General features: G+C 40.5%; 1 protein-coding gene across 1 annotated transcript; it reads right to left on the minus strand.

Annotated features, from left to right (window-relative positions):
* Positions 1–3,091: 3,091 nt before the first annotated feature.
* MAOB (monoamine oxidase B) lies at positions 3,092–114,788 on the minus strand. The gene is made up of 15 exons (XM_036839709.1): positions 114,620–114,788; positions 71,772–71,866; positions 70,229–70,366; positions 31,959–32,063; positions 30,874–30,965; positions 25,807–25,948; positions 24,422–24,571; positions 23,264–23,423; positions 17,353–17,449; positions 16,266–16,319; positions 13,530–13,587; positions 10,904–11,001; positions 5,752–5,863; positions 5,124–5,186; positions 3,092–4,087 (listed from the first exon to the last, which is right to left on the minus strand). Exons 1-15 carry the CDS (start codon positions 114,663–114,665, stop codon positions 3,935–3,937), a joined length of 1,563 nt encoding a protein of 520 aa, XP_036695604.1. The 5' UTR covers positions 114,666–114,788; the 3' UTR covers positions 3,092–3,934.
* Positions 114,789–144,179: the final 29,391 nt, after the last annotated feature.

A 144,179-nucleotide genomic window follows, 5' to 3' on the forward strand; every position in this document is an offset into this window, starting at 1 on the left:
ACACTGTTTCCTTTTTTTTTAATATTTATTATTTATGTATTTGGTTGTGCTGAGTCTTAGTTGCGGCAGGGAGGCTCCTTAGTTGTGGCAGACGGGCTCCAGGTTGTGGCTTGAGGGCTCCTTAGTTGTGGCATGCGAACTTTTAGTTGCAGCACGTGTGTGGGATCTAGTTCTCTGAGCAGGGATCAAACCTGGGCCCCCTGCATTGGGAGCATGGAGTCTTAACCACTGCGCCACCAGGGAAGTCCCACTGTTTCCTTTTATTCCAAGTATCTTATAAGCATCTTCTTTTCACATTGATGTAACAGAGGATGGAGACAGAGCAGCAGGCCTCTGAGAAAAGCTCAACTCCGTATGCCCAAGCCCTATTGTACCTTTGAACTTGTGATTCTTAGCCCTTGGCTAAGACCTTCACAGAGAAGATCTATGAAGACACTTGTCTTCTTCCCAACCTGCTAAATTAAACTCTCCATGTAAAGCTTAGACATGTGGGTCTTTCTGAAGCACCCCAGTAATTCTGATGTGTACCCTCAGCTGAGAATCACTGCTTGAGACTCATCACCTACCCAAGAGAAAACCAGATCCAACCAGTTATTAGAGCTACCTCAACTAAAATATAGTCAAGAAGGCAGTTGAAGCTTTGAAAATGAGTATGAAGAAAAATGAAAATTAGCTCTCTGCAAACGAGGGCACAGATACATTGTTTTTAAAAAGAGTAGGTAATATAGGATCGTCTGGTTAGTCAATTTTGATCTCCATTCAGCTTCTGTTTTCTGGCAGTCTTAGCATTCCCTCACTCTCAAGTCAGAAGCATCTTGAACAGAAGCCAAGGCTTTAGATTCTTCTGGGGTGTCTCAAGCTCTCGAAGGGGTCTCCTTGAAGCCCCTCTCATAAGACTTTGGATGAGAAGGTAAAACCCTGGCCCTCCCTTTTGGGGTGGGTTGGACTCAAAGCACGGCAGCTCTCTCTAAAGAGACTTCTTCACGAGTCTACCCCTTCAAAACCCCCTCCCTGTGCTATACAGTAAGTCCTTATTGGTTATCTACTTTATATATAGTAGTGTGTATATTTTAATTCCAAACTCCTAATTTATCCCTCCCCCCCTTTCCCCTTTAGTAACCATAAGTTTGTGTTCTACGTCTGTGAGTCTATTTCTTTTTTGTAAAATAGTTCATTTGTATCATTATTTAGATTTGACATATACTCAATATCTTGTAATAACCTATAATGGAAGAGAATGTAAAAAAAGAATATATATATATATATATATATATATAAATATATATATATACATGTATAACTGAATCACTTTGCTGTACATCTGAAACTAACGCAACATTGTAAATCAACTATATTTAAATAAAAATTTTTTTAAACCCTCCTCACTCTTTTCATACACTCAAAACTGGTGAGGGGTTTCATCAGACAAGAAACTGGTTTTTAGGTCTTTCATTTAAAGTTTCCCATTTTTGTCTATCATCTCAGGATTTACCCTGGTAACTAATATCGAATGTAACTTGGCACCTCAAATCACGTAATTTAACAAGATGGCGCAATTGCAATATCATAGGGTAAGTGCAAGACAAGAGGTCTAGGCATGTAACACTGGGAGAACACTGAGCATTCTCCACTGGCCCAGCTGGAGGATGAATGGTCCAGGAGATTCCTGGAGAAGGTAATTCCTTATTTGACTCTTTCTTAATGTATGTGCTGGAGTTAGTAGTATGACGACTCTCAGGGTGGGCGGGGCTGTTTCCGAGGGGAGCATTCTCAAGAAGACGCTCCTAGGCCAAATACATTATATTTCTAGACAGATCCCCAAACCAAAATGATTACAGAAGTCTTAGTGGGTTCTTTAATCTCCTCATTTAGTCTCTAAAGTTCCTACAAATTCACGAAGCTAAATGTCACTGTAAAAATTGGAAACTATACTATTATTGATTAATCCTGGGAGATTTCTTAAATTTCATTTATGCTAAGAAAAACAACCTTCATTTTCTAAAGGAGCATGTGAGAATGGTCATTTATGGATTTAAAATATATCCTGATAAAGAAGATGTGGCACATATATACAATGGAATATTACTCAGCCATAAAAAGAAATGAAACTGAGTTATTTGTAGTGAGGTGGATGGACCTAGAGACTGTCATACAGAGTGAAGTAAGTCAGAAAGAGAAAAACAAATACCATAGGCTAACACATATATATGGAATCTAAAAAAAAAAAAAAGGTTCTGATGAACCTAGGGGCAGAACAGGAATAAAGACGCAGACGTAGAGAATGGACTTGAGGACACAGGGAGGGGGAAGGGTAAGCTGGGACGAAGTGAGAGAATGGCATGGATTATATATACTACCAAACGGAAAATAGATAGCTAGTGGGAAGCAGCCACATAGCACAGGGAGATCAGCTCGGTGCTTTGTGACCACCTAGAGGGGTGGGATAGGGAGGGTGGGAGGGAGGGAGATGCAAGAGGGAAGAGATATGGGGATATATGTATATGTATAGCTGATTCACTTTGTTATAAAGCAGAAACTAACATAACAATGTAAAGCAATTATACTCCAATAAAGATGTTAAAAAATATATATATATCCTGATAAAAACTGATCTTGGGAGTTGAGAGGTATGAATACTTTGAAATGATGATCTCATTTAAAAAGTAGTTCAAATAGGATTTAATGGACTGTGGAACTATGGTTTTAAATTAATGAGTGTACCTAGTAAAAAGCTTTGCACTGATAAGGAATATGAAAGGTCAACTGAAATATTATAATTGTCTTCATAGTTAAAGCATCTTACTTATTAATATGTCAATTATTTTGACAGCCTTTTTTCGGGGGCGGAGGGGGTGAAAGCAAGGAGCTGTGTCTTTTAGCATCCTTATGATATCATTATAAATCATTTACCAAGTGCTCACATAGACACCACCCGTGATGGATCACACAATCCAAATGCATGCATCATCTGAGCTTCAAGGAAATTTTGACTCAATGCTTTTAAGCCACAATTATATACCTAATACTGGATCTTGATTTGATTTGTCAAAACCCTTGAAAGTCATTACCCAAAAAGAAAAGGCAACAGACGTCTGGTCAATCAACTTTATTTTTAATTACCCAAATGTGTACTAACCTTCATATCCAGATACAAGGGAGGATACAAGAGGAAGAAAAGACAAGACTTCTACCCTCAAAAAAATTAAAATGAGCTGAAGACACATGGCCCAAGACAGTAAGACTTAAGGAAATATACTGAGCAGCACAAAACAACTTAGTACAGAGTAAACCCACACAAGGGGACACAATCAGCGACCATGGCAGGGAGTAGAGAGGGTGATTGGGAAATTCATCCTGGGAAATGGGATAAAGCAATGGACCTGTGTTCTAGTCAACAAAATATCAGTGGCTTATTGTGGACCTTGGGCAATGAAGTCCCACCTCTCTTGGCTTCAGTTTGCTCAACTCTAAAATAGCAAGTAAGGACAAGGTGGTGTCTAAGTTCTTCCAGCTGTAACAATACAGGATTCTAAGGACAAATGCACAGATCTTGGAAGATGTGGACCTTACAGGTAAGAGGAAGGACAAGCACAAAGCCACAGAGGTAGGAAAAAGCTAGTTTTTTGTGCCTGGGCAATGTATACTGTAGGATAGCAAGGACCTTTAACAAGCCTGTTTAACTACTGTAAAGATTCTGAGATCAGTGAACTTGGAAATGGGTGAGACAGAGTGCTAAGCTAGGTACTAGACAATACACAGGGATCAAAATGGAGAAAGAGATATTGTTTTCCTGTGGTCGGAAGTCTGACTTATCGTCATGCTCCCCACTTCACTCTACATTCTTTGTGTCTTCATGGAACTTTGTTACAACTCCTTCCCCAAACCCACACACCAAATAGAAGCAGAAGAGGGTGTGCTTACAGATGCCCTCTCTTTAGACCCGCACAAGTAGCCCCCTTTTGTGGGCCAGGTAGCCAAGAGCAGTTGCTGACAAGATGGTGGTCAATCCAATCAGCCTCAGCAGGCCGGGCACGGAGGGCAAATGTCTCTCCAAGAAGGTGGTGGTAATGGGCTTCGCAGGGACATCCTGGGTTCAGAGAATATTTGGTGTCAGTACAGGGCTTACGCACTTTGCTCCAGAAAGTCTGTATTTCTTCCAGTTCTCCGAACGTGACTCACACTTGCCAACCTCTAGGCCATGAAACACCACATTCCCTTTGCTCAGAACATTCATTCCCCGTTCCCCACCGGGCCCTTTACTTAACTAATTCTGACCACTAACTTCAAGTCTCAGTTTATACCTCACTTCCTTCGGGAGCCTTTCCAGTGTCCCCAAACTAAGATGACCCCCTCTTTTTACATTCTCAGCGTGTCATCTTCATGGCACGTGGGCTTTTTTGTTATCTTCTGTTCTCCCCACCACATGCTGAGCTCTGAAAGCGCTGCTGTACCATTATCCCAGCGGCTGATGCAAAGCAGGTGCACAATAAATATTTGCTGAGTGGATGCATCTGTGGTCCACTCAGTCCTCAATCCCATCTCTGACAGAAGCACTAAGAGAATGACTTTGGAGTGGCCAGGCTACTGTTTTTAACCTTACACTTGACAGACGAATAACTTTGACCCTTTGGACCCTTGTCCTCTATGATGTGTGTACTTCCTTCCAGGCAGGAAAATTTCCTGGGGTTTTATTACAAAATGATAGGTATATTGAAAATGCATTTTTAACCTAAATCTGCTCCATTTCATTCCACTCCTTTGTCCCCAGACAGGGGATACTGACATATCTTCCTTTCATTTCCTCCCCCCGATCACCAGGTTAGAGATTTATTCAACAGACATTTATTGAGTTCTTAATAAGTCCAGAACTCTCTGAGTAATATCTCATCCGACCAAAAAATAATTAATTTTTTCCTAATAATCTGCAAGGCATGTGGCAGCTGCAAATTTATCAAAGTTCTTCTAAATCCCTCACCTCTGCCCTAACCCGTGGCATCTCTTTAAACATTCATGGGTTGAATCACTTAGGGGAAGGTCTGTGAATATATACAAGTGTGTTCTATTCGCAAGTAATTATTTTTAGAGGAAAGAGATTGAAATTCATGATATAAAATATAACCTACCACAGACTCTGGTTCGGGCTGCCAGATTTCATCCTCTGGGATCTTTCCCATGGCATGCAGGATCTGAAAAGAAAGCGCATCTTGGTGAATAACAAAAATGACACCATCTTTCTCCTAATCTGCTCTTTAAATAAAGGACTAACAATGTCTTTTGGGATATCCATTAAAAACACGAGGGCAAAAGCCAGTGTAGTCCACTGAACCTTTGAAAAGATCCAAAAGGTCTTCCATCTGTAGCATAAGAAGGTCCAACCATTAGACTCACCATACATTTTAATAGCCGTGAACACGCCTTAATAGGGATGAGATCAGAGAAACTGTCGGAAAATATATAAATGAATTCTGAATCCTAGTGTAAACATGTTTGGTTCTATAATATTAGACCTAGGTTATCTCTCAAGTATAGCCATGGTGATCTTTTGCCCCATGGACTCTTTTTACCTTGGACTCATTGTTACTTTTGGGTTAAGGTGTTCATTTCACCTGAGACTACTGTTAAAAAGGTGTTTCATTGTCCTTCAGATGGGGGTTCATGGGGAATTGGCTCCCAGGATCTCAGACATATTTAACCTGTTTGTCAGGCCCATGAGTTGCTTCCTTCCCCACAGCCCGTGACCCCAGGCCTTACCTCTCGGGCTGCTCTCTCCCCGGCCTCCACAGCCCCCTCCATGTAACCACTCCAGTGTGTAGCAGTCTCCGTGCCTGCGAAGTAAATCCTGCCCACGGGCTGGCGTAGAACCCTTGAAAGCAAAGCAAAGAGATAAAAGTGGTCAGTCTCAGAGAGCCAGAGGAGAGCCTTCCCACAAAGACCAAGGCTGGTCCGTTTCCTCAGACTCTAAATGTCAGGAAGTCCATTGGCAATTTTGGAATAATGTTCATGAGTTCCTCCAGTTCTTACACGATCTTTGTCACAGACAAAATGGAATAAAAGCCAAAGTTCACTCCTGCACCAAGAGCTTACAGGTAAAGGGACTGACATCAATGGAGGTAAAATAAGTATTTGCTTCACATATGTAAAGTGAGGGACTGTATATGCCCGGTCATGGATAGCTGGTTCACCAACTTTGAGCGAGGGGACACGTGCCCCCAGTTTCCCACCTGGTCGTTCCACCAATGAACTTGGCAAATCACTTCCTCTCACTGAGCTCTGGCTTCCCCATCTCCTAAGGGGCATGATCCAATAATTTTTAAAACCTTTTCTATTAGTAACATTTAACAAATCTGTGAGTACGACTATGGCTCCAAAACCACCATTCCTTGAGCACTTAGCTCTACCAGTGTGAAGAGTTTCACTGCATTAAATTATAACAGTTAACATTTGGGGGGGGGGGCGCCAAACACTCTTCTAAGTGCAGTAATCTTTACCACAACCATATGAGGTCAGTACGATTATAACCCCCATTTTGCAGGTGAGAATATGGAGGTACAGAGGATGTGGTGGACACTGTGGTGCCCTGCCTAGACCTCCCTTCAAAAATGAAGGACCTTGCTGTTCCTCCCTGCTCTTGGCCCATTCCAGGCCCCCCTCCCCAGTCAACCACTGATCTGCTTTCTGTCTCTATAGATTAGTTTGCATTTTCGAGTATTTTATATAAATGGAATCATACAGTAAAAACAAAAAAACATGAAGGACTTATTCCCAGGTGCTGGAAGTGCTGCAGGAAGATGGCCTTCTGATGTCAGCCCTCTTTGGCAATTGCCTCCACTAAAGAAAATTGCCTGGTTCAAGGTCATGCCTCCTTCCAGCAGCAATTGCATCCAGTGACTGATCATCACAGGGCTATAAAAACCTGACCCCTCGCCCCAACTTGGGACATTTCTGAAGGGCCATCTTAGTCCTAGAGCTCCCTGAAGGGTCAGCTGAGGTCTTCACTGGAACTTCACTGGGAGAAACCCAACTTCTCTGTCTGCCCACTCCTGCTTCCTTCCTCTCCCTTCCACAGATGTTGATGCCTAGGCTCTCCCTAGTACATATCCTATATGCTCATCTTTGCTTCAGAGTCTGCTTTGCTGGGGAATCTAACCAGCAACAAAGACAAAGTAATTTACTCTAGGTCATAGCTAGTAAGTAGCAGAGCCGGTATTTGAATCCAGGTCATCTGACTCCAGAGCCCACAGTCTTAACCACTTGGTTATACATCCTCCCTCTATTGAATTATTTTTTAAATCTTTTTAAAGAACTCCATGGCATAGCTACAATTATCCATTATCCCATTTTACACATGAGGAAACTGAGGCTTAGAGAAATGTGTGCTGACTTGCCAAGACCCACTTGCTAGAAAATTGCAGAGCTAGGATTTGAACTAGGTCGACCAGATGTCAAAGTCTCTGTCTTTATGCTATATAATTTTCCTAGTGTATCATCATCATCACTAGTTAACAAAGAGTGCCCATATGCTACACAAAAGGACAGAGTGTCACAGCACTTAGTTTCTACGAGGGGCCGTTTGTTGTTACCCTGACAAAAATACCATAAGGGAAGCGCCATCAACATGTCATTATTCATCCTATTCCAGGTTTCCATTATATTCCAGATAATGGATGTGGATGTCCAGAGCTAACATCCAGGCTCTGTCTTAGTCAACACTGTATACCACTGGGCCTTTTACAGAAAACCAAATGAGTTGGCTTGAATTGGTGGGTTTTCCTTCACCTACCCTTATTGTTGCCATCAAGCAAAAAAAGGGGAGGAGAATAGAAGATACTAGAGAATACCAGAATGCCGATAATAATACATAGCATAATCTGGAATTATTCATAGCCAGCATGGGCTGGACAGCCTAAGCGTATTCAGGAAGGGTTCTCGGCAAGAGAAGGTAATTTTGCTTTTTCCATGCTCATTAAACAGTGCTGCTTTCACCAGGTGAATCACTGTTTTCAAACAGACGGAACCCAAATTGGAAACCTCTGGGAGGCCTGGCCAAATCCTAGAATTAAATATTAGAAGAGAGAATAAAGGCTTAGAGAATTAATCATGCTGACTACTGGAATGTAAAAATGTGAAAACCAAGAATTTATTTCAAACAGGCAAAGATATCTTCCCTCCACTTGTCATGTGGAAATCTTCTTCCTTTGGGGAAAAAGAAAGCCCCAAAACTGGGGAAGAAAAATCCCTGCCGTTTCTCGTGCAGGTGAGGGAATAGACACTATAGGATATTTCCATGTATACTTCTTGTGGCTGGGTGGAGTAAAATATTTCCTTATGTGTTTTACCACTTAATCACTAAAGTATTGGGTTGGCCAAAAAGTTCATTCGGGTTTTCATAACATCTTACAGAAAAATCCAACCCAATATTTGTCTAAGAAATAAACACTCATTTCTTAAAGTAAAAAATCTTAAGAAATGTGAGTTTATTTTTTTACTAGAGTTGTACTGTCAATACTGTCCTCTGTCTTCCATTTGGAAGCAGAACATTTACTGTGTACTTTCTAGGCCATGAAGATAAAATTCCTTGCAGTATCCCAAACGTCATGGACCTGAAAGGTCAAGGGAATCCCTGCGGGCCAGTTGTCCTTGCTTGGATTCAGAGGTACGTCACTAAGATATGCTCTGCCTCAGTTTCTACCCTACAAATTGAAGCTAGTCACATGAAGCCTGAAACATGGCCCCGAGAAGGAATAAAGATGAAGGAGGGTGCTGCCATGTCATCACAAATGCCTGATATGATGGGGTTTATCTTGCTTCTTTCATGTGGTCAGAGTCAGGCTAGTGCAGGTGAGTGCCCTTCCCCCCCCGCCCTGCCCCCCACTGACCCCATGGCTCCAAAGGCGTTTTCCTGACACTCCTTATGGGATTGAGCATGAAACTAGCTACCCCGTGGTCAGAAATCTAATCACATCACAAAACTGATGGTCTTTCTCTGTTGAGAGGTTAAGTTTTGTATTCCTAAATGTGTTTTATGAAGCAAAGGATCCTATCTGCCTTTCTTACTCTCTATTCTATCCTCAAAATCACCCATAGGGCCCAGCCGTGTAACTTTTCCCCAGACATTCCAAGAACTTGTTAGATTCCTGTAGGAAGCGTTTGCTCATATGGTTCCGTCTGCCTAGAATACATTCCCCAGTAGCCTTTCTCTGCCTTCTACAATTCTCAGGTGGTATGTGTATTATGAAGCCTTCTCAGCTTTCTCTAGGTAAGGCTAGCCCATCCCTCCCCGGGTCCCCATGGCATTTTCATGCCCCTCTATTCTTAGAGTACTTACCATAGTATGTTTGAGTCAATGTTTGATATTCTCTCCTCTCCCCATCCCTACCCTACCCCCTAACACCGTCAGCTCCTTTACAGCAGGGAGGGCTTATCTTGGTACAGGCAAACTTTGTTTTGTTGTGCTTTGCTTTATTGTGCTTCGCAAATATTGCATTTTTTTTTCACGAATTGAAGGTTTGTGGCAACCCTGCCTTGTCAGATGATGGTTAGCATTTCTTAGCAACAAAGTATTTTTTAATTAAGATATGTACATTTTTTTAGACATAATGCTCTTGCACACTCAATAGACTACAGTATAATGTAAACATAACTTTTATACGCACTGGGCAACCAAAAAGAAAATAATTTTGTGTGACTCGCTTTATCGCAGTAGTCTGGAACCGAACTCACAATATCTTCGAGGTCTGCCTATATATTGAAGTTTTCAGCAGAGTGCTTGGCAAATAGTTGGCACTTGGCCAATAAGTGCTGACTGAAACAATTACTATTGACATATTCTACAATCAGCATATCCAAAAATTAACTTAATGACCAGTAGCTAATCAGGTGGCACCCTCTGAATGATCTCATAGATGGTATTTTGCCATCTTCAGGAAGATGAGGAAAGTGATCACCAAAGCCATTATGTATCCTCTCACAAGCAGGTTTTAATCCTTCTTTGACTGGTTTTCACAAACAGATTGATTAGCCATTTACATTTACTAACACCCTTTTTTTGTTGCATACTCAGCCTTACTCATTACTCTACATTTCCTATTTTGTTTAGATTGAGCTCTTGGCATTAAATGATTGCTTCGTTTAGTATTACTTTCATGGTCATAATAATTACTACTACATTATTAATTCATACCTTGTTGTTGTCATCAAATACAATGAACTAAACACCAATGAGTCATACTTGGCTGCACAACACTGTAAATGCTAGAAACCATTGAATTATGCACTTCGAATGGGTGAATTGTACGGTATGTGAATTATATCTCAATGAAGATGTTAAAAATAACTTATGCTCTTATTAACATACTGATTCTTGTCTACTGTATGCCATCTTGTGCTTTCTCATACACCTGCTAAGGAAAGTGAGGTCCAGAGAGGAGAAGTGACCTGTCCAGGATGAGAAAGTTGGTTATTGGTAGAATCAGGGGGTGGAACCCAAGTCCCTTTACCCCCAGTCTAGAACACGATTTGCTTTTATAATGCTGTACCCATGTTGGCACTTATACAGTGCCCATTGAGGAAGTTCCACCGAGCCCTAAACTCACTATAAAGACACTTCTTCTGACAATATAAGTGAACCCTCTATCTAAATTCCTGTTCTTATGCTGCCACCTTCTTTGGTTCTATTGATTGGGATTGCTCCTTCAGAGGAATTAAGAGTCAAGGGCACCACCACGATGCAGAATTATAATGACTTCATTAGTGAGATTCACAAGATCCAAAGGAAATTGGGGATTTGGGGATTTTTTTTTCAGCATTTACAAGGAACAGGGGAGAAGAGCTACACGAACCTTCTTAGAGTTATGGACTCAGATTCAGGGAATTTCAGTTAGAACTGAGCCCACTTTTACTCTACCTTCCATATTGAGTCATGATCCCAGGGGGGAAGTAGGTCGTGTAGCAGCCCCCGGAGTACTGCTCCTCGCACCAGTTCTTCTCTTCATAGTGCACCGGCTGCAAGGCAGAGTGACAAAAACTCAAAGGAGACTCAAAGGAAGCAATCTAGTCTCGAATCAATCAAACACAGTCCAGTAGACTTCATATTGGAGAATCAGTAATTGTCTGAAATAGAGCCTTATTATGCCGATGTTTTTAGAGATAGGACTTTGGGCAGGTAAATGTCCTTGGTAATAGACTTCTAAGAAATTCTGACTTAGAAAGTTTTCTCACTTGATTCATTCATGTCCCAGGTACTGTTCATAAGCTGCAATTGTCTAGCTCTATGTTTAAATTGGCCTTACGTATTAAGAAGTTTTTAGTGCCTAATGGTTTCAAGACAAGTTTAAAAAGGGATTTATGCTTACTGGAGTAAGGAGGATGAAAAAAGTAGAAAAGCATGCCTGTTAAGGAAAAAGAATGACCAGATTCATGTTCTTCATGCAAGTCAACTTTGTTAAGAGAAGCTAGAACAGACGAATTAATGTTTTCATGGGACGTAGGCACTTCTGTTGATGGTGATGCAGGCAACTATCGGTCTGAAAAATATGTTTTTGCCATGAACAGGCAAAACATTAGCTGAGATTTTGCAAAGTTCAAGCTCTTTATTACAATAGCTAAACATAAGTGTTATCATTAGGTACTATTTTGAAAAGATAAATCAACATGGCAAGTCTTAAGAGAAAAATGTGAGCATAAAGATAGATTTGGAAAAGATGTTTTGTTTTAAAAATTTGCAGTCACACATGGGACTTCGGATAGTCATTTGTAACGAATCCTATCTACAAAGCACGAGGCCCTGTCTGAGGGGTGTAAGTTGCTCTGATGCCTCAGGCCCGGCCCTCTTCCCTCTCTGCATCTGAGGGTAACAACCATCTCGCGGGCATCCTTCTCTGGTTGTCTCCAGCCAGCCGATCGGATTTCATCTTTCACCTTTCCTTGCTCCCAGGACAAACACCAAAGCAAGTGCCCATCTCTATGCCAAGAGCAAACAACAGCAGGACCAACTCGTTTTTTTCTTTTTCTTTTTTTGGCCATGCCTTGTGGCTTGTGGGATCTTAGTTCCCCTACCAGGGATTGGTCCCTCAGCAGTGAGAGCTCGGAGTCCTAACCACTGGACGGCCAGGAATTCCCAGGACCAACTCATTTTTATCACCAGCAATTAATCATCCACATTCTTCTTAGGAAAAGAGACTTTCCCATATTAAAAATGATCAACTTTTTGGGAACTTGAGCACAATTGCTTTCCCCTCCCACTGGGGTTCCCTGGACAGGTTGTCGGAGAATCCTCAGTTCTGCACTGCCTCAGCCTGAGGGTGTCTCAGAACGTAACTTCAAAAAAGTTCGAGTATCTACCAGGGAGAAATATCTTGAACTGAATATTTAAACAGAAAGACCAGTCAATTTTAGCAGCTGTGGTAGGATTAATTTTTAATGTGTATATACTTTGGGTCTTGCTACCTCACTCATATGACGCTTGTGCCCAGAGGCTATGCTTATATTTAAACTTGTTAAATGGTATATGAAAGCAAAAAATGAAACAAAACACATTCTTCATTATTATTATGCTTCTCTCCAAACCAATCAATTCATCATTCTTGTTCATTTACTGAGGAGGAATCCCCCAAACCTTCAAGAGCATGTGTTTCACCTGTAACAAGTAACTCTTGCTTTAAAAGGATGAACAAAAATGACAAATTCAAAAGCCACAACAACTTGACTAGGAGGAAGCAAGCCACTGCAAAGCTGAGCAAAGTAAGTGTTTGGGGGATAAGATGAAGCCATGTAGCTGTTCAACTAGGTCATGGCGTGCACTGCAGAGATTTGGATTTAAGAGGCTTAACAAGTTAAATATTCTTAGCCCCTTTATTAGATTTTTCTCATGCTTTAACTGCTCATTTGGACATCCTTTTCCATTGTCTTCAAGTGCTGCACGGATAACTGGATTTAATAATAGCTTTCAAAAGGTGATGTAATCCGTGTCAAAACATTAAAACCCAGCAGTCTGGTTAATGGAATGAGAATGTCGGTTCATTGTTTTAAATATTGATGAAGGAGGTCGTTATGGCTACTGGTTATGGGCACTTTGGGCCCTTTGACTCTCACCAAATGCCCCTACCGCACTGCCTCCCTACTCATCCCATCCCACCTTTAACCACCCAGTGGGGAAGGGAAGTACTTTGAATTTGAAGATCACAGCTTCCTCAGGCTACCTGCCAAGATGTCTAGGAAACTCAGCTGACAGGGCTCACCTTGAGCCAATCAGCATGTCTTCCCTGCTACAGGAAGAGCTCTGAACTCAGGGACAAGGGTAGCACCACCTAAAACACATCAGTGTTGCAGGGTCCCTAAGCTGCCACTAGCACAGCCAGGGCCCATACTCTCTGGGACAACTCATAAGTTTACCAACTCTGGTGCAGACTCCTCTGAGAATAGATCAGGGAAAACATGAGCTCTAGAGCCCTACTTGCACAAGCCCATCCCTGCTAGCCCCCTGACAACAAAGCAAGATCTCTCTCCCTTAGGGAAGTGTTGGGAAGCCTTACGTGCAAAGCTTCTTGTGAGCCCAGAACTTTTGCATAGAGGTCACAAAGTTTCTTCAACCTATGGGAAGAGAGGGGGAAAAATAAGTGAAAATGAAGAAGGCAGAAAAAGTCAAAGATGTACCTATGATTCCCATCATTCAAAAAGATTCTGAGCTATTGCTTCCACTTGACATTTCATTTCAATTTTTTCAAAACAAGGCACCTTGTTCTAGTTCCAATATCTTAAATCTGTGAGGTCACAAATGGTTTTAAAGAAAAGGAAGTGACGCATTGCCTGCATCACTGGGGGCACACAGCAATTTGTTCATTCATTCAAGAAAACATTGTGTACCTGCTGTCAATTTCCTAAGCACTGGAGATTCTGGGAGGACTGAGACATGATTCTTGCTCACCTTCCTTTCTCTCCCCATCCCACTAAGAGGAAATGGGCAAAGTGGAGCAGGAAAAGCTTCGAATTCTGCTTCTGCCTCTTCCATGCTATGAGGTCTTGAGCAGGTTACTTAAACTCTCTGACCTTTAGTTTTATCAACAAACTCACCTGATTTTTTTCACTAATGATGGTAAAACAATGTGGTCTCAGGACCAGCAACAGCGGCTGCATCACCCGGGAACTTGTTAGAAATGCAAATTCTCAGACCTCATCCCAGACCTTCTAACTCAGAAACAGCAGTGGTGGCAACTGTGTTTTCACAAACCTTCCAGGTGATTATGTTTGAGAACCACTGATATAGAGCATATAAAGTTCCCAGCTCAATAACTGGTACATACGTAATAAATGCTCAATAAATGGTAGCTCTTAAGAAATTTAGTCTTATGGGGGAATTGGATGTAAGCCAAAAGTTGTAATTAGTCAGTTAAGGTATGAGATTAGACTTATTTCCATTCTGATTTTTATAGAATAGTATTGTTAAAGGGGATCTTACAGGTGATTTAGAGTTAGGCCAATGATTTCAAAAGTATTATTATTATTATTATTTTTTATTTTTTTTTAAAGTGTATTTTTTTAAAATTATTTATTTACTTTTGGCTGCATTGGGTCTTTGTTGCTGTGCGCAGGCTTCTCATTGCGGTGGCTTCTCTTGTTGCAGAGCACGAGCTCTAGGCGCGCGGGCTTCAGTAGTTGCGGCGCGCGTGCTTCAGTAGTTGCGGCGCGCGGGCTTCAGTAGTTGTGGCTCACGGGCTTAGTTGCTCCGCGGCATGTGGGATCTTCCCGGACCAGGACTCAAACCCGTGCCCCCTGCTTTGGCAGGCGGATTCTTAACCACTGCACCACCAGGGAAATCCCTATTATTATTTTAAACCCAGGAGCTCTTTCTACAAACAAAAGTATATGAAAATGCCTAATTTCCCCGCCCTTCTTCCCTCTCTTCCATCCCTCCTTCCTTCTTTCTCCCCCTCCACCATCTCTCTCTCTCTCTCTCATTTTTTTCCTTCTTTGTTTCTTTCTAATTTGTTTTTACGTAAATGGACTAGTTTGGCACAAGCAGAGGAACAGTCAGACAGAGTAAAGAAAATTAAATTCAGGAATAGAATCAAATACATAAGGGAATTTAGAATCATAAAGGTGGGTATTCTAAACCCATGACAAAAAGATTATTCAATAAAATGGCACTGGGACAAATGGCTACCCATGAAAGAAACAAAGTTGGACTCCTATGTGACTTCTTACACCAAAATATATTTCAGAAGGATCAAAGATTTACACATAATAGATGAAACCAGAAAAGTAATGGAAAATGGGTAATTTAAAACATAACCTTGGAATGGGAAAGTCTTTTCTATGCATGATAGACCATTTGGAAGCAATGATTTTAAAAACTGATCAACCTAACTTTATAAAAAGTTAAACTTTTATTATAGTATAAAATGGATAAGCCATAAATATGATCAAAAGACAAATTGGGAAAAGATCTGTCCCAGGCACTGTTCTAGGCACTGGAGATCCAGCAGTGAACCCACCAGACAAAACTTCCTACCTTCGTGGATGTTAATATTCTAGTGGGGACATTTTTTTAGTGAGTGGGTCAGTCAGACTTCCATAGCCCTGGCCAAGCACAGTGATGGCGATAGTCATAAAGCAGCATGCTAACGGTGGGGGGGAGGGTGCAGGGTTGTGAGGGTTAGGAATGTGCCATAACGTAATTCAGGGGCTCTTAGTTGGTAAATATGTTATCAGTGGTGGTGTGGGAATAAATAATTGGTAGTGGTGAATACTAATCGCTGAAAGAAATTGCCACCTCCAGAGAAACTAGTCCTTCTGTACCTATAATCTGTAATAGTTATGCATCATTCATGCAGGATATACTGCAGACTGCCCTGCAATGCGGTCATTTGTCTACCTGGTTATCTCCTCCCCAAGTAAAATTTCAGCTCCTGGGCTATATCCATTTTTGTATCCTCCATAGCTCCTTGCATGGTATCTTATGTACGATAAACTCAATAAATATTATTTCGAATGCTTGGTTCTTCAGTTATCAGCATTGTGCCTTTATACAAGACCCTCATAATGAACATAACAGACATGTTGTGTTGGGAATACACATAGTATTAAGCAGTCTTTAAGTTTAAAAGTTAAGCAAAGTTGAAAGTGGGTAGAAAGAAGAAAAGAAGGAGGAAAGAAAGGGAGATGGAGTACAGAGGGGGGCATGAAGGGAGAGAGGGGCAGACGAAATAAGGGAGGAGTGAGGGAGGGAGAGAGAGGGAGGGAAGAAAGAAGAGGTACTTTTTTCCCCCTACCTTTCCTCTTTGGTAAGACGGGTCAGTTTTCTGGCTTTGTGGGCAAGAATAAATCTAAAACATACAAACAAGAAAAAGGAGGGGAAATCAACGGCTGCTTTCATCCTGGCCTCATTTCTATAGCTACACATGTGCCTAGTGTACAAGTTAAAAGTGAACCAAAAGAAACAAATCATACACTATATAATTTTATGTTTCATGTTTTAACTATTTCCCAGTTACATTCCTGACACTAAAAGGCACCTTCTAGTTTTAGGGATTCAAGAGACTCAAAACAGATGACTGGCCATAATTTTTGCCTGGGATAATACCATGACTGACCCATCTCCCCCTGCAAGGCTGATGTTCAATAGGAATATGCCCTGGGTCTCAAAGGTCTATCTAAGATGTGTCTGAGACTTTCCATTTTCATCCAGCACTTTCTCTTTGGTTCTGTCTTCAAGATGGTATCTCCCTAGTGCCCAGCCTTTTAGAATCCGCCTCCATTTCTAGCCCTACGATTGCCTTCAACTTACCAACTAGCTTTGATCTCCCTGTTTTGACCCTTGGCTCTCTGAAATAAACTCATACAGATCCTAAGACCCATCTCAATTTTGGCTGCTCCAGGTAACCACCACCCATGACACCCCCATCTGTGCTGCTCTTCCCTGCCAAGCTGAGAACTGGGCTGGTCTTGGCTCCTCTCTAGTGGCACCTGGAAAATCTCAGCATCCCATGTAAATACCATGGATGCCTACACAGCCTCCACAAGAAGCCCTCTTAGTGAAACACCCTAAGTCAAATCTTCCTATCATGTTTTCACAAAAGATAGGTTCCCAGAATATATCAACCCCCAGTGTTAAACATGAAGCAGAAAACTAGTATAACAAATTTTCAAATGTTATTGGTATTCTAATTCCTTTCTAAATATTAATTTGTTCGGAGACATTATTTTTTAAAAAGCAATAAGATTTTTCCTACTGCTGAATTTGGAGAAGAGTGACGTTGGGAAAAAAATTATTGAACAAAGTTTGGGGCACATTTATTAACAGTATAGGAATACGTTGTCAACATGGGAGATCATCACACCACCATAAGCATGCCTTACCCTATTATGGCGGCATAGCTGCCATCAGGTTTGGTATCATCCAACGTGTAGGCAACTGGAGCTTCCTCTCCTTCGATAATCATGCTTCCACAGTAATCTTGGAGAAGAGCAAAATGGAAAAAGGCATTCATCACCCTATCAAGCTACCCTTAGCAGTTACAATGAAGCACACATTTTTCAACTTGAGAAGCCCAAAGGCTGAAAATAAGATATTATACCCTAAATATACAAAGTCAAACCAAGCTGATGTCAAAAGGAAGGCTAAGGAGCCAACATTTGGTGAAAAACTCAAACGGTAAGCCCCTCTCTGCAAAGAAGCAACGTGACATTATGAATTAATCCAGGCCAACATTTAATGAAATCTTGTTTTCCTTGCTATTAATACATGTGCCCCTCTTTCCTCTTTCACAGGAAATCAGATAAAACCAAAGATGTGTTAAAGAAACGCTAGTCTATTGCTGTAAAAGAGAAGGGACTGAACATTCACCTTTTACGAGGAGCCACTTATTCAATGCTAACTAGTTCTTGATTATCTAGAGACAGGGCAGAGAGGACACAGATGACTAAGATGCACAGAGTCCCTCCACTTTTCCACCCTCCTCCTTAAAAGGGAGGGGATGTATGTATACACATAGCTGATTCACTTTGTTGTACAGCAGAAACTAACACACCATTGTAAAGCAACTATACTCCAATAAAAATAAATAAATAAAAAGAAAAAAGATATCTTTGCTGGATATCGAAAAAATAATAATAAAATAAAACGCACAGAGTCCCAAACCCTCATTGCAAACAGGACCTCCGGAACAACTTGGAAAACAATTTCAGCTCATTCTGCACAAAAGTGCTTCTCTCGTTCCCCTCCTGAACAAAATATATGTAATTTCAACAAAAGAATACAACAGAGCAATGGTGAAAATGTCAGGGCAGAATCTGAAATGTTATAATAAGATCCTACTACAGTGTACCACTCCTCCTGCCCCATCATTTACTTGCAAATTGAGGTTGTTCGAACAAAATTATGGTGGAAGACCTGGGAACTAACGTTGTATAGAAAATCCAATGAGTGGGTTTCAAAATTTGGAAAAAAGAACAGAGAAATAACTTGGAGGGTATGCACTGTCCCGACCTGTGTGGGAGCAGACACACCTGTAGGCTTTTTGACCTGCACTTGCTTCTCTCTCTCTCTCTCCCCACGACTCTCCCCACTTTGCATCCATGAGAATCAATGTCCTAGTCAGCCACTGGATTGAGAGGGACTTGCATGCCCCTCAGGTGTACTGGGGCTAAGAAAAACATTGAGAAAAACTGAAATAGGGGGAGGAGAAATGCTTAAAGTTTGTCAAAGAATTTAAGAAGATTTAAGAATACAACAGAAATAGTTAAGGAATCACCTTGTTATAAGAAGACAAGAAAGAGGACAGGATGTGATAAGAGAAAAGAGCAAGGGCACACGGGTCACTTGGGGTTCTGCTGGACCGGACAGAGGGATCATGCAGAACACCAGGCTGGCTGGGGTGGAGGCCCTGCTTTCTGGGTGGAGGGGCTCCTTGGACACGTCCTTCACAGCACAAAGTTGGCCTCTGCACCATGCATGTGCACTGGGCAGAAGTGAAGGAACAAGGGGGCAGAGGGAAGAGTCCTGTTCATGCCAGAACAAACCATGTGGCATCAGTAGCAGTTCTATCATTTGTAGGTAGAAAGCTCAGGAGCTCTGCCCATGCACATGGGACTTCCAGTTAGCTTGGTTCAGCCTCACTCTTAAAAAGGAAGGGCCATTCAAGGACATCTAGACATTGAAAAAAATTCTTTAACAAAAGAAGCAAAGACAAAAGCAGAAACAAACTAACAAACAAAAAGGAACTCTCAGGAAAAAAAGACAAAGAGTAGAAGAAATTTCCCCCAAAGTGGCAAGTAGCACTCTCAAGGAGAAAAGAGAAGATATTGTACCTATGGGAGGTAACAAAGAGGACTATTCAGAATAAAATAATTCAGGAGAAGCTTTTTGAGTGTGAAGTGTGGAAGGAGGAGTTCTGAAAAGACCATCACATTCATCTGGAAGAATAACTGACATTTACCAAGGACAAAATTACAGGAAAAATAATGAAGAGAGAATATCCTACCAGATATCAAACATATTATAAAGCCACGGGGATTAAGATAGTACAGTGCTGCCAAAGGATTAGAGAATATAAATCTGTGTTCTCCTAAGTGGGGTGTGCACACCTAGATTGCACATCTGGATAGTGGAGAAAGATATTAGAAATTCTTATTTTTCAATTCCAGGTTTTCAAAAATGACTACTCTTGTATATTTTATAATAAAAACAATACACTTTTTTCCAGTGGTCCATGTACATAATTTAGGAATAAATATATTCAGTGGTAGCTGATGTTTAATTTTTTATATATAGGGCTATAAAAAATATTTGGAACCCAGTGACAAAAATCAGTGGAAAAGAATTGTTGGTCCAGAAAAGCCGAACGTAGATATATTTCATAGGAGAATGAAACCATCATAAAAAAATTTTTAAAAACTGGTACACTGGGAGAAAATATTTGCAACACATACAGAAAAAAATTAATAAGCACAGGATAAATAGATAATCTACAAAATGATTTCACACAGCCCTGAAGCCTTATTAATGATGAAACTTACAAATTATAGATAAATGGGACATTTTCCCCTACTGATTGGCAGAAAGTTAAAAATATTATTAGCTGGTCTACCCAAGTCAATTGACTTCGTAACTGCACTTTTACAAATTTATCAAAAGGAAATGCTCCTATTCAAATCTTCAGAGCAATATGAAGGAAGCTGTTTATTGTAGCATAGCGTATAATAGCAAAAACTTGGAAGCAATCGAAATGCCTATCATCAGCATACCTATCGGGTACATTTTGATAGAGCCATACAATGAAATCCTGTTTATTCAGCTGTTTAAATGAGGTAGATTTAAATGCACTGATGTGGAGAAATGTCTGTGGCATACCATTAATAGGAAAGAGCAAATTTCAGTATAATGTGTATTATGTTTTTTTAAAAAAATGGTTTGGGGAAAGTATATAACATTTATTTAAAATTATATTTGCATATAAATGTTATGCATATTCTTTAATATACATTTAAAGTATATATACATTTCAATATATAGGTACAATATATTGAAAATATTACCTGTGCCTACAATAAATCTCTAAGGATAAACAACTTACATTTTTAACAGTGGTTCCCTAAGGGGAGGGGCAATTGGAGAGGGACATTTTTCATACACTTTTATTTTTTGAAAGTTTTATCGTGAATAAGTTCACTTCTGTAATTTTTTTTTTAAAAGCAGGTACTGCTTCTGTTATTTTAAACTTCAGTTGAAATCATTTAGATTTAAGGGAAAATAGAAATGGTGCAGATGAGCAAAAGCGAGGGATACTGAAAGATATAAGGCTTTGGCAAGAGCCTGCTCTCTCCAGGTAAGTGGGGATGGGAGGCAAAGCTAAGGTGGCTGTGATGCACCCCCCGCCCCTGCAGGGACCCCGGGAGGGCAGGGTGCTGACGGTGAGGGAGGCTGAGCTTAGGATGATTTGGTGGGAGACCAGCAAAGAAGAGGGGGCCCCTCCTTGTAAACTCACAAAGATATTACACACTTAAGAAACTGGAAAGCATTTCCTGGGACAATCATTCTACAAGCCAGCAAGAACTGGCTAGGGCTACCTGTATCACAAGGCAAAAAGTTACCTTGTCTTTAATAGTCCAAACCACGCTGCACTTATAAAACAAACAAACAGTAATCTTGACCGATTGATTGATTGCTGAGTGCCTCATATGTGCCAGTCACTGTGCTAGGCTGTTTGGGGCTGCAAAAATCACCCCCTTTGAATCTGGTTACCTCATATTCCCTGTGCTTTTGTATTACTCATTAATCACAGTGCCTTTAGGGATGGCGTTGAAAGTCTGACGGAAAGCAAAGACCTTCTTACAAGAGTTAACTTCCTCAGATTTCATTCCCTTATAGAATCCTTCAAAACATTGTTATTGAATTGCTTATCGACGTTAACAGGAATGATATTGGATGTGAGTCTTGGAGCCCTCCCCTGTGTTTCTATAATAGGCTAGGTAACACCAACAGTGAACTCAATACATTGTAATGCAATTATCAGTTTACAAGACTGGCTTCCTCCCAAGTCTGGATTTTCTGGGCAAGGAAACATGCCTTTGAATTCCCAATGCCTAGCACAGCGCCTGTCGTACAATAGGTGCTCAGTAGTGGTTGGCTGAGGAAACACATTTCTCAAAAGAAACTGAAAATGCTTTGAAGAGGCTCTCATGTCTACAGTCATTTTTTAAAGTGTAACTCAAGGCTCATTACCAATAAGGACCGAGTCAGACCCAGCCTCTTCTTGAGGATGAAGAACTTGGGTTTTCTTTTTTTTTTTTAATTTATTTTATTGAAGTGTAGTTGATTTACAATGCTGGGTTAATTTCTGCCATACAGCACAGTGATTCAGTTATACATATATATCTATTCTTTTTCATATTCTTTTCCATTATGGTCTGTCACGGAATACTGAATATAGTTCCCTGTGCTATACAGTAGGACCTTGTTGTTTACTCATTCTATATATAATAGTTTGCATCTTGGGTTTTCTTTTTGATACTAGTACCTAACAATGAACTTGCCTGGCACACTGCAGACCTAAGATAAAGGTCTGCAGACAGGAATGGAAAGCTAGAGATTCTCTCCATAAATAAAGGCATTCTGAGTCATTAAGAGGAAAAAAAATCTCCGTTCCACAGTCCTAAACCTTATCCACTGCCAGCAACCAGCTGTCTAAAACGCGTGGCCTGGACCACGAGAGGAAGCAGCTTAGCACCAGCAAGCTCTCCATGGTGGGTCACTGCACCGTCCTTTGTGAAAGATAGATTACTTGTTCAACTGATGCACCAATCCAATAATAGTCCTAAACAGAATTTCCTGCAAAAGGGGAGAATCAGGAGGCTGCAATGTGGTGGAAAGGGGTAGATACAGGAAGAACCGCCCTAAGGTAAGAATATGAAACTTTTCCCCCTTTGCCTCCAGCACATCCTTCCTCTCCCTTCTGCAATCTAGCTCCTCATTTCAGTCCATCCTTCCCTTTGCCCTCAGTCCCAGGTACTGAGGGTTCTTACGTGGAGTCCTCTTGGAAGAAAAGGAGCTGTGATGAGAGTCGATGTGATAAGACTCTAGCATTGTGCTGTCCAATACAGTAGCCATGCGTGGCTTTTTTACATTGGAATTTAAAGCTATTAAAATGAAATAGCCATGTGTGGCTTTTTATATTTGACTTTAAAGCAATTAAAATGAAATAAAATTGAAAAATTCAGGTCCTCAGTCTCACTAGCTACATTTCAAGTGTTTGATACCCACACACGTGGCTAGTGGCTGCTGTCCTGGACAGAGCCGCTCTGGAACATTTCCATCGTTGCAGAATCTAGTACTTTAGTGGGCATCCCTGTAATGTTCTATCCAGTAGAGCCACACACTTATTGAATATATATGAATGCATAAATGAATTTAATTTCATATAGTAGAATCTTGACACTAGTGAGAAATTGCCTGGAAATTTTCAGAATCCCCACCGTTGTGAATGGCTCTATAAACTCATACTTTAAAAACCTGTAGCAGAAAATGTTAATAACCTATTTTCACAAGATTTTGTGAAAGGATTAGTAAACTTTATACTGAATTATGAAAAGAGTTGATCATATTCTAAGGAAACTTAATTGCATGAGTGTGTGCCAATGTACTTTACTCGATGGAACTGACCTTAGAAACTGCATGAACGTTTTACGTCCGAATTCTAAGAAAAACAGTTACACACAAATGCTGACTTTGCACCAAGTTTCTTGGACCTTTTAAGCAAAGAAAAGTACTCACCCTTATTCCTCCAGAAGGGCTCTTTATAATAAACTATGCACTTGATGACTGAACCCAAAGGCACACGAGTGATCAGCTGGTTTCTCATCATTGGCAGAGGGGGATTGAAATGAATCTTCATGCCCAGAACAGGAGGAATAGCGCTAACCACATACTTAGCCTGGAAGAAAAACGGCGTGGTTAAACATTGCTGGTGGGTTGTTTTTGCTCTTTTTCTAATGTTTCTCCCTCATTTCCCCTCGTACCCCACTCAATCTCTCCTTAAAAGAGAAACTAGAAGAATCAAACTTGTTAGAATCAAAATGAGCTCTCGTTGTTCCCTCGCTCAAAACCTCCAATGACTTCCCATCACGCTTGGAGTCAAAGCTAAGTTCCTTACAGTCACTTTCAAGGTCATATATGAAAGGAACCCCTGTCACATCTCTGATCTCACCTTCTGTTACTCTTCCCCTCAATCCTCTTAATTCCACCATTTTGACTACCTTGCTGTTTCTTCAACATGCCAGGCTTGCTCTTACCTCAGGGCCTTTGCACTGGCTGTTTCAGTCTACCTGAAAAACTATTCCCCAGAGAGCCACCTGGCTCAATCCCTCATCTCCTTGGGTTCTGTGCTCAAACATCACCTTCTGAGTGAGGTCTTCCTTGATGACCTTATTGAAAATTGCATGACCAATTGTCCCACCTCACCTTCTGGCACACCCTCTCCCCCTTCCCTGCTTGGTTTTTTCCACAGTACTCATTACTATTTGGCATAGTCTATATTTTAACTATATACCTGATTACAACTTTTCTCCTTTACTAGAATGTAAGCCACATGAAGGCAGACAATTTTATCTGTTTTGTTCACCGCTATGTTCCCAACTCCTAGAATAATGCCTGGCACATACGAGGCACTTGATATTTATCAAATAAATATTTTCTTTGATTTTCTAATTATGTAGGAGCCCAATACAGAGGGTTGATAATAACGTGTTTTGTAAATCTCCCCCCTCACCCCCAAATATTATGGTTCTGTTCTCCTTTCTTTCAGATAGAGGTAGCTTTTTCACTTTTGGCAAAGGCATTGTCTACGAAGTCTAGAATATTCTCGGCTTCATTTAAGCTCTGGTTATCTATGGGACTCTGGTCTCTTCTCCCTGGTTTAAGGCTCTTGGTTACCTCGTACACCTCGTGGTTTAGGGTCTCCACAAGGACGTTTTCTCCTGTCTGGTCAACGTGGATCACAGGCCTCTCCAGCTTCACTCGGTCCCCAAGGAGGTCCATTATCCGCTCACTCACTTGACCAGATCCACCCACAAATTTCCTCTCCTGGAAAGAAAAAAGGACCCAAGAGGTGGGTAGGAAATATAGGAATGGATATAAATTGCTAAGTTGCTAGTTTTCCTCACATATCTTTACTGTGTGAGGTATACAATTTCACGCGGCCGTTGCGGGTAGTGTCTTTCACCATTGTTTTCTAACCAATGATTGCTGGCTTTCAACAAAATTACAGGTTTTCGAGCCTTCCAGGCTATGTTCTGATGGCCTCCCAGGCTCCAAACTCAGCTGGACATCCTCAGCCTGACTCCCATGTCCCACCTGCTTGGCCGAGACCCCTGCCCTGTGTCCTACCTGCATCCTTTGGTTGAGTTGCTGGGCCACCACTTGCCTGAGCACACCTAGGCCTGTTTCCTGTCTCCTTGTTACTCAGTCTCAGAATCTTGCTGGCCCACCCATCCCCAGGCCAGCTTACTCCCTGTTGCAGTCTGTCTGTCTCACCCTGGGTCAGGTACCTGCTGTTTCTGTGGCCGCTGAGGCCATTTCACCTCACTGCACCCACCTGCAAAAGCTTCCAAATGTTCTGCGTGATTGCGCACACAGTTGCGCTGACTGTCTTCTCCTAAATTTTCAGTTCAGTTAATTTTTAAAAAGACTATTTCAAATAGGTCTAGGAAGAAGGTCACGGAGGAGGGGATAAGAGAAGGGAGGGGGAGAAGGAGAAGAAAGAGGGTGATGAGGCGGAGGAGTGGGCAGGAAGAGGAAGGGAAGGAAAGGAAAATGACTGTCGAGGAGATTATCTAAGAACTCTAATCCATTTCCTACTGTGCCCAGCATAGCGCATTATACAAGGCTGGGGCTCAGGAAATAGGCACTGAATGAATGAATGAATGAATGAATTCCATGTGGTGCGTGTGTTTTAAACTGAAAATACGTTTCTGACTTTTTTTGTTCAGCTTTCCAAGAAGTACTCAAGTTATGTTCATCAGCTGGTCTCTTACAAACTTATCAAATAATCATCGGATGTATATCCAAATGGAAAGTTGCAAAAGTACATAAAAAAGGAGACAAGCCTAATTTTAAAATGACATTGGCCACTGGGTTGTCACACTGGGTACCTAACAACAGACTGTCCCTTTCCAAAGTCACTTTGAGCTGCTATGATTAAGCTCTAAAAGCCACAAGCCTGCCTCCTGCTCCAACCTTTCATGATTGAAGGATGATGCCAATCTTTCATTTAGGCAGTGGTGGTTTTCTGTTTGAACGGTCAGGGTATGAATGGGTACCTGCCCTCCATTGGTTGTTGACATGATCCTGGCACTGCCCCCACACTGCTTCACATACCACAGGAACCAGAGAGCGGAGACCTCATGGGTCTCTGCGGTGACACACAGGTTCACAAAGAGAGTAGCAAGCTGCTTCGAAGACCTGCTCAGGAAGAAACAAGAGCAAAGCTGGCAAATGCAGGGGAGCATCTTCTTCAGTCTCTGGAAATTATTCAAGCAGTAAACTTACTTGGCTAAGTGGAGCACAATTTAGCAAGTTGCAGAAAATTGTCACTAGAATCTAATATTATAAAACATGACATCAGAGATTTGGGGAATAGGAGACATATTTTCCCCTTAATCAAAAGACCTAGCTCAGAATCAGCGTGTATTCCATATGCTATGCTGTCATCACTTGCTACTCTCCTAGGCATCCCCATCTCAGTAAAAGGCATCACCATTCACCCACTTGCTAAGGCCAACACTCCAGAAATCAACCTTAATTTCTCTCTTTCCATCACTCTCCCACCATCCAATCCATCAGGAAGTCCTGTTGTCTCTCACCACATCACTCCACCTTCATTACCACCAAATTGGCATCATCTCTTGCCGGGATGATTAGAATTATTTCCTCCAGACTGGTCTCTCTCGTTCCACTTGTCCTCACTGAATATCTATTTACCACACTTGAAGCCAAAAGCTTTTTATTGCCCTCCCCTCCGTGGTGCTCTTTCTATAGTGTAAATCAAGTCATGTCATTCCCTCGCTTAAAACTTTCCAGTGGCATCCTATCAAAACCAGAATAAGATTCAGATCTTTTACCATGGCCTCCAAAGTCCTAAGTGATCCAGCCCATGCTTACCTTTCCTATCTCATCCTGTACCTTCTCTACTTATTCTAATGTCCCCTCAGAAAGATGAACTCTTATACGTCTATAAAAATGAGCACCAGCTTCTATATTCCCAGCACCCTGGCATTCTCTATCATTTTACCATAGTGTGGTAGCTTTAAAACTATTTTCACTGTCTTAAATTATCTTAATTATTGGTTTATTATTTTTTATTGCTGTCTCCCCCACTAGAATATCAATCAGTGAAACAGGGATCTTAACTTTCTTGCTCACCATCATGTCCTCTTTAATAAAATAGTGACTGGCACATAGTAAGCACTTAATAAATTACTTGTTAGATGACTGAATGAATACATGGTTGATGAGAAATGTCAATCAAACATTACTTTTCTTTTCTTTCTTTCTTTATTTTGGCCATGCCACACAGCTTGCGGGATCTCAGTTCCCCAACCGGATTAAACCCGGGCCACGGCAGTGAAAGCCTGGAATCCTAACCACTAGGCCACCAGGAAACTCCCTAAACATTATTTTTAAATGATCCATAATGCTCAAAGGATATGCTAGGTGCTGTACCAAGTACAGAATTAGTCACAGTTATCTAGTCAGTTATTTTACTGTCTAATGGAAGACCAGCTCAAAGAATGGATGAGGGGAAAAAGTGATTAATAGAGTATAGATAGACAAACTTTTGCTTGAGGTTGGCAGGTAAATGATGAGAGGTTATGTCCTATCTGGAGCCACACCAGAAGGTGAATGATCTCCTGCAATTCCAACAGCTCAGTGAAATCTAACAGATCCTAAAATTCACCAGTAGTAATGTGTACTCTGGGATATCTTTAATTAGGACCAATCCCGCTTTTGACTTTGACATAAAGTTTGCATGTTGTTAATCTGGTTATACCTGAGGCAGAATTTTCCACCTGGTAGTGCTGACAATGGGTGGAATAAATAATACTGTCTTCCATTTATTGAACTCTTTCACACTCCATGGTTTTTAAAACCCATTGTCTTATCGATTTGTCACAAAAATGACAGTCATTATTTTTCCCCAGTTCACAAACCCAAACACTGAGTCTCAGGAAAGTTAATAATATGTAGTGCACAGCTCACTAAATGGTACAAGTGCAAACCACATCATACCTGATTCAAACTTCATGCTTTTAATACCTCAAAATGCTTTAAAATTAGTCAGTTGACAACCTTGAAGGAACAAATATTGACCAAGGGACACCTCTCTACCCTAGTGTACCTTGACTCTGGAAGTTTGTAGAATCACACCTAACACACATACCAGTTACTTGTGACAATGTGTGCAACCATAATCACCTGGTAGCACTTTTGTGACAGTCCCCATCATTAAGCCTGCAAATAGTGTAATATATATGTTGAAGTGACTTCAAGTTAGTTTTGCAAGATTCCTCGTGATAACTGAAGGGATGGAAATTGCTGACTCATGCTTTCTTTGCAGAGGCAATTTTTGGCTTCTATCTAAAACAAATATCCAAAGATTGGTTTAAAATATTACTTCAAAGTGAAAACATCCTTTGCTGCTTCCTGATGTCCCGTTTTCTTTGCTCTTTATTGTATAGGTGAATTCGGATGGTATAAGGGAGTCATAAATAACTAAAACCTAATGGTGCCCTAGCTAGATAACCGATATTAAATATAAAAATAGAGCTGTGATTCTAGTTGTTACTGTTGCCAGTTTGGTGAGAAAGAAATAACCCTGGTTTGAAATCAAGGGAGATCTAAAAGTAATTTGTCTCTGGAGGGCCAGGCCATTCCTAATCCTTTATTTGATTTACTCTAAGAGCTTTACTGAGAAAAGAAATGAGAAGAAAAATATCTGAGGGATGGAAGGCCAAGGAAGCTAGTGCAATAATATTTTCGTGTTCCTTGCCCTGTTGACTCTTTAAAAGATAAACGTTATTATGTTTTCTACATGAAAAATATACACATATTATATAAAATTTGGAAAATTCATAAAATAAAAAGATGAGAGAATGAGTATCTTCCACATTTCTGCCCCCCAAAAGATAACCCCTAGACTCATTTTGGTGCATTTCTTTTTCTAGTTATAGGTTTTAAAAAGTGTATTTACATAGCTGTGACTACATCATAAATTTAATCTGTTTCTGAAAACCACTTTATAAATGATAACAGAAAGAATAATCAACATTAGTCTTTGAATATATGATTATGCTTTAGTTTGAACCACGGTAGGTTGGATATTCTGGGGATTACTTCCTTTAAAACCAGGAAATGATATCATGCTTATCTTGCTTAGGAAAAATTTAAAAATTACTTTGTGTTCATATATTCCTAACATCTCAGAATGCTTTATTTTGTCAGCCAACAACCTAGAATATTCACTAAGGGGAGGGTTAGGCCAAGGACTATGGCAGAAAAACTCAGATCTCTGTGAGACCAAAGAAATATAATTAGTCCTATCTTCAATGAGCTTCAAAGCTCTCCGGAGAGAGAAGACCTAATGAATTTATTAAAAGCTTTTTATAACAGGAGTTATAAAACAAATGCAGGTAAAAAATACTCACTATATTTTGAAAATCTCATGTATAAAATTTAAAAGTAAATACTGCAATTTTATTACAAACAAAATAAGTTGTATTACAAACTACATTCTAAAACAGAGTGGTAAATAGCATCAGATAAGTGTTAAAAAGGATATAATTAATAATAGGCATTGATTTCATGACAATAAAAGGGTTTTACTCTTTCAAAATTGGTTGCTTTCAAAGGCTGAAGACGTAGGAGAGGCACATGTTAATCATAGAGTATTATATAATAATAACGATAATGATTAAAAACTGGAAGTAACTAAAACGTCAAATGATAATAGATAAACACATTATGGTATTCACTTCCCATGGAATAGTCTGCAACCATGAAATATGATGTTTGATGAAGCATTTTAATGACGTGGATAACTGTTTGCATTGTAATATTAGATGTTAAAAAACATTCTGATGGATATCCGTTGCTTGCAGGGCATGTACAGTTTTCTTTTTAGAAATGAGATGATATATCACACTGTACATACTTGACGACAGCCTGCTTTTCTATCTAATAGTATGATGTTCTTCAAGCCATTAAATATTCTTCTTCAACACGATTTTTAAAGATTTTAGAGTATTCCAGTTTTCAGACAAACCATAATTAATTTAACCAGTCTTCTATTATGGGACATTTAGATTTTCCTTTTAAAAATAATGCTTTGAATCTCCCTCCCTCCCTTTCTCTCTCCCTTTCTCCCTCTCTTCTTTTCTCTCTCCTTCTTTAAGCTAAATTCTAAGAAGTTGAATTTATGTATGAAGAAGTATGTACATTTTATGTCTTTTGGTTATTTCCATAGCTTAGATTCAGATATCCTTAAAAACTTTTTACTTTTAGTTGTCAGTGCTCCAACTTCCCCCCGCCGCCTCCAATGCCTAGAGAATGAAGACATCAACCCCAGAGCCACATTCCCAACTAACGCTGTTTAGCATGGGCAAACAGTCTCATAGCAATGCCATTTTCTGACTTTGCTTACCACAAATTCACCATGTGCTTGAGATGGAACCCTTATCATCCTTTCCTTTCTCCCTGCTGTCCAAGAGCAGGGAGGCCTTTCCACGCTGTCTGTCTATACAGCTTCCACAGCTCATGTATAGTTCCCAACTCTGCCAACCGTAATTTAATACTTGACTCTTGAACCCTTTCTTTCAACGCTACACGTTCCTCCCTAATGGGGAGCAGTCAGTCCAGTCATCCATGTTTCCTGGACAGTTGTGAATTATCCAGAGAACTTCTCTAGAAGTTCCTCTTCAAAGCTTTGAAGAGTTCCACTCCATCCCATAGGTGTTTGAAATGCATGTCCTGATGCACTCTCTCCATACTTGACCACCAGTGAGGAGTATACAAGTATCCCTACATCGACAGCTTGATAAGTGAGATCTTTAAGCTGTTCTAAATAAGGGAAGTGGCACAACGTGGTCTGTCCTAAGGACTTGAGGGGGTAATACCACCTTTGTGATGCAAAACTATTCCAAAGAAGTAGGTTTGATGTATAGACATCTTTAGGGCAGGACATGGTTCCAATATTTTTCAGCACTCCACCTGGCCAAATGGTGTGGTTATAGACACAAAGCGGCTACTTGTTTCATAGCTGCTGAACCGAATTGCTAAATAAACCTGAAAGAGAGTCACAGTCAATGCCTGTGCCTAACGGCGAGTCTTACTCCGTCCAGCAGATCTTGTCCAGCAGCTCCTTCATCGTCATGTGGTCCCACTGTTCTGCAAGGGGCGCCTTCCATGGGGCATCACTGGGAATCTACATTCAGATGACGATTCAGAGGGGAAAAGCAAATGTAATTTTCCATTTTAAATAACTATTTCAATAGTATTCAAAACTCTAACTTAAAGAAGGAAAATGCAAGTTTTCCAAATTCCCCCAATAGTGGTTTTTTTACTGCACAATCCATGTTGTCTGTGTAGATTTCCTATTCGCTCAATCCATATTTAATTTTTGATAACCTTTCCTGTGCTATAAATGGAGGCTATGTTGTAATCAGGCTGTTTCCAAATATCAACTACTAAGTTACTATTATAATTTAGAGAGAACAATTCAGAAATTCAACTCCTTGGGACTTCCCTGCTGGTCCAATGGCTAAGACTCCACGCTCCCACTGCAGGGGGCCCGGGTTCGATCCCTGCTCAGGGAACTAGATCCCACATGCCGCAACTAAGAGTTCGCATGCCACAACTAAAGATTTCTCATGCTGAGACTAAAAGATCCCAAATGTCACAACTGAAGATCCCACACGTGGCAACGTAGATCCCTCGTGCCACAACTAAGACCTGGCGCAGCCAAAAATAAATAAATAATAATTTTTTTAAAAAATCAACTCCTTAACAAAGATCAGACAGATGTACCAGATCATGTCTAAACTGGAGTTTCAGGTCAAGCTCTGTGTGTGTTTACTCAGGAGCTGCAGGTTTGGGCATGGTGGTGACTCAAAGACCCAGAAGTCTTACTTGCTATGTCCTGAGGATATTCTAAATTAGAAACATCATCCCAGGAAAGCTGAATGATAGAAGATCTTCTCCCCCCTCATCAGTAGTATGCAAATTGCAGCCTGTTGGACATCTCATTCTTTTAGAGGTCAGAAACAAGTTCACTTACTCATCTCACAAATCTTTACTGCAAGTTACTGTGCTACACAATGTGCTAGGCACTGTTGACATGCTTCACCTTCTTCCTTTTAAGGACTAAACTTATTATGGAGAATACAAATGTCATCAAAGAAGCTTTAGGAAGCTTTACCTCTCGTCCCATGTCATCCATCGTCCTCCAAAGGTTGTTATGATCTAGGTAGGCAATTGGATTCCACATAGGTGGGAATGGGCCCCTGAAGGGGTAGGATTTGCCCTGTGAGATACAAGATAATTTTAAAAGGAAACATTTACTACAATGGAAAAGTAGTTAAATATGCCAAGTTGTTAAATATCTGTAAGCAAGATCACGTTATCAATATGTGATATACACTCAAGTGTTTTAGTTCCTACTGTCCTCAGAACCCAACTTAACTTTTTAGCATTAAGATTTCCAGCAAAATTCCCTGTTACCTAAAGAAATTTGGTGCCACATCAAACGCAATAGAAAGGTTTCTCTCTGAAATTGGAACCCTTATCATGTAAAATGTAAATGCCAGTACAGAGGTGGGGTTACCTAATCTCATTTGCCAATGATACTTGCAAATATCTCAGAGCCAGGAGACTCTGCATGGTGGAGGGTCAGAAAATGACAACTATAAATATTACACAGGATAGAAGGGGATGAAAAACCGATTGCAGGAATGCAAGTATCTGTAGGAAGAGCCACAAAACAGGGCCCAGCAAGCTTCTCCAAGGAATCAGATGCGCTAGGTCAACACAGGAGTTTCCAGAGATCAAGGTCAAAGCAGAAAGAAGAGACAACTTAGGGAGTTCCCTGGCGGTCCAGTGGTTAGGACTCGGCACTTTCACTGTCGTGGCCCGGGTTTGATCTCTGGTCAGGGACTAAGATCCCACAAGCACTTCAAGCTTCTCTTTGTGACATGTTTACACTGCCTGGTTCTCCCAGAAGAGCAGGGATGCCTCGACACAGAGACAAAGGGCATATATTTCTCCAAGGATTACTAACATGGCAGCTTGTATGTCATCTCTGGGAGGCTTAACTTAATGGCAGTTCAGGTACATCCCCAAAAACCACTTTAGGTTCATTTGAAAACCTGAGTCAGAAGTCAGGCCATGCATTCTGGCATCATCTTGCAACCAAATTGGAGTAACTCAAGGTCCACAGTCAACCAAGATCTCACAATAGCTCTCAGTCATTTGGCAAAGATTCATCTCACACTGATTTTGTAGTTACAGAAACTATTTTAATAATTAATTCTATGGTCATATTGTTCTTTGTTCTCCAACAAGGCCCTAAGATTCTCAGGGAAGAGTTATCATACAGGCTTACTTCTCTTCTTGTATTAGTCAGGGTTCTCCAGAGAAACAGAACCGATAGGATGTATGTGTGTGTGGTGGGGGGATGGGCAGGGGGGCAGTGAGAGAGAGATTAATTTAGGGAATTGGCTCAGGCAATTGTAGAGGCTTGGCGACTCCAAAATCTACAGGGCAGGCTGGCTGGCTGGAAACCCAGAGAAGTGTTGCAGTTCAAGTCGAAAGGCCGTCTGCTAGTAGAATTCCGTCTTCCTTGGGGGACCTCAGTGTTTTTCTATTAAGGCCTTTAACTGATTGGATGAGGTCTACTCACATTATGGAGGGTAATCTGCTTTATTCAAAGTCTAATTCAAATGTTAAACTCATCTAAAAAAAATACCTCTACAGAAGCATCTAGAATAGTGTTTGATCAAATATCTGGGTATGGTGGCCTAGCCAAGTAGACACATAAAATTAACTATCACACTTCTTAGTCAACTTTACTGAGGTATAATTTACACCCAAAGAAACAATTTTAAATGCACGATTTGGGAAGTTTTTGACACACTGTAAGCACCTGTGTAACCATTGCCACAATCAAGATACAAAACATTCCCATCACCCCAGAAAGTTCTCTCTTGCCCCTCCCCAGGCAATTCCTGCCCACTTTCTGGCCCAAGACAACTACTGATCAGTTTTTTGTCACTATAGATTGTTCTAGAATTTTTTAAAAAATGGAATCATGCAGTATGTATGATTCCACCTTTATCTGGCTTCTTTTGCTTGGCATGACGTTCTTGAGGTTCATCCATGCTGCAGTCAGTCCCTTTTGATTGCTGAGTAGTATTCCATTGTATGGTTGTACCATGGTTTGTTTATCCATTCCTCTGTTGATGATTCTTTCCAGTTTTGATTCATTCATTGTGGATGTTTGCTATGAACATCCTTGTACAGGTCTTTTTGTATACATATTTTTTTTTCTCTTGGATAAATGCCTAGGAGCAGAATGGCTGAGCTGCATGGTGAGTGTATGTTTAACTTTTCAAGTTTAACAGTTTCCAAAGTGGTTCTACTGCTTTATATTCTCACCAGAAATGTATGAGAGTTCTACTTGCTCCACATCCCAACCAACACTTGCTGACTTTTCTTTTATGCTTTAAGTACACTGTTGATTTTAGAATATTAGATTTACAGAGAAGTTGCAGAGATAGTACAGAAAGTGTCTATATCCCTCTCAACTAGTTTTCCCTAATGCTAGCATCCTGCATTGCCATTGTACATTTCTCAAAACCCGGAGATTGACACTGGTACATGACTATTTATAAAACTTAAGACTTTATTCGACTTCACCAGTTTGTAAACTAATGTACTTTTTCTGTTCCAGTATCCCACAGAAGATACCACATTACACTTAGTTATCAAGTCTCCTTGGTCTTTGGTCTGTGACAGTGTCTCAGTTTTTCCTTCTTTTTCATGACCTTGACAGTTTGGAAGGATACTGGTCAGGTATTCAGTAGAATGTCTCTCAATCTGGATCTGTGTGAATTTTTTTTCATTTTTAGATGGGGGCTGTGGGTTTGGGGGAAGAATACAACAGAGGAAAGTGCCCTTCTCATCACATCACCTTGGGGGGCACCTGACTTATCCCTGCTGATATTAACTTGATTCCTTGGTTAAGGTGGTGCCTGCCAGCTTTCTCCACTGTAAAGTTATATTTCCCCCTTTCCCTGCTCTGTTCTTTGGAAGAGAGTCACTAAGTTCAGTCCATTCTCAAGAGGAGATGGTAGGGAGTAAACACTACTTCCTGGAGGGAGGTATCCACATAAATTTTAAAAATTCTTCTCTAAGGAATATTTGCCTCTTTCTCCCCTATTATTTATTTATTCTATCTTTTCTTTATATCAATATGGGCTTATATATATTCACTTTATGCTTTGGGTTATAATCCAATACTACATTATTTATTTTCTTGCTCAAATTGTTCCATCTGTGGTCGTTGGGGGCTCCTGTGTCCTTCTGACATGCCTTCATCCTTCTGTTTCTTGAGCACTTTCTTCATTTCTGGCACTAGAAGATTCTCCAGGCTCATTGTCTATTGTCTCTGCCACAGCCCTAGGATCTGCCATTTCTCCAAGGAGCCTTCATTTCTTTTATTTTTAAAAAAGTTGAATTTAATAGAATCAACTAGGTATATGCTGGATTTTAAAAAAAAGCAGGGCTTCCCTGGTGGCGCAGTGGTTAAGAATCTGCCTGCCAATGCAGGGGACATGGGTTCGAGCCCTGGTCTGGGAAGATCCCACATGCCATGGAGCAACTAAGCCCGTGAGCCACAACTACTGAGCCTGCGCGTCTGGAGCCTGTGCTCTGCAACGGGAGAGGCTGCGACAGTGAGAGGCCCGCGCACCGCGATGAAGAGTGGCCCCCACTCGCCGCAACTGGAGAAAGCCCTCGCACAGAAACGAAGACCCAACACGCCAAAAATAAATAAATAAATTTATTTATTTTAAAAAAAAACAGCTTTATTGAGATACAATTCACATACCACACAATTTGCATGCTGACTTTTTTAAACCTGTACTTATGCCTCCATCAGAACTCAGCACATAGAATTTATTCAGTAGAAACCTATGGAAGGATCCATAGGATCATTCCCCGCAAAGCACATGTGGGTCCCACCCCAGCACTGCCTCTCTGAAACTGATTGACACCGAGCGAGTGAGTTGCTTAATCTCGTTGTTCCAACTCAACATCACTTGGCCTCATCATCTTCCGCCAGGAATTATGCCCAGATTACCATAAACAACTGGGTTAGGTGGCCTTCTCAGTGTCCCAGAGCTCTCCGTTTACCTTTCACCTGCCACTAACTCCACTGTACCAGCTTCATGCATTTACCACTTTGTGTCACCCATCGGACTCTAAGCTGCAAGATCATGGACTCAAGCCTACCTGGATCAAGTCATGGCTCTGCCACTCACTAGCTGTGTTCAGTTACTTAAGCTCTCTGTCCTCAGTTTACTTGTGTATAAATGGGATGACAGTAACTACCTCACAGATGTACTGGAAAGATGAAGTGAGATGATTCACATAAGTTACTTTGAACAGTGGCTGGCATGTTGTCAGTTCTCAATAAATGTTGTTGTTGCTATTACTGCGGCTGTTACTACTGTAATTATTATTTTTGCATGCCTAGGACCTGTTGGCATAGATTGCTGGCACATAGTAAGTTCACAATAAATGTTGGATATCATCTCAGCTGTGTGACGTTGAACTTGTTATTTATTTGGCACACAGTGTCCTGAATTCTAAAGAGATCTTTTGTACTTAGATTTTGTCTTAGTCCATTTGGGCTGCTATAACAAAAAAACCCATAGACTGGGTGCTTTATAAACAACAGAAATTTATTTCTTGCAGTTCTAGAGGTTGGGAAGTCCAAGATCAAGATGCTGGCAGATTTGGTGTCTGGTGAGGACCAAGTTCCTGGTTCATAGATGGCCATTCCTTACTGTATCTTCACATGGTGGAAGAGATAAGGGAGCCCTCTGGGTCTGTCTATAAGAGCACCGACCTCATTCATGAGGACTCTGTCCTCATGACCTAATCATCTCCCAAAGGCTCCATCATCTAATGCTATCACATTGGGGGTTAGGATTTCAATATATGAATTGGAGGGGGACACAAACATTCAGTTTATAGCAGGTTTCCTATGCTATTATTAACTTCCTTGTTTTTAAGTCACCTACTTTGGCCTCCACAGATCCTCACCAGCAACACCTGCCCTGCCTCCCACCACACACCAGAGATGCATTTATACAAAGCGGGTGAGAGATGGAACTCCCATTGTGAAGAACCAAGTCAGGCTACCTCGCAAGGGCAGAGTACATCCGAGACCGGCATACAGAGACCTCTCCCTGGACTCCTCGGTGTGGCATTGTGCCCACAGGTAAAGGGCATCAGAAAGAGATAAAACCACAAGCAGGTTGAAGAGCCACCCCTTAAATGGGAAGAACAGCCCATTTTTGTTGCAAAAATCTTTAGGACCAAGAATGGAGGGGAAGAAATTGGTAGTCAGCCAGACAATTTAGTTATTCAGGGCTCTGTGTTTGCTTGTTTTCACAAACACTTTGGTTCTGCCAGAAATCACCAGCAGATGACTTGAAGAAGCGTGTGAGCCCAGCAGATTTGGTTAATTGGTGTCTGCTCTGTCACTGCCAAGGTCTGCACCAACAGCCACGGCAACTCCTGCGAACATAAGGACAACTGCTTAAGAAACTGAGAACCCCAGTCTGACTCGTGGATTGGCTCAGGAAAAGGTGAAGAACAGCTCTTGGGTGAGGGCAGAGCTACCCGGAAAACTGTGACCTGCACAAGGAGCCCCATCAACAACAGTAACCTGTTTCTCCTTCCCCGTTAACCTTCAACTCAAGGACACATTGTGAGATGGGCATCTCTCCACCATCCCTCCCTCCTTTCTCAAGGATAAGGTCTTTGCACAGCACATGTCTTATGGAAGGGATATGATGGAAGTGGGGTGGGGCTTCCAAGATTGTTCTTGATAGATGCCAGCTTAGTAGCCCAGTTGAAATGTCACCCCAGCTGAAGCCCAGGGATTCTCATTCAATGGGGTCCTAAACACAGTGAGGACTGCACCAACAGCAATCATTCCAGCAACTCAATGGTGTCAGAGACCAGCTGCCAAAGCCCTCCTAAATCAGGAACGCTCTTAGATAGGAGGTGTGTTCAGAACTCTAAAGCCAAAACCAGAGTGAGAAGTGACCACCACAGAGGGCTCTGTGTGAGTAAATGGAAGCCAAACAATATGTAAAGAGCACCGTGATGAAGAAGAATGAAACACTTCACCTTTTTTTAAAAAAATTTATTTATTTATTTATGGCTGTGTTGGGTCTTCGTTTCTGTGCGAGGGCTTTCTCTAGTTGTGGCAAGAGGGGGCCACTCTTCATCGCGGTGCGCAGGCCTCTCACTGTCGCGGTCTCTCTTGTTGCGGAGCACAGGCTCCAGACGCGCAGGCTCAGTAATTGTGGCTCACAGGCCCAGTTGCTCCGCGGCATGTGGGATCTTCCCAGACCAGGGCTCGAACCTGTGTCCCCTGCATTGGCAGGCAGATTCTCAACCACTGCGCCACCAGGGAAGCCCCACCCTTTTTAAGTTCTCATTTACTGACAGTCTTTGATGTCTTACGTCCAAGCAGGTAGCATCTTAGCTAAGTTTATAAAAACGATTACAGTTGTCCTTCAGTGTTCTCAGGGCACTGGTTCTAGGACCCACAGCAGATACCCAAATTCGCGAATTCTCAAGTCCCAGAGCCGGCCCTCTGTATCCACAGCTTCCGCATCCGCAGATTCAACCAACCACGATCATAAACATAATACACGATCCGTGGTTGGTTGAATCTGTGAATACGGAGAGCCAACTGTATTCTTTTATAAGATTAGAGAAAGCTTCTGATAAACCCAGGAAAGAACTATTGTTAGAGACATAAAAATCTCAAGTCTTCAAGCTTCAGGGAATAAGTAGGGGAGGGCGGGAATGTCTAAATTTATTTGACATGACCAAAGGTACCATGAGAGTTTTGTGTCTCAGATTTGGCTATTGTAGAAACAGTCCAGTGATTATTACTATTTAGAACATTGTCCAGGGAGGCCTGTCTTGTCTGAAGAAATCATGACAAGACATCAGAGTAAGTCCCCAGTTCAGGGACAAAACAACATATCACAACAGATTGAATGCCAACACAGATATGAGAAGCCAGCTGTCTTCTCTCAAGCCAGATGTGAAAGAGATATGCAAAAATGAAAGTCAATGCCACTCACTCATGTGTTTGCTTTAGAAACCACTTTTTTTCCATAAAAATGTTAACTTGTCATAGGGTTATTATTGTTATTTTAGGTGAATTAATAGATATTGTTAAAAATCCTCAGTTTCAATTCCTAATATGGAAAATACAAAGAGATGGAGTCAGTTGAGCCAAAGCTACTTGAGGTTCTCAGTAATTTTCAAGAATGTAAAAGTCTGAAAAGGGCTGGTATAGAACCACAGAAGAAGGGATGCAGGGTGGCTTTTTTTTTAATAAATATATTTATTCATTTATTTATTTTTGGCTGCGTTGGGTCTTTGTTGCTGCACACGGGCTTTCTCTAGTTGCGGAGAGCGGGGGCTACTCTTCATTGTGGGCTTCTCATTGTGGTGGCTTCTCTTGTTGCGGAGCACAGGCTCTAGGCGCACAGGCTTCAGTAGTTGTGGCTCGCGGGCTCAGTAGTTGTGGCTCATGGGCTCTAGAGCGCAGGCTCCGTAGTTGTGGCACACGGGCTTAGTTTCTCGGCAGCATGTAGGATGTTCCTGGACCAGGGCTCGAACCCCGTCCCCTGCATTGGCAGGCGGATTCTTAACCATTGCACCACCAGGGAAGTCCCCAGGGTGGCTTTTAAATGACCAAAGAACGGATTCAAAATGGTCTCGGAAACTTGATAGCTGTGTGACTACAGTCAAGTTGCTCAATATTTGTGTTCTCTTGTCTTTAGATTTGGAATAATGGTACTCATCTCACAGGGGTATTGTAAGAATTAACCAAAATGATACATGGCAAACAGGATGCACTCAGTTAATGGATGTAGCTGAACAGTTCTGGGATCATGATGAATGCCCCGTCATTTATACAACCACTTCTTACCCATAAATCCATGCCCACATTTTTGATTAATCTCCTTTGGGTAAATTCCTAGAATCAGACACCCTGGCATGAAGATTTATGTTTGACTTTTTAAAGCAGACTTGCTGAAAACCAGCAACCAACTCGGTTATCACATGGCCTTATTTTGTAGCCTAAGAGCTTCGGCAGGCTCAGTAAAAACATCTGAAATCTGCCTTCTCAATTCTCCCCCTAACGAGTGGGCCAGAGCTCTCAGAGACGGGCTGGCTTGGCGGCAAACACATCACTAATGTCAACTTTGATGCTCCAGATGTCTTGCTCTTCTCCTGACCCTTGTTCTCTGAGGCAAAGACCGCACACCCTGAAGTCTGTCCCATCTGGGAAGCCCTTTTGCCATCTTATTCCCCATATTGACCCCAGTCTCTGCAGTAAGAACAGGTGGCCTGGACTTTCTTCGATTCCGCTTCTCGACAGTGACCTTTCCCTCTCAGTGTCTCCTCTGCTGTTCATGGGAATCTCGCCTTCCTCACTGTGGGGAGCTGGAGCAGGCCACCCGGCCCCTCTAGAACTCAATGACTTTTACAGCTCTTGGAAAGGACTATGCTTGGGCCACAAACAAAACAGGAGGACCAAGCTTAACTTTTGATCTGTATTTCCAGTTTGGAAGAAAAGAAATTTACCCTATGGGGGAGGAGGGAAGGAAGCTCTACTTAGGCAAATGGCTTTCTTCCTCTGTTTATCTGTTCTCATTTCTAAGCACTTGGAGCCTGGGGTCAACAGGGGTTCTCTTTTTTTTAATATATTTATTTATTTATTTGTTTTATTTTCGGCTGCGTTGGGTCTTCGTTGCTGTGCGCGGGCTTTCTCTGGTTGCAGTGAGCGGGGGCTACTCTTCGTTGTGGTGCGCGGGCTTCTCATTGCAGTGGCTTCTCTTGTTGCTGAGCACAGGCTCTAGGCGCGCGGGGTCTAGGCACGTGGGCTTCAGTAGTTGTGGCGCGTGGGCTCACTAGTTGTGGCGCACAGGCTTAGTTGCTCCGAGGCATGTGGGATCTTCCTGGACCAGGGCTCGAACCCATGTCCCCTGCATTGGCAGGCGGATTCTTAACCACTACACCACCAGGGAAGCCCCAGCACGGGGTTCTGATTGCATCATCACATGGGCGAAGCTGGAGGGAGGGGCAGACAACGGTGACAACGTTTTTGGAACAGGCCAGCAGCACTTAGCATGGGAAAGGCCTGGAGTTGTTAGGGAACTGTTGGCTGAAACCACCTGCCTTGGCCAGACCCCGCTTGCCTGAGTTGTCTCACAACAGGAGGTCCTGATAAGGAACATGGTGGTCACTGAAAACTAACTAGGTGAATTCGGGAGGGGCCAAAAGAGGGAGGAGAGGACCAACTTCCCAGAGTCCTCTTGCTGGAATCCATCTTGGCTGAGAGATTCGCACGCCACCAGGCAGGACCCTGAGTCAGACTAGGGGCCAAGCAAGATGATTGGCCAGAGACTACCCGGAAACTAACCCCATTACCATAAAACCTGAGACTGCAAGTCACGTGGCAGAGCAGTTCTCCCGGGTTCCTTTACCCTCCTGCTCTCCGCCCAGGCGCCCCTTCCTAAAAAAGTCTCTTGCTTTGTCAGCACGTGTGTCTCCTTGGACAATTCATTTTGGAGCATTAGACAAGAGCCCACTCTCGGGCCCTGGAAAGGGTCCCCCTTCCTGCAACAAAATCATCCATGTAGGGAGAAATAGGGAAGATGGGGATGGTACTGGCTGAGAAATTAGGCAAAGCCTTGCAGGAATAATAATAACAAACAATAACGACAACAGCTGACAGAGAGTGTTTACCCCGTTCAGGCCTTGTTCTGTGCACTTTACATGTATTGGTTCATTAATCTTCACAGCCACCCTTTCAGATGGAGAAGCTGAGACATAGAGAGGTGAAATAATTATCGTCTGCTCAAGGTCTCACAACTGCTAAGTGGCAGCAGGATTGCAATTCAGACATTCAAAGGCCAATACTCTTGATCATGAAACTTCCCAGCCTCTTAATTATAATTATTGAACACCATTTGTCAGACACTAGGCTGATGGTTTTAATTAAATAGTTTAATTTAATTCTCACAACAACTCAGTCAGTAAATTGCTAATTGTATGTTTCATTTTACAGATGAGTTCTGAAGCACAGAGAGGTTGAGAAGCTTGTTCAAAGGTCACACAGCTTTGCACGCCAGGGGAAACAGAATTTAACCTCGGGTTTGTGCATTCAGAGCTCAAGCTCTTACTTAGATTTCTCCTCCATGAGCCACTGCTCAGTTGGTGTAAAGAAGGTCTCTGGAAGACATTTTGACCCAGTAACCACTTGAGAGTCTTACAAACCAGGTAGAAGCTGATGATGGGTTCAATGACCAGCCAGATCTTTTCCGTGGCTCTCCCTCCTGATCCCAGGCAAGGACCAGTCCAGCCCATCCTCAAATGACTTCCATGCCAGTTCATTCACTCATTTATTCAACAAATATTTCTTTACACACAGTGTAAAACACACTGGAATTTGAAAACTTGGTATAAAAAAGATGTTAAACACCTCATTAACAATTTCATATTGAATACACGTAAAAATGACTATTTTTGATAAATTGGGTTAAACAAAATATACTATTAAACATATATAATTACAAAGGGGCACAAAGACCTTTGATTGTGGGGATGGTCTCACAGGTGTATACATATGTCAAATCTTAACCTCTATACTTTAAGTATGTGCAGTTTATTGTATGTCAATAATGCTGTCGCTCCCCCATTGCTACCCGAGAGGATTAACAAGAACTAACTTCACCTGTTTATTTATTTATTTTTTCGATGCAGCTATTAGAAATTTTAAAATCACATAGGTCAACAAATACTTCTTGAGCACCTCCTATGTATCTGTCACCGTTCCAGGCTCTGGGGGCACAGTAGTGAGCGACAACAGACAAAAGTCTCTGCTCTCCTGAAAGCTTACATTCTAATAGGTGTAAACACAATAAACAAACAAAACAGACACTAAAGAAAATAAAGAAGAAAATCATGTAGTATATTAGACAGTGATAAGTGCTATGAAGAAAAAGAGAGTAGGAAAGGCCAAGAGGGGGTGTTGGTGGTTTGGGGTTGATTATAATTTTAAATAAGGTGGACAGGGAAGGCCTCACTGAGAAGGTACCATTTGAGGGAAAAGATGAGAGGAGAGGGGGAAACCGTGTGACTCGGCAGGGTGGGGGGCAGAGCACTTCAGGCAGAGGCCCCAGCAAGCATCCTGAGACGGACTGCACAAGGAACTGAAAGGAGGCCAGATTCACCCTCTCTCTTCTTCCGCAGGAATGTACTCTTGCTCACTGGAACGAATCCAGGCTCCTGAGCCTGGTTCTCAAGGCTGCCAGAAGAAGGTGGATGCCAAGGAGATGGCCTCTGTGCTCTGGCCGGGGCCTCTGTGCCCTGATGTCAGCAGGCCATCCTCACCACTGCATTGTCGCTGCATCTGTCCTTCAAAGGCTCCTTTGCCTTCTAATCTCCAGCAGTGCAAAGCTTAAACTACTTTCTATGCCCAGCTCAAGACTCACTTTCTTCAAGAAGCCTTCCGAAATTCACCTCACCCCCCATCAGTGCTCGAAACATAAGGTTCACTCCATTTGGAGTCCTTACCATAGCAGCTTGTAATTGTTACCTTGATATTATTCTCAAGGTGTTCCACGTGAGTATGCCTTTTTTCTCCAGCTACTTCAGGAAAAGAAACATTTGCCTCCTCATATAATGCTTAAGAGTGATATATATTCAATTGGTGTTTGACGAGCATTGGATGATCGGATGGAGAGATGGAAGGATAGATGATTGATTGGATGAATAGTGCTATAGACTGAATGTCTGTGTGCCTCCCCAAATTCATATGCTGAAACCTAACCCCCAGTGTGATGGTATTTGGAGGTGGAGGCCTTTGGGAGGTGATAAGGTTATGAGGGCTGCATCCTCATGAATGAGATCAGTGCCCTTATAAAAGAAAGTCTGGAGAGCTTCTACCAAGCGAGGATACAGTGAGCAGACAGCATCACCAAATCTGCCAGCAACCTTGATCTTGGACTTCCCAGCCTCCAGAACTATGAGAAATAAATTTCTATTGTTTATAAGCCACCCAATCTATGGTATTTTTTTTTTAATGGCTGTGTTGGGTCTTCGTTTCTGTGCGAGGGCTTTCTCTAGTTGCGGCAAGTGGGGGCCGCTCTTCATCGCGGTGCGCGGGCCTCTCACTGTCGCGGCCTCTCTTGTTGCGGAGCACAGGCTCCAGACGCACAGGCTCAGTAGTTGTGGCACACGGGCTTAGTTGCTCCGCGGCATGTGGGATCTTCCCAGACCAGGGCTCGAACCCGTGTCCCCTGCACTGGCAGGCAGATTCTCAACCACTGCGCCACCAGGGAAGTCCCCAGTCTACGGTATTTTGTTATAGCAGCCTAAATTGACTAAGGCAAATAGTATTAAAATAAGAAGAGGAATTCTTCAGGATCTGAGACAGAAGTCTGACTGAATGTTTTCTAAATACAATGAAAGTTAATATCTTCTGAAAAAAATTAAAATGTTTCAACTAGGAAGCTGAAAATTGTAATTCTTCCCTCCCAAAACCTGATCAATATCTTTGTCCGCTTTACTTTCATAATCTGTTGTAAATACACCTGCTGATGGAGACAGAGGCCTCCACAGGGGAGAGTTTCCAAAATCAGCCCATACATTTACCTCAAAGAATAACAGTGTGTTGAGAAGGATGCAGGATTTTGTGCCCCTAATCCTCTGCTGCTTGTATTAGCCATTTCCAGCTGTATCACATGGCAAACCATCAGGACACACTATTGATGTCAAGAGGTTGTTTCCAAAGCAGAATAACGCCCACAGCTAAAATCTATTTTCCTGTTCCAATTTTTCACTCTTTCAATTTGTAGACACGTAAGTGTTTATTAGATCAAATTAGCACAGGCATCTAGAATATCCCAATAAATGTAATCTCTTTTTCTTAGGGCGTGTAATTTTGAACATTGCCAACACATTACCCAACATGCATCAGCACTAGCAAAATGCCAGAGTGCTCAGGCCTTCCATAATGTGCTTTTCAAAAATAGAGACAGCTACCCAGCAGTTTTAGCTTTCCCAAGAGAAATCTTGGCTCAAATAAACACTGTGTGTACCATTATAAGAAAGCCAAAAACCTGAAGCAGTGGTCCTTGCTCTTCTCTGGGACAAGGGTCCCTCTGAAACTCTGTAGAAAACCATGTAATCTCTCCAGTTAAGTGCACACATACAAACAATTCTGTATATAAAACTGGAGAGTGTAACTGAAACTTATCTTGGGCTCTTCCCCAAGAGGCACGGATTTGAGGTTGAGATTTGATTACAATACCGAGTGTTGGTGAGATTAAGAAGCAACCAGAACTGTCATGCCCCGTTAATGGGAATGTGACATAGTATAACCACTTTGGAAAACTCTTTGTCAGTATCTACTAAAGATGCTTATGCACACAGCTTGAGACCCACTTCTAGATAGATGCCCAAGAAAATGTTCTCCAAACACATACACAAGAATGTGAAATGTCCATTAACTGTATTATGGACCAACAAATTGAGTTCTATTCCCACAATGGAATACCCTACAGCAATGACAATGAATGATCTACAACTACCCATAAATAAAAATCTAGGGACTTCCCTGGCAGTCCAGTGGTTAAGACTCTGTGCTCCCAATGCAGGGGGCACAGGTTTGATCCCTGGTCGGGGAACTAAGATCCTGCATGCCACAAGGCACAGCCAAAAAAAAAAAAAATCTAATGTTGTGTTCATCTGAAACCATGTTTAGAGGCCAGAGGAGATTCAAAACAAATAGTAGCAATGCCAAGAGGGCAGTTATGCTTTAATCACGTATTTGGAAGGTGTTCACGATGAGCTCATCTGTGAAGTCAGGTCACTGTCCCATGGTGATTAACTGAAATACCACTGTGTCTGTCTTGACAACACTTACCATTGACCATAGGATGGCTCAGGTTGGTGGGAGGGCAGTGACCAATGTCAAACAGATGCCTTCTGTTAAAATGGGTCAATGTACAGTGGAGAAGCACTTTGTTTTTCCTCTGGGAAAGGACAGCTCTCACCCAATTGTATACACACACACACACACACACACACATATATATGGATTATTATTAGAGAAGACTCCTGCACCCATCTCAAGGCCAGAGAAAGAGCTGCACACCTCAGTCCTTAAGCACCACTGCCTTTTAGAATTATGCGGTCTTTTGCATAAAACAAATGCTTATTTTCTAGGTCATGCTTAGTAACAACTACCTTTGGTGCTTGTGCATGGTACTTCTCATATATCATTTTTTCAAGTTTAAAAAAAATTTTTTTTATTGAAGTATAGCTGATTTACAATATCATGTAAGTTTCAGGTGTGCAGCATAGCAATTCAGTTATATATATATATATACACATATACATATAAATTCTTTTTCAGATTCTTTTCCTTTATAGGTTATCACATAATATTGAGTATAGTTCCCTGTGCTATACAATAGGTTCTTGTTGGTTAATCTATTTTATACTTAGTAGTATGTATCATATATCATTTTTAATCCTCACAAGTATTTTATGGAATAGGTACTGTTATTTTTTGTAATTGGAGTACAGTTGCTTTACACTGCTGTGTCAGTTTCTGCTGTACAGCAAAGTGAGTCATCCATACGTATACATATATCCCCTCTCTTTTGGATTTCCTTCCCATTTAGGTCACCACAGAGTAACCTTATTTTTTATTAACAGCTTTATTGAGATATGATTCACATCCATAAAATTAACAAATTTATCATTTTAACCATCTTTAAGTGTACAGTTTAGTGCCGTTAAGTACATTCACAATGTTGTACAGTCATCACTACTATCCCTTTTCAGAACTTTTTCATCATCTCAAATAGAAACTTCATATCCACTAAACACTAACAAACACCTCATTTCCCCCTCCCACTAACCCCCTCATTCTACTTTCCGTCTCTATGAATTTGCCTATTCTAGGTACCGCATGCATATAAATGGATTTTGCATCTTATTTATTTCACTTAGCATAATGTTTTCCAGATTCATCGATGTAGTAACATGTTTCACAATTTCATTTCTTTTTAAGGCTGAATGATATTCCACTGTATGGCTAGACTTCATTTTATTTATCCATTCATCTGTTGATGGACATTTGGGTTGTTTTCGCTTTTTGGCTATTAGAATAATGCTGCATGAACATTTGTATATTGATCCATTTTACAGATTGAGGAGAGTGAGTCAGGATAAACAACTTCACCAGGATCACCCAGCTAATGACAGGGGTTCAAATTCAGCCATGCTTAAAGTCAAGCTTGTTCCCCAGCTCATACCACCTCTCATGCAGCAGGAGATCCAAGATCTGGATGGTCACCGGGGCACAGGAAACAGCAGGCACCAATAAGGCCCACCTCATCGCCATTCCACTCTGTCTGCTTAAATGTGTTTGTGACTTTAAAAGCCCTAAGCAAAATCCTAACCAAAATCTAACTATTAAATTAGAACTAACACTATATTTAGCTAAATGATGAAGAGAATTAAAATTGTTTGACTGATAGGCTTGTAAAGGCCCAGGAAAAATCTCTAGGCATCATCCTTTTAAGTGCTATGAACACTTGGACAATTTCTTTCATTCAGTAAAAACATCCTGACCACAGATATGAGACAGGTACCATGTGACACTCTGAAGACACAGAAATGAAATAAGACACAATCCCAGGCTCAAGGAGCTCCAAAGTCTAGTTGGAGAGGCAGGTCCATAGAAACAGAATTATAGCACCATAATTATAACATGGCACATGGCTGGCTTCACGGTGTCACCTGACTACATGGCTGTGTATTGCAAAGCCCCTTGATGGAACCCCCAGTTTTTGGGTAAAGGGAGCTATTTCATGGAGGGTGCAGTCAGCAGGATTCATGACTGCATCTATCTTACCCCAAACACCCCTATGTTTCTCCATCCACAGCCATTCTGTTAGCCAGGTGTCAAGGTCTACAAAAGCCCCAATAAGTAAAGATTTGTCTAGAACTACTAAAGAGAAGAGTGGTCTACCCAAGTGGTCAATATGGTGGACATTGTCATAAGCTTGCCCATCTCCCCATTCAGAAGAAAGGGTCTTATTTCTTCACCTGCTAGGAGTGTTCCTGGCAGGCAGCCCTTGGTTCTTAGCCCCCTTCAGGGATGACCCCAGCTGCAGAAAAACCACTTTGCCCAAGGTCATGCTGCCTTCTCTGGGAAGCCCACTTCCAATGACTGACTGATGTGAGGGTAGAAAGGTCTTGTCCTCCTGCCCCACTCAGGACAGTTCTGAAGTGTCATCCATCTTCAGAATCCCTTGCAGAGTTAGCCGAGGCTTCCATTGAAAATGTATCACAGTTTTGAGACAGGAAGGGGGCAGGGCACAACCTTTAAAAGAATGACAGCCATTGAGGACACGACATAAACTGGTTAGGACCAACGAGATCCAAGATGGTGGACGAGTCGACTTCCACTAGACCTTGAGCCTCATTATACTCTCATTGTAATACATTAGCATATGCTAAATGACACACCCACAGGCGCCATGAAAGGCAGAGGCAGACCATAAAAGGCCAAAAAGTGGGTGGTTACCCAATTCCTGGAAATCTCCACCCCTTCCCCCAAATAGTTGGAATAATCCTCCCACTTATTAGCCTATGAAATTACCCAGCCCATTAAAACTAACCACCCCATATTTTGGGGCCTCTCGCCTTCTGAGATGGCCCACACTCTTGCCCGTGGCGTGTGTATCTCCCAGGGCTGCTCTCACTTTCTGAGGTGGACCGCATTCTGCCTATGGAGTGTGCATCTCTCTAAATAAACCTGCTTCCACTTTACTGCAGCTCACTCTTGAATTCTTTCCTGCTCGAAGCCAAGGACCCACTCTTGGCAGCCCGTCCCAGGGACTCATCCGAGACCTGGGACGTGACCCTCCTCTTGTACCCCACCTTTTCCTTCCTGCGACAGTTTGACTTCTCCCTCTGCCAGCTCCTGCCTCTCTCCCCTCCTATCTACAACTGTCGATGCCCAGAGCACCTCTTAATAACCCTCCTGCATGCTCATCTCCATCTCAGAGTCTGCTTCTTGGGAAACTCCACCACAGCAGCCATTCAATGGAAAGGGCACAACAGACTATAGCAACGTCTAAAGACTCACAATCCCTGGGCTCTAGGGGGGGCCCAAACCTCATGGAAAACATGTAGAACCAGGCACAACGGGACCTCCTTTGAGAATAGGGGTGTTTTCTTTGGAGAAGATTAGTGGGGAGGTCCCAATCCTCTCCGTGATCCTCACCGGAGACTTGCTGAAGGAAATGAGAAATACTACCATAGCTGCTACAAACATATTCACGTAGTTTAACAGATTGACAGAGGGAAATTGAGAGGAGAAAGTTTGTAATCAAATCTAAGTGAAACTGAGCAGGACCCTGTGGGGCTCCCGGTACAAATCCTTTCTGTGTCTCCCTTTTCTGGTTTGTAGGAAATGGGCTCCATTTAGCCTCCTTGACCTTGCCTGAGTTCCAAAGGGCAGATTCAAACAGTTGCTAATCAGGGAAGGGAGGGAATGCAGAGACAAGGGAAGAGCAGTCAGGAAACAATGGTGCAGCCTTGGGGCAGGGTCCTGGTTCCGCCTCAAGGGATACACATAACAATACCTTTGAGTTCAGCAGGAACTAACGCCCCCATCCAGGTGGAGGTTGGAATGATGATGTTGACCCTCCTGACTTCAATCAACTAAAGCTTGTACTCTGTAGACCTTTGCCCCAATTCTATGCTGAATTCTCCTCTGCTCAAGCCCCGTCATGAATATGCATATACCTGTAGCTTAAAACTTCCCCAGATTTGCTGTTGGGGAGACACTGCTTTGGGAAAGATCCGCAGTGTTCTCCTTACTTGCTGCAAGTAATAATAAATCCTTCCCTCTCCCTCGCTTTGGCTTGGTTGTGTCTATTGGCTCAACCACCAAGAGGGTGTCTACTGACCCCCACCAAGAGGCAAACCCAGTTTTCAGGCAACAGAAGGCCTACAAAGCAAAGCTCACTTTTACATCACAGGTCATAATTTTAAAATCCCATTAATGTTCACCTGGAGGTTTGTGCCAGCAGCAAGAGTGAATTTGCCATCGTAAAAATGTTTCCAAGGACCTTACAAAAATAATTACTATTGTATGTTTTGAGTTACTTAGGAAAGGACCTGTTAAAATCCACATGATCCCCAAATTCCAATAAATTTTAAACAAGTCTAAATATTGAAATCTTCCCTTCTATGCATTTTTACATGTTCTGCTAGCTGCATTAACTTATATGTAATCTCAAATTAGAGAAAAGATCATTTTAGTCTCACTAAAAGTCTTCATAAAATCCTCCATAAATAATTTACACGAAAGATAGTTTCCCCAGCTCTAATATTACAGTTTAACTAATAAATCCAATGTGGTTTTTCATAGAAAAAAACCTGATAAAATGCTTGTTAAAATAACCATTATTAAAGAGTTGTAAAATTGCATGCTCATATACATATGTTATGGTTTGGAAAATTTTACTTCTGATAAATGGAAGGAATATTTATAAGTGGGATGGAATATTTATAAATGGAATACTTCCTGCCATATCAATAAACAAAGGGTGTCACAGTCACCAATGATTTGCAGCCCTCCAACGTGAGCTGGTGAGCCCTGAGGAAACTCAGGGCTGAAAAGAATACCTGCCATCACGCAGCCATCAGACTGCAGCCACTCCCTGCGGTGAGCCCTGAGAAAACTCAGCATGTGAAAATACAGGCCCCAGATAGCTAAAGTACACATCAAAGGAATGATTTCAGTGAGCCCAGACTCTTGCATCTTCCCGTACACAGAAAAGCGCCAAATTCCTTAACTTGAGATATCTGCTTTTTTTTAATTAACAATAATCTTTTGACTACCTGCCCTTTGTTGCAAAACTCCTATATATCCTGGCTCCTCCCCCTCGCCTCCTCGGAGCAGTTTCTCAAGAGTTATCTGGAACGCTGTCTCCCGGACTGCAGTCCTCATTTTGCCCCAAATCTAACTTAACTCGCAACTCTCACGTTATGCATTTCTTTAAGTCAACACTTCTTCAATAGTGTGACATTGTGATGATATATATTTGATCTTTGTCTCTAGTTCCTGGCGAGCTTCTAAATCCTTTGGAAATTCCTGAGTGATAGGGATGAGAAGAGTGTCTTTGTTATTCGTAACAAACCCTTTGCAAGCAAACCTGCGTTTATGCTAATGAGGGTGACTCTTAATGGGCCCTTAGATAGCTTCAGGATCGGGGCTGGTTGCCAAGGGAACCAACCACTAATCACGTGGTTGGTTCCCTTGGCAACCAACCACTAATCACTCCCTGGACCTCCAGGGAGGAAGGGGGCCGCTGGATCTTGATGTAATCGCCAGTGCCCAATGATTTAATCAATCATGCCTACAAGATGAAACCTCCATAAAAACCCCTAAGCAAGGGAGTTCAGAGAGCCTCCGGGTCAGTGAAGTAGAGCTCATCCACGTGCCTGGAGGGTGGTACACCCCAACTCCATGGGGACAGAAGCTCCTGCGCTCAGAACCCTTGCAGACCTCACCCTACGTACCTCCTCATTTGGCTGTTCATCTGTGTCCTTTATAATAAACGAGTAATAGTAAGTCAACTGTTTTCTCTGAGTTCTGTGAGCTGTCCTAGCAAAGTTTCAAACCTGGAGAGTATGTCATAGGAAACCTTTGATTTCTAGCTTGCCAGTCAGAAGCAGGCGAGGCCTGGAAATTTCGACTGGCATCTGAAGTGGGGGGAGTTTTGTGGGACTGAGCTCTTAATTTGTGGAGCCTACGCTAACTTCAGGTAGTGTCAGAATTGAATTTAACTGTAGGTTACCCAGTTGATGTCCAGAGAGCTAAAGAACTGGTTGGCGTGGGAAAAACCCCACACATTTGGCCGTCAGAGGGGTGGTGAGTAAAAAATAGATCATAGGTGACTGAATTGTAGTATATTAAAGAAATAAAACCTAACACAACTAGTCTTAGCAAAAAAGGGACACTGGCTTAATCACAATCATGGCCAACCCTCATTTTAGAATACTCAGACATCAGAAGTCACTTGAAAAGGATCCCTTTTTGCACCCACATACATGCGATTAGAGGCGAGAGCACAGCTTGTGATGTTCAACACAGCACTAGGTAACCACATGTGAACTCAGGCAAATGACTTCCACTGCCTGACCTCTGTATAACATGGCTGTTAATAGAATCAATGTCATGGTGTCACTGCCGGCATATACGTCTCTTAACAGAGTGCCTCGCCCATAGCAAATGTGTAAATACCAACTAATATCATCACTACTGTCCCTACACGTTTCTTTCCACAAAAGGTATGGCCAACTCTCATTTATTTTTTTTAACTAAAGTATAGTTGATTTACAATGTTATGTTAATTTCTGCTGTACAGCAAAGTGATTCAGTTATACATATAAATACTTTTTTTATATGTTCATTATGGTTTGTCATAAGATATTGAATATGGTTCCCTGTGCTACGCGGTAGGACCTTGTCGTTTCCATTCCATGTATAACAGTTCACATCTGCTAACCCCAACCTCCCACTCCGTCCCTCCTCCAACCCCCTCCCCCTTGGCAACCACAAGTCTGTTCTCTATGTCTGTGAGTCTGCTTCTGTTTCGTAGATAAGTTCATTTGTGTCGTATTTTAGATTCCACATATAAGCGATATCATATGGTATTTGTCTTTCTCCTTCTGACTTACTTCACTTAGTATGATAACCTCTAGTTGCATCCATGTTACTGCAAATGGCATTATTTCATTCTTTTTTATTCACCAACTGTCATTTAGAGGTTGAGAGCGTTGGCTCTAGAAGCAGACTGATTCTGTGACCTTAGAGGTAAGTTACTTTACATCGCCGACACTTTTCATCATTTATAAAATGTGGATAATAATACCTACCTCCAGGGCTGAAGCGAGGATTAAATGAGATACTATATGCAAAGTGCTTAGAAGGATGCTATTGTTATAATTTTAATAAATACAATGTCTCTTTCCAAACACATCTCCCCGGGGCCCTCTAGGGGAATTCCACTGTGTGAGCCCGTGGATGCTTTTGTAGCAGAAGACACAAAGCTTCCTGCCCTTACAACATCACTCAGCATGCGGGGATTTACCAGCAGAAACAATCAATCCCAACTGCTCACCCCAGTACACCCTTGTGAGGGAAGGTGCTCATCTAGTCACCTTCTCTGTCAAGTACTCTCTGAACCTCCAGACCTGGGCCCTGAACTCCAGCCTCAGAGAGCACAGCTCAACTAATCCCAAACAACTGCACCCCTTTCCTAGTCCAACTGTAGCCTCACTGGGGTCACAGGTGCCAGACGACAGGTGCGTCCCTAGTCTTTCAAAGATATTATCCGAATGCTTTTGATGTCCCCAAACTATACAGAGTGATGAGAAGATGAAAAAGCTCTTTGTAACTCAGGCACAGACAACATCAAAGGGGAGAGAGAGAGAAAGAGAGAGAGATTAAGACTTCTAAAAGAAACGATTTTTCTCACAATGCATTTTTCCTCAGATGTCAGTAATTATCCTCTTTGGGTTAGCAGACTATCATTTTGAAATCTGAGGAAATGTGATGATCTAGGTCTAGAAAAATTGTGTCTAAAAACCAAGTTAAAATAAATAAATAAATAAATAAATAAAATAAAAAGCAAGTTATCAAAAAAATTTCCCTCCTGAAGGGTTTCTCTACCACATAAGATTTTTTAGAATAGTAAAAGTACCTGATATTTATAAAGTCATTTTATATATTATCATATTTAATTTTCATGACAACACTGGGAGGTAGAAACTAATAGTCCCTCTTTACAGACTAGAACTTGAGGGTTCTAAGAAGCAGTAAATGACATACCTGGCGTCCATAGTGAATTTACTGAAAGCCCAGAACTTTAACAAAGGGCTGTGACTCCAGAGCCAGTCTGCCTTTCTCTACGGAGAGGTCCTCACAAGATGGAAATTCATATCCTTGAATGTTTCCAACACAACATGTATTCTACTTTCCACTGAATAACTCACCCAGTTCCGAAGTCGGCCACTGATTAATGCCGGTAAAGATATCAACTTTTCACTCCATAAATAGTGTGAGGGAAAATGCTTACTATCTCTAACGGTACAGACCAAAATGATGATTCACTTAGATGAGTCAGAAGATTCCCAGATTTCAAATTCAATGCTTTGAAATACGAACTCCACTTTGGAATAAATCAAAAGAGACTTTATGCATAAATAGAAAGGTTGCCTTGGCCCCCAAATGAGCTTTGCTGCTATGAACATTAATCCCTGGTGGCAGAATAGTGTTGATTTGAGGGAGTCACTTGTTGAGGCAGTAAGAAGGATGCTGAGCAGATCCTAATTAGAAAAACATTCTGGAGTCTCGCAGAGAAGAGACCTGGCAGGAGAAACCTGGAGTGAGATTCAGATGAAGAAAGAGGCAAGTCTGGCAAAGAGGCAACTTGTGAATTTTACATACACTCTGAAGACACTTTAAGGAAATTCAAACTTTACCAGCTGGACTGAGATGAAAGGAATATCCCAGAGGCATCTGCTTATTTGAAACAATTCATTTCAGGAAGAAAGAGTTTTCAAAGAAATTCACTTAAGGGGTACTTTTGATCGACACCCATATGCTTAAAAAAAACCCCACCACTGCAAAGGAGAAGTCATGAGCAAGAAGAAGGTGGCTAAGAGAAATAAGGATTGTGATAGGCAAACATCGTAATTACCATCATCCCCATCACCACCATCATCATCATCATCATCATCATGGCTAGCACTTTCTGTACGTTTGCTGTGTACCAGGGATTCTTTCAAGGAATTTGCATATTTAATTCATTTCTCTCTTTCTCAACAACCCTACGAGGAAGGTGTTATCATTATCTTCATTTTTTAGATTAAGAAATAGAGGCTCAGAGAGGTTAAGAAACTTGCCTCAAATCACACAGCTAATAAGTGAGTCAGAAATTCAAATCCAGGTCCTCTGGGTTCTAAACCTATGTGATCCCAATCTTTATATTATTACAGATGGGCTGGCTGTTTTATCTTTGACTTTTTTCCCCCAAAATATATTTTCAAGGCTATGAGGAACTTTAATATAATAATGCCAACACATCTTCAAGTTGGTGGAAGATATTAGCAAAAGACCACTGAGACAAAGGCTGTTTCTCTCATAGCTAGGAGAGACACTCTTTAAGATGTATTGTATTTAAGATATATTCATGTCTTCTGTGAAATTTATAAGCATTTACCTCTTTCTTCTTCTGGACATTATTTTCAGCCATCTCACTTTTTCCATCTTCAAGCCTATGTATTTATGCTCAGGAAGCCTGTCACCATACAAGTATTTTCTCTTCCTTTGATCTGTATCATTTAGACTCACTCGAAATTAATCTATTAACTTAGAAGGTTCCTAAATACCTCCATCCTTATGCATAGCTTCAACTGTAAAATTCCATTCAGGGATATTGTCTCATATGATTGCTTTAAATTCCAAAGCAGCCCACAGGGTGCTAGCTAATTTACGGTGACCAAAAGTAAATTTAAACGTGACCATAGAAATGAGAAATGCAGACTGGCCAAAGTATAGTTTCAAAATGTTCCCCTTCAAAGTTATTGAATGTCTGCTGACAACCCTTATGTTTCCTAAATGTACATAAATCCGTTTGGATAGAATGCTATGAGCCTCAGAGTTGGAGGACAAAGCAGAATCCTACGAATACTTTCATCACCAATTAATGAAATGAAGTAATATAACTAATTGTGACTACAACTTAAGGCTTCACAACGTGTGCCTGATTTCACTTTTATGAGAAGCTCTAAGGGTAAATAAGCAACATATTCTTAAAAGCCATGATAATGTATGGCATTTTTATTTCAGCAGGCTCTTGGTTAAATGCCTCAATGAAGAAAGAGGATCAGACCTTCGCAGGAAAGGATGTGAATTCTTCTTTTGTATCTACCCAAAAGCAAGAGCAGAGTGGTGATTGGGGAACTAACATCTATGAAGAAGAAATATACATATAACCATGTGCTCATGTGCGTGTATGTACATGTGTGGCTACACATACGTACACACACATACACACACAGAGTATCTATTTGCTCATGAGTGAACTTCTGTAGAATGTAACTTTTAAAACAAAAGTCAGATCACGTTACTTCTCTACTTAAAATCTTCCAATGGATTCCCATATGACCAGAGTAAAAGTCAATGTTCTTATAACTGCCTATAGGTCCTCTGACCTTCCAGTGTGGCGCTGGGGCTTGTGAATGCTGACTCAGGAGAACTGACTGTGCTCCTCTCTTCCCAACTCTGTATTAATTAATGATAAGTTGGTAGGCTGACCTGAGCCACAGTGAAGTATTTACACCATGCAAACCCTACAGATGAGAGTTAGGTTTTGTTAGAAGGTCACCTCCTCAGTGAGGCTCTACCTGACTATTCTATTTGATATTGGATCCCACTCTCTCACATCCCCACACCTCCCATTCTTTGTAACACTTGGGACTTTCCGATAACATATATATATGTGTGTGTATATATATATATATTTTTTTTCAAATATGGCTGAGCAGATGTTTTATTACACATCGCTTTAATGTATATGGGAGATTTAGCAGATCTGGTTAAAAAGTTTAAGGCCTTTGTAGAAATTATTAAATCTTGACGTGGGAAAAGTCACAGATTTTAAAAGCCAAAGCGTTTTGCATAATTCCACAACTTGGTGGTTAACCGATTTTTAACTCTAAAATATATTTGAAAATCAACTCATATACCCATTAGAGCTGAGAGTGTTAAATTTAAAATGAGCATTTTTTTTTAAAGTTTCATACAAAAGAATATATGAATTTTTGGTACATCTAAATTAACTTCATTTGTAAGAAAATCCATATTTTACACCCTTTTTTATTTTGCACTTTATCATATTTCTTGATTGTGTCAGTTACTGCAAGTTAAAAGCAATATAAAATCAAACATGGCTAATTCCAATTTTATTTTCGGTATATAAGTTGGGTTTTCTATATTTTGAAAATATAGAAATATATATCTCTATATTTTTTTTTGTTTACTCCTGGTCCTACACAGCTAACATGTAAGCTCCATCAGGGCAAGGATTTGTTTTGTTTACCTCTGTATTTGTAAGTTTATTTGTAACTTAATTGTGGACAAAGAAAGTAGTCTTCATTTGTGGAATTTTGGTGGAAGCTGGTGGTGTACGTGTTGAGATGGGGGCGGGGGTCTCGTGGTTTCTTGATATCAGATGAGGTAGGCACTTGTTATCTGTAAGACTAGATTACTTGTGACTAAAATATTTCACTTTTGCCCCTAAGAACAATACCAAATCAAAGTCCGCCCAACTGTACTCTAAAAGGGACAGGCTCACATAGGGGCAAAGACTCATTCTTTCAGTCATTCAGGCAAAAAAACATTTACCTAAAGCCTGCTATGCACCAGATCCTCATCCAAGAGTTGGCGGTACCTCAGAGGACAAAATAGAAACAAACTTCTGCCTTCATGGAGCTTACATTCTACCAGGAGAAGGCATACGAAAAACGAATACATATATGATATTATGTTAAGCATGTGTTAAGTGCATTGAAAAAACAATAAAGCAGGGAAGGGATAAATTAGGGATAGAGAACATTAGGTGGGGTGGAAGAGGCTACTCCTTAAGGTGGGGTTATCAGGGAAGGTCCCTCTGAGGAGGGGATACTTGAGTTGAGACCTGAGAAAGCGCATTCCAAATGGAAGAAATAGCAAGTATGTTTTGATTATCTATTGATGCATAAAGAAATAGTCCATGTCTTAAAACATTAGCCTATTATTATCTCTTATAGTTCTATGGCTTGACTGGGCTCAGCTGGGCAGTTCTTGCTTGAGGTTACTAGTGTGGCTGTATCAGAGAGAGGCTGGAGCTGCAGTCATTTGAAGGCTCGACTGTGCTGGACATCCAAGACAACTTCATTGCCAAGTCTAGTGCCTTGATAGGTAAGGCTGGAAGGCTGGATTCAGCTGGGACAGGAGACCAGAGTAAGTATATGTGGCTTCTCCAGTATGGTGGTCTCAGGGTATTTGGACTTCATACATGATGTAACTCAAAGCTCCAAGAGTGCCTATTCCAAGAGAGAAGTGGATTTGCCAGTTTCTTAAGGCCTGGGCCCCGACACTGGAACAACATCACTTCCATCATATTCTACTGGTCAAATCAGCTACAGGGCCCTCCCAAAAGGAGGGGGCATAGAACCCCCCTCTCCCTTCCCATAGGAGGGGTGTCAAAGAACATCTAGCCAATCTTATTTTTTTAACTTTTTTTAATTAATTAATTTATTTATGGCTCTGTTGGGTCTTCGTTTCTGTGCGAGGGCTTTCTCTAGTTGTGGCAAGCGGGGGCCACTCTTGATCGCGGTGCGTGGGCCTCTCACTATCGCGGCCTCTCTTGTTGCGGAGCACAGGCTCCAGACGCGCAGGCTCAGTAAATTGTGGCTCACGGGCCTAGTTGCTCCGCGGCATGTGGGATCTTCCCAGACCAGGGCTCGAACCCGTGTCCCCTGCGTTGGCAGGCAGATTCTCAACCACTGCGCCACCAGGGAAGCCCCTTATTTTTTTAACTTTTTAAAAATTGAAGTATAGTTAATTTACAATGTTGTGTTAGTTTCAGGTGTATAGCAAAGTGATTCAGATATATATATATATTCTTTTTCAGATTCTTTTCCATTATAGGTTATTACAAGATATTGAGTAGAGTTCCCTGTGCTATACAGTAGGACCTTGTTGTTTATCTACTTTATATATAGTAGTGTGTATGTTAATCCCAACCTCCTAATTTATCTCTCCCCCCACATTTCCCCTTTGGTAGCCATAGATTTGTTTTTGAAGGCTGTGAGTCTGTTTCTGTTTTGTAAGTAAGTTCAATTGTATCATTGTTTTAGATTCTGTATGTGGCCATTTTTAATGTTTCAAAGTGAAAAAGCCCTGGAATAGGAATAAACTTGACACACTAGAAGCCAGAGTGCCTGGACTAGGGTGGGCTGGGTCAGGAGGTTGGAAGGGGCTATCACGTAGGTACTTGTAGGCCATAATAAAACTTTAGTTTCATTCATTCTTCTAATTTATTTTTTATTGCTTTTTTTTCTCCCAGGGTTCTACAGTCAAGAAGCCAGCCTGGATATATAGACAAGATGTCAAGAATGATCTGGAAGAAATGCCTAGAAGTAACAATGGAGAAATATGAGGTCCCTAAAATAGCAGAAGCACAACTACACTGGCCTTAGAAAGAGAGGTAGCAGCTTAAAATAACATGTTGTTTTTAGATGGACTCTCATCCTTTCTAATCCAAAGGATCAATGTCATTAGGTATCATAATGACCCCCTTCAACTGCCAAAACATCTACTCTACATAGCTCACCCTTAAATATATTGCTTTATCTTCTCTTTTCTGCCTAAGCATGAAGTTGTACATAAAGCAATGCTTCTTCTAACTATATTATCTTTACAGTTTGCAGTGGGAAAATGAAATGAATGTGAGATACGTGTATGGCTGTCTACTCTCACATTTATCTGATATAACAGAGTTCCAGCAGTCTTACCAGAATGAGCAGCTTTAATACTTTTTAAAATTCCTGGATTAAGAATGAAATGAGATGGTTCAATGTCTCTCAATAGCCCTTGATTTAACCAAATGGAAAGTTCATGTCAGTGGCCTCCATGGGCTCCTAATGCCACTAGGAGATCAGGTGGGTCTCAGGAGGTCAAATGGGGATAAAAAAATTAGCAATGAGGCATAAGACAGAAGAAAGGTAGTATTAGGGGGCAAGAACCTGAGCAGAAAGAAGAGGGTTGAGTCCATAGTTCAGTTCTCAGCACCCTTACCCTTTTCCTTGTTTTTCTTGAGACTTCCCCCGACTCTCATGTACGATTTCTGTGTCGGTCAGCAGCTCAGCTGAGAAGCCAAGTACACAAACTCTGGAGTGAGGTGGATCAGAGCTGGAGTCCTCACTCCATCACGTACCAACTGAGGGATCTTGAGCAAATCACCCAAATACCTTGTGCTTCAGTGCCCTCATTTGTAAATAAGAGATAATAATGGCCATCAAGCTTTTCTGAGGATTGAGATAATGCATATCAAATGCTTAGACTGGTGCTTTGCACATATTTAAATCTCAAACGGTGTTGGCTATTGTTGTTGCTATTAAATTCAACTTTGAACTCAGTTTCCAGGAACCACAATGCACATGTGTGTTTGGTTCAATGTGAGAGCCTGAACTATAGGTGGTTATGAATTGTGATTTTTTTTTTCTTGGTTTGCACATGACTAGATGCTATCTGTAGCAGCTGCCCTTAACATTTGCCAACTTAAAAAAGAGGAAACAGCAAATGTCAGAAGTAAAAGGCTCCAGGTCACTTTGCAGTCCGGTTGCTCAGAGTTTTGCATGGAGCATGTGTGCTAAAAGATGAAATGAATAAATAAACATCTTCCACTGAACTATAGCCTTATCTTCTCTACAACTCATTACTTGTGGGAATCTTCCTTAACTATATTTTAAGCCAATAATCTTTTATAACACTTTGGGCCAGTTCTGTGGTTTCTCCAGTGTCAGTCATAGTCAGGGACAATTTAAAAACTTTATTAAAATAATATTAAGGTAATGCCATCATACAAAAAGTATTTATGCTCTCCATGCAGCTAGTCCGTTAAATTTATTTAGCAATGTCCTTCAAGGTTTTGAGAAGTGTCCAAAGCACTCTCTGGCAGTATCTCTGACCACCTCGACCTCATTTAGTTCCAACTTGCTCACTGCCTTATGCATGAAAATCTCAGGGACATGGCATTTTCCTGGGCACCTAGGAGAGTTTTTAAAAAGGGATTCTAAGCTTGTTTGCCCTTAGGAAGCAACAGGCACATAAGGAGTTTCACTCTTTGTTTACTTCCAAGTTCTTTGTGATGCCATATATTTGGAGTTGCTAGAATAAGTAGAATTAATCTATGCCATAATGTAGGGTTTATGTTATAAGATCTAGACATATGTTTTAGACAGGTTGTTAAAAAACTGAAGATGGATTAGAAACATTTGCAAAAATCCATAGCATTTGCTAACTTTCTAGGCCTCTGCTGTCCCATACAGTAGCCACTAGCCATATGTGGCTATAGAGTGCCTAGTATGGGGCGAGTCCAAATTAAGACGTGTTATAAGTATAAAATACACACCAAATTTCAAAACCTTAATACAAAACAAGAATGTAAAATATCTTATTAAATAATATTTTATATTGACTACAAGTTCAGATAATAATATTTTGGATATCCTGGATTAAATAAAATATATTCTTAAAATTAATTTCACCTCTTTCTTTTTACTTTTCAATATGGTTACTAGAAAACTTTAAATGGCATATGTGGCACATCTTATATTTCTACTGGAGAGTGCTGCTTTAAGCTATTTTAATGAGTAGTCCAGATTTCACATATTTGTCAAAAGGGGGAAAATTAATGTATTTTGATTCTCTGAACTTAGGTTATTTAGGGATTAGTAAACTCTGACATGCCCACTGTCTCCTGACAGCTCTACAAGACCATCAGCACTTAGTAACCCAAAGGAAAGCCACTTAGTAACCCAAAGGAAAGGGTCTCAATTGGGCCAAATAATAAACATGGTCCCATATGCCAGGATCTGAAGAGTGGAGTGGAAGGAAACTTAGAAGGTAACACAACTAAAAAAGGGGATTTTAATTTCTCTTTTTTATTATCTGTTTACTCCGTCTGGGTATGTGAGTCTAGATGCAGCCAAATGCTGATGTCCTAGCCTATTAGTAATATGGGAAATAAATAAAGAAGAGAAGACTGGATTTTAAAGTGAGAAGTTATATTTCAGTGTGTAAGGAGCCCATGAAAATATTTTCAGGATGAGTTTATTGGCCTGGTTCTCTTTTGAAAAGAATTTGTAAAGCTTTATCCTATCTGGTGTCTCACCATTTAAATTTTTACTTGGTAGTAAGGCTCCTCAGAGCCTATTAGAAAAGTTTGTTTTCAAAAGGAAAGGAAACAAGCTCTATCAAAACATCCTTAGTATCTTCAGTGTATCACAGCAGGCTTCTTGGTGAAAATAATGTTAATCAGTGTCTTCTGTTCTCTTTCTCTTTAAAATCTCAAAGCACTCAGCAAGACAGGTACAAATGTCCATCTTTTGCAAATGGAGAAATCAAGGTACAAAAGCATAAATAACATGGCCAAGGTCACAAAAAAAGTCAATGATGAAGAGTGTGTGTGTGTGTGTGTGTGTGTCTGTAGCAGACACTGCGAAAATTCTGTGGCCCAGTAATACCAGGATAAGAGTCTTTGCGGGTTTGCATTCAAACAGCTGCTTTGGGATCTAGACTGCCTACACTCAAAGGGTCAAAGCTCAGTCACTAAGCCTGGCTGGAAGCAGTTTGGTTATTGTTAATAGATATGTCACCCAGGAGACTGCTGCCTAGGCAGGTGAGAATCACAGATATCTGCTGGAAACACTGGGCCTAACCTCTTCTCATAGGCCATAAACTATCAAAAGTAGAGTCTGTGCGTAGAAAACAAACTTATCGTTACCTAAGGGGAAAGGGGTGGAGAGGGATAAATTAGGAGTTTGGGATTAGCAGATACACATTACTATATACAAAATAGATAACCAACAAGGTCCTACTGTATAGCACAGGAAACTATATTCAATATCTTGTTATAAACTATAATGGAAAAGAATATGAAAAAAAGTAGTCTTTTTCTAATTGCATTTTTTAAAATAAAGATGAGAGGAGCTCTTCATAAAAGTTCAAGCAGTACTCAAAAATACAATGAAGAAGGCAACAAATTACCTCAAATTGTACCATTCCGGTTAAAAAAATAGCTATAACATTACATTCCAGACTTCTGTGTAAGCATCTACAATATAGAAAGATGGCTGGCTGGCTGGCTGGCTGGATGGATGGTTGATATGGATGGACAAGCAAACGAATGGATGACTGAGAGAAAGAGGAAGGAAACAAAAAAGGAAGAAAGGAAGGAGGAAAGAAAGGGCAAAGAAAGAAATACGAGCATCTGAGAATCAAATCATATTTGTTGTTCTCACTGACATAAATGTACTTAAATTTAATGGAAGAAACATAAACTGAAGGAACTGAAGGAAGAGCTAAACTTCAAATAAATGTTGCATAACCCAAGAGAAAGAGCCCTGTAGCATAAAGTCAAAAGATCATAAAAATCATTAAGAGATTTGAGCCTTTGTTTTTTTATTAGCTACAAGTATAATTTTGGTATATACTGATTTCATGCTATGAAGGAAGATTTCAGTAGCCCTCACCTTTCTTATACCTCTTCCCTTCTCACCTTCTCCACATTCTGATTTTATAGATTATATAATTTTTTACCATATAAAGGCTTTTTAAAAAAAAGGTCTGTAGTACATTCTTTACTAGAGTCGTAATTCTTCCAATTCTTTGTTTAAATCTTCATTTAAACGTATTTAATGTTTAGCGCCAATTTCATCCAAGCTGATCCATTCCTGAGTTCTTTATTTGGAATCATCATTTGATGATACCTTGAAGTGGAGTGATATTAGGACAAAATTTTAAATTGTGTGCCATTAGCTTAGTGGGCAGGACACAGGTGCCAAGAAATGGCACAGGATTGAAAGGTAGAGAAAGTGGTAAAGCACTGGCAAAACTGTCGCCTGGATGATTGGGAAAGGCAGACCAAGTACTTAACCAACCTTGAAGCTCTAAGAGAAACTGTCGGAGTTGTTAGTGATTTTTTACTTTGTAACATGTTTGCTTTCAGCAATGGTGTAGCTCTGGGATTGAAGAGCCAGGATTGGAAACCCTTTCTTGTCATCAATTCTCAAATTTTATGATCTATGGCTGCTGTCTTTTCCTGGTTTAATTGTGCCATGGGATTTTTTTTTTTTTGCTTTATTTTATTTAGTCACTTTTCCTTTTTTTGTTGTTTATTTCTTTTCATATTAAAAGAAAAATCTTTGATCCCACAAATCCCACACCGACTTCACCCCAAATTGTGTCAAATTCAATAAATTAGCCCTGTGCCCTGCACAGTAGTCACTTGTATTAGATGTGCATTACATGTTAGACAACTTGAATAGAGTGTAGAAGCTTAACAGTAACCGATTGGCAAAATATCCACCATATTACAGAATGTTCTTGTGACAGAATATTAAAATCGTATCTACAGAGAACTTTTAATGACATTAGAAAATACTTGTGAAATATTTATAAGTGAAAAGGCAAACCTAAAAACCTTCTTTATGTGAAAGTATAAAAAAAAAGAATCCAAGAAAGTCAAATATAAACGAAATATGTTGTGTGTGTGTGGTGCATAATCTTAAAGTACAAATAACTGTAAATTACAAAATGTGATCGAGAAAGTGAGGAGGAGACAGGACTTGGGAAGGAGTCAGTGGAATAACTGGAGTCAATTGCAGAACATTTTAAGGAAAGGTGGATCTTTAACAGGGTTTTTCCAAGATGTGAGAGGGTAAGTTTGGCAGGAAGGAAGGGGGGCAAGCTAGGTGCTGGGGCTCGGAAGGAAATGACAGAAACCCTCCCATCCAGAGGACAGCGAGCTCTTCAATGTGTATTCTTGGCGCCTCAGTTCATGCTCTGACTCCATCGCTTCCTGCCATATGCAATTAATCTCTTTAGCCTTTACATTCTTACCTGTTAAATGGGAACAAAACTTCTAGTTCACAGCCAAATAACTTCCAGTTATTTGGGACTCACGTTTGTGAGGTCCAAATAAGACATAAGTGTGAGAGCACTTGGAAGGTTCTAGATGTCCATACCAGAGTAACGTTACCATTGTTATTATTTACTGGTTGTAGCAGAGGCCAATAGAAAGGCATGGGCTCTATGAGGGTGTGGCAAGGTAGGCTAACACATTTTAGGCCATCTTGTACTTCCTGCCAATCCCTACAGGCTGCTGAAGCTTTCACCTGTTACATGATCACCTTTATTAGTCACCATCCTCTGATGAGCTGGGCCCATGTCGCTGCATCTCCTTTGGACTACTTGGCCATACCCCATGATGACATCGTATAGATGTCATATAACATTTCACACAGGATTTAAGCTACAGGCTTGTTTCCTTTCATGAATTTCACCATCATAACTGAACTCTATACATGCTCTACCCTCCACCTCCAGTATAATTTAAAACTAACTCTGTGTTACCCACAACTCTAGTTTTTGTTACGTTTATCTAGATGTGTGTGCGTGTGTATTTGTACACAAGAGAATATGTTTACTGATTTTATCATATTTTAAATTCTAAAAGGAAACCTTGAAGGCTTAGAATAAGTTCATCTCATATCCCCTAATATTGCTCCACATTCAGCCATTGAAAGCATCATTTTCAGCAAATTATTACATGCCGAAAATCTGTCTGTATTTTCTAAAGAACACAAATGAGTACTTTGGTTTCCAGAATAACTTAACACAAGCTTCAGAATGATCACTAAACAAATGGGTTTCACTTGCTGAAGAGGAAATGACTATTCTACACATCTGGGGGGAAAAAAATCTCCCATGATGATAAGACATATATGTTTCCAACAAATAAATGAAATGGAATGGGGGTGGGTGTGGAAGAGAAGGTTCAGGAAGCCCATCTCAGCTCGGGCAGACTCTCGGAACCAGTGAGCTCTGTGTGGCATGTGTGACATTCATGTGAAAGGGGCAGCTGTTCCTGGATGAAATACAAGATTTTGTCTAACCTGTTTCTGGATTCTTCTGTCATCGTGAGAGAAGCAAGTACACCCTGGACTTTGATCCAGGCTTCTCTGGATTAATAGGATTGGAGGGAGAGGCATGCAGAAGGGGATACTAAGAGTCTGAAGAGGACTGGGCCCTCCCGGTCTGCTGATTTCTGGGAGATGCTGGGGTCCCGCACCATAGGACGGTTTCCGTTCGCCAAATGCAATTAAAATTTGAATATTTTCTTTCTCAACATTTCGCCTCTACTTTTGTTGCTGTTCCCCAACACTGACAGTGATCTCTTCCAAGAAGATCACTCAACTGGTCTTATCATGAGAGATCTAGTTTCCGCTGTACGCTTTTATGTGCTTTTTTTTTTTTTTAACTGTATTTTCCACTGGCTTTCAGAGTTCTCACCAAACTGAGGGGCTCTGCCATATGGCGCCTGCTCCGTGAGGCTGTTTGAATAGCAGTTGTAGCAACAAGCAGTAGATAATATATTTGAGAGATGGCTCCTAATCCATAGGCCTCTTCAAGCACTGACGTTGACCACATACAACACAAAAGGGACTTTGACAGTAAGCTTGGCTTCTGCTCATTGGGAAGTAGACTAAGACCAGAGCATCTTTTTTTCTCAGTTTCTCCCCATAGCTGAAATTTGGAAATGATGATCAGTGTGAAGTTGGGCTCTTAAGTTTAAGTCACGCTACATCTTTACATTCACCAAACTCCTAACAGTTAAGCTTTTGGGCCTAAAGCAGTTTCATGCATACTTTAACTAGACACTAGTTCCAAATTCCAGACTTATAAAAGCTTCTGAGACAGAGGAACTCTATTTGCCAATAGCCTAAATTGTACCAAACTTCAGAATTTTCTCCAACTCCTTCAAAGTAAGAACCCAAAAGAACAAAAAACAAGCAACAACAAAACCACACATGTGAACATGCAAACACACACACACACTCTCTCTCTCTCTCACACACACACACACACACACATGATGAAGGAGGAGGAGGCACAAATTAAAATATAGCAAGATCCCTTAAGAGGTTTATATTTTTTATCTTTTTCTTTTTAATTATGAGATAGTCCCTAAAACGGAACATTTTTCACAAGTCACTTTCAAGGCATGTAAACAACTGCCTTCTAAACTAACCTAGCAGAAATTAGCATGACGATTTGTGAAACAGATTAAAAACTTCCATAGATGTTTCACAATAATTGTTAAGCAGGAAGGACTGCATCACTGATTTGAGAAGTGCAGAAAACACCTTCTAAATTATATAGATTTGAGCTGAAGCGATCACTTTTCCCACTGATGATTAAATCCCAATATAGCTTGGTATCACGTCTCTGAATCACAAACAAGGTTTTGGAAAACCACATTTTAGCGACATAAGACAGATCTACTGTAGTACTAAAAATGAATGCCACTCAGTAGATGGAAACATTTCTGGCAGATCAGAGGCAGACAGCAAAACGCCCTGCACATCACAGCACACCATGGGTTGATGCATGCTTGTTATGGGCCCAGCATGAGCACATCCCATCTGTCAACAGACCATTTCTTCCAGAACTATCAGAGAACTGGTGATACTGGGAGTCCTGTTTCTTGGGAAACACACCCTTCCTTTGGATAGCTATCCTATCATGGGCTGCTGTAGCACCCCCCTGCCCCCTTTTGTGGGTAGTTCCATTTCACCAGTTTCAATTCCAACCATCATATCCAAATTCCCTAGCTTAATGTTATTAAGGCTGCACGTAAAACTCTGTCTTCTTTTAACGACCATGTAAGAAATTGAAAAAAACCAGAGTCCTTGAGCAGGCTGATTTGAATTGCAGGATCTGACAATATGAGAAGTAACACACTTGATACTCTTGATATTCTCAGGCTTTGGGTTGAGAAATACATGCAGGTCCGCTGAAGAAACAAGGCAGAAATATACTAGATATTTGCATGAACCACTTGGGAACAGTATTTGCACTTGGGAACAGCAGTTATTGAAATAGGTAATAGAGAGTAATGTCCAAATGGCCAAAGTACTGCCTACCATGACAGAGAAGACAACTTTCTGAACTACATTCTTCGGCATGTAGTAGCAGATCAGCTATCAGAGTTCTGCTCAATAATCCCAGAAATGGATGGAGTCATCTGAGATGCTTTTTACAGGTTCAAAATAAGAAAAATGACATATGAGCAAAGACATGGAGGTGATGATGGTGGAGAACAAATATTTAGTTTGGGGAGGACTTCTTAGCGCTAAGGTCTTTATTGTTATTTATTATCGTGTAGCGCTTCACTGGATACAGCCACAAGGAGGTCAAATTAGCACCCTTATCAAGACTGAAAAAAACCTTTGTTTCATAAATTCATTAGTGTTTCAATAGTGTCAGAATGAGAATTAATTAGAGAGTAAGTAAGTATATCAAACACGTACAGCAGAAGTCAGAAAATAGCAATATAGGAACATGAAAATCTAGGTACCAAAAGAATATTTTAGAGTGATTTTCTCTAGATAGGATTATTGGAGGGGTTTTTAAATTGTTTTTCTCTACCACAGTTTCTTATTATATTTTTACAATAAACATGCTTTCCTTTTGTAATAATTCAAAAGCAATAACATTTATTTTGAATTTCATACAAAGCAATGTTGGCATATATATTTATTCTGTATCAAGTCAGAGATACTGCTTAATTATATTTTCTTAGCTGCACGTGGATCATACGAAATAGCTTAAGAAAGCAGCATTATTCGGTCATCACTCTGAAAAATTCAAGTATTACATCGTTTCCACAGTTGATGACTATGAGCAATCTCTTTCAAACAAGGAACATAATGTCGGCCGTAAGATTTCCAGATAAACAAAACGTCCTGAACTTAGCTCCTGACTGCCAAGAAACCCTGCCCACACACAGACAGAAAAGTGAATATAATTTCTAGTCATCTCCTTTGTCGGGAGAAACCTAAAAGAGATCCTAGTGTTCTGGGAATTCAGTCTCTGCAAGTCTTAAATGTTAGGACAAGATAAAGACAGAAGAAATCAGTCAAGATGAGCTACATATAAAAGCAAGAAACGCAATGAAGGATGTTTACTAAGTGCTGCTGATGGATGTTCAACAAATCACTCTATCACCATGCTACATTTTCATTTCTAATTCATGTGTCTCTTTTTCCACTAGACAAATAGGGAAGCAAGGTGAAAAGGCTCATAAAACAAAATCTGAACATCAACCAAAACATTTATGTATAAATGTTACCCGCATTATACCAAATCAGATAGATGTTTATTTCCTGTTTTATTAAATGATTCACAATGTACAGTCTATTATTTATCCTTCTTGATATTATCACCCACAAATAATAACCAGGTGTCAACACTGTTATGTATATCAAAACTGACTGTTGCGAGTTCTTCTGTCTCCTAAGGGGATGGATGATTTCTTCTGGTGAGGAACTTGGCTCTATACTGCTCGCTTCCACTTACGGAGGCAAGTGAGGAAGAGAGAGGAAAGACTGAAATTCAAAACCTCTGCCAGTCCTTCCGTGGGACTTCAGAGTGGGGTCCAGGGTAAGTGACTCTTTGCTTGTCAGAGAACATCAGTGACATTGTGGACCAAGACAATGACGCTGGGAAAACAAGGATCAGGGAGATGCCAGAAGAGTCTAAAGGCAGAAACATGGTGGGAGACTGGAATCCACAGAGAAATGTGGCCAGTGAGAAATCCCCAAGGGCACGCTGTTTGAAGAGCTTATTAGAATTAGAACGTCCGGTATTCAATTCTAAGTTGTTTATGTTTTTGCAATTGAACCCCTTACCCACACTGTTCAAAACTTCAGTCAATTTTGCTGTACACAAATGCTTGGCGTGGTCCGAAGAAAATCAAGAGAAAGAGATGAATTTGAACCCAGGTTGACATAGAACAAAGGAAAGAATAGTCACAGGCCATGAGTGTGAATGAGCATAAGTATCATGGAAGCAAGAACCATGAGCCACAAATGATCATGGGAATTGGAAACCCAGTAAACTCACAGGAATTTGGGGGAGATCAATGGAGCTTCCCCATGAAAGATGGAATTTGAGACTTGACTTACTTTTATGTAAATCTCTAAAAGAGAGTGAGTTTAGCCTCTATATAGGACATAATGACCAAATTTCAAAATATTACATTAGACATACTGCAAATACTCTATAATGTGAAGTCTAGGGCAGCATTAGTAAAACTATACACAGGTTTTTGTATCACATGAAAGAGCCCCAGTTATTTTAATTGAGGTATTTAGTAAATCAATCACAAATGTTTTTTTCTCTATTGGTTTTGTTAAACTTTTTACCAAATGGGCAATACCACTTCATCAATAACCTTCCCAAATAGGTTTAGAATTCTCCTTTGATAACAGTAAAAAAAAAAATTCTCAGAATGGTTGAAATATACTTATAAAATACATATGCATCATTCAAGGATGAAGGAGATTGTCTGAGGGGAGGATATGGAATTCATATATGGAAAACACCCATAGAGAAATCTTCAAATCCTTCAAAGGCTGGTGCAGGCTTACCTTTACATGGTGAATCAGACGCTCTACTTCATTCACTTTGTAGGTCTCCAATCCTAGCTCCTTGGATAATCTTAAGATACGATTCTGAGTTGGGCCAACATAAGATCCTCCAAGGTCCACATATTTAACTTTTTGGTTCTGTTTTCCCATGGAAAAAAAAATAAAAATAAATATATGTGAAAATGTTATTCGTAAGATAAAAAAAAAGACAGCCCTGAAATAAGCAAATTGGCATTTCATAGGTTTTAGACACACGTTGAAGTGTATCCATAGAAAACTGGATTCTGTTAGCAACTCTACTTCAGTCATGCAACTTAACAGTTATTGAATCATTCCTTAATGTAAAGCAAAATTGATTGACCTTGAAATAGGCAAGAGACTTCTGAACCCCATCATTCTCAATACATACCACAACGTGCTTTGGGTTTTAGTGGCTTAGATTTGTAAGCTGTGAATTACTGATGAATTTCTCTTTACTTAGCATTTCAGGCTAATTTTGAGGCACCTAATGCTAGAGGAAAAGCGAGAAAGGAAATGACCATTTCTTTTCTTTTTTTTCTTCATTGATTTACAATGTTTCAGGTGTGTAGCAAAGTGATTCAGTTTTATATATATATATATGCATATATGTGTATATATGTATATATGTGTATGTATACATATATATATATTCTTTTTCAGATTCTTTTCCATTATACAGTCGGTCCTTGTTGGTTATCTATGTTATATATGGTAGTGTGTATCTGTTAATCCCAAACTCCTAATTTATCCCTCCCCCCTCTATCTCCTTTGGTAACCATAAATTTGCCTTCTACGTTTGTGAGTCTATTTCTGTTCTGTAAGTTCCTTTGTATCATTTTTTTTAAGATTCTACGTATAAGTGATATCATATGATATTTGTCTTTCTTCGTGTGACTTTCTTCACTTAGTATGATAAACTCTAAATCCATCCAGGAAATGACCACTTCCTTTGTGGTTTGCTCATCCAGACATTTGAAAGATAGCATTAGGGAATATTTGGTCCTAATTCAAACCTTTGAAACTGCTCTTATGTTCAACAGAAAGTTTTCTATATGGTTATGAATTAGCGTCACTTGAAACGACTAAGGACCAACCTTTGAAAAAGAGTGACTAGAAAAACTCCCTATGTTTGAACATGTCCAAACATAACTGGATTCCTAATAGTCAGGGACACCAGAGCAGGTCCTCCTTTTCTGTTTTTGTTTGTTTGTTTGTTGATTGTATAGTTCCCCGACTTAAAAAAAAGGGAACATACATTTCACAAGGGCAGTGGTCTTTGTCTTATTCACTAATGTATTTCAAACACCTAATTATTGGTGCAATCATTTATTGGGCAAGTGCCAAGTATCATGAGGTGAGAAAAGGGACAGAAGAAAAGGGTTGAAAAGGAAGCAAATTGAGAGGCTGTGGAGAGTAATTTTCACTCTCTTAAAAAGAGTCAAATGAAGTTCAAGAGTTTCAGAAAGAAACAAGAAACTCAGCTTCAGTGTCATGTTTCTCCAGCCCATCATTATTGTCTTACCCTGATGGTGTAAGTCCTGCCTCCCACACGGTCCCGGGCTTCCAGAACAATCACATTCAGGCCAGAGTCATGCAGGAGTTTGGCTGCTGCCATACCTAGGAGAAAATACAAGAAAAAATCAGAATCAAACACTTTACAGGGACTGCAGATCAGCTCCTCATGCTAACAGCCAATGAGAAAAGTCCATGTTAGCTCATACACATGGCTTATCATCACGTTCAAGTTATTCAGCTTACAGGTGGCTAGGGTTTCTCAATAGAGATCCAGAGTCCAAGTCTGGGAAACCAACTGCTATTTCTAGAAAGAATAAAAGGGATTTCATTTTTGGTAAAGGTCTCAAATCTTAAAAACTTCTTTGGTCACTATATCAAAATGTCTATCTTTAAAGACTAAATTACATGATTATGTGTCTGACAACATGAAAGAAAACACAAAGCCACACAAAAGAGAAATGTATAAGCCCCAGCAGACACAGGACGAAATGGAGCCACTGACTTCATTCTCAAGGCAAGTCTGAAAATCCGGTAAATTGGGGAGTGGGGGGTAGAGTCAGCCTTCAAAACATGTGAAAGGACCTAAGCTTTACTATTAAAACCGAACTTTTAGAAGTTGATGTAAAGTTTCAAAACCAAGGACATAAGATTCAACCCACTTAATTGTCCTAATTCCCCATATGATCCATCACTGAAGAATGAAATGACTCCATTCATTCATTCAATTATTAATGTAGTCAAAAATACTTATTGTATGCCTACTACATTCCCACCATCATGAGTTCAACTTAAAAAAGAAAAAAGTTTTATTGAGGTACATTTACATACAATAAACCTTACCCAATGAGTTCAGTGAGTTTTGATAAAGTATAAAGCTTAGCGTAGAGTTCGAATATGTAGTTTTTGGTATAAGTACATCCTGAATGTAGTTTTTGACCTCACAGATCTTAAAATTCTGCATCTTTAACTTAATAGAGTTTTGTAAGAGTTTTTTCAGACAAGAGAACTCTGGTGCTCTTACCACGATGAACTGAATTTGCTCAGTTCCAAATACCTTACTCGTTTGCTTTATGAGACCAAACAAAATCAAGGAAATGACAAGATGCTGTGCCTTACAGATAAATGAAACAGTTTCTATCCCATCTTTTAAAAATAATAGTTCTGGGACTTTTAGATCGCACTAGTGTGAAAAAAAAATGATTCCCATAAAAATTGCTAATATTCATATAGTGCTCACAACATTTGAGATGCTAGTCTCAGTGTTTTAATGTATATTTTTAATGCTGTGAGAATTCAGTGAATTCTCACAGCAATCCAATAAAAAAGGTACTATTGATATTCCCATTTTATGGCTGGGGAAACTGAAGCACAAAGAGGTGTCCAAAGTCACATAACGAGCCAGCAGCAGAGCCGGGCAGTTTCGTTCCAGTGTCCGTTTCTATAACCACTACGGGTATTGCTTTTCACGGGGCCTCAGAGCCATCCTTTTCATAGATCGCCATCTCTCAATTTTTGCTTCAGGGAGAGATTACATTTCAAAAGATATTTTTCACTTTGTTTGGACCAACGTGTTTTTAAAACACACTTGTAGGGACCTCCCTGGTGGTCCAGTGGGTAAGACTCTGCGCTCCCAATGCCGGGGACCCGGGTTCCATCCCTGATTGGGGAACTAGATACCGCATGCATGCCGCAACTAAGAAGTCTGCATGCCACAGCAACGATACCACGTGTCACAACTAAGACCCAGAGCAGCCAAAATAAATAAATAAATAAATACATATTAAATAAGTAGAATATTCTAAAAAAAGCACACACACTTGTATCTTGTGGTTTGATAAGAATCCATGGAACATAAGATATGAGCCTACCGTAAAAGCCACAATGAAAAGCTGAGGCTTCATTCGCCCTCTCTGAGCTGCCCTAAAAGAAGAAACCATTTTTTTTTTAAAGAGGCTGATGTGGGGCTTCCCTGGTGGCACAGTGGTTGAGAATCCACCTGCCAATGCACGGGACACGGGTTCGAGCCCTAGTCCGGGAAGATCCCACATGCCCCGGAGCAACTAAGCCCGTGCACCACAACTACTGAGCCCGCGCACCACAACTACTGAACCTGCGCCCTAGAGCCCATGCTCTGCAACAAGAGAAGCCACCGTCATGAGAAGCCTGCACATCACAATGAAGAGCAGCCCCCGCTCGCCACAACTAGAGAAAGCCTGTGCGCAGCAACGAAGACCCAACGCAGCCAAAAATAAATAAATTAAATAAATAAATTTAAAAATAAATAAATAAAGAGGCTGATGTGACATTTCACTATTTGAGTTAATTCATCTTCCGATCCCTGTCCTTGGGTGCAAGGCCGGGACTTCCAGTTGGTGGTGGGGTGATGGTGCCAAAGTCCACAGCCCCTCGAGCAATGTGCACAAGCACTGCAGAACCCTAATTTAGAAATACAGGGCTTGGATTTTTCACTCCAGTTTCCTAATTTTACCTTTATAAGGAAAAAACAAAGAGAGAGAGAAAACCTTTCTATTTAGAGTCAAAACTGCAGACGATTCAAGGCCGTTTCTCTTATCAAGCATCAGTTCAACAAATGAAATATGAAATAACATGCAGCCATAGTAACAACTGCTATCATGGAATTCAGATACACTTGCTGAGCATGTTGAGGCTTAAACAAAAGGGCTCAGAACGAAACACAACATCACTCATATACACTAGCATTTTATATTCCACAAAAGGTACTACTGGGTAAGTGCAGTTACCCAATAGTATCTGATGCTAAACAGAAACATTTACTAACACAAGCCAGGGTCTTATCAAATCATTGAATAGAGTTCTTTATGCTCATGTGCCTTAAAAAGGCATAAATAGAAATTACAAAAATATCTTTAAATAGGGCAATACGAGAATATGTTGTTAGAAACACCTCACAACTTGTCTCACTCATGCTTGTTGGATATCAACTGACAAAAACTGATTTGAAAAATAATTGACGCAAATACCAATGGCTTAAGAAAGTCCCTGCAAGTTTAGGAGGAGGGAATTTTAGGAAACTGAAGAAGAAACTGAGGAGTTGGAGTCTGGTCCGGAGCTGATTAAGATTGTTAAGATGTATAAACAACAAGGTCCTACTGTATAGCACAGACAACTATATTCAATATCCTATGATAAACCATAATGGAAAAGAATATTAAAAAAAGAATGTATATATATGTATAACGGAATCACTTTGCTGGACAGCAGAAATTAACACAACATTCTAAATCAACTATACTTCAATAAAACTTTTTTTATAAATAAAATAAAAAAAGATTGTTAAGATCTCAAGGGATTCCTTAGTGATGACTGGCAAAAGGACTATGGTTTGATTAATCAAAGAATAAGCAAACAACTAAGTATCCAGAAGCGCCCCAGCTTACAACAGGGTTGTTTCCCAAGAGTTCACGTTTATGTCAGTCATTTGGAACTTTTTTAAAAATAAATTTATTTATTTGTTCATTTTTGGCTGAGTTGGGTCTTTGTTGCTGGGCGCGGGCTTTCTCCAGTTGTGGCAAGCGGGGGCCACTCTTCGTTGCTGTGCACGGGCTTCTCATTGCGGTGGCTTCTCTTGTTGCGGAGCATGGGCTCTAGGCGTGCGGGCTTCAGCAGTTGTGGCACGTGGGCTCAGTAGTTGTGGCTCACGGGCTCCAGAGCGCAGGCTCAGTAGTTGTGGCGCACGGGCTTAGTTGCTCCGCGGCATGTGGGATCTTCCCGGACCAGGGCTCGAACCCGTGTTCCCTGCATTGGCAGGGGGATTCCTAACCACTGTGCCACCAGGGAAGCCCCATTTGGAACTTTTAACACATTTTGCCATAGAACAAAAATATGAGAGATGGTACATTCTCTGGGAAATCTGGGAATTTTAAAATGCAATACTATTGTGAAAAAAAATCATAAAGTAGCAGAATTACATTTGCCCTAAGAACACTAGACAATGTAATTGGCACAGTTGAAACAGGCAATCATTTCCTGACACAATGCAATAACAGCTAAAAAAAAAAACCCCACAGTAATAGCAGCCAACATCATAAAGCATCGAGGATTGCTTTGCTGTGTGAAGAAATAGCATTTCATACATAAAGCTCATCAGATTTTCACCACAGTGCTGAGAGGTATTATTATCCTCATTTTAAAAAGAAAAAATGGAGGTTTGGAGACATTCACTGACTTGCCGTAGATTATACAATTAGTAAATGGCAGGGTCAGGGTTCAGCCCCAAACCTGAACTCTTAGCCACCACCCATGGACCAAAAAGGAAAAATTAAAAATGCAGTAATCTATACACTGATTGATGCAAAGTGTCTTAAAACATTCTGCTCTCCATCTAAATAGAAGAATCTTAAAATATCAGTTTTTCTCTTAAGCAGATATTTAATTTTTGCAACTAATTTAGAAACAAGCCTATAATGACTTCGTACTTTTAAAAAGCTAATTAAACTTGAGTTTAACATGCAGGATCAGTTACTATTTCACAATGATCATTTGGCAACTTCAGAGGCAGCCCCTATGTGTCCCTGACACGCCTTTGATAAGATCATCTCATTTGTTACCTCTAAATGGTGCAGGATCGGTAGTATTTTGGCTCAGGGAGTCTCCTTTGGATGAATAAGCATAGCATGGCGCACCTTACTAATGGCAGACTAAAGCCTAATGCCATGAAATGATCAAAATATTTCATCTCCCTTCCCAGGTAATTCACTTGGAAAATGTTTCATCAAAGTGATGACTATTTCAATTAAATTATTTGGATACTTCAATTTGGATTAGACACTCAAATTATTTAAAATACCAAAACATCAGTGGTTTGCAGCTTTATTAACATTCTATGCTTCCAGTTTTGTGCCATGGAAAAGGGCCCAAGAGTAACATACTGTAGGAGACTTAAAAGTACACAGTGCAGGTAACAAAGGGGCCTCTTCTTGCTTTGTCGATATGTCTCATGTCCTTCCTATCAAAACCTGATATTTAACAGAATTTGTCAGCATTTTAAAATGCAAAGTTAATTGTTTTGAAAACATTATGAAACATCAGTACTTCAATATTACATAAGGACTTTTTCTCAGTTTAAAGTTACCAAAAAAAAGTATCATGTTAACCGAAACTGAGAAAAAAAATTCACTGTACCTCAAAGCATCTCTACCCTTATAACACTGGTAAACCATATAAGCACTCCCTCAGGAAGGATAAAAGCCAAAAGTATGCAAATAGCCCTCATCACCTCTGTCACTTCTGACAAAGCAAATGGTTTTATGAGAAGATTCTAGAAACAACCAAGTGACCTTCTGATCAAAGAACTGGAATTCTTTGATGTCTCTACAGAGAAGGCCTTTTCAGTTATTTAACACAAACACGCACACACAAACAAAAGGGTCTGGGGTAAAAAGAAAAATATCACCAATGTGAGATTAAATTCATTAGAGGAAAGCGGCATTTGTAGGTAGAATTCAGACGTTGTTTGTTGAACTCTTCAACACAGAATAGAGGCAGGTAAAGATATCACTGAAAACAGGAACATTTTGAGCACTGACTGCATGCCAGTTTCTATTCCAAGTGTTTTACATATAAGAATTTATTTATCCTCCTAACAACTCTATGAAGTGGGCAGATGTAAAAAGAGAAGCACAGAGAGGTCAAGTAATATACCCAAGGTCACACAGCTGGCCAAAGGCAGAGCCAGTATTCAAATCCAGGCAATCTGACTCTAGATAACAAAAATGGCCAGCAGCCTTTACTAAATGGTGAAACACTGAAAGCCTTCCATAGAACATCACGAACCACATAAACATCAGGGTCGCTGCTAGCACATTCCATACCTTTGTGTAAATGACAAGAAGGTGTTACAGGGAAGAACAAAATCTGACTACATGCTGGATCTGTTTCTTTTACTTTAACCTTTGCTTCCCATTGCTTTTGTTCACTAAAAGGATACTGTCTATACATAATAGCCTGCCTCAGGGAACCCTGCCCCTCTGCCTGAATGTTAAACCAAAGTGCCTTTAAAGTTCAGGGAAAGATCGTGACCCTGTCCACCTGTGAAGGGCTGCAAGAAAGAAGAAATTAACACATCCCCTCCCTGAGGCTGGCCATTCGAGGTGATATTTGCAAGACTTATGGCCTTTTTACCTTACTTCCTCACTTCCTCCCCCTCTTTGTTCTATAAGAGAAACTGGCATCCAGACCCCATTAAGATGGTTCTTTTGAGACACTACTCTGCCATCTTCTTGGTTTGCTGGCTTTCTGAATAAAGTCGCTATTCCTTGCCTCAACACCTCGTCTCCCGATTTATTGGCCAGTCGAGCGGTGAACAGAGCGAGCTTGGACTCGGTAACAAAGGCACACACTCATGGCAGGTGAATTTCAAAAAGGCATCCTTTCTTTGGGTGAATGCAGCTCACATCGGTGCTTGGCTAGCAGAGTGTGAGCTGGATTACAACCCCTCTTTTCACGGCATCAACCTGAACAGCTTATGCCGTGGCCTTGAAACTCAGGAAACTTACTTCCTGAATGATAAGAATTTAATTATCTAGTCTTTGTGTCCTCGATGCTAGTACACAGTTGGCACTTACATGTTTGTTGAATGTATTCATTTAATACCCTGCAGCAAAGATGACATTTAATTACTTAGTCAAGAAATAAACAAATGGCTGAAATGGTGTCTATATAAACATAATATATTTGTTTATATAGTATAGGAAACTAAACTATTGACACACGTTGAAACTGATTTCTTCTCACACCGGAAATGGTAAAGGGATACCCTTGACTTTTTCAAAGAAAAAGAGCTGGAAAGAAAGCCGGCCAACCAATTATAATAACCACCTTATATTTGTACAGCACTACAGTTTCCAATATTCACACACATTAAGTTCTTAACAATAAGCCTTTGAGGCTCTCATTGTTATTCCTATTTTTCAGATTAGAAAATGGAGTCTGGGAGAGATTCAAGAGCTTGCTCAGCGTTACACAACTAGTGATGGCAGAGCTCGGTCTAAAAGCCGGCTCTGTTTCTGTGAACTGTGTGTTCTTCATTAGTCACATTACTTCCTGTAACATACAAAGCCAATGTTGTTAAAAAAAATTCTCAAAGCATGCCGAGTTTTAAAAATAGAATATTTCTTTATTAACTTTCTTGGAAAGACTATATTGATAAAAACCACCTGGAGTCTGTCAGTGCCCAAAACCCTGGGACCAAGACATTTACAGGCAGATCTGAAGACATTTAGAGCGTCGCAGTGCCCGCTAGGATACCGCCATTGAACTACTCATTAAGAGGTGCTTTGGCCAAACAGTTCCTCCTCAAGTCCAGGCTAACTCCTCTTTCCTGAGAACGCACCGATCACAACTTTCTTGAAAACTGAAACAACACATGATATAAACTAAGCATATCAATGTGTATGTACCATCACTTTGATCACTGAGAAGCAAAGTCTAGAATTATGTTATTCATTCACATCTTGCCCCCAGCTATGAAAAAGACTCCAAGTCCTCTTGGAAGCCCTTTGCTCTGTTTTCTCTTAGACCGTCAAAATATACAACACAAAAACAAATGGCAATAGCTTCTAAAATAAAGGAGACCTTTACTGAAGCCTCAGGCCGTGGGATGATTTATGCTCTTGAAAAGGAGAAAAAAACATCAAGCTTTCATGAGTTGCCATAGCAACCTTTCTCCAGATGCGGCTGCTTCTGAGATACTACAATGAGATTGCCTTCCAAGGCCTTTCAGAATACATTTAAAACCATAAAAATTGTTTCATCACGCTTTACATGTAAATTATTGCATTTCCCTAAAATGTCAGCAATCATAATGAGTCTCGTTTCATAGCCAAGCTCTTGTCTTTTTTTGTCGTGTGAAAGGAGTGGGTTCTCTTTCGTGTATTATAATCATGGTAGACAAAATTTGTTTCTGCTTGACCTCAATATGGTCTCCCATGAAAAAAGGAGGCAAACCCAGAAATTACAGCCTTGTCTTTCCCAAATTTGTGTGTTATAGTCTTCATTTTAAAAATTGTTATATAAAACTAATCGCTTAATTCACCTTTTGGAAATTCAATGGAATATATATAAATAAACACACACTCCTTTAAGAATACTGTTTTTTAAGTATCGAAAATAATCATATGATGCCACGATAGTTTCCTTGACTGTGATTTAAGGGTGAAATATCTCATTGCCCTCCTATGCATTACCAACATGATTTTTATTTTATTTTTATTTATGTATTTATTTTTACCAACATGATTTTTAGAATCACAAACATCTTTAAGGTAGAATATAAAATAGGAGAGATACCATTCCCCCTTTGGCTCACCCACTCCCTAGATCTTAGTCTCTGAAAGAGCTGGGTGTTACAAATGCCCAGAAGAGGGTCACAGGCCTGCTGTAGAATACTTTGAACACTTCTTCATTTCAACATCTCCTTTCACCAAAAATGAGATGATTAATTTGGAATTCTAGCAGAACAGAATAAAATGTGGACGTTGCCAAGGAAAGGAAATCTGGATGAGATGTGACAAGTAACTGGAAGAAATGAAGTTACAAAGCAGTCATTTGGGAGCGTAGCTTGGAGCCTGGCCCAGGAGGTTTACTTCGCCGCTGAAACACCCTTGTGAGCCAAAGACCAAGGCAGTCAGCGGTGTGCAAGGACCAGAGTGAAAGGAACACATAGCCTCATTCAAGGACAAGGCAGAACATTGTCATTCTGTTGAAAAGCTCTATGCCAAACAGGTCTAATGGGCTGTATGACCTTGAACAAGAGTCCCCACCTTTCTGGGCCTCACTTTCCCCATCTGCAAAATGAATGATTAACCCCCTTTCCATTCTGTGATTAATCTACATGAGACAGGACAACAATTTTAAATAACCTGGAATTTCGTTACATAGGTGGTGTCTTCATAACCCCAAAGCATTAGACCAAAGTCTGCCCTGTGGAGCATGAAATTTGAGTGACATCAATAGGTGTTAATAAAAAACATGTGAATTTTGTTATAATAAAAGCATTGTGATAAAAACAAAACAAAACAAAAAAACAAAAATAACATGTGATTTTTGTGCTTGTTGGAGGACAAGACACTGCAGATGCAAACAAAGCTGGTTAAGGATAGACGTGCTAAGGTAATTAGAGGTAGAAGGTCCCGATGTCTGTGGCTTCCTTTGAAATGCATCAAAAAAAAGAGGGCTTGATAGATAAGGAGAGGGATGGATAGATGGATAATACGGAACAAAGCAAATATAGCAAAAATGTTAACTGTACAATCTAGTTGGTAGGTATATGAGTGTATATAATTCCTTGAAAATTCTCACAATAAAAAATTCTGGAAAAAAAAAGTTAAATCGGGTGGTCAAAAGGTACAAATTTCTAGTTATAAAATAAATAAGTCATGGGGATGTAATGTACAACACGGTGACTATAGTTAATCAGACCGTATTGTATATTTGAAAGTTGCTAAGAGAGTAGACCTTAAAAATTCTCATCCAAAGAAAAAAAATTTTTGTAACTATGTGTGGTGATGTATGTTAACTAGACATATTGTGGTGATCATTTCACAGTATATACTAATATTGAATCTTTATGCTGTACACCTAAAGCTAATATATGTCAATTATATCTCAATTTTTTTTAAATGGCTATAAAATCAAAATTATGAAGATGATTATTTGAAATAATAGGTGGGTTTTCTTAGATTATATATATTTTTAATTGCAAAATACTTAAGATTTGCCCAACTTAAAGATGGATGGGGCTTCCCTGGTGGCACAGTGGTTAAGAATCTGCCTGCCAATGCAGGGGACACAGGTTCGAGCCCTGGTCCGGGAAAATCCCACATGCCGCGGAGCAACTAAGTCCGTGCGCCACAACTACTGAGCCTGCGCTCGCTCTAGAGCCCATGCACCACTACTACTGAAGCCCATGCGCCACAACTACTGAAGCCCACAAGCCTAGAGCCCGTGCTCCGCAACAAGAGAAGCCACTGCAATGAGAAGCCCGTGCACTGCAACGAAGAGTAGCGCCAGCTCGCCGCAACTAGAAAAAGCCTGCGCAGCAACAAAGACCCAACACAGCCAAAAAAAAAAAAAAAGATGAATGAAGCATTGTTTAAGTACAAATGTTCAAATGTTTGCTGACATTTTCTGTATCAACAATGGTTGTTAGTAATATGCTACCAAGCTGCTGTAAAATAAAAATAAACACACACACACACAAAGTTAAACTGGTTTCTATCCAGCTGGACGTATTGCATACCTCCATCAGGAGATAACTATATACTATTTACATAATTTCTTAGTCTCTAAAACTTATTGGGGGACAGGGGATGGAAGTGATTTTCTCAAGGGCAGAAATGTCTCCTTACATATTTTGGGAAATACTACCTAAAGCAACTGGTCCATTTGGTCAATTTGTAGCCATTGTGGCTACAACTGGTGGTGGGTTGGTCACAGAATCCCCTCTCAAAAATAACCCCTCCTCTCTTCCCCCCTACAAATCAAACATTCTCAACCACACCACTGTCCTTAAGCTGCACGTTATCAAGGAGTTGATATCCAAGCCTAACTTGCTTCTAGAAGAGAACGAAGCCTAACAGGCGAGGCACCACAGGGGTGGGAAGAGGGTGACTGTAATATACATATTTGGAAAGGGAGCTTCCTGGGGAGGCTGGAAGTGTACTTAGTTCCACCAAGTGGGAAATGGTGAAACAACGGTGTAAGAAACTAGAAGTTTCCCTCTTTCTTCTTCTTTCAAGACATGCAGTGCAGCAGGAAGGCCCATGGGCTACCAGTTTAGAACCTCTGCTCTAAGCTATCTGGGCCTCATCTCATTAATAGGGATACGGCTTCAGCAGAGGTCACCATTTTCCTGGGTTCTTACTGATTCGTCAGCTCCTTGCATGGCTTCAAAGATGGAAGCTCTTCCTGTTCCAAAGCAGGGCTCTTCATCAAACCAGTAAGGAAATCCCTAGTTTTCATTATACTCCAGCAATATTGAATCCCCTCCCCCTGTGGTTCTTTCCATATCCCACACTGTGTTTAGTGTTTCCAGGCCTTTGTTCTCCTGGGAACATTTCACTTAATACCATCTCATCCCCCAAAATATAGCTCAGGCTCTAGACAATTTGCCCTACCCAACTGTCTCCCCCAAGGTGTGTTATGAGCCCTGAGTCACGGTTACCATAGCAATGAATACTTTACCCCTTATTAGAGCACCTACAATAAGAATAAGGAGACCATGGTGGGCCAGGAGAAGGTAGGCTGAGGCAGAATTTGCATCTGAATCCCCAAGAATATTTTGGGAGCTCTATAATTTTAAACTTTTCACTCAAATTATTTTTGGAAAGGGGCTTTTCCTGTTATTTCATACCAACTGTTTGGAGATAGGTTGAAAGCTCTCCATGTCTGGCCAAAACCCACCTTGTGGTTTGATAAAAGGCTTCCGGAAAGCCAAAACAAGCTGTCAATGTTTGTGAAGACAGGGCCTCAAATGGAACTCAGATGAAGTTACTTGTAGGTTCATTAGGTTCAATTCTTTTTAGGGAAAATTATACTCTCAGAAAAAGTAAAAAAGGATCACTCTAAATCTCAGTGAGAGGTCCTGGACTCAGTTGTTAGGTTAATATCAGAAGAGGACCTGCCACACAAAAATGAACACTAGTGCCAAAATGTATAGAAAAACAAAATATCTGTTGCTGTCTGGGCAAATTATTTCAGGGGCATCTGTAGCTGGGATCCAGTTTCCTCATTCACTTTAGGACATCTACTCAGTTACCCCAAATCAAAAACAAATTGAGGTGCTTTTAGTCAGAATATCTAGATTTCATTCTGAGCAGTGGGCCCCAACCCTTACCAATCCAATTGTCTTAATTAATTCCTTGCATGAAATCGGCTTTGTATCACTTCAAAAAAGAAATATTCATCTTTCTGAAAAATTAGACATCTCTCATATTCAGGGTCTACCATTGGTTAGGTGATTAAATTTATCCCCTCCTTTAAACCTCAAGTTCCTGACCTGTAAAAGAGTGGAAGTATTTACTCCCTACCTTATCAAGTAGTTGTGAAAAGAAATTGAGGCAAAATATATAAGGCTCTTAGAACATTGCCTGTTGCATGGTATATACTCAACAAATATCTGTTCAATGAATGGATCCAACATCTTAGGAAGTATTTGGCTTTGAAATTGGAAGAATGAGGTTCTGACCCCACTTTGCCTCTTAGGCACTGTGGAATCTTGGGCAAATAACTTCTGAACTCCTCCTAATTCCAGTCTGTAAAACAGGGATGTACCTTGCAGGCAGAGTTGAAACAAAGATTATGTGTGCCAAATTACTTGCATATATTGGGCCTGCTGTTGTCATATAGTGATAGGCAGGCTGGGCCTGCCAGGGAATTAATCATGCCTCTGCTTCCTTAAGTTCCACCTCCCCACAAATGCTTATTGGCAACTCAAGCCTTTTTATAGCATGTCTCATCATCCTTTGATTCAGTATAGATGATTTATCTATAGACCCACGTCTTACAATATTGGCATAACATCCCAGGTTTTATTATTTCTTCAAACTGTGCATCACACAAAAAATGACCGGGTCTTAAACCACCTTCTTTTTAACCTATAACAAAACAAATGGATAAATTGTATCACAGATTGGACATATGCCCACTGACCATAGCAGAGAAGAGGTAAAGCAATTTTTTCTCTGTTCATAACATTTTTATCATGGGAAGAATATTTTAATATCTCTTTTCTAAAATTAAGACTATTATATTTGACAGATACCTTCACGCAATTAAATGAATAATGTTTTTGAACCTTAGTATGTAATTTCCCACTGTCCAAAATGGTTATTTCATGCCTTTTCTTCTTAAACTTCCATGACACCACCTCCCCTGCCCCCAGCCCTCTTCGACTGGAGACTCCGCTTCATTTTTTATTGAGAAAATAAAAATATCATCTTTCCATAATAAATCCAGCTATATACCTTCACCTGTGCATGCATGTACTGCTTTACCTCTTATGACTTAAGTGAAGTGGCTTCTTTAAGGAAGTCAACCCCCACCACTCTCTTTGGATCCTATTCCTCTCAGGGCTTTGATCCTCTTATCATATACTTTCTTTCCTGCATCATCAATTTCTCCCTCTCTCCTGGATCACTGTCATCGACACACAAACCTGCTCTGGTATCTCTCATCTTCAAAAAACCTAACTGGCCCAATATCTCCTTTTAGCTCCAACCCCTTCCCTCTGCATCTCTTCATAACACTTCTTCAAAGAATTATCTTCACCCATTGCCTCTATTTCCCCACTTCACTTCAGTCAGGCTTTCATCCCTACCATTCCACCTAGACTACTCTTGTCAAGGATGTCAGTGATTTTCATATTGCAAACCCAGTGGTCCAGTCTTGGTCCTTAAATTAATTGTTCTCTTAGCAGCTTCTCGTCTTGTCCTCCTTCTTATTCTCTCTTTCTCTTTATAATGTCCGTAGGATCTGCCTTAATGTCTTTTTGGCCGCGCCGTGCAGCTTGCGGGATCTCGGTTCCCCGACCAGGGATCGAACCTGGGCCAAGGCAGTGAAAGCCCAGAATCCTAACCACTAGGCCACCGGGGAACTCCCTTGTCCTCCTTTTATTTTTTTTTAATTTATTTATTTTTGGCTGTGTTGGGTCTTCGTTTCTGTGCGAGGGCTTTCTCTAGTTGCGGCATGCGGGGTGCCACTCTTCATCGCGGTGCGCGGGCCTCTCACTATCGCGGCCTCTCTTGTTGCGGAGGCTCCAGACGCGCAGGCTCAGTAGTTGTGGCTCATGGGCTCAGTTGCTCCGCGGCATGTGGGATCTTCCCAGACCAGGGCTCGAACCCGCGTCCCTTGCCTTGGCAGGCAGACTCTCAACCACTGCACCACCAGGGAAGCCCTGTCCTCCTTCATGACCCACTGTCTTCACTTGTTTCTGGGCCACACACTTCCTTGGGTTTTTTCCTCTCTAACTCTGCTCCTTCTCAGACTCCTTTGCTGGATTTTCTCCTCTTCCCAGCTTCTAAATGTTGGAGAGCCCCAGGACACTCAGTTCTTGGATCTCTCTTTTTTTTTTTTTAATCATTCTTGGGTGATCTCACTCAATCCTATAGACTTGAAGCTTCAAGCTTGATATATAAATTGCCTACTTAATTGTGCCTTCAGCTATTTAATAATCATCTCAAACTTAACATATCTCAAACAGAGGTCTTGAGTCCCCTCCACCAAACCAGTTCTTCTGCAGTCTTTTCCACCTCAGTAATGGTACCACACTTCACCCAGTTGTTCAAGCCCAAATCCAGGAATTATCCTTGTTGTTTTTCCTCCTGGCCACTCCACCCTCCAATCAATACATCAGTAAGTCAACTCTACCTGAATACAACCATTTCTTAGCACCCGTACTGCTACTACCTTGGTCTAAGATGAAAGCATCTTTCCTTTGGACTATTGCAACAGCCTTGCAACTGCAACTGCTTCCACTCTTACTTCTCTGTTTTCAACCTACATAGGGTAGAATATCCTTTAAAGCAAAATCAAATTCAAGACATTTCCCTGTTTCAAATCTTCCAATGACTTACATTGCAAAGAGGTAATCCCACCTCACTACTTAACTTACAGGGCCACATATGAACTCACTCTTGCCTACGTATCTTGCCTTAGTACCCACTTCATCCCACTCCAGCCATGTTGATTTTCCTTCTGTTCCTTGAACACTTCAAAGTTGTTCCCACCATAGGGGCTTTGCATCAATTGTTCCCATCTCCTGTAATACTCTTTTCCCTGATATTTACATGTTCAACATCTCTGATCTCAGCTTGTACCTCACCTCTAAGGAAGAGGTATTCCCTGACTCTGCTCCATCACACCATCTATTTTATTTTTCATGGATTACTTGCCACTGGTAGTACTTTGTATGTATGTAGGTAGGTAGGTATTTATTTGGTTGATTTATTGGTTATTTACTGTGTGATCCTCCTCACTAGATTATAAGCTCTGTGAGGGCAGGGTCTTACTTGTTTTGTTTCCTACTTTATTCCCAGCACCTGGGAGAATATCTGACATGTAGACATCCTCAATAAATATTTGTTGCTGGCATGAAACAACTCAGACAAGTCAACTAGTTCAGCTGCAAAGGATGAACAGGGGCTCATTTTGCAAAGAACTTACTCTAGTGGGTTCATCAGAACGCATTTCTACTCAAAATCTGATGTATCACAAAACTTATTTTAATGTCAGTGTGACCATTTGATCACAAGTGCCCTTTAAAATTTTCAACCCCAAATTTTCTGTTCCAAATATCATTTTAATTACAAACTTATTCCAAAAAATTTGCAAGGGAAAAAGTGTCAACATAGAAATGGAGTCTTCCACCTGGAGAAGGATTCATACAGGTCTCCAGATATTAACAGTACAATGTCAGCTCCACAACCTGCCTGCCTCACATCTAAAGGCTACAGAGTTTCCTTTAATCAATAACATAGTCTGGGCACCCTGTCAGAAAACTAAACTATTTCCTCAGCCCAAGATCACTTGAGCATCTGATATTTTAAAAAGGTATTTTAAAGGCTTTGTTAATTATGAATTCCTCTGGGGCATTTAAATCTTAAGCCTGCACCATTAGGTTGTGGAACAGAAAGGTACCTGGTCTATGTCGTACCAGCTACTTACAGAAGTTTCTTATACATTAAATGTGTTTTAATATTATACTCTAGCTGAAATTGTGTGTGTGTGTGTGTGTGTGTGTGTGTGTGTGTGTGTGCTTAAGTACCTTGAACAAATTCTGTACTCCCAAGCTTTGGGCATAGCACCAAATTGTAATACCAATCTGCATTCCAAGTTGAAAGGTGAAACCACCTCTCATTAGAGGTGGCTTCCATCTTGTTGAAAGGAGGTGTAATCCAGACCTGGGGGTCCTCTGATCCTTGACAAATTCCTCCTAGACAAAGGAGCAAATGGAACTGAAAATGCCAATGTCAACACTTACACCTACAATTGCAAAAATGCATTTAACAGCCTTTAGTAACAAAATTCTAAATCTAGAAAGTTATGCTGTGATGTTCTGTTCTTCTGTGCCCCCTCGTCCAGCTGAATTTCTGTTTGGTTCAATGAGTCTATTTCTGGGGCTCCTCTACTCTGTGTATATCCTTGTGTGGGTCTCCATGTACATTCTTAGCTTAGTCTTACTATGTCCATCTGTATCTCATACTTCCCCAGTTCCTTTTGTCTCTCATAACTGACCCAACTACAAAGCCAATAGTTATCTATTTTCCCATCTGTTGACTTTGGCTGTAAATACATAGTGATTTGGGAGTCATCTTAGCACAGGTGAAGTTTGAAACCGCTATGTTCCCCTGGGGGTTTGTAAAAGCAGTAGGATCACAATACAAATTTTGCATAGAATAATACCACAAGGAAAACATGTTCAAGGAAGTCTACTTATTGGACTAAACCATTTTAATTGCAGTATCAGAATCATCCCGTGGCTTTTGGCCATACACCTGGGTGTGAAATCTGTACATTGGAAGGGGTCGAGAAGCTCACAGAAGACTACCTGCATTAGAAGGGCATAATCGTTCTCAAAGAGCACTTAAACATCTTGGTTAAAGTTTTTAACTGTAACCAAGAAACATATACGTAAATACTGGTTTATTCAAAAAGAAGAATAGATTCCACCCCAGATTCTAACCACAAATGAAGAAAAAAAAGAAATAAAAATAGCCCTCCCAGAAAATGTAATTGACTAATAGACACAAGAAAAATGTTCAACTTTCTAGTAATTAAAAACAACCATTTTCACCTCTCAATTTGAGAAACTGAGAAATACCATTTTCACTTGCAATCTGAGAAAGACTGTAAAAAAAGGATGATATCAAAGGCTGCCAACAATGTGATGAAACAAAGCTGGCTGGAATAGTAATGGGTAAAACATTTGAGAGAAGCAATTTGGCAGTATCTGTCAAAAACTTTAAAGTATCCATATCTTTAAATCGGAAATTATTACTTTATGATTCAGTTCCAAGAAATAATATCAAATGTGGAAAAAAGATTATTCCTAAAGATCTTTAGTGCAGTGTCGTTTATAATAACAATGCACACACATAACACATAATGTCCAATAATCTGGTATTAGTTAAGTAAGCTATGGTAAGCTTATTTGATATTAAATTGTGTGCATAAAGGCTGTAATAATGTGGAAAATGCTTATGTTTTAATATCAGGTGAAAAGATATAAAATTGTGTCTGTTCTATGACTATAAATATAAATGTGTGACACACACACAGAGAAAACAAACAACTGCATGAAAAAAGGCTGAAATAAAATATACCCAAATGGTAAGAGTGCTTGTCTTTGGATGATAAGACGTAAAAATGAACTTATGAAAATAATTCATCCAGAGTTAGTAAAAAAAATTTATTAGTTGTGATGCCATATGAGTAGTTTCGTTTACTGGGCTATTTCCAGGATTCATTGTATAAATGATTGACTTTTTGTTATAAATTTATACTTTTTAGAGACTTAAAATTAAGCACTTAGAGTCACATAGTTGCAAAACTTCTCTGTAAATCATAGTCTATCTGCCTTTATATTGTCACTAACCTTCCCTATTTCAGAAAAAAATTGTATGCAAGTAAATTGACAGAAGTGCTTTCCCAAAGCTGTATATCAAATCTAATAAAAATAAACTCAACTACTTGAAATTTTATGAAATTTACTTCAATTACAACCTAATGATGACAGTGGGGAAAGGAGCGAAGGATGTACATTAGTTTTTCAAGGCTCAGGAGCTGTTTCCGTTAATTGCTTTTTCTTTGAACACCACCAATGCATCTTTATTAGATTACCCTGTAAATTTTGGAACTTAATGACATTGTTTATATTGTGCTTTCTAAACTGACGAATACAATGCAATTATCGCTCACCCATTAAGGGATTGAATTTGGCATCAAGATCTGTATTCCAGGCTCACGGGCCAACTAAAACGCCCCAACGTTCATAGGAAAATTGTTACTAAGGAAAATACTTTTTAAAAAAAAATTTATTTATTATTTATTTATTATTTATTTATTATTTTTATTTTTGGCTGTGTTGGGTCTTCGTTTCTGTGCGAGGGCTTTCTCTAGCTGCAGCAAGCGGGGGCCACTCTTCATCGCGGTGCGCGGGTCTCTTGTTGCGGAGCACAGGCTCCAGACGCGCAGGCTCAGTAGTTGTGGCTCACAGGCTCAGTTGCTCCGCGGCATGTGGGATCCTCCCAGAACAGGGCTCGAACTGGTGTCCCCTGCACTGGCAGGCAGATTCTCAACCACTGCGCCACCAGGGAAGCCCCAGGAAAATACTTATTACATGTTAAATATAATACCTAAATATACACATAAATATATTCATGTAAATATACACATTTTATATATAAGCATATACTTAAATACACCAGTAAGTATTTTCTTTGGTCAGGGTTTTCCTGCGAATGTTGGGGCATTTTGCCCCAAGGATCTCTTCCAGTCCCAACCATCTGGGAAAAGCATACGGGAGAAGCAGGCAGCTTAGCTGGTCAAGCCCCTCCTGTTTCCTTCCAGTTTCCTGGACTAATACAGTCAACTTCTCTTCCCAGAAGGCAACACAAAATGCCATCTTTCTAGGTGCATCCACACTATGTGGTATCCAGAAAATCACTGAAGATGACATTTTAAAATCTTAGGTATAGAGAACAGACTTGTGGTTGCCAAGGGGGAGTGGGTAGGGGAGGGAAGGACGGGAGTTTGGGATTAGCAGAGGCAAACTATTATATATAGAACGGATAAACAACAAGGTCCTACTGTACATACAGCACAGAGGACTATATTCAATATCCTGTGATAAACCATAATGGAAAAGAATATGAAAAAGAATATATAGCTGAATCACTTTGCTGTACAGCAGAAGTTAACACAACATTGTAAATCAACTATACTTCAATAAAATTTTTAAAAAATCTTAGTAAGATGATTCTCAAAAGGTTAAGCATAGAGTTACCATACGACCCAGCGATTCCACTCCTAGGTATCTACCCAAGAGAAATGAAAACATATGTCCACACAGAAATTTGTACATGAATGTTCATAGCAGCACTATCACTATCCACGATAGCCCCAAAGTGGAAACAACCCAGATGTCCATCAACTAAGGAACAGATAAACAAAATGTGGTCTATCCATACAATGAAATATTATTCAGCCATAAAAAGGAATGAAGTATTCATACATGCTACAATGCGGATGAGCCTTGAAAACATTATGCTGAGTGAAAGAAGCCAGACATAAAAGTCATTTATGGTATGATTCCATCTATATGAAATGTCCAGAACAAGCAAATATCTAGAGATAGACAGTAGATTAGTGGTTGCCAGGGGCTGAGGGTAGGCGGGTAGTGATGGTGGTGGTGGTGATGGGGAATGGAGAATGACTGCAAATGGGTGTAGGGTTTCCTTCTGCGGGGCCAAAAAAATTCAGAAGTTACATTGGGGTCATGATTACACAACCCTGTGAATATGTTAAAAACCATTACACTGTACACTGGAAGTGAGTGAATTGTATGGTATGTGAATTGTATATATCAACGAAGCTGTCATTTAAAAACTTTGAGAAGATGAAATTTTAGAACTCGATAAGGTTTACAATTATTATCATTCTTCTTTAAAGTTATGTTGAGGTTTTAATGAAAGATGTTGTAACAGGTGTTGTCCATGCCCCACCCCCTCTACATCCCCTCCTCATTCGTTTCTACTTAAGCCCCTGACTGACTCTGCCTCACAACTCAGTGGGGATAACTGAGGAGTATCCTCCACTGTCTCCCCCGGGGTCCCCAGCAGGATTGAGCTCCGGCCACCCACAGTGGAAACAGGCTTGAAAATTCATCCTTTTTGACCTCCTTACCTCCTCTAGGCTTCCAAACCCCTCTGGGGTTTGCTGGGATCACTTCCCAAATAAATGACTTGCACTCACATTCTGTCTTAGGGTCAGCTTCTAGGGGAACCCAAGCCAAGATACATGCTACTCTTTCTTCCTTTCTCAAATAATAGCCATATCTTGCCCCACCAGAAAGATCTAGAATGATGATAATTGGTCAAGTTATTAAAAGAAAAAACACAGACACAGAGAGATAGATTTAGAATTAGATTTTGTTGACTTGGTTTTACAAATAATGCCGAGTTTCCTTCAACTGCCATAATAACTACAGCCCATCTTTACATACCAGGCTGCATGGGGAATGTGGTGGCCTTTGGAGCACTGTCTTCCCTGGGGGTTCCAACCAGAGGATTCTGAGACCTCAGCCTACAGGTGTAGAAGGAGCACCTCCCAGTGCAGCGCTGTGGATGGGGCGACTGCAGCGTGTCCAGTCCATGGAAACAGCAGCAAGGGCTTCAGGGGATCAGAGCAGGGACACTAGAGCTGGCAGAGACTAGCAGATGGAAGGTTCTAGAGTCAGCCAAGTTTTGGTGACTAGGGAACCCTACTGTCCTTTGGGGTTCAGTTAGCATGATGGCCCTACTCAGAGGGACAGAACAGCAGACGCCATGGAAGCACTGCCACCAAAGTACTGAAAGCTTAAAATTGGAAACTTGGTTGGTACTCCTACATGTTGAATTTTTGCTGAAAAGTTTGGTGGGAATAGTCAGGTCTTTTCTGAGAACGATGACCTAATTGTGTTCCTTAGCAAAAACCCACCAACTAACAAACTAAAACCTCACGATGAACAGAATAAACGTATGACTGTTTCATTTTTGGTATTATATTTTCCAAAGTATGCCATCCTCCTAGTTTATATATATATTTTTAAATTAATTAATTTATTATTTACTTTTGGCTGCATTGGGTCTTCGTTGCTGAGTGCGGGCTTTCTCTAGTCGCGGCGAGCGGGGGCTACTCTTCGTTACTATGCACAGGCCTTTCACTGAGGTGGCTTCTCTTGTTGTGGAGCCCGCTCTAGGCCCGCGGGAGGGTTTCAGCAGTTGTGGCACACGGGCTCAGTAGTTGTGGCATGCGGGCTCTAGAGCCCAGGCTCAGTAGTTGTGGCGCATGGGCTTAGCTGCTCCGTGGCATGTGAGATCTTCCCGGACCAGGGCTCGAACTTGTGTCCCCTGCATTGGCAGGCGGATTCTTAACCACTGCGCCACCAGGGAAGCCCCCTAGTTTATATTTTTAAAGATGGGCCTGATCTGAAACTCTGGGAACCAAATGCATTTCAGAACTTCGAATTTTTCAGATTTTAGAGTGACAAAACAGTACATAGGTGTAAATTATGTAATATTCCTAATGACAACTGGGACAACCACTCTGAGATCACCTGCATTATTATGTCTGCAGTAAAACATATGACTAATAGCACACCAGACACATCAGTTCTGGTTAGCTCTCGCTGAAAGCTCCTGAAAATACTTTCAATTTTCAGAGCTCTGGGTGTTTGGGAAATGCAGATAAGGGACTGTGGCCTGTATTATGGTAGATTAGAGCCATAGCTGTCACCAAATAAGTGCTGAGGACATGGATGTTGAAAATGGGACAAGAAGACTCGGAAAACGAGGACATTCCCTTCATTAAAAATATAGTTTTGGGCTTCCCTGGTGGCGCAGTGGTTGAGAGTCTGCCTGCCAATGCAGGGGACACGGGTTCGAGCTCTGGTCTGGGAAGATCCCACATGCCGCGGAGCGACTAGGCCCGTGAGCCACAATTGCTGAGCCTGCGCGTCTGGAGCCTGTGCTCTGCAATGGGAGGGGCCGCGATAGTGAGAGGCCCGCGCACCGCGATGAAGAGTGGCCCCCACTTGCCGCAACTGGAGAAAGCCCTCGCACAGAAATGAAGACCCAACAGAGCCATAAATAAAAATAAAATAAAATAAAAAATTAAAAAAAAATATATATAGTTTTGCCAGCCAACTAGGTGGTTTAATAGTTACTAACCAATCATCAGAAGAGCTAAACAGACATTTCTCCAAAAAAGATATACAGATGACCAAGAGGCACATGAAAAGATGCTCAACATCGCTAATTATTAGAGAAATGCAAATCAGAACTTCAATGAGGTATCACCTCACACCAGTCAGAATGGCCATCATCAAAAAGTCTACAAACAATAAATGCTGGAGAGGATGTGAGTAAAGGGAACCCTTCTACACTGTTGGTGGGAATGTAAATTGGTATAGCCACTATGGAGAACAGTATGGAGGTTCCTTAAAAAACTAAAAATAGAACTACCATATGTTCCAGCAATCCCACTCCTGGGCATATATACAGAGAAAACCATGGTTCGAAAGGATACATGCACCCCAATGTTCATTGCAGCACTGTTTACAATAGCCAAGACATGGAAGCAACCTAAATGTCCATCGACAGATGAATGGATAAAGAAGATGTGGTACATGTATAGAATGGAATATTATTCAGCCATTAAAAAGAATGAAATAATGCCATTTGCAGCAACATGGATGGACCTGGAGAGTATCATACTAAGTGAAGTAAGTCAGACAGACAAAGACAAACATCATATGATAGCGCTTATGTGAGGAATCTAAAAAAAATGATACAAATGAGTTTGTCTATAAAACAGAAACAGACTCACAGACTTAGAGAACGAACTTATAGTTACCGGGGGAAGGATGGGGTGAGGGATAGATTGGGAGTTTGGGACTGACACGTACAGACTGCTATATTTCAAATAGAGAACCAACAAGGACCTACTATCTAGCACAGGGAACTCTGCTCAATATTCTGTAATAACCTAAATGGGAAAAGAATTTGAAAAAGAATAGATACACATATATGTATAACTGAAAAAAAAATGAACCCTGTTATTTGGGAAAACAATAGTTACTAACCCATCATAATAACTACATTAAAGTAACTCAGAAAAGAGGGATAACACAGAGGGGTCCAAATGAAATTTAAAACCCAAAGTTCTAAATTTGGTTCTCAAAGAAAGGCTTAATTAGCCAATCAATATTTACTGTGAACTTATTAGGTGCAAGCACTGTGCTAGGTGGTGAAAAAGACAGAGTTTCTGCACTCCTGGAGTTTATCCCAGGGAGGGCAGGAAAGGTATAAAACAAGGTGCCATAGGAAGGAAGAACTGGGGGTGCAGTGTAGTTTGCAGGAAAAGCTATCAGATAAGGAGACCCTCCCCCAAAAAGTAAGTTTTAAAATAAACTCTGAAAGATGATCAAGAGTTACCAAAGTCGTAGGTAGGAGGGAGCAAAACGGAGCAGGACCCTGTGGTCCTTGCCCCCCATGTCCTCGACCTGCCTTTTGTCTGTGGAAAAACTTTAGCCGAAGAATAAGTTTAATCAGAGAAGTGAGAAAATGCAGAAACAAAGGAAAACAGTCCAACAGGACTAACTAATAATAGTTTAGTCATTAAAAATAGTCAAGGACCTTTAAGTTCCTCCTCAAGGGCTATAGATAATATTCAGAGCCATATTTTTTGAGCTGTCTTATAGATACCAAACCCCCAACAGGTGGAAGAGGTTAACTACATGACGACCAGACTGGAGCCATGACATAAGCTGCCACAATTCTGAGAGCTGGCCTCAAAGAAATATGAACAAACCGACCTTGGAGCTAAAGACTAACTGTACTTAAAACAATCAAGACGACACTGGTCAGACCACCGCATGACCAATTTCAAGATGACTGTCAGAGCTGACTGTGCTGTTTCTGCATGTAACCCCCTCCCTCAGCCTATAAAAGCTCTTGCCCCCTGATTGTCAGTGGGGGGGAGTCGGCCTTTGGACAGGACTCAGCCCTTCCCTCCCACCCCTGCCTGCCGGCCTCCGACATAAAGCAAACTTTCCTTTCCACCAACCTTACCTCTTTATTGGCTTTCAAGAGGTGAGCAGCCGGACCCCACTTCCAGTAACAGGAGGAGAGCTAGGAAGAGATCCACATGAAGAGCAAATGCAAAGGCCAGAGAGAACATGGTAGATTATTTGAGAAGTTGAAAGTGGGCCAGTGTGGCTACAGAGTGAACAGAAGAAGTCATGGGAGATCGGGCTTCCACTGTAGGCAGGGCTCAGGTCTGCAGTGTGTCTGGGCCACAGTCATCATTTCGGACTTGATCTTGGGTTCAGTGGAAGGTTGCTGAAGGGTTTGAAGCACACGATTAACCTCCTGAGATTTATATTTTAGAAAGATTATCCTTCCAGGAGAAAAGTCTGGAAGGATACATGCCAGGCCGTCAACACAAGTCACCTCAGAGGGTTGGGATGGGATAAAGGCCGATGGGTAGTTAGCTTTTGTCTTTGAACAACTTTGTTTACATCACTTCTGACAATAAATATTTTTTTGTAACTTAGAAACATCAAATTTGTGCTTTCCCCACTAAAAACAAATTATTCTTCCTTTAGTGTAAGAAAGGACTGGATGAATGAACCTTGAGGACATTATGCCAAGTGAAAGAAGCCAGACACAAAAGGACAAATAGTGTATGATTCCGCTTATATGAAGTTCCCGAGTAGTCAAATTCATAGAGGCAGGAAGTAGTATGGAGGTTACCAGGGGTTGAGGGGAGAGAGGAATGGGGACAGAGTTTCAATTTAGGTTGATGACAAAATTCTGGATATGGATGGTGGTGATGGTTGCACAACAATATAGATGTACTTACTGCTACTGAATTGTACACTTAAAATGGTAAATTTTACGTTATATATATTTTTATCACAGTAAAAAAGGAAAAAGAAAAAGAGTGGACTGGAGAAGGGCTGGACCAAATGACGGGACTTAAACGAGCAGACTCAGAACTACAGCGGTCCGATGTGCAGAACCCCAGGTCTGGAGGGACACGGAGACGGTGAGGTGGACAGATCCAAGCTATATTTTGCAACTACAACTAATAGGGCTTTAGGAATAAGAAAAGGAGAAAAGAAGAAAGTATCTAATATCCAAAAGCAGACCCTGAAACAAGGAGTTGGATGCCACTAGTTTATTTGGGAGGTGACCTCAAGAAGCCCCGGTAGGACTCTGGGGAGATGAAACAGGGAAGGGAAGGTAGGCAGTAAAGACACAGTATCTAGCAGGCTGTCACTGTGGGCAACTGGGGCTTGATTCCACTCGAGACCTCTGGGAGACTGGGCAGAACATGCCTTAGTGATTCCAACTAAGAGGGGATTGATTGATCATGTCAGTCTTAGGAAGACGGCTGTTCCTGGGGGCATTAACCCCACCCCACTGCTGGCCTGTCCTGAGTGGAAGCCCTTATGGGTTCCAGTGGCCAGAGAAAGCCCTCAGGCATAGACTTGCAGCACTCAGTAGCCGTAGGTCCCTGTACATGGGAATGGGTGCCGAGGGGAGATGGTGGGACCCCTCCAATGTCTGCTACCAGCGTCAAGGGTCTTGGCTTGAAAACTGGTCTGCAGGTGATTCTATTTCCCAAAACAGGGAACACTGGAGGTGAAGCGTGTAGGTGCTGGCACAGGAGGCTAAAGGAGCAGCTAGAGAAGGAGGAGGGAAGCATGAAAACGGTGGGATCATGGGAGTGATGAAAAGTGATGTTTTAAAATGCCCGGTTAACACATAGCACGAGAAGCTGAAAAATCTTAGTGGGAACTCTTCTGGAAAACAGTATTAGTTAAATAACAGGTTATAGGACCCAAACACCCTTATACTGCGCTGTACCACAAGGCTCAGATGCCGAAGACAGAGGAAACAATATTCAACCAGACAAGTAACAGTGTGAGAGAAACAAAAGCTTTCAATGTGTTTCCACACTCCATCTCTTTCCGACTTTCCGCTTCATGTAAAATTGTACAAATCAATATACTGCACATACCACCTTATAGGAAGGATATATTTGCGGAGGAAAAAACCCCCTAATATTGCCTTTCTTATATGTACGGAATTATATGTAACCAAGGTCCTTTAGAAATACCAGGCAGATGTTGTATTTTTGTTACTATATTTTGCACGTGTTCTTCACACATAGCTGCAAAGGTTTTAGCAGCAAGATTGAATAAGCTCTCACTTTACAAATTACTTGTAACTTGAAAAATGCAGACATCATTTTTCATTGTCATTGAGGTCTTCATCCATTGTATTTAAAAAATATTGAAAAATAATGCCAAGAATTTATATGTAGAATGCATGATTTGAAGAGTGGCTTAAATTCTAATTGCTCATACTTTTAAAAACCCCTATTTTTCTATGAAAAAATATTCAAATATCTTAACACACATATATTCATTGGAAATTTACGATTCACTAATGCTTTGAATTTTAAAGATTGGTTTTAAACTTGCTCTCATGCCATCTTTAAACCTATAAATTCCTTTCAAAGGAATTCATCTACGGGAAAGGAAGCCATATTTAAAAGATATCTGTTTACTGAAATATACCTTTTAAAAGAACACAGTAGGAGAAAAAAAATGCTCTCTCATTTCCATCAGCTTCTCATAGTATTCTGTTCACAAATAAAATCCAGAAATAAAGCAAGCATAAGCCCCAGATGATTTTTCTTTTGCACATAAAATGTTTTTGCCTCGCCTACCTCGCAGTCAGCTCAACCTCTTTGTATTTTTCCCCATTTCTCAGACTGGTCCACTGGAAGCGCAATATTGTGGACCAGCAGACTGATTTATCTACAGAAAACTCATTTCCCTCTGGACATATTCTTCACGAAATCAGAGAGAAAGGAACAAGGGGAGAAAAGCAGATGACAGGCAGTGTATTTTGGATGTTCTGCCTTTTATCGACTAGGGCGACCCATGTGATTTCCTTTCAGATTGTGGCCGTTCCCGCATGCAACCCAATTTCTGATGTCAGAAAAGGCATTTGTGATGTTCTCCATACCCCTCCTAAGGCCAGAAGTATCACACCGTCTATGAGTAAGACTGAAAAAGGTAACAGAGGACACAACACCTGGAAACCCAAACCAAAGTTATCTTAGCATCTATTCTAACTTGGTCCAAGGGTGATCTCTTGAAAGGTACACGGAGGCTTCTTTCATTGAAAAAGGACGTTTTTGTGCATGCATCAACAATAAATAGGCACAAGCAATGTAATTTAACATGATTCCTTGTGTGGGCGCGCCTGTGCTAAACTGGAACTGTTTCCTGATTGTTCATTCCTAGCACCTGGCACGTAGAAGGCCCTCGCTTAATGTTTTCTCAATCAAAGGCTAGCAGCAGATGGACAGAAACAGATGGGCATGCTGCCAGCCAAGATTTTTCCGTAGATAGTAAACAGAAGAGGCTGAATCACAGGATTAAAAACTAGCCCACAATTTCCTTTTACAGACATTTCCATAAGTAATGTGCTTCATCTTTTTCAATCAGAGAACAGAATCCTCAAAGTGTCAATGTCATCATAATACTAATAGTCTAGCTCTATAATCTTTGGTTTGGCAGGGCATGGGAAGGGCAGGCTCTCTCTCTCTCCTCTCTCTGTTTTGCCGTGGAATGTGACAATGTGTTGTCCCTCTTGGACTTTATATAATGCTGAATTATATATAGCCCTTGCCTTTTTCTATGCTTTTCCAATCATCTTCAAAAAAGTAAGCCGGTAGGGAAAGTCTTTCTTTGTCTCCCTGTTGCTCTTCACTGCCAGACCTTGAGCGCCTTGCTTTGGGTCCCCTCCCTATTCTGTGTCCATCAGTCACACACAAGTCAGCCTTTGAGGGGTTATCCTTTCAGTGATGTGCGTGCAATTTGAACAAAGACCTCTGCTTAGAATCTTCAGGACCCAAAGCACAGGATTCCTGCCTTTCTCAATCCAGCAGATGGGCCTTCCCTAAACTTAGACTTAAGTCATCCCTAAACTTGGACTTAATGAATAGTTGTGTCCTCTGCCCAATTGTGAAACCAAGAGCAGATTACTATTTTTTTAAAAAGGCATTCATTTTTCTGGCCTTTAAATTGTTTGTTGAATCACACAGAGAATACTATCTCTGGACATGCTGATTCAAAATGTTGCAACTCATTTAAATGCTATTAATGGTCATTTCCAAGAAGTACAGTCAAAAGGTTACCTGTCCAAACTCTACAGCACCCTCCCTTGCAATCACGATCTTCTATCCTTCTCGTTCACTTGTTCAAATCCATCTCATATGAATGTCCTTTAACCCAAGACCCTCGATCTATGAACCTTTCCACTCAAATCCTACCAACAGCTCCCTCACAGCCTCACTTTCTCTCTTCTCCTTCTGGGATTCCACCATCCATTTCTAGAATCACTCTCAGTTATCTCCAATTCCCTATAAGAAATCCTACAGGAAGCTGCATGAAATGGTTGTGGTATTAGGGGAAGAACAGAGGTTGACACCAACAGCGCCATTTTGCCAATAACCCAGAATCTGAGCTGGATCCAAAATGGTAGCCTGGGAGAGATGGATGGCTCCTGACCTGAATCGTCTTCACAGATTAGGGGTGTCTGTTCCATAATTTATGCCTTGGCTGCACTGCCACAAATTTCTCCAATAAAGAAAGACAACCACATTTGTAGCAAGTCCAGATCAGAGCCTATGAATCTCACCTCTAAATCAGCACACAGAGTGGTGACAGAAGAATTGAATTCCCCAGAGCTTGTATGGGCCAGTGTAGTGGCCAGCCTCCACCATCCACCCCCGTTCCAGGGACTCTCAGGACACCTAAGAGAGATTATCCAGAACTGATGAGGCTTACCACCCTCCCCGGCCCTGTTGGCATCTTGCATCCTGGAAAGGGCCAAGTCCTTTAATGGCCTCCACCTCCAACTGACTGAAGCTTCGTGGTTAGAACATCTCGTGATGTGCAGAACAAAAATGCTGTTCAATTATTGTCTGTCTAAATTAGGGTCCATGGCAAGAAGCTTCTGAACCTGATTTGCCTACAGAAGCTTTATCAGGGTTCAACACGAGGAAAAATGTAAGTGAAGCAGGATTGGACAGAGGAAGAAGTTGAACTGAAATGCAGTCACAACATAGGCCTCAGTCAATCCTACAGGGGGCTCCACAGCTGAGATGGCCCTTCAGAGTTGTCTTGCATTGAGGCAAGGGGGCCAGGCCTCTATATCCCCACATCTGTTGCAGGAAGTCAGCTCCCCCCAGTCAAGGGCAATTTCCAGAGAGGGACTCAGCTGTGAACAAGCAGCAGCCAAAACTCTCAGCAGGTGGGGGCATAACTGTCCTAAAGGGGGCTTGGGCAGCTCACTACAGCACCCACTACACTGCCATTTTAAGGCCACCGGCAAGGAGAACAAACCTGAAATTTCAATGCCACGTGTATATTAGAATGTAGATTTAAATTTCAACCACTTAACGCTATACTTTATGGAAGAATATTTGAATTGGCTAATTCTCTCTCTAATAAATCCTATCACCAAGTCTTCCTTTGGGTCCTCTGAGGCCCTGAGGTGAAACTGTCATCCTCCTCTCCTCTGTGTCATCAGAACCAGATGAACTTATCTTTCTCAGCACACACCACCCCTCAGAGAATTCACCTGTATGTGGCTGCATGCACCTCCCTCTGCTTGGTGTACCCTTCAGAGATGGAAACGTGGATTACCCATCTGGATATTCCCACGCCTAGCCCAATGCTTGGTAAATAAGGCACTTGATAAGGGTTTATTGAATGAATCAATCAATCAACGAATGGGCAAACCTGACTTCTTTTTCTCCCCTGCAGAAACAACAAAATAAGAAAACATGTTTGATGAAATGATAACTCATTTGAGTGTATGCCTTTATGTGTGCTTACCAACAGTACTTAACAAGGGCTGTTTTCACTTTCACTGGCATAGCATAAAAGGGCTATTCTGAAAACAATCAACTGTATCTTATAGGACTCCTAAATAAACCAAAATCTATCATAGGACTTGAATGCAAACTAGAGAGGAAATTAAAATGTAAAACATGAAACAGCTGGTTGATCAGCTTTTACAATAGACTGTGGACCAAGGCTATATTCATGTCTTATCTAGACGGGTAAAAATAATCATAGAAAATGGTTTGCTACAGGACTATCCTTTTTTCTTTTCTGCACTGAAACACAACAGAATTATCTAATTAATGATCTCAAACTTCTAGAAGCACAGGATAATGGTATTCAAAAAATTTTATAGCACTATAAAAATATATAAATACCTAGTAAATCATGGTAGGCATAGAGCATTAATTGCAAAAGTGGTTTGCCTGCATGTCGTAGAGAGCAAGAATTACTTGCCACCGCTGAAATTTTACAAGACTAAAGATCATTTACAAAACCTAGCACCTACAATTTCATCAAATTACAACACTGAGCTGGTGAAGAATGATGCTTTTCTCTGTGTTGTGTCAGAGAGGGAAAAATACTGGTTTCCTAGTGAAGTAACTAAGAAGCCCATTATTAAAATTCCACCTTAAACTGATGAAACTTTCTTGGAGTGACAATTTTGTAGTCATTACTAAATGCCTTAAAAGGATTCCCAACACTTATTTCTAGGAATTTCCTAAAGAAATAATCAGAGTTATGCACAAAGGTTTGGGTATAAGGATATTCATAATAGCTTTGTTTAAAATAGCAGAAATTTGGAAACAACACAAATGTTCAGCAATAGAAGATTGGTAAATAAATATAATCAGATGAAATAATATAAAGTTATCAAGATCGTATAGAAGAAGAGCATTTAAGACATGGTTAAACATTCATAATATGTTATTTATTTAAAAAGAACTACCAGCGAGTGCAGTAAATACAGTAGATGGTTTGCAAAAAGAAAATATAGGTGACAATAGTAACAGTGGCTGTTTTGTGTGTGTGTGTGGGGGGAATCAATTATAGATGATTTTCATTTTCTTTCTGTCTCTTTCTGTAACTTAACAGATTTTCACAATAAACATATATTATTTCTGCAATTCACCTTATTAAAAAAATGTTCCCACATCTCCAAAACAATTCCTTAAGCGGTAAATAACCAAGAAGGAATGTGATTTCATCTTTCATCTACATCAGTGGCCTTTCTTCCTAAAAATTTTCGAGGGAACTTTGGTTATTAATTTGATTATTAATTCTTCACTTTACCCTAAGTTATCTGAAAGGGAGCCGTGTTGGATAACAAAACTTTTCCAAAGAGCGTGTTGCTTTAACTGGAAAATAACCCAAAGAAGTGAGATAGAATTAAACATAATTATAAAGACACAATTTAAGACAGAAACACAACTGGGATCACAGGAATAAAAAGTAGCTCCAATTCCAAAAGATGAGGTCAGGATTCCAAATTCACTATAAAAGAATCATTGGAAATGTCTGCAAGGTAAACGAAAAGGGGGGATTATTTAGGCTGGAAGGAGAGCAAATAAAACTAAGGACCTAGAAGGACACCTTCACCATTGCGGAATTCTGATAAATGCTGCTGCTGAGTCCAGAGTGAAAAATGGCCCAGGTAAGGGATGAGATGACATGAGATCAAGAGTGTAAAGTTCTGACATGAAGTTGAAATGAACTAGAACATGACATTTAAGATGCCATTAAATGGAGACTACGGTAACATAACTAACATTTGAAAGGCCAAACCTACCTGAACCTGCTTTCTGATTTTGCCCTCTCTCTCGCAAAACAACAAGTTTCAATGACAACTTTTATGTTACAAAACAGGATGAACTATTCACTTTGTGTTTGAGATTGCCCAAGATGTGTGTTTGTCATTTAGTAAGCCGGGTCACAACCCTTAGGAAGAAAATCTCTTTGATCTTATTTTTTTAAAAAAGGGAATTTAAAAATACAGTCAAGTCCTTCCATTTCAATTATAAAACTTCAGGGGGGAAATACTATTTTTTGTGATACTTCTTTTCTGGGTATGTTCTCAGCAAAATAGAAAAAAGGAGAGTGTACCATTGAAATACTTCTTTCCATTCTTGCCTCCCCTCCCTTTCTCCTGCGACCTGCCTTGAGCTTCAGGATAACTCAATTCATCATACACAGCTGATCACCTCTCAATCTATTCCTGAATTACTACCCATCTTTTGGCTGCCCTGGCTCTAGGGTTGCCCTCTTTCACCTATCAGGCACACAACTGCCCATCTTATCTTTATAGTAAAAATTGTCAATGCTTCCTTCTTTCCAACCACAGAAAAATGTAACCAACTCACTTTGCTTTTCCTTGCTTGATCCTGCCCAACTCCTTCTAACTTTATTACCCATTATCTCCCCATCCTACTATTCTAGACTTGCTGTACTTTCTACCTTCCTATCAACTGGAGCCTATGGCCTTATATTATTCCTCCCATCTTTAAAGCCTCTCTCTTCTTCTCTACTGACCCCAAACCTTAACTGTTCTTCAGGAACTGTTCAAATTCCACTCCTTTAAGGAGAACTTCTCCAATTCCTGGAGTCTTCAGTGATTTCCTCTACCTAACTTAGTTCTTGGGTCCCCCAGTACAGAACTCAATTATTATTATTATCATTTTGACCACGCCGCGTGGCATGTGGGATCTTAGTTCCCGGACCAGGTATCAAACACGCAACCCCTGCAATGGAAGCGCGGAGTCTTAACCACTGGACCCCTGGGGAAGTCCCCAGAACTCAATTATTTATTATTTCTAGTCTTTTCTTATTGCCTATATGAGCTGCTCTTGTGTCTCCAATTGCATTTTAAGTTTTCTGAGGGTAGGAACTTGTTCTTACTCTTCTTTCTGTACCTCCCTGTGTTAGTAAACGAACACATGCTGACTGGGACTTGGTTTTCTGTAGTGCCTTTGTTTACTGAGTTAACCGAGGAGTCTGAAGATGGACCCATTTTGTGAACTTGAAAGTAGAAACAGTGCATTCGAAATGTTAGTGATTTTTATCTTCCACTCAGCATCATTTGGTCAGGTTCTTGTTCCAATTGCCCTTCCTCCTAAAGCTGAGGGTTCATCCTCCGGGACAGTGATTTTATTCAAAAGAAGTGCCTATGAGGCCGAGACCCAGCTCTTTGGCCTCTCTTGGTCTGCATTTCCTTGGATGGAAAATCAGATGTTCTCACTAGCAGGTAAAACTAAAGATGCTTCCACCTTCAGTCACCAATGATTCTACTAGAGCAAACCTTTCTTTGTCCTTGCTGTGGGGCATGCAGGATCTTAGTTCCCCGACCAGGGATCGAACCTGTGCCCCCCTGAAGTGGAAGCACGGAGTCCTAACCACTGGACCGCCAGGGAATTCCCTAGAGCAAACATTTTTTTAGCACAGAAGGAATTTATGGGATTTGGATGGTCAAAGTCAGGAAAGAATTTTATACCATTCTCAAGAGAAATAATGACTTTTAGTCAGAGACAGTCCTAAAAAGCTAAGCCCAACAAACTTGGGGCCTTTGCCAAATGGTAATGCTGCATTTTTCACGTCAGCAAACTTCCAAAGTATTCTGTTATGGGGACAAAAACACTCATTCTGAACAGGGCCTCTCAATTTGGCTCACTTTTTGGACTTACAAGTGCATTTGATCATGTATGTTTCCAGGATCCCCTCAGTTAAGTACTGCCTGCTGACTTTTGTAAAAACGGCAGAGTTAATATTGATTGAGCATTCCAGAAGTTAGCCCCAGGACCATCACTCCACTTAATAAGTGAAAATCTGGAGGCTAAGGAAGTAGGTTACTAACCCAAGCTATATAGTTAGGGACACAGGTAGGATTTGAACCCAAGTCTTAGGCTCCCAGAGTCCTTGCATTTAACTTCTGCGTTATCCTGCTTCCTCCAGGAAATGAAAGGTTAGGTCCATTCTTTCAACAGATTTCTTGTTGTAAGGCTTACCTTCTCTGGGTCCAAAGCCTGAGAAGACCCACGATCCTGATCAAGGGATTCTATCAATTTCTGGGGGCTAGGGTAAGCTGGGTTCTTTGCTAAACACCAGAGATAGGGAGATACATTGTACAGTCCCTGATTTTGAGCAGCCTATGACCAAGTGAGGGTTCGCAGATGCTTAAACAGGTAATTTACATTAAACATGGTAAATGATATCCAGTAATAGACATACACATGGAACACTGCTAAGACTATAAGTATAATGGCCATCAAATCCAAAGATGAAACGAAAGTTAGTGGGAGTTCTGATACAGAGTCACATGCCATTGTACACATTTCATTTGTCCCAGGTGCTGACTTGACATCTGCCATTATACTATGACCTTGTCACCTGTAATAATTCAATACTCACTAATTTAAAATATTATTAAACTGCAGAAGTTCTACTTCAGTGTCCATCAGTCAAGTGCATATGCGTATATAGTTTGAATCTTGACAGGAATAAAGAAATGTACGAACATTAGAATTTGGTGATAGCAACATCTGTTGTCATTACTGATATCTGGAGAAATACTTGACACCGGAACATTATACTGACTTTACCATGTCAATAGAACATGAAAATGCTACTGAGGCTCAAAATATTAGAGAAATAAGTTAGAAGCTAAATTATCTCTTCAAGTTCATAGGATAAATTTGAGTCAGAGGCCATCTGCGTATTTATTGTCAAAAATGCAGAAATCATCAAAACAGCTGATTTTCTTTCTCTTTTTTTTTGCCCTATCAGTTGCATTTAAAAGCAGATTTTTAAATGGCTCTGAAGAACCTAGGGGCAGGACAGGAATAAAGATGCAGACTTAGAGAATGGACTTGAGGTCACGGGGAGGGGGAAGGGTAAGCTGGGACAAAGTGAGAGAGTGGCAGGGACATATATACACTACCAAATGCAAAATAGACAGCTAGTGGGAAGCAGCCGCATAGCACAGGGAGACCAGCTCGGTGCTTTGTGACCACCTAGAGGGGTGGGATAGGGAGGGTGGAAGGGAGACGCAAGAGGGAGGAGATATGAGGATATATGTATATGTATAGCTGATTCACTTTGTTATACAGCAGAAACTAACACACCACTGTAAAGCGATTATACTCCAATAAAGATATTTAAAAAAGCAGATTTCTTTTTCAGTGATAATCCATATATCTGTGTATATTCTTTCTTTCTTTTTTCTCTTAACCATTTTTTAAAAATTTTATTTTTTATTTATTTATTTTTGGCTGTGTTGGGTCTTTGTTGCTGCACGCGGGCTTTCTCTAGTTGTGGTTAGCGGGGGCTACTCTTCGCTGCGGTGCACGGGCTTCTTATTGCGGTGGCTTCTCTTGTTGCGGAGCATGGGCTTTAGGCGCGTGGGATCAGTAGTTGTGGCTTGCAAGCTCAGTAGTTGTGGCACACGGGCTTAGTTGCTCTGCGGCATGTGGGATCTTCCCAGACCAGGGCTCAAACCCGAGTCCCCTGCATTGGCAGGAGGATTCTTAACCACTGCGCCACCAGGGAAGCCCTCTCTTAACCATTTTTTAATTGAAGTATAGTTAATATACAATGTTGTGTTAGTTTCAGGTGTACAGCAAAGTGATTCAGATACATATATATATATATATACACACACACACATATATATTCTTTTTCAGATTCTTTTCCATTATAGGTTATTATAAGATATTGAATATAGTTCCCTGTGCTATACAGCAGGTCTTTGTTGTTTATCTATTTTATATATAGTAGTGTGTATCTGTTAATCCTCAAACTACTAATTTATCTCTCCCCCACCGCTATCCCCTTTGGTAACCATAAGTTTGTTTTCTACGTCTGTGAGTCTATTTCTGTTTTGTAAGTAAGTTCATTTGTATCATTTTTTAGATTCCACATATAATTGTTATCATATGATATTTGACTTTGTCTGACTTCTTCACTTAGTGTGATAATCTCTAGGTCCATCCACGTTGCTGCAAATGGCATTTTCATTCTTTTTTATGGCTGAATAAGATATATATATATATATATATATATATATATATATATATATATATATATATATATATATACACATATATATATCTCGCATCTTTATCCATTCCTCTGTTGATGGACACTTAGGTTGCTTCCATGACCTGGCTATTGTAAATAGTGCTGCTATGAACATTGGGGTACATGTATCTTTTCAAATTAGCGTTTTCTCTGGGTATATGCCCAGGAGTGGGATTGCTGGGTCGTATGGTAGTTCTGTTTTTAGTTTTTTAAGGAACCTCCATACTGTTCTCCATAGTGGCTGTACCAATTTACATTCCTATCAACAGTGTAAGAGGGTTCCCTTTTCTCCACACCCTCTCCAGCATTAATTGTCTGTAGACTTTTTAATGATGGACATTCTAACTGGTGTGAGGTCAACTACTCATTGTAGTTTTGATTTGCATTTCTCTAATAATCAGCGGTATTGAGCATCTTTTCATGTGCCTGTTGGCCATCTGTATGTCTTCTTTGGAGAAATGTCTATTTAGGTCTTCTGCCCATTTTTGGATTGGGTTGTTTGTTTTTTTAATATTAAGCTGTATGAGCTGTAAACCAGCTGATTTTCAGACTCTGATGACATACATATCAGTTGTATTACTCAGTGTGTATGTCTTTTCCATTGTTCCAGTGTGAACAAATTATATCAAAACAAATTCTAAGTTATTGTTACAGAGGAAATGGCTGCTCTGATGATGGGCAAAGGTTAAGAGACTGGAACTAACTGTTCCTGCAGTGACATTTTCTCTGGGAGCAGAAGAAATCAGCAGCGGTAGAGCATAGAGGTTAAGAGCATGGCGTTAATTATGGTTTCACCACTAACCAGCTGTGCCACCTTAAGCAAAGTTGGTAACCTTTCCACGCCTTAGTTTTCTCATCTAGAAAGTAGGGACAATACTTCAAAAAGTGGTTTAAAGGGTTAAAAGAGAAAATGCATGTTAAGTGCTTGGAATGGGGCTTGGCATCTGGCAAGCACACAGTAGACCTTGGCTATTATTGTTAATCAGGCTGACAAAATGGCCACTAACCACTAATGCATCTGAAATGGCAGCGTGCCAGTCGACTCCACTGTCAAACCTTGGGTTGAAGGGGTGGCTAGTGGCCGTGCATGTACACACCCTAACACAAACACACACACACACACACACACTCATGGAATATTATCTTGTAACAGGAATGCTACTTCACAGCCCTACTTTCTTGGCTTGTATACGATTTACTAACTCAGATGACAGACGAAAGTCAGCAGCTAAACTAAAAGAAAAATCTTTAATTATTTTTAATATATACTTAAGAGATAAACATGTCAGAAATCCTAAACACAGAACAGATTTCTACACAAAGATTTCGAATTCATTTGGTGCTCGGCAGGTGTTAATACTCGGATCACCTCACTGTTACTCAATTTAGCATAGAGACAACACTCAAAATGCTGGCTCCTTTATTATTATTAAATAATTAATATTATTAAAGACATAAATAATAGTCCTATTTATTATTTCTTATCATTAAGACAGGAGTCAGGTGGCTGAAAATGAGGACCAGGTCAGAACCGGAATAACAGCCAGCCTGGGGTAGTGATGAGATACAGATCTAGGGCTTTTAAAATGTCTTCTGAAGAGGAACACAGTGGGTTTAGTGGCTCTGAAGCCCAAGGTAAGCCTGAGCTCTTCAGGCTCCTCACCAGAGGGAATGAAGGGATGGGGGTGGGGCAGGATGAGGCCGGAACCATGCCTGCGTATATACCTTGCATCCTGTGGCCACCTTATAAATGCCTCACAGCAAGAAAAATGACTGGTTAGTAAAGAGGGAGATGTGATTACACAGAGGTGCCTGCCTCTGCTCCCACAGATTAAAAAACCCTAGAAGCTAAAAAAGATGTCTTTTTCAAAAGGTACAAGCGACACCATAATGACCACTGTGTACAGTCCTTCAAGGGCATTCTTTCTAATCCTAGCAACAACCTCTCCGCCAATAAAGGCATTAGGAGTCTCATTTTAAAGATAAGGCAGCTGAGGGCTTCCCTCATGGCGCAGTGGTTAAGAATCCGCCTGCCAATGCAGGGGACACGGGTTCGAGTCCTGGTCCGGGAAGATCCCACATGCCGCGGAGCAACTAAGCCCGTGTGCCACAACTACTGAGCCTGTGCTCTAGAGCCCACGATCCACAACTACTGACCCCGTGTGCCGCAACTACTGAAGCCTGTGCACCTAGAGCCCGTGCTCCAAAACAAGAGAAGCCACCGCAATGAGAAGCCCACGCACCAGAACGAAGAGTAGCCCCCGCTCACCGCAACTAGAGAAAGCCCGCATGCAGCAACAAAGACCCAACGCGGCCAAAAATAAATAAATAAATAAATAAATAGAATAAATTTAAAAATAAATAAAGATAAGGCAGCTGAAGAGCAGAGAGGTGAGGGAAATTTTAAGGTGACACAATAAGTAAGTGTAGGAAATGGGATTCATAACAAGTCTGTTTGATGTTTGATGTATGCTGCTTTAACATTGCCATACTGCTTCTCTATGTCCTGTCCTTGACTGGGATATACAAATTTCCAAGCACTTCTATCCGATTACTATTTTTTAGAACATTCAGGTGGGTTATAGGAGTCCAGGGAAGTTCTCCATCTTTCTTCATCAAAGGTGAGGCGGGGCTTTTGCCACTGACATACAGGCCACGTCTGCCTATTGCGTCCCTCAACTCGTGATCCCTCGTGGGCCCTCTCTGACGCCCCTGCCCAGGCCAGTCCTGCCAACCAGCAGCAAGCTGGCCCTCCTGGCCGCACAGATCGCCTCCCAGGTGTTGGTTACCACTTGGAAAGCTGGCTCTGATTCCTCCAGACTCTGAGCCAAATGCCTGCCACCTTCACATGGCCAGATCTCCTCTTTCAAGCCTGGGGGAAAAAAAAAAAGTTCTCCTTTCTGCTTCAAGTTTCCCTTTTTAGCTTTTATTTTGAGGCTTGAGCGAGAGCCATTCCAGAATTGCAAAAGATAGTTTCCATGGTTCTACCAAACCAAACTTTAAAACCAAGACTCGGAACAGAAACCATATGCTGCTGTCCAGCTCCATGTGGGAAATGCCATTTACTCTGCCAAGTCTCCAGAGATGACCTGCTCCTCGGGCGAAAGAGATTTCAGGAGGTGTGCATTTATATACCACACACATTTCCCAAACCAAAAAGCTGTTCTACAGTTGCCTTGGAATTTTTCAAACACTAAAAAAGAAAGTTACATATTAACCAGCTGTACCCCCAGTACATCTGTTTATCCCAAAGGGAGTGATTAAAATTTGCTGACAGCTTTGCAAACTATCAGAGAATTACCAGAATGACCAGAATGTCCCAAGTTTAATAATTAACAAAGTTAAAAAACCAGAGTCTAATTCAGACTCTTTTAAACCACTGTGTCAGTCACCGACTAATCCCCAAATTCTGATTTTACCACTTTTCCCACTCTCAATATGATTTGGCAGGACACGCAAAAGGGTTGGTAGTGAATGGATGTGAATATCAGATCCAATCAACTGCTGCTTTGTTGGTGTAAAGTTAAAGTTCATTGATTCAACTCATTTTGAGTGCTAACTGGGCCAGGCAGAGCTCTGGAGCTGGGGTTAGGGGTTCTCAGGGAGAAACAGAAACACCTCCCCGGGCTCCAGAGGCTTACAGCCTAGTGGAGGAGAAAGATATTGAACAAGAAATGACATTAATATATGAACAATTAAAAACTCATGGAAAAGAACAAGATGACAGAGGAAAATTAAACAAAGGCATCTAATCCCATCTGGAGGGATTTGGGAAGGCTGCCCCGGGGAAATGACATCTGAGCTAAGATCTGAGGTTAACTAAGTGTTTTTCAGTTTCTCAGTTTCCTCATCCCTCTCATCAAACTATAAAGAATGACTGTAGGGCTTCCCTGGTGGCTCAGTGGTTAAGAATCCACCTGCCAATGCAGGGGACACAGGTTCGATCCCTGGTCCAAGAAGATCCCACATGCTGCGGAGTAACTAAGCCTGTGCGCCACGACTACTGAGGCCGCGTGCCACAACTACTGAAGCGCGTGTGCCTAGAGCCCGTGCTCCGCAACAAGAGAAGCCACTGCAATGAGAAGCCCACGCACCACAACAAAGAGTAGCCCCAGCTCGCCGCAACTAGGGAAAGCCTGCGCGCAGCAATGAAGACCCAATGCAGCCAAAAATAAATGAATGAATGAATTAATTAATTTTTTAAAAAGATTATTATTAAAAAAGAAAAAAGAATAACTGTAATATCTTCCTCCCAGTGGAGGAGGTAAGCACGCCCTTGTCCAGTTCTGTCCCAGGCATCCTCTCTTCTCTTTCTGCTCTTGGTTTGGGTCATTTCATGGACTTCAGTGGCTTCAACTAAAATGTCTCTGTCACACAAATCTGTCAGCCCAACTTGTTCCTTGCACTTCCAGCTGCTAGACATCTCTCCCTGGGAGTTCAACCAGCACCTCCAACTCTAGATGTCCCCTCTTTCCCCCAAGCCTGCTCTTCTTCTTCTGCACGTCCCTCTTTTTGCATCACCATATTCCTGTCACTTAACACATGCCACTCTGTGAATGAAAAATCATCAGTGGTTATTCACTGACCTCAGAAGGAACTAAATCTTTGTGGGATGACATACAAGGCTCCCCACAATTCATCCCAACCCACCTTCATAGCTTGGTCTCTCACAAGTCCCCCCAACACTCCACACTGAAGTTCTTATGTTTCCTAAGCATGAGAACATCTCACATATTTGTGATTTTATATAAGCTGTTCTTTAGCTTCAAATACTTTCTTCATCCAGTCTCCTGATGAATTCATATCCATTCCTTAAGATCGACTTCAAGTGTCACCTCCTCTGTGAAGTCTGCCCAGATATTCTCAGGCAGAGTTGGACATGCACTTTGCCGAGAACTTCCTGCTACTAAGGCATCTATCATAGGTCATTAGTATTACTTGTTCATGACTCTGCCTCCTGCCTCAGCGTGTGACTACCCCAGGGGCAATGGCTCTGCCTAATTCATCTTTCATTCCCTTTGGGATAAGATGTGGGACAGGAAGCAAATGTTCCTTGAATGAATGGATAATGAATTAATGAGTGGACCCCTCTTGTGACACCTACCGCTTTCTACCTTGTATTGTCTTTGTTTGGATACCTCACCTCCCTTCCTGAACGGACAAATCTTCCAGGACAAGAACAATGTGACCCATTTTTGCATCCTCTACCGCAGCTGGCCCTAATGCCTACTGTTTGAATAAATGAGCAAAACTCTTGTAAGACCTCATACATATGTCAGACTTTGCAAAGCCATTTTCACACACATTGCTTCACTTACCTTTCACAAGGACCTTGTGACCTAGCTATGACTAGTTGGTGTTATCCTCATGTAGAACAATGCCTATTTTATGTAAGGTTCTTGAGAAAAGGCAGATCTACTCACCAGTCCCTTGTTTGGAGAGTTTGGGGGTCAGAGTAGACATTCACCACTGTTGGAAAAATAGCTAAAACCTTATCTATCCTTCCCATACGAGTCTAACATGAATAATTTGAGTGAGCTTGAAGGTTTGGAGTATGAATCAGAAAGGCCAAAATAAGAGGGAAAACAGAAGAATCTGAACCCATTAGACATAGTCTGGGCAAGAAAAGGATTTTGGAGGCCTAGAAAGAGAGCATTCAGCTTCCCTAAGATGGGGTGCTGTGCAAGGCAGCATGGAGGCGCATCTAGCGATATTTTCTAAAACACCTAGGTAGATATGATTTTGAGTCCAAGTTCTTCTAGGAGAGGAGATGTCAAAAATACTGAAAGACAATGGCATCTATATAGCCTTAGCCTACGGCAGCATGCTGTTGTGCTTATGTACCTGTGTACCTGCAGCACCGGCCCCAGAGCCTGGCATGGGTGAGCTCAGGAGGGACCGGGCAGACAGAAGTGGTAACCTGAGATCTGACTCAAAGGTGAGGAAGGCTGGAGTGGAGGAGCAGCACCCAACATCCAACACCTTGGTTTCTTCACCTGGCACAAGGGAGTCGGAGCACCTCTGCCCTGCCCGCCCCACAGGGAGCAAGGTGGAGCCCTGCTCCTGAGATCTGGTTAGGGCATACTTTAGCTAACACATTCACGGGTTGTGGAGGTGTCCTAATTACTGCTCAAGCACCAGGAGGTCCTGGGGGTTCGGCCAAAGCATCGCCAGGGGTCTGTTAGACAGGCTGTTTTGGAAGCATTGCTTATTTCCACTGACTCCATCCCATAGGGTCCGCCTGACCCTCCTGAGAGGGTGGGTTCCCCCACTGACCCCATCCCTCTTCTGGCTTCTGTTTTTTTTGGGGGCCCTGCTGTGTGCACGGCCCCTCTCCCCCCTTCTCCCCCCGTGTCTAAGAGGGTAGTTTCTGTCCCCACCCCTGTTGGGCTTCTTGGCCACCGCCACTGAGTGGGAGGAGGAGGGAATGAGAGGAGAAGAGGCATTTGACAAGAAGGCCCTGCGGCCCCAGGCAGACCCGTGGCAATCATGGAACCACAAAGAATCAGGGTCAGGAGGGTCGTTGGTGATCGACTGCCCCAGGGTCCAATCCTTTTTGAACTGGGAGCTGTTCAAGGTCGTTTTCCTGGTTCCAGAATAACAACACGCAGTGGTGCACGCCTGCTCCAAGTAAGGATGTAGAGTGTCCAGGTCAGGCTGCAACAAAGTGACTGACCTTTGCTTGGGGCAAGTGACTGACCTTTATGCCACCCCCTAGTAAGACTCTGTCCCCTGCCCCTTTTCTTCCCCCGCGATTTGAAAATTCCAGCAAGCTCAGGCTTGGCAGCTGTCCGGGGAAGAAGTTCAAAGTCCAGCCCCAGACCTTCAACAGATTTTCAGCCCCCCGCTTCTGTCCAGGGGCGCACCAAATCCCTCCCCCGAGGGAGGATTCCGTGTGCACGCTCGGGACCCTCTAGATCCCCTCCGGCGCACGGAGGGTCTAGGGGCTCCTGGGGGCACCCCGCCCCACTGCCGCCCCGCGTGCCTCCCTGGGCGGCCACTTGTCGGAGCCCGGGAGGAGGGAGGAGAAAGGAGGGCGCGCAGCCGCCACTGACCTGAGATGCCGCCCCCCACCACGACCACGTCGCATTTGCTGCTCATGTTGCTCGTCCCTCTCCGGGCCACCCCGGTGCCAGCCGCTCCGGCGTCTGGATCGCGCGGCCCCGCCCGCTGAGCTGCCCCCGCGCACCAGCGCCTCAGCCGAGCGGCTATATTGCTGGCCGAGGGCGTCGGGTCGCGGAGCCCCGCCCGCCCGCCTACGCGCCGGCCTGGTTGGAGCGCACCGCCCCCGACCCCGCCCGGAGCTCCGCCGCTCAAACCTGGGGAGGGCGGACGCCGGAGCAGAGAGGTCACCTAGGGCCTCCGAGAGTCCATGCCCGGAGCCACCACCCTTTGGCCTTCTGCACTGCACGGTATTTTCCCATCAGCTTGCCTAGAGCGCTGTTCAGCTTGGGGGCTGGGAGGATGGCAGATTGGGTGTCTTCCTCCAGCACCCCAGGGACTCCCTGGAAAGGAGCAGTAGAGAGAATAGCAAACAGCAAATGAGGGCTTTTCTGGTACCAGGCACCGTACTAAGCATTTTACATGCATAATTCCCAGTTAAACCTTACAACAGCCCATTTTACAGATGAGGAAAGTGAGATAAAGTAGTTAGCGAGGGGCAAAGGCGAGATAAAAAGCCAGAAATAATGATTTTCTAAAAAGCCAGGAAGATTCCAAGACCCACCTTGATCTACCACACAGTATTGCCATTACCTTGGCCTATACTTGAGTGGGATTGCCAACCCCTCTCACCTGCTTCCAAATATTCACATCTTTCCCCACTCTCCCTGCCCTTACGCCCACAGTGAACTCAGGCAGGTTCTTCCCTAGTATTGCAAATGCAACACCTAAAGGTATCTTAAAAAGTCTCATGTTTGAGTGTGTTTCGTGTTTGGTAATTGCAATCATTGTTGCTTTTGTTGTGGTCATGCATTTACAATGCTTGGTGTCAGTTTATCTCTTGTAAAACTAAAATACAGTGTGTGTGTGTGGAAAAAAAAAAGTCTCATGCTTGCAAGTGATCCTTGAGCAACCCAGTGTGTCCCTTGTGGGAGCTGCTGAGGCAGGAACCCAGGAAACTGGTGGTGTCAGGGTGAGGCCTTGGATGGTCAGGGTAGAATTCAGAGGCCCCCCTGAATCAGCAAGGGGAGTTAGTTATAGCCCTGGGACATGGGCCTGGGCTTTGCCAAACGTAGGATGATTCAACGAGATGACAAGTGTTTAAGCTGAGGCAGCTCTAAGTAATACAGAGGTGTACTTCTTCATACCACCCGGAAAGCCACCTCTGAGAACCAAAAGCAGGAAGAAGCAGTGTAGTGTGGCTTTTTCAAGAAATAACTGTGAAGTGCTTCTGTTCAGAGTAGGGAAGCTGTGGGCCTGGTGGGGGACTGGCTCCAGGTCTGGTGAATTGATGAACCCTGAAGTACACCTCTATCTCATCCCACCCCAGTCCGTGTATCCACTTGCTGCCAAAGAATTCTGAGCTCCTGCTGCCCTCAGACTAGAAGAGGGTTTGGGCATGTCTGTGACTAAGAAGTCACTGGTGGCAGAGAAAGTCTTGGTCCAGCTCTAAGCTGAATTCTGGAAACTTCCACCTCTCACACTTTGGTGTAAAACAGCTCTTGTGTTTGAATGTTGAGTCCACATCCCCACTGCCTCACCCAGCAGGCAGCCTGTGCTGGCCTCCTCCTTGTCAAGTCTTACTCATCCACTTCCATCCACAGGTCCCTGAAGCTGCGGGCTCCTTAGCTGTGAACACTCTGTCCCCTTACCTAGCCTGCAAGAGAATCACACATCCAGGAGGGTGGGACGGGACGGGTGGAAAGGATGCTTGTGAGATCTGCTTGGGATGTCTTTTGCTTGGTTCCAGCAATGCAAAGTCGGCCAGAGGCCTGGGCATATAAAACTTTGAGTCCAATGAAGGTTGACTATCCTTTCTCGATATCCAACGGGCAGCAAGGCCAGGAGAGGAACTGCAGTTCCATGGTGTTTACGGAGAAAACTCACTGGCAAACAGCATTTTCCCCAGACAAAAATAATCAGTGACATTGTGCTCTATGAGGTCAAAAATGGCTTGAATTAGAACTCAAGCCTTAGTTGTGGAGGGAACAGGAGCCTTTAGAGACACATCCGGGCAGTTGTCCATGCCTGTTCGGGGTCCTCAGCCTCCTAGGTGGGGTAACTGCCAAGGTCCATCTTCTCCCTTGGCATCATGCGGCAAGATGAAGCCTCTAAAAGCAGTGTTTCTTAAACTTGGATGTGCGTACAAATCACCCAGGTCTGGGGTGGGGCCTGAGAAGCTGCATTTCTAACAAGCCCCAGGTGATGCCAGTGCTGCTGTCTGTGTACCACACACCTTGAACACATTCCACTCTTCTCCAGGCCTCTGCTCCCCACCAGTTTCAGAACCAGCTCCACGGTCCAGAGCCCCTGACCTATCTCAAGGTGATGTTAATGATAAGATGTCTGTTCATTATACAAGCATTTATGGAACATCAAGTATGCTGAGCCTGGAAGGATGAACAGGAGTTAATCAACTGCTGAGGAAGATGAGCACGCCAGGCAGAGTTGGGAGGCAAGCTTGAGGCTGGAGAGTTGGAAAAATTGGACACAGTCCAGGGTACAAAGAACACTTTTGACCATCTTTAGGACTTATTACAAACACTACAAAACTAATAATGAAAAATAAGATGACAGTGACACATGAAAGAATGCTCGACAGTGACATATTAACAATGAAGAAAATGATAGGAAGCATCGTGTGTGTGTGTGTGTGTGTGTGTGTGTTTCTCTTCCCAAGTAGATAATAAACTCCTGCAGGAAGAGATCTTGCATTATCTTTTATTCATCCATTCCAGAATGATTTATTGAACACCAGCTCTGTGTCAGGCACTGTGCTCATCATTGGAAATATTCCCTTATCGATCAGAAATGATGCTAATCCTAAGAAAACCAAATATGGAAACAGACAATTACCATGAACCTAATTCATGTTCCAGTAGAGCAATGCTCAGCACCTTTAACCAAGAAGCCCAGAGGAATGCTGTTTGCCCCGAGCAGTGTTTATCTGCCTTTTCCAACTTGATGAAATCCGTGTTTCTTTCATCAATTAAAATGAACTTACTTTCCTTTCATTTTTTTTATTAGAAGACTGCCAAAGAGATAAAATGTCCTTATTACTTCTTTCTTGCTGTCCAGCTTTTCATTAACAGATATCTCGGTGAGTCTCTTATGATGCCACAGGAGGTTTCAATAAAGAGGTAGTCTGTGCAGAACAGAGTTCGCCAGATATTATCTAAGTTGTACATTTCACTTTTTTTTGAACACTGGAAGCCTGACAGCGAATAGAAAATTTTGTTTTAAAATTAGATTCTTTAGAGTTTACCAGTTTCTTTTTCCCAACTTCTCTGTTAATCTTTTTTTTTTGAAATATACATGGAAGTATCAAATGATGAAAGGGTCTCAGCCATCGCTGCTTTTTAACAATGTTAAATAGGAATTTTAACAACTTAACAATGGTTAAATATTATAGGGCCTCTGGTTCAGCCCAGTGAAAAATCCATCATCAGCTTGGATCCTAATCTGAGAGTGTCTGAATCCCCTCCTTGGGGACAACAAAAAGGCAGTAGGGGATTTTTCGATGGGCCAAGACCTTACTTTTGGCCTCAAGGACTTGCTTAGAGGGGAATCACATCCTCAAGCAGCCAGAGAGTTGTGGGAGCCTAGCTTCATTCCAAGTCAAAGCCCTTCACGGGACTTTGGGCTAGAAGCTTGAGATTCAACTCAAAAGTCCACAGGCTGGTTTGAGATGCCAAAGGAAAGACCTGCCCCAGGGACAGGGGACTGGTCAGGACCTGGATCAAAGCAGAGTTGGCGGAGAACAAGGCAGAGGACAGGTGGGTCCTCATGACTGTCCTTAACAGGCCGGCAGTGAGATGGATGCGCTGAGCTGGCTCATAGACACAAGGTTGAGAGGGAAGAGAAATGAATCTTCCTGCCCAAGGAACCAGAGGATGGCTCTTTCCTCTATGACCTCATTGCCACAACAGGGCAGGACTGGGACAAAGGGGCACAACACAGAGGGGTGGGCCCCGGAACATATGGCCTCAGGCCAAAACACCAAGCTCCAAGGCTTCAGAAAGACAGAGGTCATACCTAGACATGTTGCAGAGCCTGATGAAGAAAATCAAATCTTATTTGCAACATAAGTGCTAAACCAACTGGACCCAAAGTGATTTTTTTTTTTAGAATGACTGTACGTCAAGACTAAGAGTATTTCTAAGAATCACAATAAAGTTTCCTAAACAAGGGGTGACGTATCAGATGACATGACAAGGATTGTAGGGGACACACAGGGGAAGAGCAAACTGCAAACTATTCAGCTCAGGAAGAAGAGAAGCTCAGAACATTTCCCAGGAACACCGTGTTAAGGGTTTTCACCAATTCTTTGGGGAAGAAGAAATTAGAAATGAGTATTAGAGCCCCACCATATACTAACTATTCATTGTTGAATAAATTAATTATTTATATGATTCTCATTTCATAGTGTGAGGTCACGGATGCAGAATCAATCCTTTGGTTATCTTTATGTAGTCCTGTGTTAAATAATCTCCCCTCCTAGACGGCTACCACAGCAAGACATGTTCCTGGTGGAGAGGGTTACACATTACAAAATGACGCTAATAGCTGGAGTTTGAGCTACTTGAACTCTTCTAAGTAATAGACATTCACTTTATACGAAATGATTGAAATCAAGGTGTTAAAGAAGGAAGAAAGTATTCTTCACTATGGATGTTGTGACCATTAGGGGCTTCAACTATGAACAACTGTAAAAATAAGTGAAGCGGGGATTGGGCAATCTACTGCAAAAACCTGAAATGTATTACAGAAGGTAGAAAACCTGAGCATACCTCTGAAATATATAGTAATAGACTGAATATAATCATAGAACTATATATTACATATACATATATTAATGTAGTCCATATTAATTAATTATATATTATAACTATTCACATAAAATAATATATCTTAAGTAGATATATCATATTACATAATGAATACAGGTGTTTAGCAGTGCACACGGAGATCCGTTTGTCTGTGGCATTGCAGCCAGGATTGTGGACCAGCAACCGAGGCTGGTGGGGGGCTCTTCAGAAGATATATAGCATCATCATGTTTTTTAAGTCAGACACCCACATCTACAAGGGAAGAAAAATATTTTATGAGAGGGGGCAACCTAGAGACACTGCAGGAATTTACCGTTCCTCAGGAACCTAAGTGGTATCATAATGAGTTTGAGATCATTTTCTTCAGGGGTAGAGAGCAGTCTTGTGCCCAAAGCATGAAGGATTGAGGATTCTGTCCTCACAGATTAAGCCAAATCCAACAACCTGGGTCACAGTCTAGATTACTCAGGAAACAGACTCTGAAATAGAGGTGTTCAAATATAAACTGAGGCACATTAAAATTTTCAGGAATTTATTTGAGCAAAAATCTATTCGAATGGAGTAGCACCAAACTGCAAGTGATTGGGGGGCACTCGGATGGCAGGAGCTAGGGGCAAGGCTTTTACACATCAGAGAAGGAAACAAAGCAAGGGAATTATTTGATTGGCTAGAGCTTAAGCAGCTGCCTATCTGGGAAAGCCTAGCTGGCTGTTTGTGATTGGTTGTTCTTGAATTTCCATCTCTTGGATACAAGTGCCTGAACTGGGTTAGGTATCAGTTTGCTCACATAGGCTATCAAGGCATCAGGGTGTTTAATCACTTTAACGGAGGTTAGTGAACAGTAGATTTATTAGCGAGTGCTCTCAGGATCCAGGACTGCAGAAGGGAAAGGAAGGAAGCAGGAAGTTAGAGAAGTTGACCTGTAATTCAGTCCCAGTGGAAGGTTCAGCCAACTGTGCAGGGAATTCTGGGACTGGAATGGCCCTGCAGACTTGTTCCCCCTTGGAGCAGGGGCCAGGCCTTTGTACTCCTGCCTCATCCCCCGTTGGTAGTGGGCTGCCTGGGGATGGTGACACGGCTTTCAACAGCTGAGGCAACCCCTAAAGGGGGCTGACAGATTTTACTGGAATCTGTTAAATTTATAAAATTAACTTGGGAAGAGCGAACATTTTTATGATGTTGGCTCTTTTTATCCAAGCACATGAGATATTTTTCTACTCAATCAAGTAGAATTCTGTGTATTTCCAAACTGTTTTGTAATTTTCCTCATATAGGTTTTGGATGTATCTTGTTAATTTTATGCCTAGGTTTTGTTTTTCTATTGTGAATGAGGTCTTTTGTTTCATTATATCTTTGAATATTATATTGTTTTCTTTAATGGAGGACTTTCATTTTTGTATATTTATTCTATAACCTATTACTTTATTAAAATCTCTTGTCTACAATGATATATCGTACAGCACAGGGAATATAGCCAATATTTTATAATATTGGCCCAATTCATGAACCATTGAATAAAGCCAATTAGATCTTTAAATTTACTCAGTTGAATTTTGTTTTTTTAACAGTAGAAAAGCTTCTATGATTAAAACAGAGTGGCATTAATTCATGAGCTATATAATCCACAGCTCAATGGAATGGAATTGCGTACATTGATTCAATTGCATATGGAAATTTACCATGTGATAAAAAGTGAATCTCAAATCAGGAAAAGGTGGAGGTGGTTTTTTCTCTGTAACTATGTTGTTTTACACCGTCTCAAACTTACAGAAAAGTTACAAGTACGGTACAAAGAACCTTTTATTCCTTGAAGCATTTGAGAATAAATTGCAGGCACGATGTCCCATCACCATGACCCCCAACTACTTTAGTGTGTCTTTCTTAGGAACAGTGTCATTCTCCTACAAAACCACAATACAGCCCTACAAATGAGAAAATTAATGTTGTCTCACAACTGTGATCTAATCCTCAAACTCCATTCAAATTTTGCCAATTGTCCCAATAATGTCCTTTCTAGCAAAATGACCCAGTCCCGAATCATATGTTGCATTTAGTTGTGCTGCCTCTTTAAACTCCTTTAATTTGGAACAGTTCTGTCTTGCCTTGACTTTCATGATCTTGACATTTTAGAAGACCCTAGTCAAGGAATTTTGTAGAATGTCCCTCAGCATGGGTTTGTCTGTTGTTTCCTTGTGATTAGATTCATTTTATGCATCTTTGGTAGAGATCTCACAGAAGTCTGTGTTCTCCTAATTGCATCCCATCAGGTACAATTTCAATTGGTCCCGTTACTAGTGATGTTAATTTTGATATCTTGGTTAAGGTGGTATCTTCCAGGCTTCTTCTATAAAGTTACTTTTTTCGTTTGTAGTTAATAACTATTTTGTGGAGAGGTACTTTGAGACTATGTAAATATCTTATTCCTCATCAAATCTTCAGTGTATTTTGCTTATTATTTACAGCAGGATGGACTCATGGATCCTTATTTCATTCAGTAGGTTATAATCCACTACTATCTTTATTTATTTTGGTCAAATTGTCTGTGAGTTGGGGTGCCCGTTCAAGCTGACTTCTTTGTCTTTCTGACATGTCCCCCCAAAGATGGAGTTATTAATAAATGGTACTGAAATAACTAGATAGCCATAAAGCAAAAGATAAAATTGAATCCATGTCTCACAATATATACCGGGATACATTCCAAACAGATCAGGAATTTAAATGTGAAAGATTAAACTATACAAGTGCTCAGAGAAATCCTTTATAAACTAGGAGTAGGTAAAACTTTCCTAACAATGACTGGAATGAAGAAATATTAAGCGAGAAGATGGCAAAATGTGATCAACCTTGCCCCCGTGGTGTTCGTATGACGTCTAAGACCCTTTACCTGGCTTCATGGCATCCCTTGAGCTGACCTTGGTCCCCCTGCTTTTAACAGCCCTCCCCATAATTCTCCACGCATATCCTTTTGAGCAAGCCTCCTTACCACCACCCAGGCTCATTCCAGCCCCTGCGTCTTTGCTTTTTACCCATTCCCTGTCTTTGCCAACCCATCACCAGACTGCTCTGTCTTCCCGCTGCCTGCCCAAGCCCCTTGCCTCTCCTGTAATGTCTAGGTCAGTCTCTCTGCTCACATTAACCTTCCGGAGATATGGCGATATATGCATATGTATAGCTGATTCACTTTGTTATAAAGCATAAACTAACACACCATTGTAAAGCAATTATACTCCAATGAAGATTTTTTTTTAAAAAAAATGAGAGACTAAATCTTACCTCGCTAACATTTTGTTATCAAAGTGTTAATAGAACAGCATATTCTCTGGCCTGGCAGACTTCAAATGCATTTTAAAAAGTCTTTAAAAATCACCTGAGGGAATTCCCTAGTGGTCCAGTGGTTAAGAATCTGCCTTCCAATGTAGCGGATTCGGGAACTAAGATCCCACATGCCGTGGGGCAACTAAGCCTGCATGCCTCAAAGAAAGATCCCGCATGCCACAACTAAGACCGGACGCAGCCAAAAATAAATAGATAAATAGATAGATAGATAGATAGATAATTTTCAAAAATCATCTGTGGTGTGCTGAATTGGGCGATTGGAATTGACATGTATACACTGATGTGTATAAAATTGATGACTAATAAGAACCTGCAGTATAAAAACCAAACAAACAAACCAAAACAACAACTAATACTAAACTTTCTTTGGGTTATTTGTATGGAAATATGTTAATATAAATGTTTCAGACATTACATGAAATTTCTAAAAATCTTATATGTTCTGGTATAATGTTATAAGTCATAATTCTAGTTATTACTTTAAAATGTATATCTCAGAAATAACTAAATTTCCTTGTCAATTGCATTATTATGAACTTTCATCAAATCATTAACCATGGTCATTTTTAAGTCTTTTGTCATTTACAGACAGTTCTGGGTGTACTCTGATGCTTTTGCAAATATGTTCCTATAAAAGGGTTTCATCTTCAAGAAATTCATGGAAAAGACTCTGACAAGTACAGGTTTCTGGTAACTGACTATACTGCTGAACTGAATGAATAAGCATTTTCAGAACTCTAATGGAAAACTGATGAATTCATAAAAGTGCTAACAAAGATCAAGATGAAAAAAAAATTAATTACATGGAACTGAGTGAACTGATGAGGCTGATTATAATTTTTGTGACTTTCTGTTTGAATAAAAAAAAAATCCCACAAGGACTCAGAGGCAGAAAATATACAAATCAATTTTCACTGCAAAGTAAAGGAGCTGTTACAGTGGAGGATTACTGGACTGAATGTCAATATTATGACATAGTATGAGTGTGTTTCGTGTTTGGTAATTGCAATCATTGTTGCTTTTGTTGTGGTCATCCATGTACAATGCTTGGTGTCGGTTTATTTATCTCTTGTAAAAATAAAATACAGTGTGTGTGTGTGAAAAAAAAATCATCTGAGACCAAGAAGGAACATGATTTAAATTCTGAAACTGCTTCAGGCTAGATCAGGGTTTCTCAACCTCTGCACAGCTGACACTTTGGACAGGAAGATTCTTTGTTATGGGGGCTGTCCTGAGCATTGTAGGATTCTTAGCCGCACTCCTGGTATCATGGTCAATTTTATGTGTCAACTTGATGGGCCACAGAGTGCCCAGATTAAACATTATTTCTGGGTGTGTCAATAAGAGCGTTTCTGGATGAGATTAGCATGTGAATCTGTGGATTTAGTAAAGCAGATTGTCCTATCCAATGTAGGTGGGCATCACGCAATCCATTGAGGGCCTAACTAGAGCAAAAGGTGAAGGAAAGAAGAATTTGCCCCTCTTGCTGCCTGCCTGCTTGACTTGAAAGATCTCATCTGATCTCCAGCCCTCAGACTGCAATTTTAAAATTTTATTTATTTATTTTATTTTTGGCTGTGTTGGGTCTTCATTTCTGTGCGAGGGCTTTCTCTAGTTGCGGCAAGCGGGGGCCACTCTTCATCGCGGTGCGCGGGCCTCTCACTATCGCGGCCTCTCTTGTTGCGGAGCACAGGCTCCAGACGCGCAGGCTCAGTAGTTGTGGCTCACGGGCCCAGTTGCTCCGCGGCATGTGGGATCTTCCCAGACCAGGGCTCGAACCCGTGTCCCCTGCATTAGCAGGCAGATTCTCAACCACTGCGCCACCAGGGAAGCCCCAGACTGCAATTTAAACCACTGGTTCTTCTGGTTCTCAGGCTTTCTGATTTGGACTGAGTTACACCATTGGCTTTCCTGGATCGCCGTCTTGCAAATGGCAGATCATGGGACTTCTCAGCCTTCACAGTTAGGTGAGCCAATTCCTCGTCATCTATATATGTGCCTCTCACTGGTTCTGTTTCTCCAGAGAACCCTAAATGATATACCATGCTTCCACCCACTGGATACCAGAAGCATCACCACTGCTCTCCCCTCCCCCGCCATTTGTTTATGACAAACAAAAATGTCTCCAGACATAGCAAAATGTCCCCTGGAGGGGGGGAAACACCCCCTGTTGAGAACCATTGGTCTAGATGAAAGCACCCTGAACTGGTTGAATTAGATGTCTAAGAAGTCTCTAATGTAATTCTTTTCCTATCCAACTGAGACAAATAAGGGACAATTTGAGCAAATAAGGCCTATGCATTTGAGAAGCTCATCTCTAAGATGAATAAAGGTGCTGTGAGACATGAATACTGGGTGATGAAAAGGCAAGTGATGAACTACATCCATTAAGATCACACACATTCACACACACACACACTGTATTTTATTTTTACAAGACATAAATAGACTGACACCAAGCATTGTACATGGATGACCACAACAAAAGCAACAATGATTGCAATTACCAAACACATGTGTGAATAAAAAAAAAAAAAAAAGACAAAAAAAAAAAAAAAAAAAAAAAAAGATCACACACATTCACTTCAAAGATCCTGTCTTCAGTGGTCCTGTGTTGACCTCAACAGATTCACTCATTAAAATAAGTGCATCTGAAAATGAAAGCCAGATTACTACTGGCTAATTACAGAGATGATTACCTTTAATAAATGTTTCTTCATCTACAATTTGGGGGAGAAGAAAAATTGCCCATGATAAAGGAAAAGGAGAAAGATCCTTGAAAATCTGGAGTCCCTCCCAAGAGGCAAATCTCTTCAGCTGATAAACACTGTTCTATCAGTTCAAAACAGCATGAAAATCTTGCACATTCAAAATTATTCTATCAAAAGAGGTAGGTGCCATACTGTTTGCCTCTGGCTATCCTATCCTAGAGACTTTATTTCCTCACTTTGAGAAACAATTGCTACTTCTAACTAGTATTTGGGAGCTCATTAAGAATTGATCCCTATGGGAGAGATAAGCAAGGAGATGTATTCACAACACATTTTTTCCTGATTCAAGAATTTTTTTTCCCTATAGTGAAGTTAGAAAAAAATCACTTTTTCTAGTAATTTATTAAGTGCAATTTAGTGTATTCAAAATATGGATAAAATGAATGTATACTTTGAATGCCCACTGTTTTAGGGAATTATTGACCAAATATTAGAGGAAACTCTCTTATTCTTGCTTTAAAAAAAAAAAGTAAAACATTGAGTGAAAGTTTCTGAACTCCAACAGATAAATATCAGTGAAAAGGATTTTCAGTAACGTCCCTTAATTTCCTACTCACGGTAATAATCAGATATAGGACTTCTATTTCCAGCAACATGATGTATATACTAGATGTCCTGAAAATTCTCCCAACACAAAACAGCTAAAAACACTAGATAAAATATAACAGACAGCACATTATGCTAAATAAAAGAAGCCAGACACAAAAGGTCACATACTATATGATACCATTTATATGAAATATCCGGAATACGTAAATCCATAAATACAGAAAGCAGCATAGTGGTTGCCAGGGGCTGGGGGGTGGGAAACGGGGGATTAACTGCTCGATGGGTTCAGGGTTTCCCTTTGGGATGGTAAAAATGTTGTGGAAATAGACAGAGGTGGTGGTTACACAACGTGGTGAATGTACTAAATATCACTGAATTGTACACTTCTAAATGGTTAATTTCATGTTATGTGAAATTTGTCTCAACACAAAACATAGAGAGGCATAACAAACATCTTTTTAAATGTACGGCCTGGGAATTCCCTGGTGGCACAGTGGTTAAGAATCCGCCTGCCAATGCAGGGGACACGGGTTTGATCCCTGGTCCAGGAAGATCCTACATGCTGCAGAGCAACTAAGCCTGTGCACCACAACTACTGAAGCCCACGTTCCTAGAGCCCGTGCTCCGCAACAAGAGAAGCCACTGCAATGAGAAGCCCATGCACCGCAACGAAGAGTAGCCCCCGCTCGCTGCAACTAGAGAAAGCCCATGTGTAGCAACGAAGACCCAATGCAGCCAAAAATAAATAAATAAATAAATTTATAAAAATAAATAAATGTATGGCCAGGTTAATAAGAAAGTGATAGAAATCACGAGGGGCTAAAATTTAGGAGGCAGATGGAAATGCAAGTGGTCATATGAAACTATAGCTCTAGTGCGGCTTTGATGATTTTCCTCACCAAGGGAATTGGCTTTTAAGGGGCAGCACAGGATAGGAGGCAGCGCTTTGGACTCATGCTGCATGAGATGTTGAAGCTGAGACCACTGGATGAAGCCCAAACACTAAGAAGAATGGGTCAATGAAAGGGCTCATTAGACACAAGCCACCTGCCTGAAAGGCAGAAGAAAAAGAACATATCTCAGCTTGGGATCTGGATGTGAAAAAAAAAACAAAAAACCAGTTTCTTCCTGAAAAACTGTAACAGCAGGTTACAATTACAGTGAATGGTAGAAATGATGGGGAAAGGTAACATTTAAAAACTTATAGTAAAAAGGGGTATTTAGCATAGTAAACAATTGAATAAAATTAAACAAAATGGTGAAAATATAAGGAGTTGAAATCAAAAGAGTCTGTTAGTGTCTTGGAAGTAAAAAAAGAATGAAAATACTATAAAGGTGATTTGAAAAATAAAAGGTCATATAAAATGAAGAGATAATCAAAGGGAAGAATTTTTAAAAGTATAAATCTTAGAGGGTCAAAGAATAGAAAAGAAAAGAGAGTAGTAATTCATAGAAAAATTATTTAAAATAGGCTAAACAGAGTAAGAGTGTACAAAACCAGAAATGCCAAGCTACAAATAACTCTAAAATAAAGTAAATGTATACCCAATCACTGTGAGGAAAAATAACAGCCACACAGGCAATAGCAGAGGGGCTGAGAATTCCTAACTCAGCAGAGGCCGCCAATGTCAGAGGGGCAAGGGTAGCAGAGTCCAAATTCCAGAGGTCACAGCCTTACCTTTGGCTATTTACAAGATGACTTGAAACCCAAGTCACCTCCTCAGTAAAAACACACACAGAAGGACACTATGACTGCCGGGCATGGGGGCTTTCCTTACATCACACAACTGATAAATGACAGAACGATGAGCATATACCTGGGCAAAACGGGCTGCTACTTCAAGACTGGGGATAAATGATGTGCTAGCAGGATATGAGGCAATGCACCTGAAGGGTCTGATACAATGCTTTTGTCAAGTAGAAGAAGAATCCAGAAGCAGTTGCCTCATGATAAGAAGCAAGGTTTCAAGTGAATCTTCAGCTGGATGTAATTCTCTTCCCATTAGCCTATAGTGCTTCTGGCCTCATCCCAGTGACAGCTTGGGAGGGCAGGCAGATGTTTTTCTTCTTCTTTTTTTTAACTTATTTTATTGATTTATTTATTTTTAAAAATTTATTTATTTTATTTATTTTTGGCTGCGTTGGGTCTGTTGCTGCGTGTGGGCTTTCTCTAGTTGCGGCAAGCGGGGGCTACTCTTCATTGCAGTGTGTGGGCTTTTCATTGCAGTGGCTTCTCTTGTTGCTGAGCATGGGCTCTAGGTGCGCAGGCTTCAGTAGTTGTGGCTCGCGGGCTCTAGAGCACAGGCTCAGTAGTTCTGGTGCATGGGCTTAGTTGCTCCCCAGCATGTGGGATCTTTCCAGACCAGGGTTCGAACCCGCATCCCCTGCATTGGCAGGTGGATTCCTAACCACTGTGCCACCAGGGAAGCACAACTTATTTTATTTTTTTATTGAAGTATAGTTGATTTACAATGTTCTGTTAGTTCCTGCTGTATAGCAAAGCAATTCTGTTATACATATATATACATTATTTTTTTAATATTCTTTTGCATTATAGTTTATCCTAGGATATTGAATATAGTTCTCTGTGCTATACAGTAGGACCTTGTTATTTATCCATTCTATATAGAAAAAGCTTACATCCAGGCAGATGTTCTTCTAACATGCCATGTACCCAAACCCAGCTGAAACTCAAGCTGATGTCTTAGGGTTTCTTACTTCCCAAGGTCCCTACTTTCCTCCCATATTTACACAGTGGTTGCAGTGATCTGCTCTTTGCATAAAGACTTAATAATTCAGTCTCAAGTGTTACTGCAATGGGCCTCCTTCAATTCTCCATGGCCTAGACTGGCTCAGTCCCAGCCTGGGTGAGGAATAAGCTGTCACATGTGTACAACCTTGCTAAAGTTACAGGACATTTTCACATGACATTTCTTATGTGGCCTTCACATCAACCCTGGAGGAATAGATAAATGGTAAAAGTGGCAGCTGCATTCCAGAGGTAGCATAGCTACCGAGCCATAAAATGTTAGGATTTCTGACAATGTTCTTTCCTCCTGGATATCCTACTTCTTGTTCATAACAATTTGGGAAAACAGCTCTTAGGCACAAATAACTTTCTTCTTACAAATTAAAGGTAGGGCATTGCAATGACCACCTTCTGTCACAGTTGTCACTATATCCCTAGTGGGCCACTTTATATTCTTGAGTAAACAACTGAAATCAATTCTATCTATCTTACGAAACAAAGATTTGTTGGAAAGATATAGGTTGGCTAACAGAATCAGTGGGAAGACTAAAGAACTAGGCTAATAAATAAACAGGAACCAAAGTTACAGGGTTGCCTAGGTTATGTTTAAGCAGCTTAAATCAATAAAGGCTTATTTCTTACTCAATCCACATATCCATTTTGGGTTGACAGAGGACCTCCGCTCAGCATAGTCACTCAGAGCCCCAGGCTGATAAGGCAACCACCATCTCAAACCTTGCCAGTGGCCATACCAGAAGGAAAAGATAACTCTGGAAGTTCTCACTAGACCAATTAAATCCTCAGCCCTGAAGGAACACTCATCACTTCCAGCCCAATTCATTGGCCATAACTGGTCATATGGCTCCACCCAACCACAAGGCAGCCGGGAAATGAAATTGTACCATGTTCCCAGAAGAAGGAAAAAACTGGAAATAGATGACAAACAGCACTCGGGACTGTCACAGTCATGCAGAAGGAAAATCCCCTGGTTAGCATGTCACCCTTGGGCACTGCTGGCCACCACTAGCAATGGCAGAATAAAGCCTAAACTCCCCTTATCATTCATTCTGACTTCCAAACCCTGAATGCATTCTGAATTCAAAGTCCATATTAATTGACTGGGCTTGGGTCACATGACCATGCTCTAGTTGCCAGGACCTGTCTCCCACCATGTCATTGTGTGAATTCAATAGCAGATTCCCAAAATAAAAGAAAGGAGTTTAGATCCTGGGCAATCAAGGGGGAGAAAAATGTCCACTACATGATAAATGTCCAATATACTCAACTTGCAGAAGAAAATAGAAAAAAATATATAAACGGTCTTATTCAAAGTGTCATTCCTATTTGTTCTCTGATTAATTTGGAAATCAGTGTTACATGGACCATTCACTCATATCTACATCCATATATTCATTTAGGCAACAAATGTTCACGGAGATCTCATCTGCTTCCGGGCACTCTGAACATACCAAGATAAATAAGACATGGCCCTCCAGATGCTTATGTTCCAATAGTAAGATAGACACTAAATAAATAATTGCAATACACACCTGAAACTAACATAGCATTGTAAATCAACTATACTCCAATAAAAATTTAAAAAAAAAGAAGAAAATATTTTCTCCCATTCTGTACATTGTCTTTTCATTTTGTTTATTGTTACTGATGCTGTACAGCAGATTTTTAATTTGATTAAGTCTCTTGTTTATTTTTGCTTTTATTGTTTGAATTTTTGGTGTCGTATCTAAAAAATCATTGCCAAGACCCATGTCAAGGAGTTTTTCTCCTATATTTTCTTCTGTGAGTTTTATGGCTACAATCCCAATTAAGTCTTTAATCTATTTCAGGTTTTCTAAAGTGTTATAAGGTTCCAATTTCATTCTTTTGCATGTGAATATTCAGTTTTCCCAACACCATTGATTGAGGACTCAGTCTTTTCCCCACTGTGTGTTTTTGGCTCTTTATGAAATATTATTGAAGACATAAAAAAATAATTGCAATACAGTATGATGTCTTTACATAGAGATTAATGTTAAAGAATGGAGTTGGCACAAAGTAGAGAGCAATTAACTTTAATGGGGGTGGGGCCCCCATGGTCAGGGATGGCCATTCTGGGAAGATGCTATAGAAGGGAGATAGTGCCTTGGAGAGAGATGAGTAATGTAGTATGCCAGAGGCATAGAAGAGCAGATAGAGCTGAGGCTGGAATTCAGGTTGCCAGATTTAGCAAAAGAAAAAAAAAAAACGGGATGCCCAGTTAAATGTAAATTTCAAATGAACAATAAATAATTTTTTTAGAGTGGGTGTGTCCCATACAATATTTGAGACATATTTATACTAAAAATTATGCTAAAAAATTGTGTGAAATTCAGATTTCAGTGTGTGTCTGTATTGTATCTGGCCACCCTAACTAGAATGCTTTCTCACTCATTCTTTGGGATACATTTCAAATGTCCTGTCCTCCAGGAAGCCTTCCCTGAACCCCCTCAGTTGGCCTGAATACCTTCTGCTGGGCACATTTGGACTCACACATCTGCCTCCATCATAGCATATAGAAGTTATTCTTGGTACTGGGTGAATTGTTGTATAGAGCTCCAAGAAATCATATAGTACTCTTTGCAAAGCATCAAAGTTCAAACAACATAGAAGTTTGACCTTTCAGTGTAAATATATGTTTGATATGAATCTTTAGAAAAAAAGGATATTTTGCATTTTTCTATTTCAGAGTGCTGATGAAATGATAAGAAAATGTGAAAGAATGAGTGCTTTAAGAGGAAAAGCATAAGAGGTCAGCCATTAGCTAGCCTAGCAAGGAAATCTATTCCATTTCCTTGACTTGAGATAGGAATCATGTCAGCAAGATGAGAATCTAGGTAAGAATTAGAAGTGTCCTTTATTAGTCGAAAGCTGTCATTTTACAGATAAAGAAATTAGAACCCAGAGAAACTAAGTAACTTTTCCAAGGTCATGGAACTAATTAGTGACTAAGGGTTCAAGGTCTTTTGATCCCCAGCCCAGCACTCTTGTAATTGTCTACAGAAGACTTGGATGGAAGACTTCCAAGGTCATCGAGTAATTCATTTGAGTGTTTATTAGATACTTATTATCAAAAAGCCCTTCTTTCCTTCCATCTTATCTAAGAGCTTCATTCTGTTAAAGTCTTGCTTCGGTTTTTCTTTCAATGAAGTGGAAAAATAAACCTCACTCTCATCAACCTGTGCTTTGTATATTTAAAGCACTGTTAACTTGACCCCTAGGTCATCTCATTCTCAGACAAAAATAATAACAGTTTTTTATGGAGTTTGTTCTCCTGGGCAAAGTGACTTTCCTTTGAACTATTAGGTCTCTAGATCCGTCCTACATTAGAGAACATGGAATAGATATGGCATTTTAGCATGGTCCTGCCCAGTTTGAGAATAAAGAAAGAACTACTATCTGTGCATTTTCACGCATACCTATATATTTTATGATTACATTTCTTTTAAAGAAAAAAAAAGGTGGAGAAAAAGGCTTTTAATTGCTGGTTCATGATAATGTCACTGACTTCAAATCATGACATCATTTTACTACTATCCATGATAAGTCCACTGAGATCCCACGACCTCTGCCCTGTAACTAGGCGTTAATATATCAGGTACCCTACACCTTAGAGGGCTTGCTTTGCCAAAGTAAGCTTAAACTCATTCTCTTTGCCATTCTTAGGCTTTGCCTTATATGCATTTTACTAATAATACAAAACCACAAGCATGCAGGCCATAAATCTTACCTAGGGCAAAGTATATTAAATTTCAAGGAATTTATATCTAGAGTTCCTTCTTGGCCAATTCTCACTGAATTTCCAATATCCATTTTACTTAATCTCCCTGTCAGCTCTTTAGTATGTATTGTCCTTATTTTTAATCTACAAAGTCTCTAATTGCCCTGTAATAGCACAAGCTTATCTTCTTATGAAATTTCCTTATAAGTTTACTTAATAGTCTTTAAAGGTACATGATGCTATACTTTAACTTAAAGAGGGTAAGCACGAATGTCTACTCATAAACTGTAATACTGGGAACAGAATAAATATTAAAATCATTCAGTTCAGAATCTGGCATAAGTACCTTTTCTTCTAATACTTTCGTTGAAACCTTTCCTTCTTGCCTAAGAATGCCCGAGTCTCTTCCCCTATCTAAATCCTCTCCATTCTTAAAGGTTTAGCTTAAAATCTCTCTCCTCTATGATGATTTGCTGACCAAAGCACGGTTCCCATACTTATTAAAAACATACACCCCTTTAACCTACCTCTAAATAGTATGTGTTACTTGAAAATTAAGTTTTAACTAGGAAGGCTTTCTGGAGGATGTTACAGACAAAAATTCATTTTGAAGAAGTCGGAATTTATAAGATGAATAGACTGTTTTTGAAAGACTCAGTATTGCGTGAGAAGGGTATAGTAGCTCTATGAATGCAGCACAACATCCAGGATGTCTTTTTTAAAAATTTTTATTGGAGTATAGTTGATTTACAATGTTGTGTTAGTTTCAGGTGTACAACAAAGTGAATCAGTTATATATATATATCTCTCCACTTTTTTTAAGATTCTTTTCCCATATAGGCCATTACAGAGTATTGAGTAGAGTTCCCTGTGCTACACAGTAGGTCCTAATTAGTTATCTATTTTATATATAGTAGTGTGTATATGTCAACCCCAATCTCCTAATATATCCCTCCCCTTCCTACCTTTCCCCCCTGGTAACCATAAGTTTGTTTTTTACCTCTGTAACTCTATTTCTGTTTTGTAGATAGGTTCATTTGTACCCTTTTTTTAGATTCCACATATAAGCGATATCATATGATATTTGTCTTTCTCTGTCTGACTTACTTCACTCAGTAGGACAATCTCTAGGTCCATCCATGTTGCTGCAAATGGCATTATTTTGTTCTTTTTTTATCGCTGAGTAATATTGCATTGTATATATGTACCACTTCTTCTTTATCCATTCCTCTGTTGATGGACATTTAGGTTGCTTCCATGTCTTGGCTATTGTAAATAGTGCTGCAATGAACATTGGGGTGCATGCATCTTTTTGAATTATGGTTTTCTCTGGATATATGCCCAGGAGTGGGATTGCTGGATCATATGGTAGCTCTATTTTTAGTTTTTTAAGGAACCTCCATACCGTCTCTCTAGTGGCTGTACCAATTTACATTCCTATCAACAGTGTAGGAGGGTTCCCTTTTCTCCACACCCTTTCCAGCATTTATTGTTTGTACAAGATGTCTTAAAGTTCCCAAAAGGAAGGGAATCTGAAGGATGTGATAGAAGGTAAGGTGGAGAGATAGACAGGAGCATAATCACGTTGCTTGCATATCAAGGATAAAGAATTTGAAGTGTATCCTAAAAATTAAGAGAAGCTGCTGAATAATTTTAAGCTGGAAAAGAATTTGAATTTCAGACCGATCTTGCTGACTTCAGCAACCTAAGGGGATGTGGGGGACTCTATAGACTGTCAAGAGTATGGATTTCCGTCATTCCAGAAAGGGGTGGAGGGATCTGAATCAAAGCAGATGCAATTACACCATTAGCTGCCTCAAAGGAGGAGTTTTAAATACCAATTTGTCCAACTAAAATTTACTTAATACCTACTATTTAGGATGGTCTAGAAAAAACAGAACAAAACAAAAATTCAAAAGAATTAAAAACAAAAAGAATATAAGTTACTTGGAATGCTCAGAATTTGGGTATTTTGAGTGATGGCTCAAATCACTCAAGAGTTAGCTTTTAACTACATTTCCGGGTAAAAGTACTCTTTGGGGTCAATTGCATCCATTTTCTTTCTGACCCTAAGTGCACTTGGTAGCATAGAGACAAACCAAAATGTCCCACAAGGAAGCCAGTGCATGTAGTTCCACAGTTCATTTACGCACACAATCCAGACACATTAAAGCTTTGTCTTAGAGACTAATAAGTTCACAAAATTAATATTTGAGCAGTGAAGTCCCACATGTTTAGATTCTGCAGGCAAGTTATCCACTGCAGTGTGATCAAAATTCAGGATGGAGAGACATAAACAATTAAGCTTGAGGTTAACTTTCTATAAAACTATTAGATGCTGAGATTCAAATATATGTTAATTTCAAATAGCAACAAGTCTCCAGGGTTGTTAGATTTAAAAAAAATTTTGCCTGAATTATTTTTTTATCTTTCTTGGTCACAGTCTCCTGTCATTTCCATATAAAAACAATAGCAATAGTCCCTCCATTTTTTTAAACACCCCAGAGAATCTCACTTCCCCTAAAGAAGCCTTCTGGTTTTGTTTGTTTGTTTGTTTGTTTGTTCACTTAATTTTTAGGGATAAGGAGCAGCAGCTTGTACATTGTCCTGTGTGTTTCAGACTTCAATACTTCTTGTATTTTTCCTATGCTATTAAGCCCATCTGTTGATTCAAGACACCACCTTTCATTCAGCTGGTGCCCTTTAAGTCATTCTGAATTACATTGGTGCCCAAGGTGCTTCATATCTCGGACCTCTTTATAGTAAAATAGCACATGACAGGGCTTGATCCAACTGTCCTGAGAAAAAGCAGGTGTTATTTAAATTCTAGGGGGAAAGCACAGCTTCTTTATTTGATTTTTCAAGGTAATTGCTCAGACCCAAGCCATCCAAAGCAATGAAAAATTTTAGCTGGGATAAGTTTTATGATATTATCCTCCAATTGCTTCAGAAACAACCATAAAATATCTAATTCTGTTCATAACAACAAACATTTAAAAATAAGTTGGTCAGATGTCTATGCCTGAGACAAGGCAATGGAGAGGGGGGGTGTGTATGTGGACATAAAACAAAGGATGGATTTCATAGATTGAGGTTCTGATATTTTCTTGGCAGTAAGATCAGAAGTTGTGAACTACATGATCCTGAAATCCTTCCTAGAGGAAAACAATGCTTCCTTTATTTAGCTCAAGGCTCTCAAAACAAAAGACATCTGTAAGAGTCTGCTTCAAATTCCAAAGTTGTTTAAGTATGGATATGAAGCACACAAAACATTGTTATTTATAACATTCCTTTTAAAATGCATTTTTAAAATTTTATGTGAATTCATACATGTGTTCATATACATATATTTCAATAATGTAAACTTTTTGTTTCCTTTTTCACTTTTGCCTGGCTCCTCCGTCCATCCCCCCACTGTCACCGACAGCCAGTCCTCCTACACACACACACACACACACACACCCATGCACACATGCACTAGTGCACTCACACACACCATGTTGACTACTTAGCATGTATCCTTCCATAGTCTTACCCAGCTTATATAATCATATATACACATACACACATTTGGGTGTTTGTTATAGCTTATTTTTACTAAGTGGATCATACTACACACCTATTTTTGCGTCTTTTTTCCCCCTGAACATTCCTATAAAAATCCCTCCAAATCAAGTGGTACCTTCTTTTTAATGATTGGATAATAGTCTACAGTTGATGGACATAATGTATTCAACCATTCCCTCTTTGATTCCATTTGTTTCTAGCATTCTACCTCTATGAACCACCTAACAATAAGCATTTTTGTACAAATATCATTATATACTGGTAATTTATTTGTCACACTTATGGTCAATTAATCTATGACAAAGGAGGCAAGAATGTATAATGGGGAAAAGACAGTCTTTTCAATGAGTAGTGCTGGAAAAACTGGAGAGCTACATGTAAAAGAATAAAATTAGAGTATTTTCTCACATCATAAAAAAAAACGAAAAATAGATTAAAGACCTAAATGTAAGGCTAGAAAACCATAAAACTCCTAGAAGAAAACAGGCAGAACACTCTTTGACATAAATTGTAGCAATATTTTTTGGACCTGTCTCCTAAGGCAAAGGAAACAAAAGCAAAAATAAACAAATGGGACCTAATTAAACTTCAAAGCTTTTGCACAGCAAAGGAAATCATTGACAAAAAGAAAAGAAAACCTACTGAATGGGAGAAAATATTTGCAAAAGATATGGCTGATAAAGGGTTAATATCCAAAATATATGAATAGGTCATACAGCTCAACATCAAGAAAACAACCTGATTTAAAAAATGTGCAGATATGAATAGATGTTTTTCCAAAGAAGACATATAGATGGCCAGCAGACACATGAAAATATGCTCAACATCACAAATCATCAGAGAAATGCAAATCAAAACCACAATGAGATATCACCTCACACCTGTCAGAATGGCTATCAGCAAAAAGACCACAAATAACAAATATTGGCGAGGATGTGGAGAAAAGGGAACCCTCCTACACTGTTGGTGGAATGTAAACTGGTGCAGCCACTGTGGAAAGCAGTATGGAGGTTTCTTAAAAAACTAAAAATAGAACTAACATATGATCCAGCAATTCCACTCCTGGGTATATATCCAAAAAAGACAAAAACACTAATTCAAAAAGATACATGCACCCCAATGTTCACTGAAGCATTATTTACAATTGCCAAGATATGGAAGCAACCTAAGTGTCCATCAACAAATGAATGGATAAAGAAGGTGTGGTATATATATATATATATATATATATATATATATATATGAAATGGAATACTACTCAGCCATAAAAAAGGACATATGCATTTTTTAGTATTATAAAATCACCAAATATTATTTCATTTGCCTTTAGTATATATAACCAATAGCACAAATGACAACTATTCTAACTTTTTTTCTTTTCTCCCACTCCCCCACCCCTTTACTACCTCCCTCCCCCTTACTGGTAACCACTAGTTTGTTCTCTATATCTGTGAGTCTGCTTTTTTGTTATATTCACTAGTTTGTTATATTTTTTAGATTCCACATATAAGTGAAATACTGTATTTGTCTTTCTCTGTCCGGCTTATTTCACTTAACATAATGCCTTCCAAGTCTACCTATGTTGCTGTAAATGGCAAAATTTCATTCTTTTTTATGGCTGAGTAATATTCCATTGTATACATGTACCACATCTTGTTTACCCATTCATCAGTCGATGGACATTTAGGTTGCTTCCATGTCTTGGTTATTGTAAATAGAGCTGCAATGAACATTGTGGTACATGATTCTTTTTGAATTATGGTTTTCTCAGGGTATATGCCCAGCAGTGGGATTGCTGGGTCATAGGGTAGTTCTATTTTTAGTTTTTTAAGGAAGCTTCATACTGTTTTCCATAGTGGCTGTATCAATTTACATTCCCACCAACAGTTCAAGAGGGTTCCCTTTTCACCACACCCTCTCCAGCATTTATTGTTTGTAAATTTTTTGATGATGGCCATTCTGACCGGTGTGAGATGATACCTCATTATGGTTTTGATTTGCATTTCTCTAATAATTAGTGATGTTGAGCAGCTTTTCATGTGCCTCTTGGCCATCTGTAAGTCTTCTTTGGAGAAATGTCTATTTAGGTCTTCTGCCCATTTTTGGATTGAGTTGTTTGTTTCTTGATATTGAGCTGCATGAGCTGCTTGTAAATTTTGGAGATTAATCCTTTGCCAGTTTCTTCGTTTGCAAATATTTTCCCCCATTCTGAGGGCTGTCTTTTGGTCTTGTTTATGGTTTCCTTTGCTGTGCAAAAGCTTTCAAGTTTCATTAGGTCTCATTTGTTTATTTTTGTTTTTATTTCCATTTCTCTAGGAGGTGGGTCAAAAAGGATCTTGCTGTGATGTATGTCATAGAGTGTTCTGCCTACGTTTTCCTCTAAGAGTTTTATAGTGTCTGGCCTTACATTTAGGTCTTTAATCCATTTTGAGTTTATTTTTGTGTATGGTGTTAGGGAGTGTTCTAATTTCACTCTTTTACATGTAGCTGTCCAGTTTTCCCAGCACCACTTACTGAGGAGGCTATCTTTCTTCCATTGTATATTCTTGCTTCCTTTGTCATAGCATGCCTGATAATTTTTGATTGGTTGTTAGACATTGTAAATTTTACCTTGTTGGTAGTTAGATATTTTTGTGTTCCTAAAAAAAATTTCAAGCTTTGTTCTAGGATGTAATTAAGCTACTTGAAAACAGTTTGATTATTTTAGGGCTTTGTTTTAAGCTTTGTTAAGATGAGACCTGCGTAGCCTTTAGTGAAGGTCTAATTTTTACTTCATGATTCAGTCAATATCCATGTTATTACTCTTCTCTGATGCCCTGTGAATTTTGAGGTTTTACTCTCTAACTGGTAGGAACAAAAACTATTCTTGACTCTGTGAATTCTGGAGATTGTTCCTTCTCCTGTTTTTGGATTGTTCCTTCTCCTGTTTTTGGATAGCTCCATTCCCCAGCGTCTGGTAGTTCTCTCATGCACATGCATCGATCAGCTCTCATTTGAAGGGACCCTATGCAGATCTCTGGAAAACTCTCTTTGGACACTCTCTTCTTCAGTATATGTCCTGAAAACTCAACTCAGGGAAATCACTAAGCTTCATTGGGGTTCCCTCTCCCTGCATTGCTGCCAGGAAATTCTTTTTGTGCAGCAGGCTCAACTTGCTCAACTCATTTGTTTATCCTCTCTCAGGGATCAGTGGCCTCCACTGCCTGATGTCCAATATTTGAAAACTGTTGCTTTCATTCATTTTTTTCTATTAAAAATTGTTCTAAGTCCCTGTTATTCCATTTTGAATGGAAGCAGAAATTCAAAATAATAATATTTAACATGCATCATAAAGGTTCAATTATTAAAAGCTTTTTTTTAGATGATGCAAGAATTCCTTGAAAGATCAATAAATCTGTATATCATTGACAGGTAGTCATGTAATGTGTAATAAAGGTGGCACCATAAATCGGTGGTCAGAAAGAGGAATTAATCAGTAAAATGAGCTGGAAAATTACTTAGCTATTTGGGAACAAAGTCAATTATATCCTCACCACACAAAATACTTGAAATAAATTTCAGTTGGAGTAAAGAATGACTGTAAATCAAAACCAAGCAAATACAAACAATGCAAGAAGTAAATACAAAAAATAGACATGAATATTTATTTAATCCTTCCATGCACAGAATTTCTAAGTTTAAATTTAAGACTGTGTTTGGAAACACAGATCTGATTGATAGAAAGAAAAAACTGCATGTCGAGAATTATTAAACACAAATGAGAAAAGTTGAGAACATTACTTTCAACAAACATTTATACACAACACGTTAATAAATTTTTGTAAATTAAAGAGAATGGAAATTAACACAAAAATAAATATGATCTCAAAATATAAATGAGTCCATGTTATGAGTATATATTCCTCAAAATTCTAAATTCGATTACTAAGTAAGCTTGTGATAAACTACTGAAAATGGTAGTAATCAAATAACTGCAAACTAAAAGTAAATATTAGAATATGTTTTTACCTATCAAATTAAAGAAGATTAAGAAAAGATGAAACCCAAATTTGGCAAGGAAGGGGAAATGAAATGCGTGTTTACTATATTGCCCGTGGAAATAAAAATAAGAATTATCTTTGTGAAAGCAATTTTACAATATTTATCAGCAGTCTTAAAAGTGTTCCTCTCTTCCGATTCCGTAATTCCACTTCTGGGAACCTATCCTTAGCAATAATAATTCTAAATGCAAACATTTATTTGTACATGAAAAATTTCAAATTATAAAATAATGGAAACAGTCTAATATTGATGAAATAAATGATACATCTAAACAATAAAATAGTATTGCATCATTAATAATGTTCACAAAGAATTTAGAGACAAAATATAGTTGCTAAGTTTAAAAACTAGGAAGAAAATCAAATATATAGTAAGTACTCAACCATGTTAAAATTTCATGGAACTAATGACCAGAATGACATTCACAAATATGTTATTATCACTGAAAATAGGAATATAGACTACTGTATTTTCTTCCTCATACTTCTCTGTATTTTCCAAATTTTCAATGATGAACATACATTATTTTTATAATCAGCAAAAAGTTAACACTAAAAAATGTCAGTCCTCAAGATGGATTTAAAACGTCTTGCAGGGTTTATTTTAAAATGATCTCATGCTTGGTGCCCTCTTACAGATAAAATTTGAAGATCTTCAAATTTCCTGATCTAGAAATCATCATTATTGTCAGTGATGTCAGGGTTTTCATCATCTTCTGGAGCTGCTGTTAAAACATCACTAGTGATAAAATGTTTGGGCAGTAATCGACTTCTAAGGAAGTAGAGTTCGTCACTCATGTCCTCATCATGACTTACTTCATTTCTATTCTTTGAGCTCATTTACTAGTCTGCAAGTTCCCTGAGAGTAAGATCTTTGTCAGAATCAGTTCTGAAATAATGCGGCATTAGAAAGAGATGAAGTGCTATCAAGTAGACCATGATTTAAATTTACTAGCTATATACAACTGGAAAAACTAATCAACATTTCTGAGTCTCAAGATGTTTACCTGCAAAATGGAGATAATAAAACCTACTTCCTAGAACTACTAAGTGTTAGAAATGGTAGATACAGAAACCAATCGCTTAGTAGGTATTCAATAAATTGGAGCTATTATTATAATTATTAGTAGTAATATGTTGTAGAGTAAAGGCTAAATAGACGTTTCTTGCTGACTGATGGAAGGGATACACATTGAAATCATGCAGTCAGTTACACTCTTTGGAAAAACAGCAAACCAATCTTGAGATACGTTGTTTCACATTATTATTTACATACTTGCTCCTCCTAAAAGTAATATTTTAAACAAGATGCTTAGAAGGGCAAGGTCTTCACCCAAAGAAGGCACTTTTTAAAAAATCACTTTATTGAGGCAAGATTAATATAGAAAAATCTGTAGATATTTAACGTATACAATTTAATGTGTTTGAGAAAAAGCACACACCTGTGAAGCCATCATCACTATTAATGCCATAAACTTATGCATCACCTCTGAAAGTTTCCTCCTGCACCCTTTGTTTTCTTCTTTCCTTTTGTCATAAGAGCACTTAATATAAGATCTACCTTTTTAGAAATTTTAAAAGTATATAACACAGTATAGTTGATCATAGGTTCTATGTTGTAAAATCGATCTACAGAATTTATTTTGTGTAACTGAAACTTCGTACCATTTGATCAACACCTCCCCACTTCTCCCTCCATCCTGTCCTGGGCAACCACCATTCTATTCTCTGCTTCGACTCATTTACGTGAGATAGTGCAGAATTTGTTTTTCTGTGTCTGGCTTGTTTCACTTGGCAAGAAGGAACTTCTAAGAGCACAATTTAATAGTGTAATAAGCGAGCTAGGGAGTGATTTGGGAGCAACAGGAATGGTCCTAGAATAAACTCCAATCTTCCTTACTTTGCCTATAGGTACGGTCATAAATATAATTATGAAACCGTGAAATTTCAGGCATAGACAAAATCTTGAATATCTTTTCCACCAACACTTCAGAGAGGGAAACCAAGACCCAATGAGCTGAAGGAATCTCCCCTAGGTACAGTGTCAGGGCAAGAAGCCAGATCAGGCTTTGTGGTTCCCAGTCTAACCTTCCCTGATACTGTATTTCAAGATAAGGAGGTGAGAGAGAGGGAAGATGGTTACAGTGGTGATGGTGATGCTGCTAAAGAGAAGTCCTACATGCATAATGTCTTCTCTTCACCTTGTTCTGCAGAGAGACACTGATTTGCTGTAGCATGGTGCTATGGGCTGAATTATGTGCCCCCCGAATTTATATGTTGAAGTCCTAACCTTCAGTACCTGAGAATGTAACACTATTTGGAGACAAGTTCTTTAAAGAGGTAAATAAGTTAAAAATGGGATCATTAGGGTAGGCCCTAAACTAATATGACTGGTATCCTAATAAAAAGAGGAGGTTAGGACACAGACAACACAAAGGGACTACCACGTGAGGACACAGCGGGAAGGCGGCCGTCTGTAAGCCAAGGCGAGGCCTCAGAAGAAACCAGACTGCTGACACCTTGATCTTGGACATCCAGCCTCCGGAACTGTGGGGCAGTACATTTCTGTTGTTTAAGCCACCCAGTCTGTGGTATTTTACTATGGCAGCCCAAGCAAACTAATATACATGGCAATTTTGTTCCTTTTATGAAAGCAATTAGCCAATTATTTGCACTAGTTCTTCTTGCTGATTAGAACTGGTCCTGGTCACTCGTGCCCTTCTCATGGGGAAATTTTTTCTGACTGAAGGCATGGGAGAAAGCAAAAAAGTGGAGAGATGAATCAACAAAGGAATTAAACCCTAAGAAAGCAGAAGAGGATAGAGAATGAAGTTGATTAAAAACTGACAGACAACATAGGGAAAAGACCACGGTTGTAAGTGAATTTTTCTTGGGTTTAGGAAAATTTCCTTTTGTTCACAGAGATTTCAACGCTGATCTAAATGAATTTCCCTCCCTTGAAACCTTCCTTTCACCCGCATCTTCTTAATCATCGTATTTAATGACATAATAACTGTACATTTCATGTTGATTTTGCAAGTGGAAAAACAGGGCTTCCATGGTTCAATGAATATGAAATTGCAAAAAATTTCATCATACTTGTACATAATAAATCACATCAACTAAAATATAGCAAGATATTTATTTTGATTTGCAATGACATGTCATATCTAGAACAAAGAAGCCTGTGTCACTTGTGTGCATACAAACAGTTTTAAGCTGCAAATAAGTGTGTGCTCATTGTGAAAGCAGGCCACTTTTGGACCATTACATTTCACCAATTAACTGGATGCCTGCCCACTTATTATTTACCTCAGAGATAAGATTTATGCCTCTGGCTCAAATCAGGATATATTTGTTTTTTAACATGTTGATTACAGTTTAACTTATTTCTTGCTTTATTGTTTGCTCTCTTTCACAAAGATAATGATGACCTGAGAAAGAAAGGATAAGTAGTGTGTACTCAGAGACTTGTTTTAGCTTGAAAACCTTTTACGAATAGAGTTATTACTTTTTTAACCTACCTATTTACATGTCCAAGACTTTGTAAAAATGTCTGTACCTTTTATTCCCTATTTACCAGTATTTTAGCAAGAAACATCGAGGCCTGCAGAAGTAAGGTGCTTTTGTAGGGTGTTGTAGATGATTTTTTATTTTTAAATTGTGAGCCCTACTTTGTCATCTAGTAATTTCTTCATGATTTAGACACAGCATATATCTCGTGGTGACTCTCCAGTGACTGATTATATAAACCTTGATGACAAATTTATAATTATGAAGGGTTTTTTTTTTCAGACAGAGAAAATGCTTCTGGGATAAGTCTCTTAAGGCTAAGATGTTATATTTCTGGCTTTTT

The sequence above is a fragment of the Balaenoptera musculus genome, chromosome X (assembly GCF_009873245.2).
Source record: "Balaenoptera musculus isolate JJ_BM4_2016_0621 chromosome X, mBalMus1.pri.v3, whole genome shotgun sequence".
Lineage (NCBI taxonomy): Eukaryota > Metazoa > Chordata > Mammalia > Artiodactyla > Balaenopteridae > Balaenoptera > Balaenoptera musculus.

Bases quoted from the DNA above. Each gene is read 5' to 3' on its own strand.
- MAOB (XM_036839709.1), bottom strand. From the start codon at position 114,665: ATGAGCAGCAAATGCGACGTGGTCGTGGTGGGGGGCGGCATCTCAG. The intron at 30,966-31,958 runs GTAAAGCTTCCT...ATCTGAATGTAG, and splicing joins TGGATGACATGGGACGAGAG to ATTCCCAGTGATGCCCCATG. The intron at 11,002-13,529 runs GTAAGGCTTCCC...TCTGCCTTGCAG, and splicing joins GCTCACAAGAAGCTTTGCAC to CCGGTGCACTATGAAGAGAA.